Raw genomic sequence first — 117500 nt, forward strand, 5'->3', positions numbered from 1 at the left:
AGCGTGATCTGGATGGGCCCCATAGCTTTTGCCTTGATGGGCCTTTGGCCTGGCAGGCCGGGTCATCGTCACTCAGCCTTGGCCTAGGGTAGACGCGCCGCTTGCAGGCTAGCCCTAGGCCTGAACCGTCGTTCCGCCCATCGAGGCATTAAATGCGGCGTCCCTTCGACGTCTTGTCGCCTCCGATTCCTCCACTACGGAGGTGCCGCGTGGCAGCCTCTTGGACTTCCTTCTCCCTTTAAAAGGCCTTTTCCTTCCATTCTTCTTCTTCAATTCTCCACCAAGCTTCTGCTCTTTCATCGTCTTCTCAGCCTCAACTCCAATCTGTAAGTAATGCCTTCCTCTTCTCATTCTTCTTCTTCCTCCCGTCGGCCGTCTTTTGACAATCCGGCGGGGACCTCTCCATCATCCTCTTCTTCTTCCTCCGTCGCCCGCCTGGAAATGCCGGCGGGCTTCCAGGCGGTGTCTTCTTCTTCTTTCTTAGCCCCTTCTTCTTCTGGGGCGGCCACTCCGATGAGCCCAGCCCCGTTAACTACGGTGGCGGCTTTGCCGGGCGGCGTTGTACGGCGCGAGGCAAGTTTGACTCGGTTGTCCGGCCGTCCGGTCTTCCGTCGTCGGCCACAGCGGCGGACCTGGATATGGCCCGCTTTCTGCTTGGCCCTTCGGCCATGGTCGTTGCGGCGGAGAGCCGGCCTATCCACGACCCACCGGAGGGTTTTGTGGGTATCCATTTGCACTCGGTTGCATTCGGCTTCCGAGTGCCCCCACACCCATTTCTTTCGCTTCTCTTCGGCATTAATAAACTTGGTCCCGGGCCAGTAGTGCTAACTCTCATCGACTCCTGACCATCTTCATCAATCTCTTGCCATTGGTGGCAGTGCGAGCCAGATTTGGACCTATTCGGTACCTCTTTACCGTGAACAAGGTCGGCTCTCACTCACCCAGCTTCATCCAAGTCGCCGCCCGTCCGGGGCCGACAACTTTTCGAGGGGTGTGTCCGACTCGATAAAAGAGTGGAAGCCCCTTTATTTCTTCGTCCGACCGCTCCTCTTCCTTCAACCTTTCCGACCCTCTGGCCGCGACTCTCTTCAAGCCCTGCTCTCGCGCGCCGTCTTTACGGAGGATGCTGTCATGGGCGGCGACTTCTTGAAGGGCTTCGGCCGTACTCCGTCAAGTACTGGTCCGAGTCCGGGCCATGGCCAAGCATGGCCTTCTGCTGGAGGGCGCCGCCACCGTAGGTAGCGTCTTTTTCATCTCTTTCTCGACTTGCTTCTTATTTCCTACGGGAACACTCACAAGTGAGTGAATTTCTTTTACAGGTCCGTACGATTCCGACTCTTCCAGCTCCGGCGAAGCAATCGCACCGACTCCTGAGATGGCAAATAGAGCGAAAAGATGAGGCGTCGCTTGACGCATACGCTCTACCGGTGCTGCCACTGCGTCCTCTTCTCAGCCGTCGCCGGTGGTTCGACCGACTCCTCCACCTTCCCACAACGTGGTCGACCTCACGCCTTCGCCCGTGGTATCGCCAGTCGGCAGCCGCCTCCTCCCTCTACTGAGAGTCCGAGTTCTAAGCGGCCTGCTGAGCATACGGAGGGCCCGTCTCCAAAGAGGATCAGGCTGTGCCACGAGGTGGACAAGGATGCCCAAATCTGGATGGGCAACACCTCCGTTCGCAAGTGGTGCAAGGATGTCCTTTTGCCAAAGGATGTGGAGTCGACCCGTGCTCTTGGCGACGGGTTCATCATCGAGGCCTTGCTTCGGCAGTCGTATCGCGTAAGTGTTACCCATTCGGCCTTCCCCTCTGTTTACTTTTCTTTTTCCTTTTCCGTTCGACTGACGGTTCGGCGTGCAGGACCTCACCCTCCAGATGGAACTGGGCAATCGGTTCCAGGGCTTTAGGAATGATATGCGGGCCATGACCGCCAAACAGCGCCAGACAGAGGAAGCTCTCCTGGAAGAGCAGGCGAAGCAACTCAAGATGGTGGAGGTGCACAACGCCGAGCTGCTGAGGGTCACCCGTCAATGGGAGGAGGAGAGGGGCAAAGTGGCCACGATCGCCGCGACTTCTGTCGCAGATTATAAGAAGTCGGCGGCCTTCGAGGCGGATGTGCAGGCGGCGGTGGCAGCTCGGAGGAGAGAGGTGGCCAAGGAGTGGCTGGCGACCCCAGAGGGCGATGATTTCCTCCTCGACCTGGGCGAGCGAGATTACCGCCTCGGCTTTCGCGAGGCGCAGATGGAGATTCACGCCACCTTGTTGGCCCGCGACTCTTCGTTCACTCCCGAGAGCTGGGGCCTCAAGCCGGTGCTGGACGCTAAGGGGTCGGCCGCGCTTACTGACCCGGCGACTCTTTCTGCGGCGACGCCTCCAGAGCTCGCCGAGTCCTTTCCTTAGGCGGAGGACCCTTCCTCTGTTCCCCTTGCTGGACCATCGGCGGGGGCGCAAGTTGAAGGGGTCGCCGTCGATACCCCTCCCCCTGTAGCCTAGGGTCTTTTTTAGAATAGACCCTCTTTTGTAAGGGCTGGCCTCCTTATCGGCCGTATTTTAATAAAAAAACAGCTTTCCCTTCTCTTTTCACGAAGTTTGTTTTTGGGGTTCTTTTAATATTGGCATTCTTCTAAGGTTTTGAATCTTACTCAGTTGAGGCGACTCCCTTACGCTTTTCTCTCGGAAGCATCTAAGGATCGGGGGTCGAGGCCCTCGTTTCCTAGCTTCCTTTTACCGAGTCCCTCAGTCGAGGCGACCCTTTAAGCTTTCTCCGTTCTCGGAAACGGTTTAGGGTCAGTGCCCCGTCGTTTCCATATATATTTGCCGAGTCCCTCAGTCGAGGCGACCCTTTAGGCTTTTTCTGTTCTCAGAAACGGTTTAGGGTCAGTGCCCCGTTGTTTCTATATATACTTGCCGAGTCCCTCAGTCGAGGCGACTCCTTTTGGCTTTTTCACGGAAACGTCTAAGGGTCTGGGCCCTTGTTTCCTATCTTTCTCTCGCCGAGTCCCTCAGTCGAGGCGACTCCTTTAGGCTTTTTCTGTTCTCAGAAACGGTTTAGGGTCAGTGCCCCGTTGTTTCTATATATACTTGCCTAGTCCCTCAGTCGAGGCGACTCCTTTTGGCTTTTTCACGGAAACGTCTAAGGGTCTGGGCCCTTGTTTCCTATCTTTCTCTCCCCGAGTCCCTCAGTCGAGGCGACTCCTTTAGGCTTTTTCTGTTCTCAGAAACGGTTTAGGGTCAGTGCCCCGTTGTTTCTATATATACTTGCCGAGTCCCTCAGTCGAGGCGACTCCTTTTGGCTTTTTCACGGAAACGTCTAAGGGTCTGGGCCCTTGTTTCCTATCTTTCTCTCGCCGAGTTCCTCAGTCGAGACGACTCCTTTAGGCTTTTCCTGTTCTCAGAAACGGTTTAGGGTCGGTGCCCCGTTGTTTCTATATATACTTGCCGAGTCCCTCAGTCGAGGCGACTCCTTTTGGCTTTTTCACGGAAACGTCTAAGGGTCTGGGCCCTTGTTTCCTATCTTTCTCTCGCCGATTCCCTGGGGCGATTGGCTGCAATCCACGCACTTTATTCAGATTTCTTGGAATCCTTGATCTCATACATGACCTATCATTGGCTACTGGTAAAACCTTTTCAAATGCGTAGCATTCCATATACGATCTATAAGCTTGCCTTCCATGGTCTCTAATTTGTAAGTTCCGGCTTGAACTACAGCCGCGATGCGGTACGGCCCTTCCCACTTGACCGCGAGCTTGCCTCCTTCGGTAGGCTGGCTGGCTTGTCGATCCCGTAGCACTAGGTCGCCAACCTGGAAGGTTCGCGGGCGAGTTCTACGGTCGCGGTATCTTTTCACTGCCTGCTGGTACTCAGCCATTCGCGCACTCGCGGCTTCTCTTCTTTCTTCTAGAAAATTTTTCTCAATCTGCAGGCTCTCCTCATTTGTTGCGTCCGAGTAGGTGCGAACCCGGTGGGTGGGTTCGACCACTTCGACAGGAACCTTGGCCTCAAAGCCGTATGCGAGCGAGAACGGACTCTCTCCCGTCGCTCGCCGCTGGGTAGTGCGATAGGCCCATAGGACTCGATCAAGCTCGTCCGCCCAGTGTCCTCGGACGTCTTCGAGTTTCTTCCGGATCCCATCGACCAAAGTTCGGTTCACATTCTCAACCTGCCCATTTGCTTGGGGGTAGGCCACCGACACCTTGGTATGCTTAATGCCGTATCGGCGGCAGAATTCGGCGAATGCCTGGCAATCAAACTGTCGCCCATTATCGCTGACGATGTGCTTGGGCAAACGGAAGCGACAAATCACCTTTTTCCACAGAAAACGTCGACACTGGTACTCGGTGATGGTAGCCAAGGGTTCCGCCTCGACCCACTTGGTGAAGTAAAAGATGGCCACGACGCAAAACTTCAATCCTCCCGGGGCGACGGGTAATGGTCCTAACAGGTCTATTCCTCATTTGGCGAAGGGAATGGCGGTGGTGACCGGTGTATAGAAGGTGGCTGGCCGAGTGTCTTTCCTAGCGAATGCCTGACAAACGCCACATTTGGACATCCGTTCAACACAATCTCGCATCATGGTCGGCCAGTAATACCCTTGAACGACCAATTTTCGGGCGAGCGTGTGAGCACCCTGGTGCGCAGCGCAAATGCCTCTGTGAGCTTCGTCCATTACCTTCTCGGCCTCAGGCTTAAGTAGGCATTTCAACAGGGGTCCTCCGAACGACTGTTTATACAGGTCTCCGCCAACGATCCGGAAGGAGGGGGCTTTCCGCCGAATCCTCGCTGCGACTGCCGGTCAGTTGGCAACTCGCCCGTTTCCTTGAATCGCCGGATGTCATCTATCCAGAACATCTCCGGATTTTCCTCTCGATCCCATCCTTCGGTGTTTACTTGCTGGACACCTAGCGGCGCCTCTTCAACACTCGGCCGACTTAGCTCCTCCTTCTGGCAAATCTTTATTAAGCGGTCAGGCACCCCTTCCAGGGCGATTTTAGACAAGATGTCGGCCTCTACATTGTCCGCCCGGGATATGTATTCTATTTCATAAGCTTCGAACCCCTTCAACATCTTAATGGCACATTCTTTGTACAATGCCATCCTCGCGTTCTTAGCTTCGCACGTGCCCGAGATCTGCCCGACTACTAGCCGAGAGTCGGTTTTGACTCGTAGCCGTTCGACTCCTAGATCCTTGGCGAGTCGGAGGCCGTTCAACACTGCTTCGTACTCGGCCTCGTTATTCGATGCAGAGAACAGGTACTTTAAGGCGTAATACAGCCGAAACCCCTCCGGAGTGATGAGCACAACACCACCTCCGCAATGCTGTCGACTTGATGCTCCATCCGCATGCATCTCCCACCATTCGCCCGGATGGCTCTCCGAGGCGTGTTCCTTCTCCTCCTCACTTGCGGTACACTCGACCAGAAAGTCGGCCAAAGCTTGGCCTTTGATGGAGGGCCTGGGTTGGTACTCGATCCCGTATTGAGTCAACTCGACGGCCCACTTTACCAGCCGGCCGGAGGACAAGGGGTTCCGTAGCACGCTCCCAAGTGGCTGATCCGTCAGGACCCGGACGGTATGGGCTTGGAAGTAAGGCGCCAGCTTGCGCACGGTGACCACCAAGGCATACACGATCTTTTCCAGGGCGGTGTACCGTGTCTCGGCAGCTTTCAGTGAGCGGCTTACATAGTAAACCGGGTGCTGGACTCGGTCCTCCTCTCGAACCAACACCGAACTTACCGCTTTGGCCGAGGCGGCGAGGTACAACAGTAAGGGCTCGCCCTCCTGGGGGGTAGACAGTACTGGGGGAGTCGACAGATATCGTTTTAATTCCTCGAACGACTGTTGGCATTCGACAGTCCAAGCGAATCCCTCTTTCTTCTTCATGGCTTCGAAGAAAGGCACAGTCTTATCCGCCGATTTGCTCAGAAAACGGCTGAGAGCGGCCAGTCGTCCGGTCAAGCGTTGTAGGTCCTTGATAGTAGTAGGAGGCTGCATGTCGAGGATGGCTTGTACTTTCTCTGGGTTAGGCTCAATGCCTCGCTTGGTGACCATGTAGCCCAAAAACTTACCGCCCTGGACGGCGAACGCACACTTTTTGGGGTTCAATCGGAGGTTGTGCTTTATCATTACGTTAAAGCAGTCGGCTAAATCTTCCGCGTGCTTGTCCTCTTCTCGACTCTTGACGAGCATGTCGTCGACGTATGCGGCCATCGATTTTCCTAGCAGGTGGTGGAACAACCGGGCGACCATTCGGGTGTATGTAGCCCCGGCATTTTTGAGTCCGAATGGCATGACTCGATAGCAATAAACTCCGTCCGGAGTTAGGAAGGCGGTCTTCTCCTCGTCCGCCGGGTGCATGAATATTTGATGGTACCCCCTGAAGGCGTCCATAAAACTGAGCAGCGCCGACCCGGCCGTCTTGTCGACTAATTGGTCGATTCGGGGCAGAGGAAACGGATCTTTTGGGCATGCTTTGTTGAGGTCCGTGTAGTCTACACACATTCGCCACGTCGGGGGCTTGGGCACAAGGACCACGTTAGCCAACCATTCCGGGTACTTGACCTCACGGACGTGCCCGGCTGTTAACAGCGTGCTGACTTCTTTCTTCACAAACTCCCTCCGGTCGTTGGCCAAGTATCGTTTCTTTTGCACGACCGGCCGGTGCTCCGGGTCTACGGCGAGTCGATGCGATATGATCGATCGATCTACGCCGGGCATATCTTCTGGGCCCCAGGCGAAAACCAGCCGGTGCTCCTGGAGTACTCTCGTGATTTCCCCCTTTAACTTCTCCGAAAGGCCGACTCCGATTCTCACTCGCCTGCTCGGCTGTGCTGGGTCGATCTCAATTTCCTCTAGCTCGACGGCCGGCTCTGGGCGAGGTATCACTGTTTTCTTAGGGGGCCTCTCGGTGATCTCGTGGACCTGCATCCCACGCTTGCCCATTCCTCTACATGCTTGCAGATAGCAGTCGCGGGCGACCTTGCGGTCACAACGCACCGTTCCTATTCCGTTTGGCGTGCGAAACTTCAAGCATAAATGTTCAATTGAGATCAGGGCCCCGAGGTCTTCCAAACCCGGGCGGCCGAGTATGGCGTTGTGTGAGCAGGCTAGATCGACCACGATAAACTTCATGCTCAACCGTTGTACGTCCGGATAGCTGCCGATTTCCACAGGAAGAGTGATGGACCCTTCCGCCTCCACCGAGTCCCCGGTGAAACCGGCGAGAGGGGTGTTCACAGGCCTGAGCTGTTCTCGGGTCAGCCCCATCTTGGTAAAGGTTTCCAGGTACAGTACGTTGACGCTGCTCCCGGTGTCGACCAGGATTCGGCGAACAACCACACCGTTGATGTCCATGGCGATGACCAACGCGTCTCGATGCGGGGTTTCCCCGGCTGGCAGGTCCTTATCGGTGAACACGATGGGCTCCCGGCATATCTTTTTGGAGCTCTCTTCTCGACCATAGACTGTTCCGACATATAGCTGCCGAGCCCAGGCTTTTCGGGTGTTCGCGGAATCGCCGCCTTCTGGCCCGCCGACTATCATGTTAATGACCGGCTTCTGGCGCCATTGGGCTTCGTCCTCTTCGGAAGCCGGCTGCTTGCCTCGGCTGTTTTCTGAGTCGGCGACGGGTCCCTCACCTCCTCGACTGGTCGACTTCCGCTTCCATTGGTTAGGGGGCGGTGTCCCTTGCTGGATGATCCCCTCCATAATCTTCTTTAGATAGTAGCATTCTTCCGTGCTGTGAGTATAAGATTTGTGATAGCGACAATATTTAGAAGTCTTACCCGTATCTTCGTCCGCTGCACGGTCGTCCATCGGCGGAGGCGGAGGCGGGGCGACCGCCTGTACTTCGTGGACTGGTCGCTCTGGAACCGGTCGATAGGTGTGAACGACGGGTCGGTCATACGGTCGCCTGACCTCGGGCCGCCGGGCGGCATCCGAATGCCTTTCTCTCGTTTCCACCCGCGTCCTTTTTCCCCTGGCGGACCCACCGACCTCGCGCTGCCGTTTATGCTTCATGGCCTGCTCTGTGTTGGCCCTCTTGTTGGCCATCTGGACAGCCTCCGCGTATGTCGCCGGGCGGTTGTCCCTTAGGTCTCGATACAGCTGTCCGGATCGCAAAGATTCAATGAAGAAGGTGAGCGCTGTTTGGTCCTCCACCTCTTCTATCGACTGGATCTCCTTCTGCCAGCGAGCAAGATAGGCTTTCAAGGACTCGCCTTCATCCTGATGGATGTCGCCTAAGTGCGTCAGATCCTTCTGTGGCTTGATGTTAGCGGCATAGTGGCTCATGAAGCGGTCTGCCAGTTCTTCAAAGCTGTGAATCGACCCTGGGGGCTGACTTACAAGCCATCTTTGGGCGGGCCCCTTCAGCGTAGGTAAGAAGGCACGGCACATGACCGGATCCCGCACTCCCAGGACTTGCATCTTAGCTTGGTAACTCAATAGATGTTCTCGCGGGTCGCCTGATCCGTCGAATGTGGCTTGCTCCGGGAACTTAAAGTCGCTCGGTATCTTAAAGGCCATAACCTCGTCTGAGAGGGTTAAGGCGGTCAGCAACGTACGTCCTGGGGATTTGGTTTTTCCCTCCATCCGCTCTTTCAGACTTCGTACCTCCTGTACTAGGTTGGCCACTTCGATCCTCTCCCGAGTGCGATTTCCCGTGGATTCCGTGCTTTCGCCGACTTCAGATTCAGCCGGTTGGACGGGGTTGCGAGGAGGTTGCTCCACACGACGAGTCTCAGTCCTGGCTCTTTTGGTTCGGCTCTTTTCTCGTGCAGCTTGTCGGTCGCGGGCGACTAACGGGGCACGACTGGGCTCCTTCCGGCCTAATCGCTCTCTTGCCGACCGACGTCCGACGCTGGGACCTAGCCGGGAATGAACGGATTGCACCGGTTGGCTTTCAGCCCGTCGGCTCAATTGCCGATTGTCTGGCCTCTGAGGCGGTTGCAACTCGCGTTGCAGTTGGCGAGTGATGGACTGTTCTCTCACTCCTAGGCTCGCTTCCGCGCAGGCGCGTCCGATTGCACGCAACTGCTCCGGGGTGAGCAACACTTGAGGTAATTGCGGGTTTCTCAGCGGCGTCGGCGGCGGTGTCGTCTCGTTTTCATGGCTTCGGGCATTTCTTCTATTCAGCTGGTTTCTCAAGTCGGCCTCTTGTCCGTTGTCTTGACGGCTCGACTGTTCCCCGCTTCCAGCCATGTCTGGAGTTTGCCTGATTCAACTATTGTTTCTCGGACTCTCCTTACTCAAGAGGACACGCGACTCTTCGTTTCGATCCCCACAGACGGCGCCAGTGATGGTTTTTGGGTTTTCGGGCCCAAGGAGGTCCAACACAACCTTAAGCTGGAGGATACACCTTTCACAAAAAGTCTAGATTTTAGTGAAGTATGATGCTCAATAGTGCTCTCTATTCCCTCTCCGGGTTTTCTCAATCTGCCTCTTACAAGGGTGGAGGAGCCCTTTTTATAGTGGCTCCTCCTCTACTGACTTAAAGGCTCATGATGGCCGACTTAAAGATTACATTCAATGTGCCGAGCCGTTGGGCGACGTTACGGACTCTGCCAACGGCTCTCTTTGGCTAGTAACTGGCGGACCGAGTCCGGCTTTTAATGCCTCAACGGCTCCTTGTCTTAACTGCTTTGAAGGCTCCCTCAACGGCTCTCTGGACCGAGTCCTCTCCTGGGCCGGGCCTGGGCCGACTCCTCGTCTCTGTTTGGCATTGGACCGTCCTTCCGGGCTCTGAACTGGGCCTCCCTCTTTGGACCTGGGCCGAGTCCTGGACTTGGCCCATGCACTCTTTCTGGGCCTCTTTTCTTGGGCCAGGGTTCTTACCCCATCAGTATATTTGAAATTTGAATATATTTATGGATAATATTGATATTATCTAATTTGTTAATTAGATAATATCAAAAGAGTTTGAGCTTATCAAAACTCTCTATCCTATAGCTATAAATATGGCATTTCATTTCTATGTAATCACAGACATCCTAGGAAAAGTGATGTAAACATATAGAAAAATATTATTCAGGATCACAATAAAAATGTGATCTTGAAAGTAAAGTCCTTCCTCCTCCATATGTTGATGTATGTTGATCCAAACCTCTATTGAAGATCAAGCCATTTGAACCCGGAGGCCCTTCAAGAAGAACAGGCTATATATACAAGCCCTTCTTTGAAGATCAAGCCACTTGAAACCCGGAGGCCCTTCAATGGTGGAGTGTTCAAGACATCAAATTGAAGAATCAGAGGACATCCAGAGATCTTGTACCCACAACCCCTTGATATTTGACATGTAATCAGAATTTTGAATTTTAAAATATATTATTCAATTTTCTTTGTTTACAACATGCACCAAACACAAAAATCCTACAAGCGCCTAACTTTCTTACGCTTGTAGACTATCATACTTACTGGAAATCGGGAGTCCGACAAAGGACCACCCGATGGGTCTGGCAAAGAACCGTCTTTGTTTTGATGCGCAACAGTAGCAACCTCATCACAGCATTGGGTCTCAACGCTCGGAGATTGATTGATTCTGGAAGATTCTTGAACCGCGGTCTGCTGCTGAACAGCCAACACCACTTCATCAACGGCCTGTAAATTATCCGGATTGTTCCAAATTTCATCGTCGTTGAGAGTGTGGTCAACCGTCACTGCTGGTGCAGGGGTCTCGGACAAAGAAAGTATCCTCTGAGCAACAGAAACAACCCGCGTGAAACTATCTGTACGAGTGGAGCAACACGGGTGTTGATGAAGAAACTGCAAGATATCATCCAAGGCTACACCTAGCAGACTTGCCTTTTCATTAAATATTTTATCGGGCGTCTGCATGCAACAAAAAAAGCCACTGTATAATAGATAACTAATAACTACATGTAAAAACTTACGGAAAGAGGGTTATTAATGCTAGAGCACAGGCCGCTGTAATAAAACGCACACACATAAAATGAATAGAAAATAAAGGAGGATAGAACATGCACAAGCCCTGACACAGAAATGCATAAAGTGATATATGGAATAAAAATCAAGTTTAAAAGAATAAAATTCCAAAGCAATAAACAACATACACATAATATTAATGACATCTAACGAAAATAAAAATCCAACAATAAAATACCACTGCATACGACACCATAAAAAATGAAAATGGAACTATGAATGCTAGAGCACAGACCGCAGAAATAAAACGCACAAACTTAAAAAAGGCTAAAATAACGAACAATATTACATGCACAAGCTGTGACACAAAATCGCACGAACTGCTATATGTATAAATTCCAAAAAAGAAAGATATAATAATATTCCATAATAATAAACAACATAAGGAGAACATAAATTATGTGCAACGACAATAAAATACAAACAAGAATAGTAACATACGACACCACTAGAAGAAAAAAAAATACGGATTAGAAAAATAAATACCTGAGGCCGGACAGAAGTAGACGGATTAGTACAGTCAACAGACGGCACATATGGCCCGACCACCGCCCCCCGACCAAAGCCTCCATCTGTCATCTCAGCCAACTCCCGGGCCCTAAGAATACTTGTTTCCCAGCCTCTAAAAGAAGGGAAAGCACGAGGAACAGTATTGTCCCCTACAAAAAAAATGGTAAGCTTATTGCACACATCGCCAAAAAGATATGTACACACAAACACAAACAAACTAATAAAAATACAAAACTAAAAATAATTAGAATAAGAGCAAAAAACACTTAGACACAAACATCAATTTATTTTTAAATGCGAGTAAAATATAATGTTTAAAAAACAATCAAAACGACTTAAAAAAAAAAAACAGATTTTTGAAATACCTAAAAATTATTATTAAACACGCACAAGCCCAACCAAAAACATGCACAAGCCCAGATGAATATATTTAATAAAAACATGTTAAATGACTAAAATGTAAACCAAAAATGTCAGATTTTCTAAATAACTAGTAATTATGAAAAAGAAATCATAAAAAACCAAAAATATAAATTCCAAATTACATACAACTAACATATTTAATTTGTACAACCAGAATGAACAAAATTTGAACCTAGTAACACCACAAATAACATAGTAACGACCATAGTATGCAAAACGCACAAGCCCCAACAAAGACATGCACAACTAAATAAATATATTTATCACAAACATTATAAAAGGACAATTTGAAGACCAAAAGAGGCTGAATTTTTTTATAACTAGTCATTATTAATATAATGTTAGAACACTGAATAACATAAAACGCACAAACCATCAAACTGCCCCGCACACCACTAATGTAACACTAGCGAACAAACAACAGAGCAAAACAGCAACAGAACCATGATTTCTATACTATAATAATTTCAATTCCCATAGTTTTGTAAACCTATAATAATAAATTAAAATTAACAATAGTTTATGGACATATCCTTTTTGTATTTGCATTATCCTTTAATTTCCTAGAACTTTAATTTTTAACCTCTAGAACTTGTGCTGCAAATTGCACAACTTGCACAATGGACTTTGAAGTGTCATTTATTTATTTATTTTGAAACAGAAGTGTCACTTATTTAGTCACGTGGAAGCTGCAAATAGCATAACTCGCATAATGGACTTTGCAGTGTCATTTTTTTTATACATGTGGACAAACTCTAGAAATTAATATACAAATACATAGCTAAAAACAACAAGCATTATCAGTTTCAAGATTATACACAGTAACATTTGGAAACAAAAAAACTAACACTTAATCATTAAATTTTGAAATTAAAAAAATATATATATATTAACATACACACATTAATATATAAACACAACAAACAAATAATCATAATCATAAATTATAAAAAAAAATGAAACCACCAACGTTAAACAACCCTGAAAGAGAACCCTAAAATTCGGAAAAAAAAAACTTTAAAAAAAAAAAAGAAAAAAAACCTTCCTACAGCATTCTGCCGGAAAAAAAAAAAAAAAAAAAAAAAAAAAAAAAAAAAAAAAAAAACCTCATCCTGGAATTCTAAACGTCATGCTGAATTCCCCCGAAAAAAAAAAAAAAAAAAAAGAAACAAAAACTCATCATGAATTCTCCACAAAAAAAAAAAAAAAAAAACAAAAAAAAAAACAAAACCCTAATTGAAATCCCACCCCCATGAACATCCCCACCGCAGCCTGCAACCCCACTTCCGACCCAAGCCCTCTACCCCCGTCAACTCAACACCACCGCCCATGCCCCCACCCCTCACAAATGCCCACCACATTCTTCCCACCCCAACAGCCCCATCAACCTAAACATAAAAACGATACATGCAGGGGATTTAAAGCCCCAAAACGAAATATAAAGCCACCCATATAAGTCCACCCAGTTAATCAAAAGAAAAGCGTACCTTGAACAACAACGGACGAAGATCCATGCCGTCTCAATGAACGCCTAGATGAGGAGCCGTCCATGGATTAGTTGAAGAGCGCAGACGAACGATCTAGTACAATACGCTGCTGCCTGAAGATGGTCGCCGGCGCTGACAAGAAGAAGAAAAACGTGCGGATGGCTATAAATATAACGCACACGAGGAACCCGGACAGACAAAAAATAAAAGAAACGGGTAAGGAAAACAACACAATAAAGAATCGTCAAATTAATATAAAAAAGGCAACACAATAAAAACTCATGACTAATTACATTAAGACCCCAAAAGTAAAGAATCATCTTATAATAAGCTTAAAATTGCCCCCAATCACAGCCGCACAAAATCACCAACCAACGCACCAGATCGATCCTCACCAGACCTCATTTTAAATAGGTACCTCACCTAATCCAAAATATATATATATATATATATATATATATATATATATATATATATATATATATATAATCGCACTTTGGTGCGAATGCTTAGCCCAGGCGCGAAATAGGAATGAATTCTGTTTGTCCACGTGTCCAGATCTAATGGATGAGAAACACTGATTTTTTTAAAAAATGCGGTGGCATTTTTGTAAATAATTAAACATCGAAGTGCAAGTAAAATGTATTACAAGTGCATGTAAAATGTATTATAGGTGCAAGTAAAAATTTACACTGAGCATCAATACTTAGTTGCACCTATAGTTCTAAGTAGTTGCACACATAGTTATAAGCAGTTGCACCTAGGTGTATGAATGTTTGCGAGTGGTTTTCAGGGGTATTACTACCCGCTGAACTCAGATCAATGAATGTTAACAAGGCAAAATTACATGCACTTATAGGTGAAAGTAGGTGCACCTATAGTTATAAGTAGTTGCACCTATAGTTATAAATAGTTGCACATATAGTTATAAGACACCCAGGTGCATGAATGTTTGCGGAAAGTGAATGCTAACAAGGCAAAATTACATGCACTTATAGGTGAAAGTAGGTGCACCTATAGTTATAAGTGGTTGCACCAATAGTTATAAATAGTTGCACATATAGTTATAAGCACACCCAGGTGCATGAATGTTTGCGGAAAGTGAATGCTAACAAGGCAAAATTATATGCACTTATAAGTGAAAGTAGGTGCACTTGTAAGTGATTTTACTTGCACTTCGATGTTCAATTATTTACGAAAATGCCACCGCGTTTTTTTTTTAAGTTATTAGATCTGGACACGTGTCGCGCGCTGATTCGTTCGCATTTCCTCCTGAGCACTTATTCGCACCTGAGTGCATCCCTATATATATATATATATATATTGATGTGATATTCGGGTCTACTTTTGAAAGTTAATTGGATTTGCAGGGATGTAATATGAATAGTAAATGAATTGCAAATTGGATATGTGGGAGTAGGACCACTTTTGAAAATGAGAGAGTATTGCAGGGTTAAGGATTGTTGAAGAACCCATCGATGTGACATTTTCGTAAATAACTCGAACTTTGATACAAGTAACATGTGTTAACTTTGATGTAAGTAACATGTGTTAACTTTGATGCAAGTAATATTTCTTATTTTTTCGATATAGTACTCTTAACGTCTACAATCTTAAATCTACTTGGCTTGGGGCATCTGATGTTAAAATTCAATTTTTTTTTTTTTTTTTTTGGAAAGGGTTTAATTAGGGTTTGACAAAGTATACACTCTTCTCCCTAATGTTTGTTCCTCCAAAATTTGACATTTATCTTTAAATTTGAATGACCCCTATCCTAACCAGCCTGATTGATATAATATACCCATGACACATATCAATGGTATAATAATAGATGGGGTAATTTGTCAGTCAGAAATAACTATCTACTTTTGCCTTAACTCTTTTGTTTTATTTAGTTATTAAAATTTTAAAATATAAATAAGAAATAATGTAAAATTGAGCAATGGGACATCCCACATGGCCAAACTTTTGCTCAAATGACCATCAAACAAAAAAAAATCTTTAATTACAATACTACCCCTCCTGACCCTTAGGATAGAAGAAATTGATGTTGATAAACTCACTCAGATTAGAGCAGTAGAACTGGAAACTCCAAAATTGTCATGATAAAACTCATTACAAAGTTCTTGTTTGCTAAAATAGTTAGTCTTGACCACTATTAGTTATTTGATTAATTAGCTTTTATAACAATAAATTGCTCTAAAATGCTTTTCGAGAGAATCATTTTGCATGTAATCAGCTATCAGTTAACAGCTAATTTACTAAACACTTTTTTACGCTCAGTTAATGCGATCAACTAGTCAAATTCCCTAAAATCCCTAATCCAATAAGCTAACAACTATCAGCTAACAACTATTTACCAAACACTTCAGAAAATGGAGACACGCTCTCCCAATCTCCCCTGATGAAATTATTAACATAGTTGTAGTGTAATCATAAAGGCAACCCAAGGAAAGGAAATGAAATGAATGAAGATTCATAAATGAACAAACAAGTGGAAATAACAGAAATGCAAACATCTTGACCATAGTTCAAATATGTGTTCCAAATCCCCAATGAATAACAAACACCACAAATAACAAATTGAATTTCCAAAAACATAAGCTCTCACCACACCAAACAAAGCACACAGAATTTTGCCAAAACAATGATTGGGTAGACAATTCCAAAATGCTACCATCTCATCTGCATACAAAAGATCCTCACTTCATGCCCTTCACAAACCCACGCTTAGACACGGACCAATACGGTTCACCTAAATATATGCAGACATGGAGAAACAGAACATGCTTTAGCCACTTCATTTTGAATGAATATAATTTTGCCGAACAATAAATAAAAGTTCACTTACCAAGTATGTAAAGAGCTGCAAGGAACAAGACTCATTACTGCAGGAAAAAAGAAGAGATTTTTAACTGACCTGCACACTCAAAAGATCATCTAGATGACAGTATGACACCATGGCATTTTTAAATTTGCTGTATCTGTTCAAGCTCATCAGGAGGATAGATATTGAGCTTGAATCTCCGGGGGCTTCCTCCTTTCTCCTTTAGTTCCATCTCTTTCCCTTGTTTTATCTGTAAAATGTTCCAGGCTGACTGTGCAGCCCTTGGGTTGGTACGGTTCAGCTCCATCTCCTGAAGATTGTCTATGTCCGCCAGGCTAGGTGGGACTTCCTCCAGATTAAGGCATTGTCTAAGAATGAGACTCTTTAGTAATGGGAAGTGGAGGCTAGAAGCCTTCCATGACTTCAAATCTGTCCTCTCAATTCTCAAGAATTGGAGACAAGGAAAGCCGCCTTTGGATGGCTCCCACTCCTTTCCTTTGAATGCATTTTCGGTCAATTTCAGAACTTCAAGGTACTCCAGTGATCCCAGTATAGATAATTCAGTCCATTCGAGGTGAGTATTGGACAAGGTCAACTTCTTAATCTTTTGTGGAAATTCATATTTTTGAGGGAGGCGTTGCACATTCCCACCATGATTCAACAGCTTCAGTTTCTCCAACAACTTCAATTCTCCAAGGTTTTTGAACAAACTGGACCCAGTATCCTTGTTGGTTTCAAAAAGCTTAGCCAAATTTCCCTGTATACCCAAGTTATTCAAATTTGGAGCTTTGGCCAGTGCAATTGCCGTGCAGCTTTCAGGTGAAATCCTTGAAAGTGTTTGCAAGTTTCTATTTGCAAACGGATCTTTCTTGGTGTTAGGTGGAGGCAATTGAGCAGATGAATTTGTTTGCACGTGCCTCAATCGTGTCATTTTCCATATGTTTCCTTTGATATTAAGGGTGCTTTGTGTTGTCCTAACTATAAGAGTTTGCATGTTCCACAGGCTATCAATGGCTTGAGGAAGGATCGTGAGGGTAGTTGATATTGCAATGTACCTTAAATGGAACAAATTAGTCATGTCTCTAGGAAAACGTGTGAAGATGATGGATTCATCTGGTGCAGTGTGTAACACCCTTAGCAGTGGAAACGCTTCCCGAATGATTGAAATATTGTCTGCAGGCAGATCATATTTATTTGAGGAGAAGCATAGCAAAGAGCGGACATGGTCAGCAGAAAGACCTGAGGAGAGGAACTCAGAAACATTGCACTGGACACAAAGGCGGCGACAAGTATCTAGCTGCCTGCCCGTGTTGATTTCTTCAAATAGATTCTCCTTTTTGGCCTCATTCTTGCAGAACTCATGTAACATGTCATGGACTCGACAAGTTTTGATTTGTCCATTCGACTTTCTTTGCATAGACATCACCAAATTCCTATTCACAAGATCACTCAACTTTTCATGAGCTATGTCCTCCAAGGTTAACGATTGTGCCTCTTCCTCAATAAACCCCTCAGCAATCCACAGCCTAATGAGTTTTCCAGCTGGAATCTCATTTCCTCGAGGAAAAGCCCCAAAATAAAGGAAGCAACTCTTGAGGTCATAAGGCAATTGGTCATAACTCATTCGTATTAGGTAATCGTAGCTCTCTAGTTTCAGTTTCAGGAAGTCACCGATGCTCTCAGCTACCTTGTCCCATGCCCCACTTGTTTTTGGTTTACCTAAGAGAGTACCAGCGATAATCACTATTGCTAGTGGTAGTCCACCGCATTTTTCAGCGATGGTTCTCCCGGGCCTTTTTAACTCAAAAGGACAGCTTTCTTCCCGGAAGACCTTCTTCTGAAGTAGTTCCCAACTTTCTTTCTCTGTTAAAAATTTTAGGTTATGAGGGTCACCCCTAGAATTGGCATGCATAGCCACAACTTTGTCCCGTGTAGAAACTAATACCCTGCTTCCATTGTTCATGGGAAAAGCAATTTTGAGTGCATTCCAGTCTTCACCTGTCCAGACATCATCCATGACGATAAAATACTTTGCTGACCCCAAAAATTTTTTAATTTCCTTGGCTAAATCTTCATCAGTCACGTCATCAGAATAGGTGTGGGAGAGTTTGCTTAACTCCTTCAATATTCTTAGAAAAACATCCCTTCTTTTGTATACTCCAGATACATAAATCCAAGCACGATTCATGAAGTGATATTCAACTCTTTCGTCCTTGAAAACCTTGTTCGCCAAAGTAGTCTTGCCAAGTCCTGGCATGCCCACAATCGAGATAACTTCAAACCCTTCTCCCTCAGTCAGACGTTTCACTATAGCATCAACCTCACCATCAAAACCCACCACGTACTCTTCCTCCACAGTAGGAACCTATTTCACAAACACAAACAGAGAAGAATAAGCTTACACAAATTAAAGGCATTTAGGAGGATGTAAATCATGGTAACTCTGTGCACAAGGAGTCTCCCTCACTTTGAGAGGTTGCTCCCACATTGCCGCTAGTGAGACTTGATCCCTGGTCATTCTTTTCAACTTTCACCACCTCTATGACCAGTTGAGCTGTTCATGCGGACTAACAAACATTATATTATGTATACACTACTGGCTACTTCAAACACAATTGGTGCTTTTTTGGTAAAACTTGGAGCCGCTACCTGAGGGTTGTGACCTTAGCTAGCAAAGGCTGACTCAAAAACTAAGAAGGTCAATAGGCTGTCATTGTTAAGAGTCGGTAATATTCTAATTACCAAGTCAAGAATCTGACCAATTTAGTTGAGGTTGTTGGCCCTAAGATATTATAGGCAAAAACTTGTGTGAGACTATTGACGGGTCAATATGAAATACAATAGTTATACTGAAAAATGTAATAATATTAATCCAGAATAAAGTAATTTGTTATTAAGGTAAATGTACTCAGTAATACTTTGAAAGAAAAATGTAATATTTTTATGTTTTGATTTAAAAGCATTATATTTTTCAAAAAATATATATTATATTTTTCCTTATAAGTGAGATACACTTTATTCTTGACAAGTATTATATTTTATCATTATAAGTATTATATTTTCATTTTGACCTCGGGACTCATGGATAAGGATTAGAGGAGAGTTGGTCGATGGTATAATATTTGATACTACAACTGAACTACCATTGCAATTTTCCCTGTGAATAATCGGAATATGGACAAACTAACTTTTCCTGCCAAATTAATTCTTTTATGATTTATTAAGAAATACTCGTATATGCAAATATTGTGACAATTCGTTAGAAAATATTTAATTAACTTTTAGAAAACATTAATTAAAAAGAGAGAGAGAGAGAGAGGAGTTGAGTTGCCTTAGCCTGGACAGCTCCTCTGTTGGGTAACGCTTCATCTCGGAGAGCATTAAGGCCATAGTTCGGATCCTTTCGGATCCCATCCATGCTTTCCCGAACATTCCGAATCTCTTCGGCGAGTTCCTTTTTCCGACCGGGGTGTTCGATGTCCAGGTAGCGTTTCCATTTCTTGTCGTAGTGGAATTTGGCGGCCACCACATATCTGTCGATCAGATCCTCCGCCTTGTTCACCACCGTTCGGATCTTGGTGATGAGTCGTTTGAGGATTTCGTTGTCGTAGCGGGCCTTTCCGGCTTCTCTGAGGAAGGCCTTGAAGTCGCCCAGGTCTTCTAGAAGCTTCTCGACGTCGTCCTTGAGGCCGGAGATGAGCTGGATGTTCTCTTTCAGAAGCTGAGTCAAGTTCTCTACCAGCAAATTCACTACCACTTCTGCCATCTCGAGCGATCTCTCTCTCTATCTCTCACCTCGTTTTCTGCTCAAAGATTCTCAATACTAGTAGAAGAAGCCATTGCCATTTCCCAGCTCCAAAGATTCTTTAGTCCGACGACTGAGTTGACTTGCTTTTTTTTTTTTTTTTCTCACTCTACTTCTACTCCCATAATGTTTGAGTACTTCAAATGGGATAACCATATCAATATTCTTAATAGGGATGTCCTTCTAAATCTTACCTCTCAATTTTGTTTATATCAAGGTTTTGTATAAGAGAAAAAAATTAAGAATAAAAAATGTAGTATTTTCCTTCTTAATAATATTTCTTCTTCTTCATCGTCATTTCATTTTATGTGTTAGTTTTAGTTATCGAGTAATTATTTTTAATTTATTTTTTCATAATATTATGTTTATGAATTATTTCCGAACAAATACTAATTTTGATCCCACGACTATTAGCAAAATGACATTTTTGATCCACATGTTTAATTCTTATTAATTTTTATCCATGACTATTGTTTTAGTACCAACTAGTACTTTCACATGTGCGATGCACGGAATGGAATTGTTGTAATATATTAAGAATATTTAAATTGATATATAATTATTTAAGAGTTAATTTCACCAAAGGTCGTTTATCTTTCCTGACAATTCCAAATTTAATCCTACACTATAGTTATTAATTATTACAATTTATTCTATGTTATAACTCTTACGTTAATATTCTTACTATTATTATTAACACTTAATTACTTTTAGATATTATTATTACCACTTATATTATTATTATTATATTATTATTATTATTATTAGTTTCTTTTCAAGTACTGTTAGTATATAATGGTCGTGAGGCACAATAATAATATAACCATAATTAAATATTCTTGTATTGTATTCCGGAGTTAATGCCATTTTTGGTCCTAGACTTATTGAGGCATTGACACTTTTCATCCTCCATAATAAAAATTGCCACTTAGTAGACACTGTTATTGGTCGTTGGACAGTTTTGATCCTCCGTCAATGAAGCCGTTTGTTGACCGTGAATTAGAATGGCTTTTCTGTCTTTTAATGTCTTATTCTTCTAATCTAGTTTAGACCAGCGCTGGTGTGACTCCTGTGAGGCGAGATAGCGAGACTTGGCGGCTAAGTAGTAACCGTCGGTAGTGAGTAGCAGCGAGGTTCTTCTCCGGCGAGTTGTGGGTACGGCGGCGAACATACGAGGCAGTAACTCCTTCCGACGACGGACCAGTAGGGCAGATCTGGCGGTGCAGCAACAGATCCGGCGAGGTTGGGGCCTTCACCGGTGGTTTTTGGTTCCGGCGAAGCAGAGAGGGCAGCAGGTCGGCGAACCATCCTATGGTAAATAGCAGTTGTAGTTGTAGATGGCGTGATGTAGAATTTGCACCTGTAAGTCCTCCCTTCCATATTGACCACAAATATCCTTCACATCTCTCTCTCCCTCTCTCTCTGACCACAACTACTTGGTGCACAACCTCAAAAACTCTGTTATTCTACGTGAATCAGCCGCTCCCCAAAAATCGCATTGTCTGAGGTGTTGGAATGGCCGGTGTTGACTTCCTGGCTGCTGTAGCTTCATTCTCCAACCCGGATGATAAAATTCGGAGCACCAGCTTTGAGGTTCAAGGAGGTGGTAACACTGGCAATGTTTTGATAAAACCCGGATGATAAAATTCGTTTTGGTCTTAATCCAAGGATCATATCTAAGGTTGCTGATGACTCGCATGGCGAAAGAATACTTGATGAGCTTGAAAGGGATGGTGTTGATACATCTTTTATGGTGGTGTCCAAAGGAGGAAACTCACCATTCACATATGTCATTGTTGACAACCAAAAAAAAAAAAAAAACTCGCACGTGCATTTTCACTCCAGGATATCCACCCATGATATCTGAGGGTCTACATACCCAAATCAAAATTGTCTTCAGCGCTTGGAGTAAATATTGTCTACTTAGATGGAAGGCTGCATGAGACTGCTTTGATTGTAGTGCAGGAGGCAAAGAGTAGGGGCATACCTATTATAGTTGATGCAGAAAGGTTAAGGGAGGGGTTGGGTGATATTCCTGACTTTGCTAGTTATGTTGTATGCTCGACCAAATTTCCACAGGCATGGACTAACGCCCTTTCTATTCCAACTGCACTTGTTTCCATTATCTTGAGATTGATGTCAAATGTAAAATTCGTGATTGTTAGTTGGGTGAAGATGGTTTCTTAATGTTACAAAGGACTGAAGCGGATAACCTCAGTTTGAAGAAATGGATGTAGCAGTGACCAATGGATGGAGAAATACAAGGATTAGAACATAAAAAGACAGAAAAACCCTTCTAATTCACGGTCAACAAACGGCGTCATTGACGGAGGATCAAAACTGTCCAACGATCAATAACAGTGGCTACTAAGTGGCAATTTTTATTATGGAGAATGAAAAGTGTCAATGCCCCAATAAGTCTAGGACCAAAATGAAATTAACTCTTGTATTCCGTAAGTCACAATAATAATATAACAATAATTAAATATTGTTCAATTCTATATTCTTCTAGGATTTCTATTACCATCATTAATTATTCCCAAATTTACCATAATTAAATAATTTGACCAATTATAAAGAAAGATTATTAAATAATGCACGGGACAATTGTTTAATTAAAACTTTTAAAAATTCATTAATAAAACATAAAGTTCTCATAGTTTTTTTCTTAGAAACTCTTTAATAAAGTATTTTTTTTAGAAATTGGTGGGCCAAACCGCCTACGGCCGTTTGCGGTGGATAGATCTCGAAAAAATACGTGATTTCAAAAAAACATTTGTCCAAAACGGACAACGGAGTCAAAAGTTATGCCTTGCCGAACTTTTAGAACTTAAAAAAAAAAATAAAAATTAAAGGCCGGTTCAGCCGGCGAGGCGGCCGCTGAGGAGGCCGATTCTGGCCTTCCTCGCCGCGGCCAGCGACACGATTTTTGCAACACTGATATATAAAATAGATATAGATTAGAATAGAAATAGTATTACACAATTTAATAATATTACAATAAAATTTTAACCCAGAATTATTGTAGAAATCAATATATTTTATTAGGAAGAGAGATTTTTTGGAAATTGGGCGGCAAGTTAAAATTTCAAGATTTTATTTTTATATATAGTATAGATTGTATTACACTATTTTATATTATTAGAATAGAATTTTAACGCAGAATTATTGTACGAATGGGAAAGTAGAAATCAATATATTTTATTAGGAAGGGAGATTTTTTAGGAATTGGGCGGAAAGTTAAAATTTCAGGATTTTGTTTTTATATATAGTATAGATTTTCGTCCAGACCTATTATTTTAGTACCAGAATTTATCACGTTGGTCACCCATTTTTTTAAGACATGCTGAAATATGAAATTATTAAGGTATTTTCATCATTTACAAATTAAGATCTCAATTTGAACATAAATAAAGGAATTTAAGCTCTAAGATCGATCCCAATTCGTAGTTCTCCTTCTAAAATTAAGATGGGATGAGGATGAGAAATACGAAATGAGATCGATCTTAGGGCTTAAATTCCTTTATTAATGCTTAAATTAAGATCTTAAGTTGAAAAATGGACAAAAATACCTTAAAATTTTAGATTTCGGCATATCTTAAAAGGAGGAATGATCAGCGTGATGTATTTTGCCACTAAAACAATAGTCGTGGATGAAAATTTGTACTAAAACAATAGTCGTAGATAAAAAATGGTAGAAATTAAATATGTGGATCAAAATTGTCATTTTGCTAATACTCGTGAGACTAAAATTAGTATTTGCTCATTAGTTCCATCCATAACTCCTATAAAATTTATTTAATTTTTTTTTAATAAACTAGCACATTTATTAACCACTAATATGAACGTATACATCATTCTATTATAAATATGTTATTATTATGGCTATTAAACTTGAGACATTTTCTTAGCATTTACTTATTACATGAATTATGATGAGCATGTGAAAGGTTGTAATGGTCCCTATAAATTGAGAGTGAAAGCTTAATGAAAAGATGATCTTATGAAATTGTGTTCTTCATCTCCTTTTTACTTATCTATTCTATATACTCATATACATAGAATCACGAAGCAGTACCGTGCAAACATCGCGCGAGAACTAAGCTAGTTGATAGGTCAAATTACAACACGTTATCAGCACGAGTCTCTATTGTAATCTCCGGTGAACGGTACTATTGGTTCATTTTCTTGTGCATTTTGTTTTTTTGAATCATATGACATTGTTTATATATAAATATTATGTGTATATATGGCTATGAGTTTGGAACCTTCAATTGTTGTTTTTATGAAATGAGTGATTATTCTTCATGTTTGTTAACAACTTTTGAGTGATGAACCCCTCATCAAGACATGGTTAAAAATTTGGGTAAATACATGAATTTGTAAATACATATTATTTTTATTTATTCTCTCAATTCTTGTATATGAGTTAGGCTCTATATGAACCATGATGCTTTGAAATGGTAAATACATGTAGTTATATGTCAAATTGTATGTATATGTATCTATGTATGTTCTATGACTATGGATATCAAATACATAATGTTAAGACTTAGTAGTTTATTGTTAGTAATCGTAGGCCTATTCTTTTGGTTTGGTTGTAACTAGCTTCCACTTCCTCTGAATTGTATTCTATATATTCTGATGTCTTGAGATGAATAAACTTGTCCCATTCAGCTCTTACATGGTATCAAGAGCCAATTCTCTAACTGAGATTTTTTTTTTTCTTCTTTCTACCTTCTTCATCATGTCTGCTGCATCCCAAGTAACTATTATCCAAATTTATGCTCAAATGATTTAAAAAAAAAAAAAAACAAAAAACAAAAAACAAAAAACAAAAAACAAAACTTAATTGCAATATTTTCCCTCTCGGTCCATAATCAGGTGAAAACCAACCTTAACATGCGAACTGCAAACTTATGAAGGATTGCACTACATTTACTTGTTCTTTGCTACAAATCAAAATAAAATAATTGAACTTAACGCTCTACTTGATTTGAATTTTGATTCAAAGGAAAAAGGGCGTGGAACTCAAATAACTCACTCAGAATGCTTTTTAAAAGATGACGTGGTACAATTAAGTCAAATAAACCCTTCTCGAATAAATATTCAGCTTCTTGTGAACCTTCAGGTACTGTTTGATTCAATGTTTGTTCCATGACTCTTTTACCCGCAAATGCAACGTAAGCATTGGGTTCGACAATGATAACATCCCCTAACATACCAAAACTGGTTGTTACTCCACCAGTTGTAGGAGATGTAAGGATTGATACATAAAATAACCTTTTATTTAATTGATATTGCATCGCACCCGGATATGATTGCTCATTTGCATCGCAAGATCCTCCAAGCATATCCAGTTGCCATAGCAGTACAATTATATAGTAATTATGGTGCAATTCTTTACAAGTTCGTAATTCGTAGGTTAAGATTGACTCTCACCTCCCTGACTCTCAGGATAAAGGAAATAAATGTTGATAAACTCACTCGGACTAGAGCAGTAGAACTGAAAAATCCAAAATTGCCATGATAAAACTCTTGACAAAGAACTAAAGAAGTAGAAAATGGAGACACACTCTCCCAGTCTCCCTTGATGAAATTATTAACATAGTTGTAGTGTAATCATAAAGGCAACCCAAGGAAAGGAAAGGAAATGAAGATCCATAAATAAACAAACAAGTGGAAATAACAGAAATGCAAACATCTTGACCATAGTTCCAATGTGTTCCAAATCCACAATGAATAACAACCACCACAAATAACAAATTGAATCCCCAAAAACATAAGCTCTCACCACACAAAACAAAGCACAAAGAATTTTGCCAAACCAATGATTGGGTAGACCACACCAGAATGCTACCATCTCATCTGCATACAAATGTCCTCAGTTCATGCCCTTCACAAACCCACGCTTAGACCAATACAGTTCACCTAAATATATGCAGACATGGAAAAAGAGAACATGCTTTAGCCACTTCATTTTGAATGAATATAATTTGCCAACCAATAAATAAAAGTTCACTTACCAAGTATGTAAGGAAAAAAGAAGAGATTTTTAACTTACCTGCACAACTCAAAAGATCATCTAGATGACACCATGGCATTTTTAAATTTGCTGTATAAGTTTGAGCTCATCAGGAGGATAGATATTAAGCTTGAATCTCCGGGGGTTTCCTCCTTTCTCCTTTACTTCCTTCTCTTTCACTTGTTTTATTTGTAAAATCTTCCAAGCCGACTGTGCAGCATTTGGGTTGGTACGATTCAGCTCCATCTCCTGAAGATTGTCTATGTCCGCCAGATTAAGTGGGACTTCCTCCAGATTATGGCATTGTCTAAAAATGAGACTCTTTAGTAACGGGAAGTGGAGGCTAGAAGCCTTCCAAGTCTTCAAATCTGTCCTCTCAATTCTCAAGAATTGGAGACAAGGAAAGCCACCTTTGGATGGCTCCCACTCCTCTCCTTTGAATGCATTTTCGGTCAATTTCAGAACTTCAAGGTACTCCAGTGATCCCAATATAGATAATTCAGTCCATTCGAGGTGGGTATTGGACAAGGTCAGCTTCTTAATCTTTTGGGGAAATTCATATTTTTGAGGGAGGCGTTGCACATTCCCACCATGATTCAGCAGCTTCAGTTTCTCCAACAACTTCAATTCTCCAAGGTTTTTGAACAAACTGGACTCAGTATCCTTGTTGGTTTCAAAAAGCTTAGCCAAATTTCCTTGTATACCCAAGTTATTCAAATTCGGAGCTTTAGCCAGTGCAGTTGCCGTGCAGCTTTCAGGTGAAATCCTTGAAAGTGTTTGCAAGTTTCTATTTGTAAACGGATCTTTCTTCGAGGAAGGTGGAGGCAATTGAGCAGATGAATTTGTTTGAACGTGCCTCAATCGTGTCATTTTCCATATGTTTCCTTTGATATCAAGGGTGCTTTGCGTTGTCCTAACTATAAGAGTTTGCATGTTCCACAGGCTATCAATGGCTTGAGGAAGGATCTTGAGGGTAGTCGAAATTGCAACGTACCTTAAATGGAACAATTTAGTCATGTCTTTAGGAAATCGTGTCAAAATGATGGATTCATCTGGTGCGGTGTGTAACACCCTTAGGAGTGGAAATGTTTCGCGAATGAACTGAATTTTTTCTGCAGCCAGTTCATATTTGCTCGAGGAGAAGCATAACAAAGAACGGACATGCTCAGCAGAAAGATTTGAAGAGAGGAACTCGGAAACATTGCACTGGACACAAAGGCGGCGACAAGTATCTAGCTGCCTGCTCGTATTGATTTCTTCGAATAGAATCTCCTCTTTGGCCTCGTTCTTGCAGAACTCATGTAACATGTCATGAACGCGACAAGTTTTGATTTGTCCATTCGACTTTCTTTGCATAGCCATCACCAGATTCCTATTCACAAGATCACTCAACTTCTCATGAGCTATGTCCTCCAAGGTTAACAATTGTGCCTCTTCCTCAATAAACCCTTCAGCAATCCACAACCTAATGAGTTTTCCGGCTGGAATCTCATTTCCTCGAGGAAAAGCCCCGAAATAAAGGAAGCAACTCTTAAGGTCATAAGGCAATTGGTCGTAACTCATTCGCATTAGGTAGTCGTAGCTTTGTAGTTTCAGTTTCATGAAGTCACTGATGCTCTCAGCTACCTTGTCCCATGCCCCACTCGTTTTTGGTTTACCTAAGAGAGTACCAGCTATAATCACTATTGCTAGTGGAAGTCCACCGCATTCTTTAGCAATGGTTTCCCCGGGCCTTTTTAACTCGCTAGGGCAGCTTTCCTCCCGGAAGACCTTCTTCTGAAGTAGCTCCCAACTTTCATCCGTAGTTAAAAACTTTAGGTCATGAGGGTCACCTCTAGAATTGGCATGCATAGCCACAACATTGTGGCGTGTCGAAACCAAAACCCTGCTCCCATTGTTCATGGGGAAAGCAATTTTGAGTTCATCCCAGTTTTCGACGGTCCAAACATCATCCATAACAATAAAATACTTTGCTTCCTTCAAAAATTTCTTGATTTCCTTGGCTAAATCTTCATCAGTCATGTCATCAGAATAGGTGTGTGTGGAGCATCTTGCCTTAACTCCTTCAATATTCTTAGAAAAACATCCCGTCTTTTGTATACTCCAGAGACATAAATCCAAGCACGATGCATGAAGTGATATTCAACTCTTTCGTCCTTGAAAACCTTGTTCGCCAATGTAGTCTTGCCAAGTCCCGGCATGCCCACAATCGAGACAACTTCAAACGCTTCTCCCTCAGTGAGACGTTTCACTATAGCATTAACCTCGCCATCAAACCCCACCACGTGCTCTTCCTCCACAGTAGGAACCTATTTCACAAACAGAGAAGAATAAGCTTTACACGAATTGGCCGGGGAAAATGGTCAGTTGTGAATTGTGATATAATTTGGGAACAGAATGGCAGGAAGGCAGGAAGCACAATATACCATCTTTATTTATATCAGATTCATTCTTAAAGTTTAACAGCCAAAGAAGTTTTTGGAAGAGTTGATACAAACAGGTTATATTATGTATACACTACTTCAAACACAATTGATGTTTTTTGGTAACACTTGGAGCCACTATCCGAGGGTTGTGACCTTAACTGGCAAAGACTGACTCAAAAATTAAGAAAGTCAATAGGCTGCCACTGCTAAGAGTAGAACTTGTAATACTGTAATTACCAAGTCAAAAATTTAACTAACTTAGTTGAGGTTGCTAGCCCCAAGATGGTATAGACAAAAACTTGTGTAAAATTGTATCAATATCAAAATACAATATATATACTGAAAAACATAAGACTAATCAGCAATAAAGCATTTTTTACTAAGATTTTTTTGAAAAAAAATATAATAATTTTACATTTTGATTTAAAAGCATTACATTTTTTTTTTCAAAAAAGTATTATATTTTTCTATTATAAGTGAAGAACACTTTATTCTTGATTATATTTTCATTTTGATCCAACCCGTTTTATGACCATGGATAAGGATCCGTGAGACGGACAAGAGAGTCAATCGATAGTATAATATTTGGTACTACAACTTAACTACCATTGACATTTTCCCTATGAATAATCGGAATGTGGACAAACTTTTCTTACCAAATTAATTCTTTTATGATTTATTAAGAAATACTGGTATATGCAAATATTGTAACAGAGTTAATTATCGAAATGGTCCCATGACTATAGCAAAATTATCAATTTGATCCTTAATTATTTTTTTGACCAATTAAGTCTTTCAATTTTAAAATTTTTAACCAATTTGATCCTCAATTCGTTTTGCCGTTAGACATCCATTAATTCGGGACCAAATTGATAATTTCGTTATAATTAGGGATCATTTTCGTAAATAACTTTTCGAAAGAAATGGTGCATATGATGACCGAAATGGTTCTTTGACTATGCAAAATTACCAATTTAGTTATGAGTTAACGGATGTCTAACGGTAAATTAAACGGTTGACCAAATTGGTTAAGATTTTTAAAGTTGAGGAAACTAATTAATAAAAAAAATAATCAATGGCCAAATTTGTAATTTCGCTATAGTGAAAGGACCTTTGAATAATTAACTGATTGTAACATGTAATGAGAAAATATTTAATTAACTTTTAGAAAACATTAATAAATAATAAAAAAAGAAAGAAAGAGAGAAGGATGGAGAGAGAGAGGAGTTGACTTGCCTTAACCTGGCCGGCTTCTCTGTTGGGTAACGCTTCCTCTCGGAGAACATTTAGGTCATAATTCGGATCCTGCCGGATCTTATCCATGATTTCCCGAACATTCCGAATCTCTTCGGCGAGTTCCTTTTTCCGACCGGGGTGTTCGAAATCCAAATAGCGTTTCCATCTCATGTCGTAGTGGAATTTGGCGGCCACCACATATCGGTCGATGAGATCCTCGGCCTTGTTGACCACCGCTCGGATCTTGGTGATGAGTCGTTTGAGGATTTCGTTGTCGTAGCGGACCTTTCCGGCTTCTCTGAGGAAGGCCTTGAAGTCGCCCAGGACATCTAGAAGCTTCTCGACGTCGTCCTTGAGGCCGGAGATGAGCTGGATGTTCTCTTTCAGAAGCTGGGTCAAGTTCTCTACCAGCAAATTCACTACCACTTCCGCCATCTCTCTCTCTCTCTCTAGACCTCGTTTTCTGCTCAAAGATTCTCAGTAGTAGTAGTAGAGGAAGCCATTGCCAGCTCAAAGGTTCTTTAGTCCGATTATTGAGTTGACTTGCTTAATTTCTTATTCTCTACTTCTATCTACTCCCACAATGTTTGATTACTTCAAATGTGTTAACCATATCAATATTCTTAATAATATTCCTACCTTCAATCTCATTTCATTTTATGTGTTGATTGTGATTGGAGACCAGTTATTTTTAATTTAATTTTTTAAAATATTAAACTCATTAGGAAAAATGTTTAAATAGACCCTTAAACTGCAATTAGACTCTTGAATTTTTACCGGTAAATTATTGACATTGACCGTCTCTAATCAATGTTTATCGCTAAAAAAAAAAAAAAGAAAAAAAAAATAAATTCCACTGGAAATACAATTTCTGGTCGTCTTTTTCGGCAGAAGATGACGTCCGGTCTTCTTCTCTGGGAGAAGTCATTTTCTCCATTGGAAAATGCGACCAGATCTAGTCGCCTTCTCCAATAGAGAAGACGACCAGATCTGGTCGCCTTCTCCGCCGGAGAAGACGATCGGCCGCTTTTCTCCGGTTCAGAAGGCCCTGATTATTTTATTTTTAAAAATTTTATCGTCGTCGAAATTTTTTATTCACCGGAATTTTAAATATGACCGATTATTTCATGTGAATTATCGGCTACTGAGTTTAGACGCCCCAAAATGACAAGTTTGAGCGTTTAATTGCACTTTTAAAAAGTTTGAGGACCTTTACATTTTTGAGTAAAGTTCAAGAGTCTATTTGGTCATTTTCCCAACTTATTATTAGTTTTACCCATATCTCTCATAAAATTTATTCAATTTTTCATAATAAACTAATACATTTATCAACTACTAAATATAAACATATACATCATTCAATTAATCTAAATATTCATTTCCAAATTTTAACTAAAATTATTTGATATAATTATACCCCTTCAAAAAAAATTGATATAATTATACTATAATATAATAATTATAATGAGATTTTTTATTTTCATTATTTATTATCATGAAATATTTTATTTTATAATAAATTTATTAATATATTTTTAAAAATATTATTTACAAATTTAATAAAAAATACTAAAGATAAACTTACATATAAACTACAAGTATTTTATTTTACATCACTTACGAGACAAAGAATAATATTAAATAGTTCAGACTATCAGGCTAGTTTCAAAATCAAACTAACATTCAATTGTTTATCTTGAAACCACTTCCAAAACTTTAGTCTGACAAGGTTCACCCTACTAGCTAAGAGCATCTCTAATTGTCTTTTAATTTTTTGTGATTTTTTGAGGTGCCACTTAGGAGAGAGAAGAGGGAGAAAAAATAAAGGGGAAAAAGAAAAAGAAAAAATTTTTGAATAAATAAAAATTAAAAATAAATAAATGGGAGCAGCAACGATTTTTTATTCAGAGTGGCCGCCGTCTGAAGTGCCCAGCGAGCGCGTGGGAAACACGCGCTCGCTCGGGCACGCAATGCGTTCCAAGCACGCCTTTTGGCGTTTTTTTTCTCATGCAAAAACTAAGGTATTTGCAAGAGAAAAGTCTAATGAAAAACCAAGCTTCTTATTTGTCCAAAACCCTCAACATTGTTTTTTACTGCTCCAAAAACATGGCAAAAAACACTTTTGGGGATACTCTAAGCCTCGAGCAGATTTGAACTAACAGGGCGTTTGGTGGAATGAGAGAATTATGAGGGAAAAGGATTGTAATTCGGTGGGAAACAAATAACGTGTGAATAAAGTAAGAATTCAAATTACATTGTTTTGTAGAAGGAATAAAATTATCGGTGATGTGAAAGAAAGAAGTGATATGCATACTAAAATGTTATTGTGTAATAATATAATATAATAATAGTAATAATAGTAATTGATGGATACCCAATATTTGGGTCTAGTTGGACCGCCTAGCCCCGATTAGCCCACCTGAACTCAAATTAAACTAGCCGTTAACCTCTACTAAATGTCCATATTATTACCTCTCAATTCCTAACCCCCCAATTATCTACTCATAAAGTCCTATTAGACACCTATTTACTACCTATAAATTCCTTACTAATTACCAACGACTATAATCTAATCTTACTACTATAAAAGAAGATTCAAAGAGCACAAAGTAGGGGGCATCTCATCCACTCTCTCATGGGGGCCGGGGACTCTTCCACATTCACTCTCTCAAAGCATTCTTCCTACACCACTCTCGCAAGAAGACTCCATTCATCTATACACATGAGAAGACTCATCATACTTCCAAAGGGATAAGACTCCCCCATCCTTCCCCTCAACAAGAAGACCTCATCATCCACATTCTTTCAACAAAGAAGATCAAGAAAAATATTCCCTCTCAAAGTAGCTTCATCTCTACACAACATTACATATACGAAAATAGCCATACAACTTGTACAAATGATCATACAGAATAGTGAATTTAGGTTTGACACCGCCCAAAAAGACCTGTGCTTTTCACCTTTCGGTTTCCATGTCAAAATCATTGTGTCTAATTTCTTTAAGTTCATAAGGTTTATTTTGAAAGGTGAATCCACCAACCACGGTTGTGTTGGACCTCCCTGGGCCCAAAAACTCTAAAATCAACAGTAATAACCAAGATAATTTTGTCATTCACATCTTTTTTTCCTTTCCACCTCGTGTTGAATTGCAATTCATGGAGAGAGAGACTTATGAATTGTAATTCCATAAAAAGAGTGAATTGCAATTCTCTCCAACCAAACAATGTAATTTTGATGGGTGTTGATTTTCGTTATAAAAGAATTTCAATTACATCCCACCAAACACCTTGTTCATCATGTTTGAATTGAATGCTCATCATTTAATGCTCCTCGAATTTGGAGTAGATACTTTATGTATAAACTAGATGTTCAACTCATTTATGCTCATCATTTAGAGTAATTCTACCTGTATTCTCATTTCTTACTTATTATGATTTGACATGCTTTGATTGCTCAATTTAATAGGAGTTCATGTTGTTTCTCAAATCAAATTTGAATACAAATAGAAGTAAAAATTAAGAGTAAGTTTTTGGGATCCATGAAGTATTTTTTCATCATTTAATAGTCACTCCCGCCTTATCTCCGTGAATAGCTAAGAGCATCCACACTAGTGGATAATATGGAGTTATTTCAGTTTGAATTCTTTCCAACTAGAGTTAATAGCTAATGTGGGATGGAGATAATTCAAAAATAATTCTCCTGCAAATGAAGGCATAATGTCTGAAATATTAAAAATAAAAATAAAAATAAAAGAAGAAGTAAGGCTGTGCGCGTTTCGCGCAGCGCCTGGGCAAAAGCCGGGCGCGTGCACGCGCCCGGTGGTGCGTCAGGCTGGCGTGCCTGACAGCATTAATTTTTTTTTTTTTTTAAAAAATAATCAATTTTCTCTTTTTTTTTTCCTCTCCCCTCCCCCATTCTCTTTCCTAATCACTCTTACATTATCCCCACATTCTTCCCAACTAATGTGGATGCTCTAAGTCGTCAAAACTCTCGGGAGTTCTGTGGGTTCTGTCCATCCATCAATCCACATGTCGAATGATGAGAGGGAGATGAGGTACCCGCGTGGTGTTCCTTCGGTCCCAACTCCGACCCCGATTCCACCAGCAAGATCCTTATTTACTGAAATGGTCAATTTCCTTGAAAAATCGACAAGAATGAGAATTGGGAAGCTCTCAAAAGTTGTACAATATATATATATATATATATATATATATATATATATATATATATATATATATATATCCCATACACTTATATTTGGGAGTTGTTATTTGCCCCTAACAAATGGCACCCTGGCTTACCATTGATTTCAAATTTAATGGATGAAATTTTTTGATCTAATTTTTTATTTATTTTTTCATTTTAATTGCCCTCAATTTTTAAAGAAATAACAATTTTACCATTACTTTTTTGTCTTCTTCCTCTTTTGTCTTGATGTGATCTTTTGTCTTCTTTTTTTAACACATTCCAACATTTCATTTTTTTTAGAAAGCCACTACATTATTCTAGCTAACATCTCCATTCTTTCCCTCAAAACCAAATCTATAATGTCCTCCCGCATGTTCCTAATTCAATTATTGTATATCATGTTGGTATCTAAATAACTTATTTATGTATTCTTATTTATTTTGTCATATAACAATTATTAAAAATTATATATATTATTATTATTTAAAAATTAGAATATACTCGTTTTAAAAATAAAAAATAAAAAATAAGAACATACTAATTGATTGTTGGACATGACGTTTCGCGCCCTCAACTAGTATATATATGTCAGAAATGCAAGTGACACTTGAGTTTATTAATTTTCAACAATATTTTATTTCGCGGGTCAAACCACAAACGCAAGTGGCATTTGACGCAAATACCACTTGCGTTTCTCATTGACAGGAGAAATGCATAGTGGTTCATTCATCCGCTCAAAGGCGGTAATGGGTTGCTCAGCTGATTCAGCTCTTCTCATTGCCTCCTCGTGACATTCAAACACATCTCCACTCTTTCTCTCTTCATAAAACCAAACTCCTGCTCAACCTTTGCCAAAACCATTTCATGGCCGCCCAAGCTGTAGCTGCCTTTTCTGCAAACCTTCCCCACAACGAAGACGACCTTCTCTGCGCAGACAACGTCGAACCCACGACCGACAACTCGGAGGAAGAAAACTTCAATACTGCAATTAAACATCACCCAATGTGAAGTTGAAATTGGTGCACATTGTTTGCTGGAAAAGGAGTTACGAACTGATTACGATCGACGTCTGATCTCCACCCCGCCGTCCACAAAACCTAAACACATCACGTTTCCCCCAACTTGCACCATCGAATTCGCGCCGAAAATCCTCCAAAACGTGTGACTGTTTTGCAAGACGAGGTCGATATGAGGACAACTCGGGCAGCCCATATATATATATATATATATATATATATATATATATATATATATATATATATATATATATTACAAATATGCCTCACAATTCCATAAACAAATATAAATATATACTTTATCATTTATAAACTTTAATTAAAACAAATAAAGTTTATATTCCTAAAAAAATGAAGTTTATAGCTACTGATAGTATCCTGTTCATATATTTTCTCAACCTACTTAGGCTCAAACTCACAATCTTCCAAATGGAAGTCCAACCCGGATACCATTAGACCTACTTTTAACATTTCTTTTTAAAAAATTTTAAAAAATTAAAGGAATAATGTCCAAATTAGTCACCACCTAACTTGAAAATGCAATTAGGCCACTAAGAAAAAAAATGCAATTAACCCACTAAACACCTCAAATGTATGCAATTTCACCAGATAACATGTTACAATCAATTTTATCAAGTTATTTGCTTTACGTGGATGGTGAGTTATTTTTTAATAATAAACTTAAAAAAAAAAAGGGCGCACTCCTTTCCGGCCCCCTCCTCGGGAGAACCGGAGAAGGGGGTGGTGTGAGACGAAGAGCAGACAACCTGATGGAAGGATGACTTATATTTGGGGTGTTCAATGACCTAATTACATTTTTTTCAGTGACCAATTTACACTTTATTTCAAAATTAAATAATAATAATAATAATAATAAGCAGGTTTTAATATTATGGGACCTATGGGCTATGACCTATGGGTATAGAGGTAATGGAGAATTGGAGATATATAGATTAAGAAATGAAGTCAACTCCTTTGGTAGACTAAAAAGAATAAAAGGTTTTTGAGCTGAAAACTGAAAAAAGCTTTAGAAATGGCAGAAGTGGTGAATTTGCTAGCAGAGAACTTAACCCAGCTTCTAAAAGAGAACATCCAGCTCATCTCCGGCCTCAAGGACGACGTCGAGAAGCTTCTAGATGACCTAGGCGACTTCAAGGCGTTCCTCAAAGAAGCCGGAAAGGTCTGCTACGACAACGACATCCTCAAGCGCCTCATCGCAAAGATCCGAAACGTAGTTAACAAGGCGGAGGATATCATCGACAAATATGTGGTGGCCACCAGATCCCACTACGACAACAAATGGAAGCGCTATCTGGATATCGAACACCCGGGTCGAAAATTGGAACTCGCCAAAGATATTCAGATGATCCGGAGCAGCATGGAAAGTATCCGAAAGGACCCGGCCTTTGACCTCCATCTTCTCCGAGATGAAGCGTTACCCAACAGAGGACCCAGGCAAATTGAGGTCCGTTCACTCAAACTTCTCTCTCAATTTTTGTTAGCAAATACAATTTCCATCCCACAAGTATCAACAAAATGACCGTTTTAATCCACATGGTCAATTAATACTAATTTTCATCCACAAATCCCGATTATTATTTTCGTGCCAAAATTAATCACACATGTCATTCCTCCGGATAAAACATGTTAATTGTGTAATTTGTAAGGGTATTTCTGTCAAATCATTATAAATTTGCCAATTCCATTAATATATGAATGGACAAAAATATCTGTACAAATTATATATTCTAGCATATTTTAGTTCGAGGGGTAACCGGTATGATCAATTTTGGTACGAAAATAATTGATGACTTCAAGTGAATGTTGAGTTTATTTATAGTAATGTTGATTACACGAAAATATGAGATGAATTTTCTCTATTATTATATAATAATAAATTTAATTCTTAATTGTTTAATTCAAGTATAAAAAATTTTTGGGTTTTAATTATGTTCTAGTTTTGACCTTCTCATAATGAGTGATTAGAAACCCCACCAAAAAAAATAATGAGTGATTAGAAAGCAAAATTAATTGCAATGTGACATGATTAAAATCATAATGCAATAAAAATTTTGAGAACTATGTTCCTGATAAACAATTTTTAACAACTAATTTAGTTTATTAAAAAGAATTGAGAATAATTTGAATTTAAATTTTATGAAAAAATTACTTGAAATATTGGTTATATTATTAATTTGTAGAAAATAAATTATTGAAAATAATCCGTAACACAATTGTTCTTACATACGGAGTAATAAAGATATGTGAGTGTAATATAGAAATTCATATTATATATTTTTTCAAAGTGTGGGAAATAAAATATATAAAGAGACTAATAATTATTTTTTATACTTGGAAAAATTTTACAAAATGATCAATTTGTCCTCTAATAATTTGGCAAATCAAAATAAATTTTTAATGTTAACAAAATTTATAAGTAATGGATTGAAACAACCACTTTCAACATAATTAAAAGGAAAAAGTTGTATAGAGCAATAATTTATGAACTGAGTCTACAATTTAGACGTAACTAATGGACTAAAACTGTCATTTTCTCAATTTTTAATATATAGTTGTATAACTTATTTGACCATTTCCTCAATTTCTTAATATAAAATTTAATTAATAAGAGTTTTTTTTTTTTTTTGGGAGATTGTCTCCAAACACCTCCTAAATGTTCACATTAGAGGGTCGAATGGAAATTTGAACTATGGCTTTTGGGGTTGTGCATTTTACCAAATGCACCACTCTAAAAGCAGGGCAACCAAGTAGTTATTTTTTCACATTTGGAGCAGTGAAACACTCTCACCACTCTAATAGTTGTTCCAAACAGTGTTTAAATTGATTAATTTACACATTGAGGGAAAATAATTTATAACACGATAAAATAATTGAGACGATATTGACTAACAAATTTAACCTTTCAAAATTAGACTTCAATTTTATTTTTCACTTCCCAAAATAGATTCCTATTGTGGAAGAAGAATACGTGGTGGGGTTTGATGGCGAAGCTGATGCTATAATTGAACGTCTGATTGGTGGATCAGAAGGGCATGAAGTTATCTCGATTACGGGTATGCCAGGACTGGGCAAGACCACTTTAGCCAACAAGGTGTTCAAGGATGAAAAAGTTAAATGTTACTTCAAGAATCGTGCTTGGATTTATGCTTGTGGAGTATACAAAAGAAGGGATATTTTTCTAAGGATACTCAAGGAGTTAAGCAAGCTGTCCAAAAGCTACCCGGATGACATGACTGACGAGGATTTAGCAAAGGAAATATGTAAATATTTGGGTTCAGAAAAGTATTTTATTGTAATGGATGATGTGTGGACAGTAGAAGATTGGCATAAGCTCAAAATTGCTTTCCCAAAGAACAATGGAAGCAGGGTATTGGTTTCTACACGGCACAATGTTGTGGCTATGCATGCCAATTCTAAAGGTGGCCCTTATAAACTAAAACTGCTAAAATTCTTAAGTGAAGACGAGAGCTGGGAGCTACTCCTGAAGAAGGTCTTCCAAGAGGAAAGCTGTCCCGATGAGTTAAAAAAGTCTGGGCAAATCATTGCTAAAAAATGCGATGGACTGCCACTGGCAATAGTAATAATTGCGGGTATTCTCATAGGTAAACCAAATACGAGTGCTGCATGGGACAAGGTAGCGGAGAGCATGAGTGACTTCTTCAAAATGGGATTGAGGAGTTACGAGAACCTAATAAGGATGAGTTACAATCAATTGCCTTACGACCTGAGGAGTTGCTTCCTTTATTTCGGGGCTTTTCCTCAAGGAAATGAGATCCCGGCAGGAAAACTCATTAAGTTGTGGATTGCTGAAGGTTTTATCGAGGAAGAGGAACAATTATTAACCTTGGAGGACATAGCTTATGAAAAATTGAGCGATCTTGTCAATAGGAGTTTGGTGATGGCAACGCAAAGGAAGTCAAATGGACACATCAAAACTTGTCGCATTCATGACATGTTGCACGAGTTTTGCAAGAAGGAGGCTCGAGCAGAGAAAATATTTGAAGATAAAATGAAGCAGGTCCAGAGCAGGCAAGCAGATACTTGCCGCCGCCTTAGTGTCCAGTGCGATGTTTTGGAGTTCTTCTCTTCATATCAGGCTGCTGAGCATGTCCGCTCTCTGTTATGCTTCTCCTCGAATAAATTCGAACTCCCTGCAGAAAAAATTCCAATCATTCGCCACGCATTTCCGCTGCTAAGGGTGTTACACACTGCACCAGATGAATCTATCATCTTCACATGTTTTCCTAAAGACATGACCAAATTATTCCATTTAAGGTACATTGCAATATCAACTACCCTCAAGATCCTTCCCAAAGCCATTAATGAACTGCGGAGCATGCAGACTCTTATAGTTAGAACGACACAAAGTACCATTGATATAAAAGGAGACATATGGCAAATGACACGATTGAGGCACTTGCAAACAAATTCATCTGCCCAATTGCCTCCACCTTCTCCCTCCAAGACCAAGAAAGATCCTTTTCCAAATAGAAACTTGCAAACACTTTCAAGGATTTCACCTGAAAGCTGCACGGCAGCTATACTGGCCAAAGCTCCAAATTTGAATAACTTGGGTATACAAGGAAATTTGGCCAAGCTTTTTGAAACCAACAAGGATACTGGGTCTAGTTTGTTCAAAAGCCTCGGAGAATTGAAATCTTTGGAGAAACTGAAGCTGTTGAACCATGGTGGGAAGTTGCAGCGCCTCCCTCAGAAGTATGAATTTCCACAAAATATTAGGAAGCTGACCTTGTCCAATACCCAGCTGGGATGGAGTGAATTGTGTGTATTGGGATCCCTGGAGTATCTCGAAATCCTGAAATTGGTGGATAATGCATTCGAAGGAGAGGAGTGGGAGCCATCCAAAGGCGGGTTTAAACGTCTGCAGTTCTTGCGAATTGAGAGGACAGATTTGAAGTCATGGAAGGCTTCTAACCTCCACTTCCCATTACTAAAGACTCTCATTCTTAGACAATGCCTTATGCTCGTGGAAGTCCCACTTAGCTTTGCAGAAATAGACAGCCTTCAAGAGATGGAACTGAATCATACCAACCCTACTGCTGCACACTCAGCTCTGAAGATCATAACGATAAAGCAAGAGAAAGAGAAGGAAGTAAAGGAAAAAGGGGGACTCCACCCGAGATTCAAGCTCAATATCTATCCCCCTGATGATCGCAACCAGATAAAGCAAACTAAACATAGCAATGGTGGCATCTAGCAGATGATGTTTTGCCAAGATTATATATGTTCAAAGTGAATTTGCTAAAGCAAGGTTCCATCTCTTTCTCGACCCAGATGAGATCTTAACATTCTTGATATTATGTTGTATATATATGTTCAAAATCATCATTTGTTTCGATTAAATATCAATAAGGCATGAATTGAAGTATGCTGATGAGATAAATAATTTAAAATGAACTTGCTTTTTTACAGTTTGTATAATATATGATTATTGCGTCTCTTCGTTATCCTACTTCTCTGCTGTTTCTCTTGGCTACCCTATTACAGTTCGAATTCTGGCTGCTTTGTGATGATTATTTACACAGCATGTATTATAGTGTTTGTATATATATACACACAAGTAAAAACAAATATTCACACAACTACTCAACATTTCTATACCTTAAAGATCTTCAAACATTGAAATGACTGGCTAGCTAGTTCATCCGTGCATCCCAACTCACCCCAGATTCCATTAACAAAGCCATTTGAGGTTGATTGGTGTGCAACTATGAGATGTCTGAAAGTAAGAAAACAAAATGAGTAAAGAGTAGAGACTCTAGAGAGCTTTGTTCCATGATGAGGAGGTTAGTTATTCTACAACTATTTTCTTTGTTGAGTGCTATTTTTTAAAAAGATTATGTTTTTAATTTTATTGAATATAATGTAGGGTATTTTTATACATGCTCATATGTTAAAGGAGCATGTATAGAAATGGTCTAACTTTAAGAAGGGTAGGGTGTATGGTATCATTTTTTTTGGTATATTACAAATTTTTTGAGATACAAAACAAGTACTCATCGTTACAACATCTGTTTATAACTACTCAAGAGTCAATATCGTCTCTACTAAGGCTCAATCCCACAAACTCCCTTATGAGGGAGCAATTTGATGCTATTGGACTACAAGGTCCTTGGCTAGAAAGGAGGCAAGGCTTATTGACTTTGTTATTGAAGATGTTAAGTAAGTGTAATCATATTATATTTATATTCATTAATCTGAAGACATTGTTGGAAAACATGCAAAACAAAATTTTTTGCTAATTTAATGCATATGCTTTTTATTTCCATGTTTCTTATGTTAGACTAAAGTATCACATGCATCATATAATATGTGATAATAGGATCGACTAACCTCCAGCCATAGCTCTTTACACGGTTGAACGATCCGGACTGCTGCAGAGATAACGAGTATTTTGTCTCTCACTTTACTCGGCTCTCTCTAGATGGTGTATGAGGTATGTAATGTGAGCAGTGAGAGGACTAGTGACCTTATATAACCACTGGCCATCATTGTGGTTGATTGTCTTTAGGTCTCCTAAACCCTAACCAGACTCCTAATCATAATGGTAGTCTAGTTATTAGGTTATTAGTGTTGCACCACATATCAAATACTAAATATTATCATAACTTATCCTAATGTTATAATAATAGTAACGGATAAACGTTACATTCTCCCACTTGGTGCAAGCACTACCACTCAATAACAGAAAAACACCAACCATAATGATATGTTCTCATTAGCACGAGTAGTATCCATTATGATCAAATGCAAACTGCCATTGAGCACTTAATTAGGAAACAAAACCCAACGAAATAAACCTTATGTTTATTCCAAGTCCCTGAAGTACATTTTCTCATCAATATGAAGCAAATGAAGGTGTACACACTTAATTGAGAAAATGTCTGAATGCCAAAGAATTTTAAACTGAATGTATATACAAATTCCATAGTGGGAAAAAGTCCCATTTTCTGAACCAGATCCTTGAATTTAACTGAAGGCATGCATTTAGTCAAGGGATCTGCTGACACCAACTCAGTATGAATGTGTTCAAAGAATACAACTTTATTTTTGACACGATTCCTAATTGCTAAGAACTTGATGTCGATGTACTTAATTCGACTCCCACTTTTGTGGTCTTAGCTAGGAAGATTGCAGCTGAGTTGTCACAGTAAACTTTCAATGGCTTAGATATGGAATCCATAATTCTAAGCCCAGAGATAAAATTCTTTAGCCAAACACCCTATGAAGTTGCCTCGAAACTGGAAACGAACTTGGCTTCCATGGTAGAAGTAGCTATTAAGGACTGTTTAACACTTCTCCATGAGATAGCTTCACTGGCCATAATAAAGACGCACCCTGAAGTTGATTTTCGAGAATCAACACAGCCAGCAAAGTCCGCGTCTGAATGACCGACAACATCTAAATTGTCCGTCTGCCTAAACCCAAGCTTGTAACCTTTGGTTCATCTTAGATACCTTAGAACCCTCTTTACAGCTCTCCAAAAGTCTAACCCTTAGCTATGGGAGCAACATTAGATGAACAATTTTGCACATGAAATCTCTTTAAAACTTTGTTTATATAGGTTTCTTGAGATAAACCCAGTATACCCCGGGACCTATCTCTACGAATTTTAATGCCGATAACGTAAGAGGCATCACCCATATCCTTCATATCAAAGTTCTTAGAAAGAAATTGTTTCACGAAGCATCCCCTTATCATTGGTGGCAAGTAAGATGTCATCCACATATAAAACAAGGAAGCAAATTTCACTCCCACTCACCTTCTGGTATATACAGTTATCTGAGGGATTTTCAACAAAACCAAATGAAGAAATTACCCCATCGAATTTGATATACCATTGACGGGAGGCTTGTTTTAAACCGCATATGGATTTCTTAAGCTTACATACTAAATTCTCACCACCCCTAGAAGAGAAACCTTCAGGTTGTTTCATATAAACCTCTTCTTCTAGATCACCATTTAGGAAAGCGGTTTTCACATCCATTTGTTGCAACTCAAGATTGAAATGTGCAACTAATGCCAGAATGATCCGAAGTGAATCTTTCTTTGATACAGGAGAAAATGTCTCCTTGTAATCGATTCCTTCTTTTTGAGTAAATCCCTTGGCAACAAGCCGGGCCTTGTATCTCTCAATGTTGCCTAATGAGTTTCTTTAGTCTTAAAAACCCATTTACAGCCAACGGCCTTGGCCCCATTAGGCAACTCAACAAGATCCCAAACTCCATTGTCCTTCATGGAATTTATTTCATCCTTCATGGCTTCTAACCATAAGTCAGACTGTACACAATTTATGGCTCGAGAGAATGTTTCAGGATCATTTTCGGCCCCTATGTCAGATTCTTGTAGATACGAAACATAATAACTAGGAACTGCTGATCGCCTTATCCGAGTAGACCGTCTTAAAGTTGACCCTCATCACCTTGTATAGGCTGCGGGGCAACTACCTCTTCAGGAACTGGTGGCAATTCTTGAATCGGTTCAGTCTGCATCGGCTCAGAATCTTGCTGTATATCCTGAGTTGGTTCAACCATTGGTTCGAAATCTAGTTCAGGCGGTTGCTGTAAGTCCTGAACTGGTTCTTCCAAAGGTTGATCCTCAACAGTTTGCGGAATCTCAACGGTAGGTGGTATATCTACAGGCAGAACTAAAGGAGCACTGCGGATAAGTACAACCCCACCAGATGACGTAGAAGGTTGAGAGTCAATATGATCGAAGGAAAGAACTAAGTCCTTAAACCGATCACTCCCACTAATCAAGTCATCTTCAAGAAATTTAGCATTCCTTGATTCCACTATCCTAGTAGTATGAGATGGACAATAGAACCTATAACCCTTAGAAGATTGTGCATATCCAATAAAGAAAACACAAATCGTCCTTGGGTCAAGTTTCTTCTCGTGTGGGTTATATATCCTCACCTCAGACGGACATCCCTAAACACGCATATGTTGCAAACTCAGTTTCCAACCTTTGAATAACTCAAACGGTGTCTCAGGGACAGCCTTGGTTGGAACACGGTTTAATATATATGTTGCCGTCTTAAGTGCTTCATCCCACAACGACTTAGGAAGCTTAGAGTTGCTAAGCATACTCCGCACCATATCCAGAAGGGTCCGATTTCTTCTTTCAGCTACACCATTTTGGTCCGGAGAACCAGGCATGGTGTATTGGGCAACAATCCCATGCTCTTGAAGAAACTTAGCAAATAGACCAGGTGCTTGCCCATTCTCATTGTATCTACCATAGTATTCACCACCCCTATCAGACCTAACTATGTGTATTTTCCTGTTACATTGGTTTTCAACTTCAGCTTTAAATGATTTAAAGGCATCCAATGCTTCATGTTTATGATGATGTAAATACACATAGGAAAAACTTGAGAAGTCATCAATAAAGGTGGTGAAATATTTCTGACCAGGTATTGTCATATCAGGACAACATATGTCAGTATGAATAATTTCCAACAACGTTGTACTTCTATTGGCACCTTTCTTTGACTTGTTTGTCTGCTTACCCTTAATGCAGTCAACGCAAGTCTCAAAGTCAGTATAGTCTAGAGTAGAAAGTACTCCATCCTTTACCAACCTTTTAATACGCTCAAGGGAGATATGACCTAATCTCCGATGCCACAACATTGAGGAATTGTCGTTAATACTGCACCGTTTGGTGCCGTTTTGAACATGTAAAGAATTGTAAACTGAATCAGTCTTTAATTTAAGACGGAAAAGACCATTAGACAATGTACCAGTACCAACACAAGTATAATAATGAAATAACTTGATATTATTGGTATTAAATTCAAAAGAATATCCGAAGGGTACAAGTCTAGATACTGAAACTAAGTTCCTAGAAAAACTAGGAACATAAAATGTCTTTTCTAACGTCATTACAAAACCATTGTCCAAAACTAAATTGCAAACTTCGACAGCTTCGACTGGTGACGCAATCTTGTTTCCAGAGAAGATGCTACACTCAGTTCCCGTTGGCTGTCTCAATTTTGTCAAATCCTGCAAAGAGTTTGCAATGTGGATTGTTGAACCAGAGTCAACCCACCAAGAATTAGTATTAACTGCTGACATATTAGATTCGAAACAAACAAAAGAAGATGGAACATACCCAAGCTTAGCCACAAGCCTTTGTTCCTCCATTGCACACATGGTTATCAACTCATTGATAGACCAGTCCGCTTTATGTGTGATGTAGGAAATCTTAAAAGGATTGTACTCCTGAGGAAGGGTATCAAGTGCAAAAAACACCAAATAATCATCTGGTAAAATGATTTCCAACTCCTTTAATTGAGCCGCAATATCCCTGAGTTGCATAATGTGTTCACGCGTTCCCTTGACAGTGGAAAGACGCAAATTTCTCAACTTCATGATTAGAGTCATTGCCAAAACTTTCTTTGATTCAATGAAGTTATCATCGATAGCTTTGAGCAAGGGTTTCGCTTTCTTAATGTCCTCAAAGCAAAAACGAATTTTTCTGGAAATTCTTGACTTAATGAAGAGCACACATATCCATTGGATTTCTCCCATTGTGCGCGAAGCTGCTTGGCTTCGCTAGTGCTTTCTTCAGTAACCTCAGGGGGTTCCTCATTGAGAACAACGTAATCCAACTCTAATAATCTTAATTGCAAGAGAATAGCATCTTTCCACTCTTTGTGATTATCTTCGTTAAGGATTGGAACATTAATTTGTGTTTGGGTGACAGGATGAGTTGCTGTAAAGAATAATAATTAATGCTTGGTTAGAATTTTCGAGGCATAAAAAATTAGAGAGAGATACTGAAGTACATAATATTACCAATGTAAAATTATGCGAAGGATAAATTCGGATGCCATAAAAATTGCCTGTGGGCTAAATTTTTACGCATAATGAATTTACCAAAACTGAATGGTGGAAACGGAATGGGTGCAATTTTAATTTTTCCACCCTTAATGACAAAACTACCAAAACTATATGCCGATACATAATCCCTGTGGGCAAATTATGATCATAGTATGGTATTTCATCCTAATTAACCCTACAAATATAACAAAATTGCCTGTGGGCTAAATTTTGCCATATCACGCTGAGTGAATTACAATATTCTTGCATTAACTTTATGTGAGTAAAACTTAATATGTAATTTTGGAAAAATTAAAGATGCTGTGGCTACTCTTTAATTAACCAAAGAACATAATCACATTAGCAAGAAAACCTAATAAACAAACAGATTAAACCAAAATATGATAGACAATCCTTAGGTATACTCCCAGGAAAGTTGGTCGAGACGAAGCTCGGTTAAAAACCAACTCCTTAGACAGAGTAGCGTCGCAAGGGGACTAGTAGCAACAAGGCTTTTAAGCCAGGGCCATAGAACTAGTATTCCTCCCCAAGAAACTTCCCTAATTCATGTGTTCTCATTTTTGAAGTAAAATCATTTGAGAGATCTAAAGAGTGTAGTTTCACCTATGGATAAGGCTTTAAATAGGGTAAACTACAAATTGTTTATGTACTTTATGTGCTTTAGGAACTTTATAAAACACGAGTGGAGTAATGACTGAAGATTGAGTAATAATATGCATAATCTAACCTGAAAGTCACTAATTCACCTAAAGGCACTAAATCATGCATAATCAGCATATAATTCAGACCTAAAAGGCTCTAAATTTTTCTTAATGAACATGCTTTTCTACAGGCATAATTATAACATTCAAATAATTATTGCAATAAAGAGATAAATAGCATGCTCAGATTATGCATATTACTCACAAATACTCCACAATTAAATTGCAACACTTAATACAATTTAAACTGAAAAACATTATTAAATTAAAATTCAACTGAAAAATTTAAAACTGAATAATTATTCAAAGTTGAATAATAATTTAATAATGGACTTAATAAAAAAAAATTTCAATTGGATAATTTAATTAGAAGAAGTCCAAATATGATGATGATATTAAACTGAATGAATTGATGTAGTCCAAATATCAATTCAGGCTTGACCCAAAACCATAACAGGCCCAGTAAAAAATAATAATAATAATATTATTATTATTAATTTTTTTTTATATGAGCCCAGGTCTAGCCCAAATGGCCAGACCTGACCCAATTAACTTAAGCCAAACATTCATCATCCATCTTCTTCATCTGAATAATCGCAAGCCAGCACCGGAATTCGAAAAACAAGAAGCAATTTCCGGCGAAGCAGCGAAAAGGCCAAAAATAAAAAATAATTATCCAATTTAATTAATTTTTTTTTTTGTTTCTTAATGCGGAATAAACTAAAATTTCCAGCAGTCCAGACAATTTAATTGCGAACCAAAGAATATTCACCATATGTAATTGAATTATACAAATATATATACAACATATGCAAATATTATATGCAATTAAACGAACTAGGCAGAGATTATTTATGGCGACTGATACCAACTGTTAGACTAAAGTATCACATGCATCATATAATATGTGATAATAGGATCGACTAACCTCCAGCCATAGCTCTTTACACGGTTGAACGATCCGGACTGCTGCAGAGATAACGAGTATTTTGTCTCTCACTTTACTCAGCTCTCTCTAGATGGTGTATGAGGTATGTAATGTGAGCAGTGAGAGGACTAGTGACCTTATATAACCACTGGCCATCATTGTGGTTGATTGTCTTTAGGTCTCCTAAACCCTAACCAGACTCCTAATCATAATGGTAGTCTAGTTATTAGGTTATTAGTGTTGCACCACATATCAAATACTGAATATTATCATAACTTATCCTAATGTTATAATAATAGTAACGGATAAACGTTACATCTTAGGCAAAATCATATCCAGTGTAGTGTTTGAGATGAACATGTGGATAAGGTTTTATCTTTTTTCAATTCAAGCACAAATGAGCCATTGATAGTTTTGTTGCAACTGTGTAGGGCTAAAATTTTTGAAAGTAAGTGTTATTTTATTCACCAAATGTTATTCAGGATTTCTTTGGAATGAATGAAGTCGATGCTATTGATTTGGATGAAGATTCTGAAGGCAAAACTCATGGGATTGTTGGAGGTTTTGTGATGAGGTCTATTATTGATGAGTTCATAGAGATTGAAGTACCTAAAAGGCGTAGGACTGAGGTCATTAAGAAGGAAAAATTGTAGTTTATATGAATGTTGTGTTTTGAATAGTGGTGGGACATTTATGAACTATTTAAGGTCTTATGTAATTTTGTTATATTTTAAATAAAATTTATAATACAAAACTTACCAACAGGGTGGAGCTAGAAATCTTTACTTGGGGGCAAAAAAATCGAAACACTAGTGAATTACTCAACTAAGGTCTTGACCCCCTGACCTTTAAAATAAAAATTATGTGATTTACCAACTAAACTATTAATTTAGTAAGTTATATGTATATCACTTAATTAATATATATATATATATATATATATATATATATATATATATATATATAGAATTAGGTTCAAATGCGGTTGGTACGTCCAGGTGCGGTTGTGCGTTTAAATATGAGCCATTAATCTTGCTTAAATCAACGTACATGATTACCAAAATTTAAAAAATAAAATGCGGTGACAATTTGGTAATTTTTGTATCTAGGTCAAATTTAAGGTGCGTGGTTTTCCCTCTTAAGGTGCATGAGTTTTGTGTTTAAGGTGCGTGGGTTTTATGCTTAAGGTGGGTGGGTTGTGTGCTTAATGTGAGTATTTGTTGAAACTTAAGGTGCGTGATTTTTCTTCTTAAGGTGCGTGATTTTGTGTTTAAGGTGCGTGGGTTTTGTGCTTAAGGTGCGTGTGTTTTGTGTTTAATGTGAGTAGTTGTTGAAACTTAATGTGCGTTGTTTTCCTTCTTAAGGTACGTGGTTTGTATGCTTAGGGTGCGTCAGCTGTGTGAAACTTAAGGTGAGCCATTTTAAAACTTTAAGTGCGTGGTTTGTGTTCTTAAGGTGCTTTGTTGTGTGGTTTGTGTACTTAAGGTGCGTGGTTTGTGTTCTTATAGCATAATGTATATAAAAGAATAACGTACATAAATGAATGGTATAACATTCAATCACACTTATTAGTTTTTATTATAGATTAGATATATTGTTTATAAATATGTAAATAAAAGTATAATTATATGTTCAATAAGTTGTTTTAACATAATTGGTTTCATTAGGATTACATTAGTTTATTAATAGGTTAAGGGTTCAATTTTTTCAATAAACACTATTTCTAAATACTAATTAATATAAACTCCATCTAAACTAAAAATATAGATAAACCTAGCTAGGGATGAGGGTGGAGGCCTAATGAATTGGGATTTCCCTATCCATGTTATTTTGGGATAAGCGGATCTTTTGTGATAAAGAGGATGAGCTTCAAGAGAATGATTCAGAGTTTTTACAGAGTGCAGTACAAGACATGGGATAGATCTTCCAAAAAACAAGGATTTTTTCGAGTAAGCCACGCGCACGTACCCCTACAGGCTATCTCACTACTCAACAAGCCGTTTACCCAACCAATCGGTTTGAGTTGTCTGCCCCAACCTTTCGAACTAAGTCGGGGCCTTCCAGCTGTCGACGAAGGGGTAAGGCGACCCGACGAGGGGTAATAGACCTGGGAGTAGAGCAGACGAGCAGTTCACCGCCCTGCATCCCGGCGATTCGCTTCCGCTCGCTCGACCCCCATGGTCGTTAGTTGACGCCCCCACGGCCTAGATAAATCATTCCTCCCCATTGTTTATTTTCTCAGATTATGCTCTACACCGTGGAAAATTATGCTGTGCATGGTGCACACGGTTGCAAAAACGGCGTCGTTTTACTTTTTAAGATTTTTTTTTCGATTGCCGTTAGTTACGTAAACATATGTTCATAATTTTATAATTTCACATTCTGAATGAATAGTTATGAAGTTATGAATGTGCAGTTATGCAATTCTGAATGTATAGTTATGAAATTATGGATGTGTAGTTATGCATGCAATTCTGAATGTATAGTTATGAAGTTATGGATGTGTAGTTATGCATGCAATTATGAATGTATAGTTATGAAGTTATGGATGTGTAGTTATGCAATTTATATGTATAGTTATGAAGTTATGGATGTGTAGTTATGCATGCAATTATGAAGGTATAGTTATGAAGTTATGGATGTGTAGTTATGCAATTATGAATGTATAGTTATGAAGTTATGGATGTGTAGTTATGCATGCAATTATGAATGTATAGTTATGAAGTTATGGATGTGTAGTTATGCAATCTGAATGTATAGTTATGAAGTTGTGTATGTGTAGTTATGCATGCAATTTTGAATGTATAATAAAGTTATGGATGTGTAGTTATGCAATTATGAATGTATAGTTATGAAGTTATGGATGTGTAGTTATGCAATTCTGAATGTATAGTTATGAAGTTATGGATGTATAGTTCAAATTATGCACAACATAACGCCGTTAACGGCAATCGAAACTAAATTTTTTTTTTTTATAAGTCAGACGTCAAAACGACGTCGTTTTGCAACCGTATGCACCATGCATGGTGCACACGGTTGCACAACATAACGACTCCTATACCGTACTGCCAACCGACCCTTAGCCCTCTTTCCATAAAAAAAAAAACGGCCCATCTGCAATTTCCTAATTGGATTCCCCTTGGTCAAGCGAGCCTACATCTCACTTTAATTATTATTAGGTCGTACCCCTGGGCATCAATAATAATAATAATAATAATAATAATAATAAATATTTTATATTATTATTATAACAATTAAATTAGTGTACAGAATGAGGAACTCAAGATTTTTTTTTTATTTTTTTAATTTTCTCTATTCTTTTTGTCACGCTTTTCTTCTTTGTAGTAAGTATTAAAATATACGGAGTAATAATATTTAATTAATTTAATTTGTTTCTTTCAACAATTAAAAAAGTGAAAGATATTATTTTTTGAATCGTCATCCTAAAAGAATATAAATGTCATTATAGAATTATTTTAAGAATATATTATATTCCCTTTGCTTAAATTAAACCTTATTTGTTGTATCACAAATTTTATTTTTACATTCCAAAACTATATTGCTTTAATTAAAATGTACATCTTATTATAAGTTGATGTACTATATTTGAGAAAAAAATTCTATATACTTTAAGAATTTAAATGTAAAAATTTCATTATTTTAATGAATCTTATATCGAAAAAATTTAATGTTTCAAAATATCAAACAAGAGCTTGTAAGGGGAATAATCTTATATAATGATAATTAAGATCTCAATTATATACACATGAAAAACATATAAATTTGTACGCTATAACTTCATTGTATAACTTTTTAATTACTCCTCACTAATATGAGTAAGCCTATTACAATCATATACCTTTTAACAAAAAATAATTTAAGTTTTTACCGACTTATCTTATTAATTATCAAGGGACATGAGCGGTGAGCCCTTAGAATTGAGAATTCAACCTTTTGGGAAAAATAATTAGTCAGAACATAAGGATGAAAGTCTAAAATAAATTTGAGGTAATTGAGTCCACTTGAGTTTTAAGTTACTCAGTATTAAATTTTTATAAAAATCTTAATCAATTAAAAGTGTTGAATCTCTGTAAATAAATAAAAGAAATAAATGTAGTTCAATGGTACACCTGTCAATTATGTACACGATCCGTTAACACGACACAAAACCGGACACGAAAATAACGGATTAGTGTTTAACCTTAATGTGTCCCGGGTCGTTAACCGTAACGTATTGTGTCCGTGTTTAATCTTATCATGTCATTTTCGTGTCGACCTGTTAACGAATCCATATACACGAATTTGCCAGGTCTATTTAATGGTACCTCTTGACACTCAAATTAGAACTTGCACATTTGAATTCTAGTGGGTGCATTTCCTTTTTATATTTCATAAAAAATGTATAATCAGATATTACATTTTGTAATAGCACTTAAAAAAAAAAAAGCACTGTCCATCGAAGACTAGTGACCAGACGTTAGTTCTTGGAATATTCAAACCCAGCCAGATCAACTTGTCAAAAGAAGAAGACGAAATTAGAAAGAGAAAATCTGAGTAGTCTAGAACGGAAGGGGCGGCTCTCTATTGCTTCACGCGGCATTAAGTTTCTCCATCAGGTTAGCTTTCTCAATTCTTAACATGTTTATCATTGCAAATCTTAATTTTCTCCCAAATACATTGCCGGATCTGCAGCCTGCAGCTGTGGGGGTTGTATATATATAATTTTTTAATTTTTTTTCCATATTGTGTGTCTGTGCGTGATAGCGTGAGTTCCAGCTCCTCATCACCTTCAACCTTCCGCAGCTACGCAATCTACGCTCCTACATCTCAAGATTCAAGCTCTTCCGTGCCTTCATCACTCGTCCAGCACTCCGGCAAGTTGGCAATAACTTGCAAATGTTCAGGTTTGAACCAATCTTCAACCTTATTCTCTTTATTTATTAGTTAGCCCTAATTCCATAATTGACCATTGATAAATCCCTAATTCCATAAATCTTCAATCTTCAACCTATTTTTTTTCTATGTATTTTCGTATTCTCTGTATATTTCCCCAATGTTTATCAATTTCTGTATAATCTATCAATCTATGTATATTTCCCAAATTTTTATCAATGATTCCACTATTCTACTGCTCTGCTTCCAGTATGCAATTGACTGCTGTCTGCTGGTAATAATCATAATAAAAAAAAAAAGTTGAAAAAGAGAAACATAGAAATTAGGAAATTTTAATGTATACAGTATGGATGTGTTTAATATAAATTATAAACAGTCGAACACTATATTAAACATTTGCCTCTGTGCCTCTGCTTCCAGTATGCACTGTTTGTCTAGACGCTATAATGTATTAATGTATATACTTGTAGTAGCAATGTAGCAGCTCACTGCTTATAAGTTATAAATGTCATAATGTATATTAATCCACTGTTGTTAGTCCACTGCTTCCAATACACTATATAACTATGAGAGAGCGTAAATGAGTACTATCCCGTAGTTCATCATAAACATTGTATTGTGATTTATAATGTATTTTGTATTCGAACTATATTATCAGCGTTTGATATTTTGTTGTGGACATTTTTGAATCCATTTGAACTTTGCCCCCACTAAGACAAAATTCTGGATCTGCCCCTGCCCAAATATTTGAGTTCTGTGAAGAATTTTGGTTCATTTTTTATTTATGAGCTCATGAGTTGCAAAGATTTTGAATTTCTGTAATTTTTTTTTATACTGAAAATGAGAAAATTTGAATTTTTATCAATAGATTGAATATTTGTTTGAAGATTTTGCCTCAACTTGTATTGATCTCTTTATAGATTAGCTCTTATTGCTGTTGCTTTCGATGTTCATGTTCATGCGTTATTTTCCTACTCACGCTCTCTGTTTTGTTTAATCGATATTCCAACATTTTGCCAGTATTGTGGTGAATCTGGCAGCCCAATTTGAAAATTGATTTAATAAATGAATACAGTAATAGAATAAATCAGTTTGGAGTTTTATTGCTTGAATATTATTCAGCTCAAGTGCTCAACACCGTTAGGGGGTCTCTTAGAGAGTGGGACTGTGAAGACAAGAGTACTAGGAAGCCTATCTAAAATTTTCTAGACTTTGTTAGTCATATTAGGAGAAGCTATGAAGAATACTTGAAAGCATAACTCTAGTACTGTCAGAATGTTAAGGATGAAAAAACCAAGGAAACCACAATTAAGGAGTGTTCAAGTCCAACTAAAAGCAAAGTTGAGTTTGAATTCTATAGCCCACATATTTATGTGTATTTAGTCCCTTATTTTGTGAATATACTTTGGTGTAATGGGTTACTAAGGTATTAGTATATGGCTGTATTTGATGTTGATAATTTGTAATTCTATTGCTATAAATCCTGTGGTCATTGTTTTGAACAAAAAAAAATGTGCTGGAAAATCCCAATTGATTCCAGTGTGAGCAATTTGACCTCCTGCCCCTTTGCTTGCAAAGGTGGTGCATTTTGTTACAATTGCTTCAGCTGGCTGTTTTTCCTAGTCTTTTGCTGAAGGATCATTTGTACTTTCCCTTACATAAAATACACACTGGTCAGAATGAACTTAAGCAACCCAAATGTGGAAGCTATTATCTTCTACAATTGAATTAGATAATCCACCTACTCAAACCAGGAGTGTTAGAGCTTCATCCAATTCATCAATCAGGCGGCAATTTCGTGTCCTAGTGGATGAGGAAAATAAAATGAATAAAAATTTACACTAATATGGGGACAAATTAATTATTAAACAAAGCATGAGGCCTGTTTGTGTAAGTTAATTCTGTGGATGCCTATGCATATGCATCTCTGGATTCTAGGTTTCACATTCTCATTTGTTCTATCTCATAGTACCATTTTAATCTGCAAACAAGAAAGTGTTGTGAATCTAATACAGCTCTGCTGAATATGGCAGATTGGCAGAATCAGATAAAAGATCATAAGGAACATTGTATTTCTCCTGAGGCTCACAAATTGAAATATCCCTGTGTCATAATGGACACAACCATGTCACTTTTTATGGATAGGTTGAAACATGCGTCTGAATGGGTGGCGTCAACATTTGAGGCTCCATTTTCAGGAGCTGTTCTTTTTGGAGTGCCTGTTGGAGGTATTCGTTTCTTTATTGAAAGTCTTAAAAGAGTTTTTGATTCTTCTTGACATGATTTTTTTTTTTATACTTATTTTTCATTTTGCTTGTAGGACATCTTTTTGTGGAGGGACTTCTGCTGGTGGTCATCTTTTTCCTTCTGTCCCAGAAGAGTTATAAACCACCCAAAAGACCACTGACAAAGAAGGTTTGTTCTGTAATATAACATGATCCTTGAAAAAGTATGAGTTTAGGCTCAAGATGGGTATCTTTTTAGTTAGTTTATGTAGGCATAATTTTTACGTAAATCAACAGTCATAGAATTCCACTGAGTGGGGATCCACTTATAACAGTGTACTTACCCCAACATATTTTTGCAATGATTTGGTGGATTACTTTTGCTGTTTTTTGGCATTGCCTTCATGGTTCTATAACTTCGACATCATCAGAGTACCAAAAGTTCTATATTAGAACATGTCACCTATTTAAATATGTTTTTTTTGAATTAAATGCTTAACTGTTATTGAGAACACACATTTATTATTTTATATTTATCCTTAACATCACCAAAATAGCAAAAAAAAAAAGAAAAATTTGGAGTATTTTTTGGCACTATTCTCAATGCAGACACTGGATGTTGTTTTTTTTTTTTTTTTTTTTTTTTTTTTGTGAGCGGGGGGGGGGGGGGGGGGGGGGGGGGGGGGGGGGGGGGCGGAGATGGTGGTGTTGGAATGATCTAATATTTGAAGAAGATATCCACTATATTAATGATATAATATCTTCTAATGGCAGTTTGTTTGATGTAACTGAAAATTGATGAATAGCTGTAAGGAGTCATAAAAGTTAGTTAAATTACATAGTTGTTGTAAGTAGATCCCTTCTCATGTTAATTAGTAATATCATCTTCTGCTAGGATCAACGTTTTACGTTTCCAAGTATGTCTATCTTCATATTAATGTAATTCAACAGGACTTCTTTCTATCATGCAATCTGATTAATGTTCTTGCTGTTGATTTTAGGAAATAGATGAGCTATGTGATGAATGGGTCCCAGAACCTCTTATTCCTACAATCACAGATGAGATGAAACATGAACCTCAAGTATTGGAAAGGTGGAAATTCTCACCAAATTATTTGCTTCCATCATGTTGTTAGATTTTGAAGAGATGTATTCTAGTGTGCCCTTTGCTGCTCTTGTTATTGTGAACATGGATCAGCATAGAGCTGTGGAGGAAAATATATGTTTTTTTTTATGTCTTGGGCGACTGATTTATGTAAACAAAACTATTGGTGCAAAATGGACTTTTTCACGTCTGCACTATTCAAGTTTGAAATTTTATATATTTCTTTTGGATAATTAAGTTGCCATGCTTCTTAAAAGGTACATATTCTTCAGATGCCTTCCTTAAAAGTTGTCTTTGAACAGTGCTGCAGGACCCCATACTGTAATTAATGGTAAAGAAGTTGTGAACTTTGCTTCAGCAAATTACCTTGGTTTAGTTGGACATGAAAAGATACTTGTAAGAAAATTTGTTTTGAAGTTTCCAATCTTTACTTCTTATCTTGCTTTTTAGTTGAGTAGGGATCATTCACACCTGTGTTTTGGTGCAGGAAACATGTACTACAGCACTGGAAAAGTATGGTGTTGGGTCTTGTGGTCCTCGTGGGTTTTATGGAACAATTGGTAAGATTTAAAATGCATAGTGGCGGCAACTACTTGTACATTGCAATTTTCCCCTTCATGGTCTGATTGTAAGACCATCTTAAATTCTTCATTTATGCAGATGTTCACCTGGATTGTGAGTCCAGAATAGCGAAGTTTATTGGAACACCTGATTCTATACTCTACTCTTATGGACTTTCTACAATGTTCAGTGCAATTCCAGCATTCTGCAAAAGGGGAGATGTGATTGTTGCGTGAGTATGCCTATGCTTGTACTTGTTGATTACCTTTGGGGTCAAAATAAACTTGAGCTTTTAATGAACTGTTTCTAGGGGAAGCTTATTAAGAAGGAGTAGGTCTGTAGCATTTTGCTTTGACCTTTGTAGCTTCCATTTCTTATTTAATAGGATGCCCGGAGTGGGTTAAAATTTTGAATTTAGCAGTCTCTGGTCTCACTTTCTATTTTTTGCTTAACAATATTTACCTATTGCAGTCATTTGTATTTATACGTTCCTTTGATGAGTTGTCCTTAAATGGAGTGTCATGGGTTTCTGGCACGAAATCTATATATTGCTCAACCGATAATTTCACAGTGGTCTTTGCTCTTTCAGGGATGAGGGGGTTCACTGGGGAATACAAAATGGCCTTCAGCTATCTAGAAGTACAATCATATATTTCAAGCACAACAATATGGAGTCATTAAGGAACAGTTTGGAGAAAGTAACTCAAGAAAATAAGCGAGCTAAGAAAGTCAGGCGCTATATTGTTGTGGAAGCAGTATATCAGGTATGAAGTGTTTAACTGTTTAAGTGTTTATATTGAGAAACCTTATATTACAACACTTTGGCACCACATGGAACAAGTTTTGTCCCACTAAAGCATCGGAAACTTTCATTTTGCAAGATTTTAAGTTATCCTTTCATGTGTCTTCTACTTATATTCCATTGCACATATTAGTTTCAAGTCTTTTGACATTATTTTCTGCTACCTGCAGAATTCTGGCCAAATTGCTCCATTGGACGAAATAATAAAACTTAAAGAACAATATAAGTTCCGTGTTTTACTTGATGAGAGCAATTCCTTTGGTGTACTTGGCAGTTCTGGAAGAGGTCTTACTGAACACTACAGAGTTCCGGTATGTTAACATTTTTCATTTTAGTTATCGTATCTTTGTGCTCTTATACTGAATGGGAATCGGTTACAGGTTGAAAAGATCGATATCATAACAGCTGCAATGGGACATGCATTGGCCACTGAAGGAGGATTTTGCACAGGCAGTAATAGAGTCATTGATCACCAGGTGTGAATGTCTGATGACTAATGAGTGAGCTAAAATGCAACTGCAAGTTTTCTGCAAAAGAAGACATTTACTCTTTTGCCCCCACCTTTACCTTTGTGCGTGCGTGTAAGTATGTATGCGTGTATATGCACATGTATCTTAATATACTTTGGTTCTTGTGGCAGCGACTCAGTAGTTCTGGTTATGTCTTTTCTGCTTCTTTGCCTCCGTATTTAGCAAGTGCTGCAATCAAGGCCATTGATATCATAGAAGAAAACCCTGCTCTCATTACAAAACTGAGGGAAAATATCAAAATACTGCTCAAAGGTCTATGCTTTACAAATTTTCTTGTGTTGTCCTTAGCCCTGTTCCAAGAACTGTCGAGAATTATGAAGTACAACGATTTTTTTTTTGTGCTCCTGCAGGTCTATCAGGTATAAAGGGTCTAGATTTAGTGAGTGATCCACTTTCCCCCATCGTATTCCTCAAACTGAACAAGTCCACCGGTTCTTTGAAGAGCGACCTACAAGTGCTAGAGGATATTGCTGATCGCGTAAGTATCGTTCTTGATACTCAAATGGCAACATCTGCTTATTCTAGACTCGTCTTCCCAGTTCCAAACGAGCTCTTGTTTATCAAATAAAAACTAAAATTGGCGTTGCAGGTTTTGAAGGAAGATTCGGTTTTTGTTGCGACTTCCAAGAGATCGATGCTGGATAAATGCAACTTGCCCGTTGGAATTAGGTTGTTCATCTCCGCTGGTCACTCAGAATCTGATGTGATGAAAGCGGGTGAATCTTTGAAGAGAGTTGCTGCAAAGTTGTTGACGGATCAATGATCAGAGGTGGTGCAGACTAGATCTAAGTTTAGAGTGGTAAAGCCAGACAAGGAATGGGTAAAATCTGCATACATTTATCAAAATATTCGATTCGCCACGATAACAGGCTCTTGTTTTATTGAATTCTTACATTTGTGGCCGGATAACTTTGCATTTGAATGATCAAACCCGTCTATAGATTGCAAGCCAGAGAATTTAATTCCCTTTGCTATGTTGCATCTGCATTGTTCCTTTGTGTGTAGAGGACAGAAAGGGTGTTGTTATTCATAGTTTAATGTATAGACACAATTTTTATTTTCTCCTGACAGCATTTATTTGTTTTTGTTTTGTTTTTTTTTTTTTTTGGTATGTATTGAAAAGTAATTTACAATATTGTTTTCATGAATTTGTGATTAGCCATTTAGCTCTATCTTCCCAATTCTTAACTTCAATTTTTCTAAGGTGGATCCCATACATATGGGGAAGTGTAATACTTTTGAAAAAAAAATGTGATTTTTATATTTTTATTTAAAAGTATTATATTTTCTTACAAGTAACAAACACTTGTCAATAGAGGTGGTTATGGGTTGGTTCAATGTCAAATTAGCGCTGAATTAGCCCGGAAAAAGCGGGTATGAGCTTCATCAGGCTGGGTCAGACTTAGCTCAAATTTAAATTAACTTATAGAAAGCCAGTTCAGGTCTTGTAAAAAAATAGGTTGGAGCCCAGCTTGAAACCAGTCGGCCCAGGTATGTCCTAGGTTTCTAACCGGCCCAGACACAACTCAGGTTCTGATCTAAGCTCGGGCAAAATTTATCATGGACTTTATAAACTATAATGCACTTTATAACATTTATAAGTTATCAAATAATATTACAAGTCTTATAAAAAATTTTAATAATACAAGTTCAAATGTTATTAATTTCTTATAAATTTGTAATTTTGTAAAAAATCACATTAATTTTTTTAATTTTGAGGTTAATGGTTAAAACATTATTTTAAACCAAAACATTAACTTTGAAAAAGTGCGTGTAAGTGTGTGTGTGTAAGGCAAAGCAAGGGAGAGTGATATACGAATTATAGAAAGGCATAGGTTTCATTGATAGTTTATGTGTTATTGTGATATTGTGTTTGAGTATTTCTTACCAGAATTTCAAAAACCAGATAGGTCTTAATCAAACATCACATAGCCTCAAGGGCAACGACATTTTTAAAAGAGAAAGTTACTAAGCCACTTAGAAGTATTTGAGTATGAGTGTAATTGCCTGGTTTGTCGACTCAAAGACTGTTTAGCCTCCAAGAAGGCAAGAACCAAAACAAACATAAGATAAATGAAAAATGAGTAACAGAATGCATGGGAATATTAATGAAAATATGAAATATATTATATGAATTGTTGTCAATGTTGGGAGAGTAGAAGCAGCTCTAGTGAGTAACTCTGCAAAATACAAGAGATAAAAATACATCATTAAAGAATACAGAGTATCTAACTTGATTGAGTAAGTGAGTAACAATATAATAAGAAAAAAAAAAGAGGGGAAGAAAATGTACCATTTTTTAATCTTTCAACTCCATCTAAGTTTTTCTCAATAGAGATTGGTTGATTGGGTAATCTCAACCAATCTTGTGCACAAAGTAGAGCTTCCACAATTTTAGGAGTTAAGAAACTCATAAATCCATCTAATACCCTTCCACTTGTATTCAATGCACTTTCAGAGGCAACTGTGTATATAGGAACTGCAAGAACATCTCTAGCCATTTTGGAGAGAATAGGAAATCTATAGTAGATTGAGTAGAGGATTCAGATTGCAATGAGCTAACATAGTAGGTGGATGCATAGTCATTATACAACTCAACCATTGCAGCTTGCACATTGGCAAAACAAGATTTGCATTTCTCTTCTCCATAGAGAAGGACAAACTAGTAAGGCATATACTCATCATTATCTCTGAGGTCCAAAATATTGGCATAAAAAATGAGTAAGTTCATTTTTTCAGGATCCTCTAATATTTCTCAAACTTGTTTTTCATTTGGGACATCATTGCTTGTTAAAAACAAATAAACAATGCAAAAGTTAAAAATAAAAATCAAAAAATCAGGAAACATATAAACATATTACCTATTCACAATCAGTTTAGATTGAACCATATCGTCCAACATGCAACTCATTAGAACTCTCAGAGAGTATTAGAGGTGACATAAAGAGAATTATATATTTTCACAATTATCTCATAAAAGCTTTTCAGAAGAATGATTAAGCTTTGCACAGAACACCAATCCAGATAAGAAGGAAGAAATTCAGCTAAGTCACTAGAAAATGAGGCATCATTTTCCTCATATGCTTCAAACACTTTTTGGTATTGAATTGCAGTGTTAAGCATAATGTAGGTGTTGTTCCATCTTGTTGGAATATCAAGATGTAAAGCAGATTTAGCTTCCACTCCAATGAGATCAACAAAATCCCTAAACTTTTTCAGTTTTGCAGGTGAGTTCCTAACCCATCTCACTGCATCCCTAACCATTTTGACAGAACTATCAACAAATCTAAATCCATCTTGTACAACTGTGTTCATAATATAGGCTATGCACCTCATGTGTTTGTACTGAACCTTAACATAAGATGTACCCCAAGATAACAACTTACTTTTAAAAAACTCCAAAGTTGTATCATTAGAAAAACATTATTTGATAAATATCTCGTGAAATTGTTTGCCTAGAAGGGGTTTGAACCTAGGACAAGCAACAAGAACAAATCTCTTGAACCCTTAGCCTTCAACAAACCTAAACGGGAGCTCATCTATTATGATCATCTCACTCAAAGCCCTCCTAATGTCCTCTTGATTAAAAACCGATGTCCACAAAAACCCCTTAGAACCCTCTGTTGCATTAATCATCATCATAATCATAACGATTGAAATTTAAACTTTCAATATGTCATTATTTTAAAATTTGACATATTTAAATTTTGTTTTAAAATACATGTGACATGATTTATTTATTTTTTTTGAAATACTCATGATTCTTTTCAAAGTAGTATATGTTCAATACTTTCTTAAACATTTTCAGCCCAAAGAATCTAAGTCCCCACCACTGGAGTTCAAACTTATGATCACCAATTTGGAATGGTAACTAGATGCGATCACACTACATGTTAGTTGGCATGTAACGTAATTTATTTCAATAACAAATAACTATCAAAATTTTAAACAAATATGTTTTAAAATAAAAATTGAATATGTTGAGAGAGTGAGAGAACAGAAAAAGGGGACTACAGGAGAGTTGAGACTGTGAGAGCCGCTTCAGGTACCACTTGAGGAGCTTTCTGATGATAAGTGGGCTTGGCGAAAGTATGGCCAAAAACCTATCAAAGGTTCACCATATCCAAGGTAATCATTCCTTTACTTTGACGTAATTAAGAATGGTCTTAACCAGGGACGAAGCTAAAGGGGCAGGGGCAACTCACCCCATATATAATCTTTGTATATATATATATATATATATATATATATAATACATGTTAAGTATTAGTATAAAAAATTATTAAATGTCAACAAGAAGTGAGTTAGATTAGTTGGCAAAACACATTGGTAATAGTAAAAGTCAAAGGTTTGAATTTTTTGGCATCAACATATTTTTATAATTTTTTTTGTCTCCTTCCTCTATGACTTTAACATAGTCACGTTTTTAGTAACTTTTTAAATATTTAACACACACACACACACACACACACTATATTTCTTAGGTAATTTTTTTTTAAAAATTATCTCTTTTGTTTTAATGCTTCGCCTTTACTGGAAAAACTTTCTGAATCCGTCCATACTTCTTTGCCCCCCCTCAATCAAATTTCTGGCTCTGCCCCTGGTGAGAGGCTTTGAGATATGGAGAAGACGAAGTAGAGAGTCCGCAGAGTGCATACTGGAGAGAAGGAGAGAGTCGGAGAGGGACTCACGACTGTGCGAAACCAAGGAAAATGAAGAATGCTTGAAACCCTAGCTATCATACTATATATATATATACACACACACACACACACACACACACACACACACACACACACACACACACATATATATATATATATATATATATATATATATATATATATATATACAAGTTCGGATATTCGGCCGGGTCAGATATCAAATATCCAACTCCTACTCAAATTTAAATTAAGGGAAAATTGTAAAAAATGTTCTTCTATAATATGTCAATTATCAATGTCGCACATGAATTATGAGTGGTGTAAATGTTGCCCCTCAGTTATCAAAATGGTGCACATATAGCTCCTCCCGTAACGGACCTATGGTTCCCCACCGCTGTCCATCGCTGGTACTTCGAATCGAAGAAGGAAAAAAACAACTAAATTACATATTTACTCCGACTTAACGGTGTCGTACACTAACGGGGAACCACATGTCCGTTACGGGAGGGACTATATGTGCACCGTTTTGATAATTGAGGGGCAACATTTACACCACTCATAATTCAGGGGTGACATTGATAATTGACATACTATAGAGGGACATTTTTTACAATTTTCTCTTAAATTAACTACATCACATTAATCCGATTTTTTGTCAGATTCGCATACAATAGTTATGCTGTGCAACCGAATGCACCATGCGCATGGTGCATACGATGCAAAATGACGTCGTTTTGACTAAAAACGCGCGTCCCTCTTAAAAAAAAATTCAGGTTCGATTCTCGGCAATAGCATTATTATGGATATATAATTATGAATTTCTAGATATATAGTTATGAATTTGTGGATATATAGTTATGAATTTATGGATATTTAGTTCATTCATTGTGGATATTTAGTTCATTCATTGTAGATATTTACTTCATTCATTCACTGTTGATATATATTTATGAATTTCTGGATATATAGTTACGAATTTCTGGATATATAGTTATGAATTTATAGATATTTAATTCATTCATTGTGGATATTTAGTTCATTCATTGTGGATTTTTACTTCACTCATTCACTGTGGATATATAGTTATGAATTTGTGGATATATAGTTATGAATTTATGGATATATAGTTATGAATAAATGGATATATAAAAATGCTATTGCCGGGAATTGAACTTGATTTCTTCTTTAAGTGGGATGCGCGTTTTTAAACCAAAACGACGTCGTTTTGCATCGAATGCATCATGCGCATGGTGCATTCGGTTGCACAGCATAAATTGCGATTCGCATATCCGTGGGCCATGTCGGGTTGTGGGTCGGGCGGGTTAGTCTGGCAGGACGGGTCGCCCTAATGAAAAGAATGGAGTTGTGTTGGAAGTGAACATAGATCTACTTGGAGCTTTGTTGAAGCAGTATCACCAAATTCCTAGAAGATAAGAATACATATTGTGAATTTACGGATTAGATAGCTATCTTGGTGAACTCGAACCTTGTATCTTGTACTCCCTTGATCGATTGAGTGGTATTTGAGTTCACGCCGGTAGCCCCATAAACATAGAAAAGGTTTCTTCTCATGGGAGAAGAATAGAAAAGGTTTCTTTGAACTACATTATCAAAATTGCGCGTCTTTAATTTCTGTTTAATTGTTTTTCATACTTTGATTGGTAATTTGATTAATCGGCGTGTAGATAGTTTCTGAAATTGTTTAATAACTTGAAGCGAATTTAGGTTGGATTCTTTTAGTAAGAATATATAATAGGCCCTGTTTGGTGAAAAATTGGTCTATAGGTCAATTTTGGCTTATTTGACCACTATTAATTGTTTGATTTAGTTAAAATATCAATATAAATGTTTGGTTAATTAGCTTTTTACAACTCTAAAAAGCTAAAATTCAAAATGCTATTCCAAGCAACTTTTTCAATTAGTTTTTTTAGAAAAGAAATTATACCAAACAGCTATCAACTAATAACTAATTTACCAAACACTTTTCTACCATCAACTAATGTTATCAACTATTTATACCCTCTAATTAACACAATCAACTAACAACTAACAGCCATTTTACCAAAGAGGGCCATGATAAATGTTTGATCCAAGAGCTAAATATGTCATTTATGAAGATGTCAATCAAAACATAAATATTAAAATGTTTTAGCGCGTTCGGTGCATGGTCGTCAGTGGACGAAGACTTCCTTCTGCCCAAGTCTTTTATTATACCCATTTCATTTAATATCAACAATGGAGGCTGATGATATGGAAGCTAAGTAAGTAAACTTTGGAGTCTCCGTTTCGTTGTGTGAATAGTTGACGGGCAACTAAATGTGCTAAACAAAATGCTTAGGCCTATTCAGATCCTAAACCATCTATAGATCATATATATACCAATACACATGATGAGTGGCCCCGTATCAAGAATTACTATTATGTTGTATGATAGTTTAGTGGTTGGAATTATTGTTGTCTTCTTCATCTGTGGTCATGTTAGTGCTAAAGATGCACTTGCTCCTGGGGAATATCTGCGTTCATATAACGGAGATTTCTTGGAGTCATCAAATAAACAATACAGATTAAAATTCGTGGGGCGACCCGGATCTACCTTCACCTGGTATTTGTGTATACAGTTCACCGGGTATCAATTCCATTCCAGTTCAGAACAAATTACAGTTTGGGTTGCTTGGCAGGGCACAGATGGAGATGTCTTCTCTCCATATTTATATATGGGAGAAGAAGGCAAGTTGTTAATATATACTGGGAACGATTTCATTGTAAACAATCAACAACCTTCTTATGTTACAAACACAACGGCAACTCTTCTTGATAATGGTAACTTAGTTTTGCGAAGTCCAGGCCGGGGGCGTAGGTTGTGGCAAAGTTTCGATTACCCCACTAATACTTGGCTTCCAGGCATGAAATTGGGTTGGTTTGCAGGGCTGAAAACTCACCACCAACGTTTTCTGACTTCTTGGACCAGCGAGGAAAACCCTTCTCCCGGTGCTTTTACCTTTGGTGTTGATCCCAATAATACTAAGCAGATAGTTCTCATGCGAAGAGGGATTGTTTATTGGCACAGTGGGGTCTGGAATGGCATCAATTTTCCATTTCTTCACCTTCATCAAATCCAACTCAATAATCTCATTAGGTATTTCTCCAACCAAAACGGAAGCTATTTTGTTTGGAATGAGCAATTTTATTTGAATGCAACCTTTATCCGTATTCATGCAACTGGGGAAGTATTTATTGGGTTTGATGGAGATCTTCAAAGCTTCAAATTCATTGGTTTTGACTGTTATAATAATAAGACTAGTCTTTATGCACATGCCAGTGGGGGGTGCGTAAGACCCAAAATATCCAATTGTAGTGATGGAGACTGGTTCAATCTAACAACTGGTGTCACGGAATGGGAACAATATTTGTTTAACTCCACGTTTGGTATTGGTGATTGCACCGAAATGTGTGCAAAAAACTGTTCTTGCAACGCCTATGCTGCTGTCAATGCTGATGATGGTCGTACCGGATGCAAGTTTTCTTCTTCCCCTGCCTATCGTTACGTGAATAATGGGGAAGCTCTTTACATTCGCAATGCAAAACCAGGTATGCCTGCCCAGTACGTACCCACTCTCTCTTTTACATTATTTTGCTCTTCAATAATATAATTAGCAGCCCGGGGGTTAGTTCAAGTGGTAGTTCAACCTAAAGTTACCGTGTGTTGGGCGGATACCAATAAAAGGTCAAGTTCAACAATTAACGGTCAGATGTATTGTGCAATTAGTGGTTAGAGGTATTATTGGGCAGAGACTGGTGAATGGGGAGTTCAGCACCTTGTCTTTTGAAAATGTGGTAGCGGTATAAAAAAAAATAAAGTTATGACTTCCTATGAGCTATAACTTTTTGGTATAGTGATAAGGGCTTAATCCTAATATAAGTAGTATCACTATATAGTTAAGATTGACAGGTGTTGTGAGGAGGATTGTTGGACGGAGGCGGGTAAAGGACCAAGTCCAGTACTCTACCTCTAAAAAATGTGTAGTGAGTTATAGCTTTTGACATAGTAATAAATGCTCGATCCTAACACCTGTGTGAGGCTGCGAGCATATATATATAATTAGCAATACTAAGCTAGCTAGCATACTGACACAATTGCCCTGCATTGGACTATCTTAATTAGCAAATCGAACCAAATTGTCTCCACTTCACCATCCCGGCGCTGATCTGACAAAGAGAAATCCACACCACAAGAAAACACTACTCATAGTTGCTCTTACAGTAGCATTATTGTTGGTGATCCTTGCCATGCTTTTTCTAGTATGGTATATGAATCCAAGAAAATGTTGCGGTTGCTTCATAGGTATATATTCTCTTAATATCAAACTATCAACTCTTCTTAGTTTCTTAACTCTGGCACTAGGCTAACCAGCTTTGAGTGTTGACATAGCCTCAATTCAACATTCGAATCAACAACTTGCTGCTGATGAGGATGATGAGGAATTGCCTTTCTTCAACTTTAAAAGCATAGAGATGGCTACCAATTATTTTTCTGACGAAAATAAACTTGGTCAAGGTGGATTTGGTCCTGTATATAAGGTACGATGATATGAACTGTATTGACATCTTTCTTCTTTTTTGCACTTTATTAAGTTACAAGAGTCAAATTAAATAGTAGATTTTAATATGAAATGAAAACTCTGTATATTTACTCTAATGAACAATATTAATAGCTTTCTCTATTAATATTTTAATGTAAAGTGCATATGTTAAATTGTGTTTGATTTGAATTTTTATCTATTTCATAGTCCTTGGAATATAAGCTGTTAATCTATTCAGGGAATATTGACCAACGGTCAAGAAATTGTAGCAAAGAGGCTCTCAAAAATGTCTGGACAAGGAATTCAACAATTTAAGAATGAGGTTCTATTGATTTCAAAATTACAACACAGGAATCTTGTTAGACTCCTAGGTTGTTGCACTCAAGGAGATGAAAGGATATTAATATACGAGTACCTACCAAATAAAAGTTTAGATTCAATTCTTTTCGGTTAGTATGATTAATTTGTTTCCACTCACCCTATATTCATCTCTTGCTTGGTTCCATTAATTCTGTTTATGATCATTGACTTTACATAGATGCAAGAAAGAAAGTTTGTCTTGATTGGAGACAACGTTTCTGCATAATGGATGTGATTGCTCAAGGGCTTTTGTACCTTCACAAGTATTCAAGGTTGAGGATTATTCATAGGGATCTTAAAACAAGTAACATATTACTAGATGTCCATATGCATCCTAAGATTTCAGATTTTGGAACAGCCAGGATATTTAAAGATAATGACTCTCGAGCAAAAACAAAAGTCATTGTTGGGACTTAGTAAGTCAACAAATATATTTTTGGATCTCTCTATTTATATTTGGTTGTTGTTTGACATTTACAATAATTTGCTGGTGAAACAGTGGTTACATGTCTCCTGAATATGCCATGGATGGTCTTTTCTCTGAGAAGTCTGATGTTTTTAGCTTTGGAGTCATGATCTTAGAGATTGTAAGTGGAAAGAGGAACAATGGCTTCTATAATCCCAATCGAGTTTCAAATTTACTTGGTTATGTGAGTATTTAATATTTGAGTTGAATAAGTATTTGTGCATCTATTTATTGGTTTGTTTATTTGAATTACTCCTAACATTTTTATTTTTATAATTTATTGCTTTGAGCAATAACTAACTATATATAACTGTACCTATGAATGATTGTTAGGCTTGGGATTTGTGGATAGAAGGAAGAATTTCAGACTTGATAGATCCAACAATGGACAAAATGGTCTCAACAAATGAAGCACCAAGATGTATCCAAGTAGGTTTGCTATGTGTTCAAGAAAGTGCAACCGATAGGCCAAACATGTCAGATGTGGTATCTATGCTTGGCACGGAATCAGTAGTCTTACCTACCCCTAAACAACCTGGTTTCTCTACTATTATTGGCTTAAAATGTGAGAATGTAGGTAATAATCCAAAAGCCTGCTCTGTCAATGAGGTCACAATTTCAGAGATAGAAGGTCGATAGCAACATGTTCTCATTATATATAGCTCCCATTAAGCGTATGCTCTTGTTTGTTTTTGGTAACATTAGTTTTTTGACAAATTAAACTTCAGCAAATTAAAGAATGTAAGTGCCTAGCTTCAAGTATCCTTTCAATTAGACCTATCATTTATGCTATTACTGGAAAACAAAATATGAAATCAAGTACAACAGAGAAGATTTCTTCCTTACAGTTTAAACAAAACGTTTGTCATACAGTGGCCGTGTGTAGTTCGTGCAACCTACTTGCAATTATATAACTGCCTTTGTGCATGTGTGAATAATAGTAAGCTAATGGCGGTTTTGGTAGAAAGCACAAGATAGGTGTTAGCCAATAAGTTATGTTTTAGAAGTACACTTTAGTGTTGAGTTTTGAAGTTAAGTGATACGATTTTATATTGACTTCATAGGAGATTATTGAGTGGTATTAAGTTGGGACAAACCTCTATTCAAGAATTAACATTTGTGGTAGAGTTAGGATCTTGGCTTGACGCTCTTGTTGAGAGGCCAGATGCAGTAATTATATCGAATGGACACTGATTCAAAGTGTCTTTTAAAAGCACGACACTCTTTAATAACACAACTTGCATTAGAGAAGTCCCGAGAAGAGTCGGGGTGTTTTACAAATCATTTGGTAGTCAAATTCAACAACAATATTCTGCCAACCTCTTTCCACAATTCATGAAAGTGCATTTTTAATTGCAAGGGCTTCCGCTAGGTGAGGATCATTCATGCAACGTAATGACAGTTCTTCGCTGCTAAATACTCTCCATTACTTGCATGCATCAAATTTAAGTAACCTTTAAACAATGCTAATTGTATCTAAATAAAAACTAATAAGTGTGAATGAAGGTTATACCCTTCATTTATATCCATTTTTTCTGTTATTTTTTTAAAGAGTTGCACTATACAATATTTTGGTCAAAAATATTCCACCGTTATAACTTCGTTTAACTTTTTTACTATTGTTACTATGTACATGTATCCACCATATACTTTCTTATCTTCTTCAATGCTAATAATATATATACATTATATATTAGAGTACTATATAAGTTATTTCCTAAAATATAAATATCAAATCTATAAAAATAGTTTACATTATTACTCCGTATTATACAAGGCCTTGTTTGGTAACATAGTTAGCTTATCAGTTAATTTTGGCTTATTTGACTACTATTAGATGTTTGACTTAGATGTTTTATAATAAGTGTTTGATAATTAGCTTTTTTTGTAACAACTTATTGCTCCAAAATGCTAAATTTTAAAAAGCTACTCAAAACAACTTTTTGATAAAATCATTTTGTTAATCAACTATCAGCTAACATCTAATTTACCAAACATATTTATACAATCAGCTAATGCTATTAAATAGTCAATTTCATTAACTCAATCAGCTAACTACTACTTCATATTACCAAACACCTCAAATAATATAAATATCTAAAATCTAAATAAATCTAAAATTTTAATATCAAATACTAATATTAGACATTTATTTTTGCGCATAGCTCATAAAAAATATAAGCAATACAATAGTGTAAAAGTTGATTGCTGTATTTGGCCATTTTATTTCTAATATTTTATTTGTTTTTATGCGTAGAGCAATGGAACTTTGACTTATTAAATTTCATATCCACATCTCCCCTCGAGCCTCGAAATAAAAATCTCCTGATTTACCGAATGCTCCATATTTCACATCGAATGATCGAATCTTACCACAATCAACCATGTTCGCCCTCCAAATCCACTCCGTCGACTTCCCACAGCCGCTTCCCACCGCCACCACCTCCGCCGTCCGCTTCTCCGACGCCCCTGATGCTATCGCCAACCTGAACCCTGCAGAGCAGCGGGGCGTCGCGCACCTCTTCCGCCACCTTCCTCCCTCCACATCCACCACCTACGCCTCCGCCCTCACCGGTATAGCCAATCCGATCGCCCGCACCACCACTCTCTTTGTTGTTGCTGTCCCCAATTATCTTTCGGCCGATGACTTCCTCCTCTTCTGCGCCTCCCACGTCGAACACTTCACAGGAATCCTTTTTCTCAGGTAGTGCGTTTCCCCGTGGTATAGTCAACTCTGTCTTGCTGAATTTGCGATTATGCTCACTTATACACACAATTATTGAATACACTATTTCAAGCTTGAGAAAATGAAAATGATCACTTGTATAATTTGAGAAAATGGAAATGATCACTTATATGAAGAAAACAGTGCACATTCTAATGCTTATTTATGTGTTGTACATTTGTTAGTTCTTGAGGGCATTTGTCAACTCTTTCTTGCTGAATTTGCGGTTATGCTCACTTAATTACACGTTTCTTGAATACACTGTTTCACGGTTTGAGAAAATGAAAATGATCACTTGTATAATTTGATGAAAGCATGCTTATTTGAAGCAAAGAGTGCACATTCTAATGTTTATTAGTGTGTTGTACATTTGTTAGTTCTTGAGCGCATTAAGCTTAATATCTATTTATATGACCTTCATAGCTTTGGAGTATGATTCAGGAATGTTTGCTTGTGAAATACACATAGGTGCACTGATGGTTACTTAGTATATATGCAGGAATGATGTCATGGAAGATAGATATAGTGTGTTGATAACATTGGTGAGTCAATTGGCTGCGGATGGATTCTATTGTAGTTATAATGGTAAAAGGTTTAAGCCCACTGAGGTATTTACTTCTCTTAAAGATTGTTTGTGATTCTATCAATTTATTCTTGGCTAGTATTGATTGTTGATTTGATTATCCAGGGTGAGGTTTGCCACATTTATTTTACTCAATCAGTGGAATGCGCAGAATCAGCAGAAATAGCCAGCATACCTCCACCGGGTTATACTGAATTGCCCACTTGTCCAGTTTGTCTTGGTCAGTACTCAGTAGACTCGGATTTTGTTATAAATATGTGAATTGGGAAATTCTAGTAATATTTACTTATCCCTTTCCATATATAGTTTTCTGATTACAACAACAATTTATCATTATTGTCTTAAATATTACAGAAAGATTGGACCAAGACACAAGTGGAATACAGAGTACACTTTGTGACCATTCATTTCATTGTTCATGTGTTTCAAAATGGACCTACTCTTCATGCCAGGTTAGTTTGCAAATAGATGTTAAGGGGTACTTTATCTTTAGCACTATAATTGCTGGTTCTACATGAGTTATTATTAGGAAGGCCAGAGGTTTATTATTTTTTCCTGCTATTTTAAATCTTTTCTTGAACTAAGAAGACCAGCTGGCATGAAAGTTGAGCAGTTTCTGTTTTCTCCCCCCTCATATTCCTAGGGTGGCTTGAACTTGAACCTTGTCTATTGTAATGGAAATATGTAAGAGAGAGGGGGGCTGGGGGAGTGGGTAGGGGTTTGCTCCTAATTTTGTCTGTTTTAGTTGATCATTCCTGCCATATTTATCTGATGTGTATTCCGTGCCGAATATCATATCTTTACTTTTCCCCTTCATCATGCAGTTTTATTTGACAGGTCTGTCGACTTTGTCAGCAGCAGGATGAAAGACCAACCTGTTCTGTATGTGGAACACCAAAGAACCTTTGGGTCTGTTTGATTTGTGGCTTTGTTGGATGTGGAAGGTAATAGTTCTGTCTTATTCTTATGCTTTATGCATGTTTGTTAGAGTTCTTATTCTTTAGGAACTATTAATTTGGAGCAGTGCTCTGATTCTCAACAAATATTGTTGGACATTTTTTTTTTTTCATTATAATCCATTAATACCCATTCACCTCCAGGATATTGACATAGATTTGAATGATCTTGTTAACATAGGTATGAAGAAAAACATGCCATTAGACATTGGAGTGATACACAGCATCATTATTCTCTTGAATTAGAAACACAGCAAATCTGGGATTATGTAGGGGACAAATATGTTCACCGACTGAATCAATCAAAAACTGATGGCAAGCCAGCTACAATGAATTCTTCCTGTGCTGCATCTGACGGTGAATGTGGTATATTTGGGTATGATGAGGATCCAGGTCTCAGTGGGGCGCTTTATAACAGCAAAGTCGAAGCGGTAACGTCTTTGATTTTATGCATTGTTCTACTTGTTGACGTTGCATAGAAGGTTTAGAAGTGTTTGGTATAGACTCTTCGATTTACAGATCTTACAAACCTGGTAGTACTTAGTTTATCTAGTATGTTACATTCTACATTTTTCTTTATTATTATTATTTCTTCCCTTTTGCTTGAGAGGTTAGTTTGTGATCTTGTTTCCCCTTATATAAACCGTAGGTTGTGGATGAGTATAACCTTCTACTTGCCAGCCAGCTGGAGACTCAAAGACAGGTGAAGCCCAGACCTCTCTTGATTTATGTGTATTTTGTTATTTACTCGTCCCTTTGACATATAATAACCATTCGAAGGAAGTTAGCGATAGTGGGTGATTGTCATGCATCATTGCACCAATATTAAACCACTAATAAACAAAGCTTGGTTTCGCCTATGTTATCTTTCAGCATTATGAATCTCTACTAACCGAGGAGAGAAGTGGAAAGGAGAGCACAATATCCAAAGCAGTGGAGAAGGCCATATTTTCAAAAACACATGAATTGCAGTCCAGAATTGAAAAATGTGAGGAGGAGAAGAAGGCCGTTACAGAAGTAAGTCCTTTGAACATTAACCTCAAAAGATTCAAAATGGTTATTTCTTGCTCTCGGAATTTGGCACACACAAACCTCTGGATTGATTTTGCCTTTCCAACCTATTCAGTGGATGACTAAATGGAATAAACTCGTTTTTTGTTGCCAGAGAAATAAAGTACTTATGGAAAAACAAGAAAAATTGCAGAAGAATTATAAAGAAATCGAGAAAAGGTATAGCAGTTTATTCTATTCTACTTGTTCTCCTTTTATGCATCTATACATGTATACTATATAGGATCAGAGGATGGACGGTTTAGTCTGTTGGTGTCTTTTTATGCATGAACCGTGATGCCTGTTTTGATCTCAATATGAAAACAAACACCCATTTTTGTATAAGTGAAGCAAAGACATTAGGCTATGCCCTACTACTTTTCTATAATCCTTGCTTATTCTGCTTTTTGTTCTTGTTTCTTGAATTAGTTTTCTCCTTTTTCTCGTATTTATATCATAAACAATGTAAAATGACTAGACAGCATGACATGAAATGTGTATTCTATGACAAACTGTTCACTCTAGAACCAAATGTTTCTATAGTTCCAAGATTTTTATTTTAATACAATGTACTTGTTCTTTAGGGAAACGCTTTTACTGAAATCAAAGGACGAGCATATCCAGGACCTCGAAGAACAGGTAATTACAAAACATTTTCACATGCATTTTGCACTTTTAACTTTTCCCATGAATTTACTAGTCAAACTGATATGTATTGCAGATCAGAGATATAAAAGTTTACATTGAAGCCCAGAAAAAGCTTGCTAAAATGGGTGTTTCAGATGGGAAGGATGGGACGATTTTATCTGTAGAATCTAATCAGTCATCTTCAGGCGGATCTAGAAGGAGAACAAAGCAAGGTCGAAGACGATGATGATCATGATCTTACGAGACCCGAGCCGTGTATGAATTTAGTGGCCTTGCCTGCCTGTTCTATAGGATCAACATGTTTGGAGCATTTTAGAGAATGCTCTCTGATTGAATATATGTGTATATTTTCAGTTCACTAACCAGTGCAGATGCTATGACTTGGTTTACAACGACTGACTGACATTTAGTTTTAGCTACAATTGTAGTTCTCTACATTGTTCTTTTCAAAATTTATTTTTGTGGATGCAATTTCAGATTTTCAGGTAATTTTCCTTTCTGTTCAAAACTGCACAAAAATTATGACATCATATTTTACCAGAAATTTAGAAGTAACTTGTAAAAATGTTATTTGTACAATTTTTATTTGTTTAATGATTCAATTGCACACTTTTTTGTTCAATAATTTAATTGCACAAAGTGAAAATTCAGTGGCTTATTTGACACTTTTGTTATTAACTAAGTTTATAATTAGCCACAACAAAAAAAAAAAAAAAGATCAGTTTATAATTTTAAACAATGTGCTGGCAAGAAGACCTCAAGCTGTCATTCTGTCTAGCATCAGCCCACTTTTTGTAATTGCGTTACAACCAATTTTCTTTTTCTTCTTTAATTGTCTTATTTTATTTTCCACCAAAATATTGGGAGTATATACCATTTCCTAGGCAAATTATGCCCTGGAAACGTGTTCACCGTGAATGGTGAACACAAGGCCAAACGATATCGTTTTTAGGCAAAAAAAAAAAAAAAAAATTCGCTGATGTGGAGTTAACGGCGCGCGTTGATCAAATTATGAATTTTCATAAAATTCATAATCTCATAACAGAAAATTCATAATCTCATAACAGAAAATTCATAATCTCATGGTTCCAAAGTGAATGTGTAGGCATGGTTCCAAAGTGAATGTGCAGGCATGGATTTTCATAATTTATGAATGTCCGTGATTTCGGACGGGAATGTGTAGGCATGGTTCCAAAGTGAATGTGCAGGCATGAATTCATAATTTATGAATGTCCGAAATCATTGTTCACCTCAAATTAAAGTAAAACCGCAAAAAATTCATAATCGCATAACAGAAAATTCATAATCGCATAACAGAAAATTCATAATTTCATAACAGAAAATTCATAATCTTATAACAGAAAATTCATAATCTCATGGTTCCAAAGTGAATGTGTAGGCATGATTCCAAAGTGAATGTGCAGGCATGAATTCATAATTTATGAATGTCCGTGATTTCGGACGGGAATGTGTAGGCATGGTTCCAAAGTGAATGTGCAGCATGAATTCATAATTTATGAATGTCCGAAATCATTGTTCAACTCAAATTAAAGTGAAACCGCAAAATGTGAAAATGAAGAAGAAAAGTCACGCAATTAATTAAGAAAAAAATAAAAAAATAACGGTGTACTAACACCGTTGGAACCGTGTTCACCATTCATGGTGAACACGATTCCATGGCATAACGCTCCCCATTTCCTACCCATGGGCCATGGCCTACCGTTTACCCTTACCCCTTGAAAAACCCTTTTTTTTTTTAATAGTAATACTAGAAGTATTTTTACTTTTTTATTCCATATTTTACTTACTACTTATATAATATACTTTGATTCATTCAAAAAAAGTGGACTTTAGTTTTTATTCATTTCTTTTCTCTTTCTCCAATAAAATCATAACACGTAGAGAGTTTTACTTGTTTGGAGTCTATTTATCATATATATATTTTTTAATTTAAATTATTTTGTTATGTTCATTTACTATATTATTTATAAGACTAATACAAATTCAGCCCAAGTTGCACCAAGAGTTTGTTTATCAACTGCCCTAAATTGTTTGGTTTTAAAATTTTTTATTTTAATTAATTATATATACCAAAGGATTCAAATAACATTGGCTAAGTCAAAAGGTCAAAGCTTGATTCTGGTTCTTCTCAAAGCTAAGCTAGCTAGTCTCAAACAACATGAATCCTCATACAGGTTTTCGATCTTTTGTTCACACATCACACTTGGCTTCGTTTTAACTTCAAGTTTAATTTTATTAATTAGTTTTCTTGCTCTCATTCAGGCCTATAAATAGCTTTAGCTTGGAGGAAATTTGCTCATCATATCAAACCACCCAACAACATAACAACAAACAAAAACCTCGTTCTAACCAAATCCAAAAAATGAGTGTGGAAATCCTTGATGGTGCTACTATTCTTAACTTCGTTCAAGAAAAAAAGGTGTTTGATGAATTCGTGCATGAACGTTTCGACAACCTCGATAACAATCACGATGGAGTTCTCTGTTATGCGGAGCTGTTGAAAGAGCTGCGAAGCCTAAACGATGTTAATATATATGTAATTGATACCTTGTTTTGTATTCACAATTTTTTTTTCAAATACTGTAATCATACAATATTAACATATTAAGATTTGATGATCCTGTATTGTATTCTACAACTGTTATGAGTTTGTACTTAAAAACACAATTTATATTCTAGAAGTTTACAATTCCAATACTAAAAAATACACAATTTATACATCATTTAATTAGGATCAGGATCCACCTTGCAAGGTGGACCCGCAAAGTGGATCGTGGTCCATGGTATAACAACTCGTAGTTTTGGATGGTGTGATGTGCAACGTAACAGTGGGCAAGGTTCACCCTTTTTCTTTCTTCATATGAATAAATAAATTAAAATAAAAGAGTAAAACCATTCCGGCCAACCGATTCAAATAAATTGGCTAAGTCAAGAGGTCAAAGCTGATTCTTCTCAATGTCTCAAACAACATGAATTCCTACACTATTTTCTTTTTGTTCACACATACCTTTCCTTCAAGTCTTCAAGTCCTAATTTTACTAATTAATTAGTTTTCTTGCTTTCATCCGTAACTATAAATAGCTTCACCTTGGTGTAACACTCTGAGAAATTAGCTGAGTTGTAATTAGATATTTTCCTTCTTAGTATAAATAGGGAGTAGAGAGTTCAACGCTTTTTTATGCTTTGGAATTGAACTTTCACAGATTTCTCTACCTCTCTCCTATCTAAACTCTCGGCAATTCTCATTATCTTCTCCCCTTCTCCCTTTTCTGCTCTATTCTTCACCTTCTTCTATTGTTTGTTCTTCTTCATTACTGCAAATACCTAGGTTCATTACAATTGGTATCAGAGTCCTCCCTCAAAACCCTACCCCATTTACCATGGAAGCTCGGTTAGACAAGCTTGAAGCTCAGGTGGTGGAGTTGAGTCACAAATTGGATGCACAGTCTCAGGCTACTGTGGATTTCGTGGAGAGGTTTAAGTTTCGGATGAAAGCTGAGTTCTTCAGCTTAAAAAACGAGGTGATGGAGGCTTTCAGACTCAACGGATCTCCTCCTCTGGTTCCAGATTATGAATCGATCACTGCCGGCGACTCAGGAGCGGCGATCTTCGCCTGCGATTTACGTCGGAGATTGAAAAGCGGCGATTAGAGTAGGTGGCTTGAAAATATATGAATAGGCAAGTTTATGAAATATATTCACCATTAGAGAAGGTGGCTGGAAAAATGTAAAATTAATTGATTTTGTTATTGAAGGCGTTAACTATTAGGGACAGTCCAATTCCTAATAGTAGAGTGATATCAAAGCTTAGGTTGTGAAAATATTGGCATAGAAAATAGAATTGATTAGGCTCTGATACAAGATGGTATCAGAGCTTAATTTGTAAAATCTTAAGCATAGAAAATAAAATTAATTATGCTCTGGTACAAAGCGGTATCAGAGCGGTACGGACCTATGGGTGTTACAGAGTGTTCTTATAAATGTAGTACCTCAATTCTTAAGAGGAACGAGCAAACAAAAAAGCAATGAGTTCTCACCATTGCAATGATCACTAACAGAGAGATCAACGTGTTATCGGATGTCGTCCTGAGCATGTTGAAGGAAATTACGTACAAAACCTTTAGGTATCATTGATGAGGAGTTGATAATACGTTATTTAAATTATTATGTTTATTTATTAATTCTTCAAATTTTACATTGTTTTTATAATATTATAATTAAACATGTTCATTCTCATATATGAATGGACAAGTTATTCATATTTCTTATATGCAGAAGAGGAAGATGAAGAGGCTGCAGAGAAGGCTGCTGCTAAGCTGGTCAAGAAAGTTGGGAAGGACAAAAAGAAGAACAAGAAGTGCTAATCGAAAGTAGATTGCAGATTATATCAAGTTTATGTACAAATTTTTGGAAGAATGAATGGACAAGTTATTAAAATATATTCACCATTAAAAAAGGTGGCTGGAAAAAATGCAAGATTAATTGATTTCGTTATTGAATGTGTTAACTGTAACACTCTCTTTTTCTTAATTCTAAATTTTGATAAACAAATTTAAATAAGATAAATAAGCATATAACTTGGATAACTAAATAATCATCTAAACGATCAACTAAAGCATATTATGACCAAATTGTTGAAATTTTTGAATGATGTTCGGGGTATCTTTCTCAAATTGGTTTACTAATTACTGCTATTACAACTATGGCAACAGGAGTTTTCACATGCTTGTGTCATGTATCTCTGTGCTACTGTCGATTTGTCGAAGGCCAAAGAGTAAAAATGCCTGAAAAAATCGAGGTTTGTACAAATTACTTCCAACAGAAATGAAATTTTACATTTTTTATGTTTATCTTTTTTGGATGGGTGGTGCTTTTGCATTACAGTTTGGGTAAATACCAAAATCTTTAGTCAGTGGTGTTGAAAACTAAAAATCTTTAATTTCATTGAAAATAGATTTCTTATAATCCTCACTCATCCATGCTTTTAAATTCTTATTGTTGAATTATTATATGCTTGTTATGTTATCTAATAGAGTGTGCAATAGAAATAGAGTTAGGCCAAACATATAAATTTCAGATCCATATTTTTCCAAATATTGTTAGAGATGACAATGTTCTCCGTCCCCGTCGACGGGAACGGGATGGGAAAAAATTCCGGAGATCGGGAATGGGGACGGAGAATTTTTTAAATTCCCCGCCGGGGATGGGGATCGGGACGGGGATACCCTCCCGCCCTGTCCCGTCCCCGAAAATTAAAAATTATATATATATATATATTAGTAATTGGGAATTAGATTATTAGTTATTTAGTTAATTTGTGTTATTATATCTTAAAATTGTAATGGAAAACACTGTCAGTACTTATAATTTCAATTTTTTTTGTTTTTTTTTTTTATTTTTAAAAATTGTATTACTTTCACACATTGACTATGAGTTGATCGGGGATGGGGATTCCCCGTCCCCGTCAAATTTCCCGCGGAGACGGGGACGGAGAATTTTTTCAAGAAGTCTTAGTTTAATGACCTTTTTTTTGTTTTTTTTTTAAATTTATTATTTATTTATTATTAGGGGGGTTTGGGAGATATTAACCCAAAATGTATATGTGTTGTTTTTGTTTTTAACAGTTTGGAGCAAAATTGATGATTTAGTTATTAAATAATATTTTTGGTGTTTTGATTAACGACAAAATGTTAAAATGACGAATTTGTCAACATTCAAACAAGGCCATTATTTAATAATTATTATGCAAGTTAACAAATTAATTGTATAGATATAAAAGTTCGTTTGGGAAGTTGGAAAACAATTTCTGAAAAATGAATTATTTTTTAGAAAATATTTTTTCTTTTTAATGTTTGGCTGCACAACAAAAAATTGTCGAAAATAAAATTTATATTATTATAGTTATTATTATGTAATATAATATAAAATTATAATAATAATAATGTTAATATTAATAATATAATAATAATCAAAATAAAACTATATACAAAATAAAATAAAATTTAAAAAGAAAAAAAAAAGAAAAAAGAAAAAGAAAAAAGACAAAGGGTAACCACGGGCTCTCCTTTGTAAATGATGTGGGATCATTTTTATCCCACATCGAAAATGTTTGGAAAGAGGAGCTCTGAGCAATGCTCCTCTTCCAAACATAATTGCTTGCCCATCAACGTAAGCAAGTATTGAGAAGCCCAAAGGCTCTTATTTAAGAAGTCTTAGCTTTATGACTTCTTATTTTAGTTTTTCTTTTAAGAAAACATTTTACAAACAATGATAAATACTAAACAATGATAAATAAAATCTTCAAAGTTATAGCACTGCATGTGTACATCTAGACATTAGCTATTAATTGGAGCAATTATTTGCACAAATTCAAGCATTGATAACATCAAAATACATAAACGATCCAAATCATATCTTTAATTGCACTATATAATACTCCGTATTTGATGTTCTAATTTAAATAATTATATATTGATTCAAATATTCCTAATATATTTTAACAAATCCATTCCGTGCATCGCACGGGTGAAAATACTAGTTGTAAAAAAAAATAGTGGTGGTTGTGCATATTTTCTTGGAATACTTAAAGTTGGATGTGTTGAGATAAATAGATAATGTCTATAAATAGATCAGATTTTACTTATAACTAAGAACATGTGAATAAGTCTTTTATGTACATGAGTTTTGGTTAATAACTATTTGTGTGACCATATAGTTCTGTAAGTGGGCTTAGTTTCATGTCATTTTATTTCAGTTGTTTGATAACTCTGTTTTTTTTTAACTAACTTAAACTAATATGCTTTTGAAAGAAGTAATTTTCTTTGTACAAATATTATACTGATTTCTTGAAAAATCATATTAAAGTTTTATATCCATGTTTGATACACTGCAATTGCTATAAAACCATGGTAAATTAATTTATAGGAAAATACTTGGTGTACTCCCATTTTAAACTCCCAACTTGTACTCCCTCTAACATACTCTTGACTCTTGATGTAGACATTTTTTTGTGGATCCACATGATGAAAATAACCAATCCTGATTTGCCACCTCAGGGAGTATAAATGAGGGAGTAGAATTTTGGGAGTCTATGTAGTAGAACTCTAGTTTATATTTGTTTGCTATTCAATCAGGTTTTAAGGTGCTAATAATACCTACAATATTAGATGGAACGTGATGCAGGAGACTACAATATTAAACTTTGAAGGTAATGTATTAAACACCCGGTTTTTCTTTTATATTTGTTTAATATTCAATCAGGGTTTAAGTGCTAATAATAATTACTAAACTGATCGAGTGTACTTTGCCGATTTAATAACTTTACCACATGTATAGGGACAATCCAGTTCCTGATAGTAGAGTGGTATCAGAGCTTAGGTTATTAAATCTTGGATACAGAAAATAGAATTGATTAGGCTCTGATACAAGATGGTATCAGAGCTTGTTGTAAAATCTTGGGCATAGGAAATAGAATTGATTAGGCTCCGATAAAAGATTGTATCAGAGATTAGGTTGTGAAAATCTTTAGCATAGAAAATAGAATTAATTAGGCTCTGATACAAAGTGGTACAGGCCTTTGGGTATTACGGAGGGTTTCTCATAAATATACTTGTCATTACCTCAAATATTGAAAGTCGAAAGACTATGGAGGAAGGCTTCAAACCGATGTTCTCAATTCAAAGCATGTGTCTAGGAATATCATTGGCCTTCTATACAACCCGGTTCCAAGAATAGTTGAGGTTGGTTCCTCCTGATCAATTACCCAACAATATTGGAGATAGGTATGGAGGATTCATTCAAAACAAGTTGGGTGTAGTCACACACAAAATGAGAGCATGCATAGTATTTTAACGAGCAAGACAACACATTGGACATGATGGATCCACCTCTATTCTCTTTATAATCAAATTCGTAGTAGTGGGGAAGATATCATTAAGGGCTCTACATAAACAAGTCCTCTAGTTGGGGGACTTTAATTTTCCAAATGGGATCCATTTGTCAAAAACTCTGGGGCTATCTTCAAAATCATCAATCATATGCCTGTATCCATTCTTCACTGAATAGCAACCCTTGTGGTCTCCCTGTCAATACCACGAATCGTCATAGTCGGGGCTAATGAGATCCCAGTGATACAACTCACATCATCAGGGGTCAAAATATCAAACAAAATAAAGAGATCCCACATATTAGTATCTTGATCAATCAAACTTGAAACCATATAACCACTCAACTCATGGGGCATTATGGTTCGTACCATTGGATTAGGATCATCAGGTAGCCACGGATGTCCCCAAATTAGAGTAGTCCTATAATTACCAATTCTGCGCCTTACACCACTACATACCAAGTCTTGGGCAGCCATAATACTATGTCAGCAAAAACTTGGGCAATTTCCCGCAGAAGCATCGATAAAAGAGGTTTTAAGGAAATATCTTGCCTTATAAACTCTAGCTGCCAAAGACTGAGACTTGATTAGGAAACCCCATGTCTGTTCACCTAACATGGCTAAATTGAAAGCTCGCAAGCCCTTAAAATCTAAACCTCCATATTTCTTAGGGGCACCGATCACAGGCTTTCCAATGGATTCCCCTCTCATTACCAGTACCCCATCAATAACGGTTCATGATCTTCTCAATAGATAGGCAGGCCGTCTTAGGAAGCAAGAAAACACTCATGGAAAAGGTAGGCATAGATTGAGCCACACTTTTCAAGAGAATCTCCTTACCTGTCTGTGAAAGAAGTTTCTTATTCCACAAACCAATTCTCTGCTTGATCTTATCCTTTATGTATGAAAAAACTGCCCTCTTATTTCTCCCTACAAAAGATGGCAAACCAAAATATTTCTCAAAATTGGGAGCCTGAGCCACGCCTAACACCAATGCCACCTCCTCCCTAACTGCCTCAGATGTATTTCTGCTAAAACACACACTAAACTTATGAAAATTCACATCCTGACCTGACAAATTCTCATAAACACTAAGGCGGTGCTTAATAACACCTGCTTCCTAGGCATTTGCTCTAAAGAATAAGGCTATCATCTACAAACAATAAGTGGGAAATAGGTGGAGCCCCTCTGACCACCCTACAACCATGAATAGAACCCTCCAACTAAGTTTAAGTACATAGACAAATCAACGACTTTTAACCAATAAAAACATAGACAAAATTTTCTCCGTGTTTGCTTTGAAACGTGTGAACAAGTGATTGGAGTATGATTCTTATATCTAAATGTCACAAATTGAATTCTTGTTAACACCCTATTGGTCAAGACCATCTATAAATAAATAGATTTCTCTTTTTGGTAGTAAAAAATATCTCTAATTCAATGTTTTCTTTAAGTTGTTTTGGATGGGGACAACAATTTTTGTCCGGTAATTTTTAATAAGTTGATAATTGAAATTAAAATTTTAGAAAATGGAAAACTAACTATACAAAACTTGTCACATAAGAGAGTGGCAAAAAATTAATTTTTGTAAGGATAAGAAACATTTTCCTTTGGATGGTGTAATGTGAACATGGCAAGGTGTAACAATGATTTTTTTTCTTTGTTGTAAATTAAAAAGTTTCCTCGGACCCCTAGAATGCAATAGATATAATAGTATATAAAATAAGAGAGAAAAAAAGAGATAGAGAGAGGGAAATTCAATCTTATTATTCATCATTCAACCAATATGTGCAAGATATATAGAGTTCTGGGACAAGATATATAGAGTTCTAGTCAATCTATAAGTCTATAAAGAATAAAGAGATATTATCATAGGGAAAATTATAAAAAATGTTCCTCTATAATATGTCAATTATCAAAGTCACCCCTGAATTATGAGTGGTGTAAATGTTGTCCTTCAATTATCAAAATGGTGCACATATAGCCCCTCCCGTAACGGGCCTGTGGTTCCCCACCGCTGTCCATATTTACTCCGACTTAACGGTGTCATACACTAACGGGGAACCACATGTCCGTTACGGGAGGGGCTATATGTGCACCGTTTTGATATTGAGGGGCAACATTTACACCACTCATAATTTAGGGGTGACATTGATAATTGGCATATTATACAGGGGCATTTTTTTACAATTTTTCCTATTATCATATTCAAAGTCATCTAGCAATGTCCACATTTAATTTATTTATTTACAACATTTCCCCTGGGACATTAGTACATTACAAGAAAAGAAAAATACAACTATTGATCTTCAAACCCCAATATTTAGGATTGTTTCAAGGAAATGCCACTCCCTTTCAAAATGATAATCTTCTAAGTTTACACATTCTAATAGAGTAAACATGTCTTTCAAAAGTGTAGACAGAGATTTGGTGAACAAATCTGCTAGATTGTCACTAGAATGACCATTGACTCTTACGAAGATTGTGTGATTTTGTCAAATTTTAAGAGTTAATACCAAAAATAAACATGTTGTTCAAAAGTAAGTGTAAAAAGAGATTTGGTGAAAAAATCTGCTAAATTGTCACAAGAATGAATATTTTGGTTTGAGTTAATGCCATTTTTGGTCCTAGACTTATTAAGGCATTGACACTTTTCATCCTCCATCACTCAATCCGTCTCTTGGCCGTCTAATTGAAGGGCAAATATATCTTTTTATCTGGAATTGCTGTCTCCGTACCTCTCGAAGCTTCTCAGTGTTGTTATCCGCCGCCTCCGCGACCACGACTCAGCCGTCCACTCCGCCTGCATCACCGCCTCTGCCTCAATCTCCTCGCACTTAACCAATTCGCCGTTCTCCTTCATCATGAAGCCGTTCCTCGAGGCGCTATTCACCGAACATGAAATGAACTCTCAAATCGGCGTCGCGCTGTGCTTGGCGGTGGAGATCAAGGCCGTGCCCAATCCGGATGTGGTGAGCTTGCGGAAACAGATTCCGAGGTTCGAGAAGCTGTTGAAATCCGAGGGCTTCAAGGCTAAGGCGGTGCTGCTTATGCTGATTGGCAGCGCAATCGCTATTGGAGTCGCATCGAATCAGCAAGTTGTGAGAAATTTAGTGCCGCGTTTGGTTGAATTTGTGAGCAGTGAGGATTGGGCGGCGAGGAAGGCTAGTGCTGAGGCTTTGTTAAGGCTTGGAGTTGCAGAAAGGGAAACACTATCGGAGTTTAAGGTCTCTTACTTAAAAGACCTTTGAGGTCAAACGATTTGATAAGGTTTTGCATTCATTAATTCAGTTTTTTATATTTTCATGAATGATTTTCTTGCGCTTGTTGAAATGTCAATTGATTCTGCAGGTGTAGACTGTGAGGGAAACAATGAGCCAAATGCTGGAAACGTGGAAGGAGATTCCTGATTTATCAGATAATGCATGTCTTAGAGAATAAAAAGACATGTTTACCCTTCAATTAGACAGCCAAGAGACATATTGAGTGACGAAGGATGAATAGTGTCCAACAACCAATAATGGTGGCTATTAAATGGCAATTTTTATTATGGAGGATGAAAAGTGTCAATACCCTAATAAATCTAGGACCAAAAATGGCATTAACTCATTTTGGTTTTGTCAAATTTAACTCAAGAATGATCAACCAAGTTTGATGGTCACGCCATGCCAAGTTTGGTTCTAACTTTTTACTTCGACCACCTGTCGCCCTCTTAACTCTTTCCCATTTAGGGCTGTGAATTTTAGGGGATAATAATTATTAATTACCTTCTATTACTAGTCTGAGAGGCAAGGCAGATATGAAGAATACGATGATGATGAACATAATTTGTTGAAGAAAGGTGTTGAGAAGAAAATAATAATGTACATAATTTGTTGAAGAAAGGTGTTGAGAAGAAAATAATAATGTACTAATAGACAAAAAGAAACTTAAAATATCCTGCAAAATATAATGTGAATGAACAAATGAATTGAGGTGGAGCAGGATTTTACAAAACCTTGAAAAACAAGTACTGGTCAAGTTACAAAGACCCACCCACCCACCACCCATGCAAAGGTCTTCTCCACTTTGCCAAATCCCCCCTGACGAAATTTACACCATTTTCAGATAACCCTTCCATTCTAAAAACAAAACAAAATGACCCTGACCCTGACCCTACATCAAATTTCACCAGCCCCTAAACCAACTCTGTGAAGCTAAAGATTATCATCTACAACTACACATCGCCTAATATAGAAGCAGCTTCCCCTTCTTCTTGATTACACTTTTCTTTCCACTATTTTCTCTTCATGTCAGGGAGATTTCCCGGATAAGACTCCACTGCTACCTCTGGGGTTGATCTGAACCGGCAGCACTTGGTCCAGCTCCATTTTCATTTGGGGGTAAAGTTCCCCACTTTCCTTCAGACTCTGGTGGCTCCAGTACGATTACACTACCATCGCTCAGTCCCAGCGCAAACTGATTAGGGTCAGACGGGTGTGCAGCAATCACTAGAGGATGGACTCTCAGACTGCACAATCATAATCTCAATGTCAATAAGCTAAGTGAAGAAAAAGAGACTGCAGGGTTGGATCGTTATATACAAGAAAAGATTTGTAAACAGTGATAACAACCTTGGGTTAGAAGTGAGGTATGAAGTAGGGTATATTCGACATCTCCATCGGAGGTTTGTAGCTGTTAGAATACCTACACCTCCATCTTCAAAACTCACAAATATAGACTGGCTATCGCATGAATATGTAGCATGTGTGATTGCACTTGCTTCTCGGGGCACCCACTATTCAAAGATTAATTTAACAAACTTGTTAGAATTGGGTCCGTAATATATAGGACGGTTTAGTGGGTAGAGGAAAGTTACTGCATACCTGTCTACGGCAGTCCAGTTTGGGTGCTTCATATATGGCTATCTGTGTCTCGTGCACTACTAGCAACTGAATCTGATCCTGGTGAAACTGCACACGGGTGTCTGCAAGAGAGGCAGCTGAGCGCCCTACTGGAATTTGCAAGCATTTACTTGTCTGCTTCTCCCAAGCATCAGTGCTCCAAACACACAACTGTGAAACCAGAAATAGATCAGTGACTGAAAATTTTACATATAAGTGTCTCCAAAATAACTTCTTTTTTTTTTTGGTTAAAAGAACAAGAGAACACAAAATGACAATCATCTGAATTTTCCATAATAAATCCAAATTTCTTATTGTACACGCCTTTTGGAAACTTTTTTACCTGAGAGTCAGCTCCTGACGATACAAGTACATTCAGAGCATTAGAGAATGCAAGGCCGGTAATTCTTTTATGATGTCCTTTAAGCTTGGTTTTCACCTGTATTAAATCCATGAAAAGCGTTTAGAAAATCTGAAATTTGAAAATTTTAAAGCTGAATGCAGACTTGCTACAAACCTCATCGACTCGGACATTATATATTTGGATCGAGGAATCCTCCATGCCTATAGCTATAATGTTGTTGTCTTGGGGATGGAACGCCAAAAATGTAGCTGCAGGCGGAGGGGACATGAAGGTTGTCATAGTCTGCAGGAAGAGTACCATTTAGTTATCACAGATATATGATTTGAAATATGAGAAACCAAGTTCAGAGAAATTACTGGAAAAATAGCCACTTACCTTAAAAGTCATCATATTAAATAATGATATTTTCCCTCCAGAAGCAGACATGACATAAGAATCATTCTTAGACAATGCAAAGCAAGGAACTGCATCTTCTGGATTTGTCTCACTGATATCATTCGTCATCAATATTCCACTTGCAGGCTGCCATAGTTGAGGAGCGATACTAGCATTTGCCTAGAAAGGGCAAGTTTAAAAATGAGCAGCAAGTAAAAAATATTTACTAAATATTTTGAATTTGTGAAATAGCCCTCTACCTTTCCATTAAGGTTTCTTTCAGTCTTAGGCCATTTCCAGAGTTTGTGCACCGCATTTGCAGCTAATGCCAATATGGCAAATGCCGAATTTGTGTATATCAATCTTGAAATCTGAAAATCCACCAATATGAGTGGGATAAATAATTCTGTTACAAAATTGACAATTTATCTGAAGCAAAGCAAGCAGGCAAAATACATAAACAGCCATTATCAAACTTGAACAGATTAAACCTTTGATGCTGGCAAATTATCAGGAAGTTTCAAGGAGCGGCACTGTGATGGTTCACTGATCTCAGTCAACTTCCAGATTCTAGATTTCTCTGCAGGCTCATCCACAATTCTCGGTTTCACATCTGCCAAATTTCGACTTTCGCCATTCTACAAGAGTTCATGTTTAAAAAATCCACATTAAGAATCTCCATTCCCACTTGATATTCTAAAAGAAAATAAAGGAAACCTCACCATTGCAACAATGGATGTCATTGGAGACATTCGATCTACAATGGTTGGTACAACAGGTCCATTTGGAGCACCGAAGTTCCCCATTGCAGGTGGCTGCAAATGAAAAGTTTTCGATGACATCTTTTCTGGAGCCAAAAACAAGAATACAAAAAGAATTGAAATAGATCAGTCTACCTTCACAGCAGCAGAGGTAACTCTAGAAACATCAAATGGACGATTTTCCATTGTTCGCAAGAGCCTAGCACCATCTGCATTTGCCAAAATTTTGATGCTATTCTCACTTGTTGAAACAGCCAATAACATTCCTTCTTTGTTAAATCTAAGACAAGGAGATGCCTGCAATATATAAATTCAGCAGTAAGTTTTAACAATATATGTTGGAAAATTATAACTTCCAATAGTAATATTCACCGGTAATCCGCCATCCGCATCAGTAGTGGTCAACAAGTTCACATTGTCCATATCCCAAAATTTGACTGTGAACTCATCACCAGCTGCAAGAAACCTGTTCTTAGTAGTATCAAATTGAACAATCCCCGAAGAACGCTTCCCAATACCAAGATAAGTTCGCTTAACAGCTCCATCACTTTCATTCCACTCAACAAGGAATGACTCCCCTTCTTTGTTGGTGCCGCATGAAAACAACCTATAAGTCATTGCATCAGGAAAAAGACACTTAATCCAAAAAATAAATGAGGAAGTACAGAGAATCAAACCAATTACAATGGCACGATATCTAACAAACCTCATGCCATCAGCACTGTAAGCCATAGTGGTTGATGAACGACCTGGAGCGTCATAATCAACTCTGGAACCCGCATTATCATACAACCATGCTTTTATTTTTCCATCAGTTGCCAATGAGAAGATAAACTGATGTTGGGGGACCAAAAAAGAGAGAGAGAGAGAGAGATGTAAGTCAAACATCAGTGACATAGTTTGCAAAATTTAAACATAAAAAGAAAAGGATATATGCTAGAACCTTGGGATGATAACTTGGAAAAAAAAAAAAAAAAAACTGGACTTTACAAAAACTAAAATCAAGCATGTGTCAAATAAGCCTCATTTTCCAACTGATTAAACCTAACTTTTCATTAGATCTCCAAGTCCAATAAATTATAGTTTTCTGCAAAGATATGGGTTTTTCTGTTCAATGCTGCACTTAGATAACAAAGAGTAATTGCAGGGTAAGCATAGAGTGATAGAGAGGAACAATAAAGCAGGTGAAAGCCCATGCAGGGTAGGTTAGTTTTTTTTTTTTTTTTAAATAATAGGCAGGGTAAGTATGATTACGGGATACAACCAATTAATTCAAGTATAAAATTTTTACCTGAATATTTTCTTTGTGATGTGGACATACGGAATAAACAGGCGCTTCATGTCCCTCAAAGGTGTACTGTTTAGTGCCTGTTACTGTATCCCACACCTGTAAAATGTAAAAAACATTTGATGTATAAGAAAGTGAAATGTTCATATCTAAGGCCAAATAATTGGGAAGACTAATGAAGGTAGTGATTTCAACCCCAGGAATACTACAGAAAGTAATCAGTCAAAGAACCAACCTTAATTAGCTTGTCCTCCCCACAAGTAATGATACAAAGTTGTTTGTTGGGATATGAGAAAGCAATATCATTGACACTTCCTATGTGAGCTTCAATCTGATTTTATTTTATTTATAAAAAAAAATCAGTAAGAATAAGAAATGTCACCTTTAATAGCTAAATTAGAAAATTGCCAGTAAATAGTATGCACTCAAGATAGCAATAGCTAACCTCAAAATGGTTTCTTAAATCATCAGCACCATGATATGAGTAGATGTGCACAATATGTTTGGAGTATGCAACACCTTTTGGGAAAATAAGAGAAATAAAAAACAGTCGAGTCAATGAAATTGATAGAAATACAATATTAATATGGCTAAGCCAATGCCTATTTCAACATCTAATTCATAGAAGTTTCTCAGTACATACCAAATAGAGATCCATCAGGGCTCCACATTACACGATTAATTGAAGCAGAGTACTCTTTAGCCATAGAAGCCTAATACAAGATAGAAACTTGAAGTTGTTAAATCTAAAAATTATCGGATGATTAATATATATAAGAATTAATCTTCAGTACAGATTAAGATTTTGTAAAAGGCATACCTGCAAGGTCGCAGAACATGCCTCAATATCCCAAACTTTGAAACTTTTGTGAGCAAGCCTCTCCCTAGTACCTAATTCCCAAATCATTATCTCTCCTGAGCTTGTCCCAACTGAAATATATTTCAAAAAATCATTGAGGGAAAACCAATGTTACCACAAAACAAAAATTGATCAGAATAGAATTTTATTAATGCTAATAAATACAATTTTGAGAACTAACCAAGAAGTAGAATCTGGTGCACAGGATGAAAATCCATACTCTTGACTGCTGAACCCTGGTTCAATGTCATAACAACAGCTTTTGGCAAATCATCTGTTGAGCATGAACTTTGACCATGATTCTGGTTGCCATATCCAACAGGTAAAATACTGACAGACATATTGTGAACCTGCAAATAACTTTCTTTTATAAGATTTATACTTCACTTACAAATAGGAGGGTAAAAGACAAAGGTATTAGTAGAGCATCAGGTCCTCCATAATAAACCGTAGAAATAACTTGCACAAACCTCAGAATGCAAGCAAGCACACTTGGCATGCATATTTAGTTCACATTAGCTCAAGAAAATGTTTAATTTCTATCATGTAAACAAAACTATAAAATAAATTAAACTTGAGCAAATATCATACTTCATCAGAAATTCCAAATGGTCTTGGCCTCTTCAACACATGTTCAGAATCAGCTGTTTGATAGTCCAAAGGTGGATTATTTGTCGGTGGAGTCCTAGGACGCTTTATTAAGCCTGTTACAAAATAATTAGCACCAAAATCAAGGACTATCAACTAAAAAATAGCCCCCAGGGGAGGGGGTACTAAATTTTCATAAATTAATTAATAAAGATATCCCCTTATAATATTCATCTTAAAACAAATCAAATGCTGTTGAGCCTTATGAGAAATTTTAATACTATACAAACCTGCATTGCTTGGTGGAGTGAAACCAATGGGCCCAGCCGAAGGTTGGGGATGAGGAATCTGAGATGGATTAGCCATCCAACCCGCAAGAGATGTTGGCAGAGGAGCAGGTGATGGCTGAAAAGGCTAAACGAAGCCCAAAAATAAAATAAAAATTAAAAAGAGTCAAGGTGTAAGAAACCATGAAGAAATTATTTGCTAGTTTATCTTTTTGACTTCAACTTACACCATGAGAACCTAGAGATGGAAATCCCCCAGACTTAGGAACAGCTCCCATTAGAGGATTAGTAACAGGGGAAGGGGCACGAGCACCATTTGGCTGTGACTGCCCACAAGAGTGATCAACAAATAATGTCTTTATGTCAGGATTAGGCTTTGGATTCTTACAGAGCTGGTGCTGCCAATTCAAACTGCAATCAGACAGAGAGCTACCAATTAGTAAAGACTGCATTGCATTGAAGTTTTTTCTACCAATTAGCAAAAGCTTCAATAATCTCAATGGAAACTTTAAAGGCTATAATCCACTGGAATCAAACCTCTGATTAATCAATGTCCGGAGCCTTGAGTTCTTCAAGGTTGGAAAGTTAAGTTTATCACGAAACAGGGGGTTTGCTTCAATCAATTTTTTCAGCTCACCAAGCATAATGTTCCTAGCAGAGTTGGTGTCTCCATATTTAGATAATTGCTCATTGTCTCTGCAAGTGTTTTATTCATATCAATTCCATTAAGTTCAATGGGGTATGATGAGAGATAACAGAGAGGCAATTTCTGGATAAATCCTTAATTACCTGAAATTCTCAAGAGTCAGAAGCTGTGTTATTTCTTTGAAAAGATCTTCATTAAAAGCAGAAAAAACCTTCAAGTCCTTTACTAGTATTTCAACACCTTTAGAGCGATCCTTCCTACATGTATGCAGATTGAATCAAAGTTAATAATGCACTCAAATGGATCATCAAACAGAAACTTTAATAGTTCCATGGCTTGCAGTAGACTCTGACCCACCTGTCAAGAGCTTCGAGATATTTTTGCTTTCTGATCTCAAAGAAGATTTTCATTGAATATCTGTTATCATCAACCTTTGTGAAGCCTGAAAGATACTTTTCTACCTCATCCCATTCTCCATTTGTTACCAATTCACCGAAGTGTTGCATATTAAAGAAAAACCCTGACTCTTGTTCCAACCTTCAGCATATAAATTAAGCCCCAAAAAATGTCAATTAACAGCATTAAAAATAATTGAAATAAAACACCAAACATCCCAAATCAAATACCAAAAGTGTATTTACTTAACAACTCCAGGAAACAAACATTTCAAACAGAAGGTTATCTCAATTTAATATATAAAGACTAAATATGGGGCCCAAAATAATAATCATCATCAAATTAAGCTGACCATAGGCACAAGTCTAACTTGGTAAATTTCACTGTAGTTAGATCCAAAAATGAACAGCTTAAAAAAATATCAATTCTCATTTTCCATTTCCTAATTCTTTTCAGCAACCGACGTGCCGGAAAAGAATCACCAAAAGTATTCCCGGACACCGGTCCCCGCCAAAAAATAAAAATAAAAATAAACGAGATTAAACCCAAGAAAAAAAAAAAAAAAAAAAAAAAAAAACTGAAATTTAAAACCCTACCTGTGAACAGTATCTTTGAATTTCTCTTCATCCAGAAATTGAAGTATCAAAAACACAAGCTCTCTGCTCAGGGACGACATGTTTTTCCCCTCACTCAACGCACCTGCAAATTATTTATTAAAGAAAAATCCAAAATTAAATTTTTAAAAAAAATAAAAATAAAAATAAAAATCACACGAAAATCAATTCCATCACAGATCAATTCAAACGCCGCCATCACACAATTCCCGTCACCGATTCCCCTCAAAATCAAATTTCTCAAAAATAAAAGATGCGCAGACACACACAGAGACACATACGCGAATATAAACAAGTATGCGAACAGAGACCTCTATATACACTCTTGCATGTGTATCTATAGGTGTGCGTGTGTATTTATATATATACATATACACACATATATATAGAGAGATAGAAAGTAGGGTGCCTTGAATGAATGAGAGAGAAAGAGAACAGATCGGAGGGTTTTTGTGTAGAGAGAAGGTGTACCTTTTGGTTACTGCAATTTCTCTCTCTACAAAAAAACAATAATTTTTTATACCTTCTCTCTCTAGGTATTTGAAGGAGAAGTTCATGTGAAGCGAAGAACCAAAATGTGTATCAGACAAATAAATAGAGCGAGATGATACGAGGGATTTGATAAGTAGACTTGCTTATCAGTGATACGCTATTTCTCTTATTGAATTTGCAGATAAGACAATGCGCTTATAGACGTTTTAACAAGTCTAATAAAGGATTTGTATTGAGCTGGACGGGGTTTCCGAGGAATTAGTGTACGAGTAGAGAGAAGATAACGTGTGGACGCCTTTACGGAAGAGAAATGGACCCTCATTTTTTACGTAGACACGTCACTTTCTTAATCCGGAGTATTTTAGTTTTCCGTTTTCGCCAATTTTTTCTATTTCGATTATTTTTTATATTTTGGTAATACAATCTTTATATTTATTACTTATTCATAAATGGATGGATCTTCTCTTTTATGTATTTGAAAAAGTCAATTCAGTAATTATTATATTTAAAAAAATAACAAATAATCATATATGAACGTAAATTTAAGTAGCATTAATGATATTTCTTTATTTGACTAACTCATAGCGAGATATTGAGTCGGTCGGCTAATTTACATATAATTAATAGAGTTAATTCCAAAAATATTTCCTTGAGTATTGGTATTTACCAATTTTTATATTTGATTTTTAATTTAACCATAAATGATCTATTGACGATTAACATTTACTAATTTTCATTCTCAACTTTTAATTTGACCATAAATGGTCGCTTATCTGTTGATTTTGATCCAAATTTGATTCTCTGATAAAATATCCATTCAGTAAACATTAAATTTAAGAGTAATGCTGTAATATTTTGTTTGTCACATTCCCGCTAAAGATGAACTCAATGTATTAAGTTTATGTGAACCCAATTTGTCCATCTCAACAAGCAGTCAATTTTTATATTATTATCGTTAAATTTAATATATTAAATAAATATTTAATCGGATGATCAAATTTAGTAAAAAATAAATAGTCAGTGGATTATTTATGATCAAATTGAAAGTCGAGAATGAAAATTGATAAATGACAATAATCAAGGTACCATTTATAATCAAATTGAAAGTCGATAAAAATTGATAAACGTCAATAATTAAAAGACCATTTATGGAATTAACTCTAATTAATAAATATGAAAAAATTATTTTTAAATACTATAATAATGTTACCACATGAAGTAAAAAATTTAATAATTAATCAATTATAACATTGTCACGATAAAATAAGATTTTTATTGTCATAAGTAATTTCATTATTTTTTCCTTATTTTGTTTTTCATAATTTGCAGCGACTTTTTTTTTGGACGGATATGATTATGACTACTTTGGAAAGTTTCAAAAGAGGAAACAGATCGCAAGAATTTAGTATGAAATTGATTAAAAAGTAAATATGAAAATATCGACCAAAGTTCATTCTTTGTTTAGTTGCATTTAGCTAGTTGTCTTGTCCAAATGCATTACATTGTGTTCATAAATTAGGATTGTTTCCACCTACCTTAAACATAAAGTAGGTTTGGTTTGTTCTTAATTTAATAATTAAAAGACTATTTATATCAATTTTTAAATATATTATATATTATTTATTAATGTACCAACACTACCATGTTGTAAGGGTAAACGGTAAATGTATTTTCTGTTATGCATCAATTAAAGTATGTCACGTTAATAAAGAGTACAAAATGAAGTAAAAGTGAAAATACATACATACATATACATATATATATATATATATATATATATATATATATATATATTTGTGCATGAAAGAAACCCGCACCTACTACTGATCAAGGGCGTACACTAAGGACAACAGACTCAATAGAAAAGATGTTATTAAAAATCAAATTTGTGATATACATATTTTAAAAAATCATACTTTATCTGGTCACCCCTTTCAGGGTAAAATATATATAGTATTATCCATATGACAGGTGTCATAATTACTTATTGGAATTGATTGCTATGAGTAAATTATGTAAAACTAATCACATGGTAAAATTAAAGACTTGGTAACAAAATTCTGGCAATAATTTGTTGATAGAGTTAATTATGTAAAAACGTATTAAATAATAAAAGATTTGGTAAAATAATTTTGAACATTGTAGAATTGTTAAAATATTTGTATTGGAAATATGATTTGTATAAAATATTGGTACTAAATTTTGCCCATAAAAGACAAAATTTTCTCGTCTCCACAATCTGACTCGACAAGTTAATATATGAATAATCACAGTGACCAAATCCTAATACCCACAATTCGACAAGGAGTCTACCAAATTGGATTTGAACTCTCACATTGCAGCTGTCAGAGCTCATTCTTGTGCCACTGCCTACAATCTATTACCCATGAACTAAATCTCATACTATGTAATGTGGTTTCATTTAATTGAGTATAAAATTTAATAATTTACAATTAACTAAATATATAAATGATAATAACATAGCTTAATACAATATTTCATAGAGTTAATGATAGACGTTTTCTATTCATAGCAAAACTCAAATTAAATTATCAAACTGTAAAAGTGTATAATTAAATAATTTTAATTTGAGTTTTCCTGTCAAAAGAATAATTTTAATTTACTGGTCAAGTATGTGTACAACAAGTTAAAGATAGCTAAGGAGCTATGAAGATCTTGGACCGAAAGTATAATTAAGAGTGAAGATGTTAGGGTAAAGAAATCTGTCAATTGGCCGATTTCTTAATTACAAAATGGTGAACTTCAAAACCGTCCTGAGTCATATTGAAGATATTCATATGATCTTCAACGTAATGCGAGATGAAAGAAATGTTGTGAGTGAAGCCTTCCAAATGTCACTAATTATCCACTTGTTACCTCTAGCATTGAAGGGCTTCAACAACAACCTTAATCACAAGTAGAATGAGATGAATATGGAGATGTTGATCATCTAATTCATGATTGAGGAGGACAATATGAAAATTGATGGAAAATGTCCTAGAGGTGTTAAAGCTAAAATTGTGGAGCATGGTAAAAGCTCCAAGAATAACAAGCAAAAACTTGGTCCAAAATGAAGTGTTTCAAATAAGTAATTCCACGAAAAATATTTCAATTTGGACAAGATAAGTCACAGATCTTCCGATTACAAGGCATCTAATAATAATAATAATAATAATAATAATAATAATAATAATAATAATAATAATAATAATAATAATAATAATAATAATAATAATAATAATAATAATTAACAATAATAACAATAATAACAATAATAATAATAATAATAATAATAATAATAATAATAATTCTCATGTAAATATGGTGGAAAGCAATGAAAAGAGTTTGAAATAATCCTCTCGATTGTGATTTCTGAGGTGAACATGATCTGGTCTAACAAAAGGAATGGTTCATTGACACCTGTGCAACTCGACACATATGTTCTAACTCTAAGTTGTTCACTACCTTCGAGACAATCAATAGTGAGAATGTATAGATGGGAATTCTGATGAATCTACTCTAGAAAGTGTGGGCAATGTGGTTCTCAATATGACCTCCGAGAAGGAACTCACTTTGAACAAGGGTTTTGCGCGTGCCAGAAGTGCGCAAGAACTTGGTTTTTGGTTCGTTGATGAACAAGCATTACTTCCAGGTGGTTTTGAGTACAATAAGATTGTTTTGTCTAAGATTGAAATGTATGTAGGCAAATGTTATGTACTTGATAGGCTTTTAAGTTCAATATATCAACTATTATTAATAAAAATAGGGAAAATGATCAAATATGCCCCTAAACATTACTCAAGAAGTGAATTAGGCCTTTCAACTTTCATATGTTACAATTAAGCCCTTAAACATATCATTTTAGAGCATCGAGACCCAAAAACCTGTTGGTGACCTATAATTACAAGTCACTAGAGTTGGCAAACCTCTGGCGAATTTCCGACCATATTCCGACAAATAATACCGGCGAAACAGTCGTTGGTGTAGTTTGGTTGCCTTCTCCTTCGCCAGAGAAGGCAACCAAATGGGTCGTGTTCTCCAGTCCCGCGAAGGAGAAGGCAACCATATCCGGGGAAGGAGAAGGGTCTCCTTCTCCCGCAAATGAGAAGGGGCCTTCGCGAGAGTGGGTCGCCTTCTCCGACGACTGGAGAACGCAACCATGGTTGCCTTCTCCAGTCGCCGGAGAAGGCAACACCGGCGACCGTTTCACCGGTGTTATTTGCCGAGATATGGTCGAAAATTCGCCGGAACTCTAGTGACCTGTAATTATAGGTCACCAATTGATTTTTGAGCATCAATGCTATAAATTGATATATTTAAGGGCTTAATTGCAATATTTGAAAGTTGAAGGGCGTAATTGACTTTTTGAGTAATGTTTAGTAGGGGTGTTCAATCGGTTAACCGAATCGATTTAACCAAAGTTTTTAAACATTTAACCGTTAACCGAACCGAAGTTTGTGTTACCGAATTAACAGAATCGAAATTTTTTTCGGTTAACCGACTAATCGAACTTTTTTAAGTTAAAATTTGAAATCCTAAAAATAACACTTAAAATAATAAATTCAATTAAAATAATACATATTATAATAAATTCATAACAAAATATACAAAAACAATACCGTAACAACACTATAAACATATTACATTACATATTATATTTAAATATTTAATACATTATACATATATATATATATATATATATATATATATTAAAAAGTTCGGTTAAACGTTCAGTTAACCGACACTTTCGAACTGAATTAACCATTAACCGAACTTTGGAAAAACCTTTAACCATTAACCAAATCGAAAAAGTTCGGTTAAAAAACGGTTAACCGAACTTTGCCGGCTCGGTCGGTTAACCGAAAATTATTCGAAGTTTGCACACCCCTAATGTTCAGGGGCCTATTTGACCTATTCCCATTAAAATATTAATACAGTTTCTTGTTCTTTAAAAAAAAAAGTTTTTTGTTCTTACTTGCTTGAATCTTTCAATTTGTGGCGTGGGCAATATTCATACATTCCAAATTAACTTTAATAAAAAATGTGAGATTTGTGTTGATGCAAAACTAACCAAAATTCCTTTTAAATCAATTGAAAGGAAAATTGAGCTAGTTGAATTAATATAATACATAACGATGTATATGATGTTAAATAATCAATGGGATGTGGTAATAAATATTTTTATTACCTTTATTGGCGATAGCACGCGATATTGTATTTGCTTAAGAAGAAAGACGAAGTTGTTGATAAATTCATTCGTTATAATAATGAAGTGGAAAACCAACTTAATAATAAAATTAAAACAGTTAGAAGTGATCAATGTGGTAAGTATGAAATACCAATTGGTGATTACTACGTGTAAAATGGTATTATGCATGAGCATACATCACCGTATTCACATCAATCAATTGGTGTTAATGAATGCAAAAATTACACATTAAAGAGATGATGAATGTGATGTTTTATAAGGTCATATTTAACCAAAATATGTGGGGTGAGACTATTTTGATTAGTAACTACCTTTTAAATAAGGTAGCCTGCAAGAAAATTGATAAGACTCCTTTACGAGTTGTGGAAAGATAGGATACCTTCCTATCAATACTTAAAAGTGTAGGGGTGTTTTGCAAAAGTAGTGGTGCTAACACCGAAGAAAATAAAAATAGGTCCTAATATAGTGGACTATATTTTTATTGGCTATGCACATAATAGTAGTGACTATCGGTTCTTATTGTATGAGTCTCATAATCCAAATGTACATAAGAACATGATAAATATTTATTTTCATTTAGGTCTACTAAAAGACCTAGTAATAGTATGTCAAAATAGACATTCAGCGTGACTATGGATAACAAGAGTGTGTGTCTTAAAATGAACTCAACCTTGAGGCTTAACGTCGCGAATGAGCTAGATTAAAAAGACCTTTGGTCCATATTTCTAACATATTTATTAGAATATGACTCGAATTCTCTAACTTATTTATTAGAAAATGAGAGCATTTTTTAATTTGTATGTTATGAGTCACAAACTTATGTAAAAACCGTGACTTATATTGAATGACCAATGTAGAAGGAGGTTATAAAAAGTGAAGTTGATTCTATTTTACAGAATCATACTTGGAAACTAGTTGATATTGTAAACCTTTGGGATTCAAATGGGTCTTTAGATGGAAGATGAAATTGAATGATTCAATTGAGAAATATAAGACTAGACTTGTAATTAAAAGTTACAGGTAATGCGAGGCCCACAATTATTTCAATACTTATTCTCCCATGACAAGAATAAATTTCATTAGGATAATACTTGTTATTGTCGCATTGCAAAACTTGGGGGTTTATCAAATGAATGTGAAAACAACTTTCTTAGCTTAAACGGCAAGTTAAATGTACATATCTTTATGAACAACCTAAGTGTTTTATAGTTTTGGGCCAAGAAAATAAAGTTATAAATTGGTAAAATCATTGTAAGGTTTAAAACAAGCGCCTAAGTAGTGGCACGAGAAGTTTGACCATGCAATGATGATCAATGAGTTTAAGATAAACGAGAGTAACAAGAGTGTCTACGTAAATGATACAATAGACGATTATGTCATTCTACATTATATGTGGATGATATACCCATTATGAATAGTAACGATCAAATGATCAAATATACCAAAATAGTGTTAAATTCAAAATTTGACATAAAGGTAATGGCCAATGGGTTTGGCGGATTTAATCCTTGGGATCAAAATAATTGGAAGGCCAGATGATATGGATGCTTGAGGTTCACTAAGCAAGTGGGATATAGATTTGCTGAGCTAGTGATATCAAGATCTGTCGAGCTGGTGAAATCGAGATCTGTAGAGTTAGATCCGAACTGGTGAAGGTTTGTCGAGCTACCTACCGAGTTGGTGTGTAGAAGTCTACCGACTTTACCTATATGACCATGGCTTTCTGGTTAGACTTGTCTTCCTAAGTTGTGATCTTCTGAATAGTCTCTACCAAAGTGTTTCTTCTCTGTTGAAATTAATTGAGGGTGATTAAATTTTCATCATCAATTTTAGGAGTTATCATTTTCAACGATAAATTTTAAATTCAGAATTTAATTTGTAATGTTTGTAACCTCAGGTATTATTTCATAATAAATTGGATGCTATGAAATTCAATGCCATGAATGCTAATGAATTTCACTTCTCATATAAATCCTTGTATTGGCAGAATGTTTGGTATGTTATGTATGACATTTTTGAATCATCGAAACACTTTGGGCATGTTTACTAACTGAAACATTTCTCTGTTTTTTGTTTTTTAATTTTTCAATTTTCATTCTATATTTTCTGTTTAGAAAACTTGTTTACTAACATTTACTTTTCAAATTTATTTTTTAGATTAACGTTATAAAATTAACACAAATTTAATTTCAAGTGATTTTTAGACCTTATATTTAAAATATATTTGATTTAAATAGAATAAATATAATTTTTACTTTTAAGTCTAATATATGTAAGATTTTTACATTTGATATCCGAACTAAATTTATATATGTATGTAACATAATTCAAAATATATCCAAACCAATAACCTATTAAGTTCACCTAAAATTTTAGTTTAGATAATATTAATATTTTTTTGAGCTAATATTTTAAAAATGTTTAGATATATTTATTTGCATGACATGTATATAAATATATAATTTTTACTTTGAATTCTAATATATGTGAAATTTCAATATCCGATATCTGGACCAAACTTATATTATGATATAACATAACTAAAAATATTCGAACCAATAATCAATTGAGTTGAATCAAAATATAAAGCTTGGTATAGATTTCAATTTTTAATTTTGATAATGTGAATCATGTCTAATTTTAAGTGTAAGAAAATAAGTTATGTTTAAATAAGTAATGCAAGTATAAAAGATGGAAGATGGTGATAAGTAAACGAAGATGATAAAGAATGTAATCATACTAATGAATAAATATGTAAGTAGCTAATGGTGAGAATGTGGTTATAATGACATATAGCCAAATAGATGATAGTAGAAAACAGCTTTTAAATGTTTTCTAGTTTTCTAGAAAACGGGAAAATTGTTTCCTGTTTTCAAAATATAAAATTGTACTAGTAAACATGTTTTCTATTTTCTCTTTTCTGTTATCGTAAAATGTGAACATGTTTTCTTATGTTCTAGTAAATTCTGAAAATGTTTAGGGAGAGAAAAATAATAACTTCCATTCACACTTATTAGTTTTTAGATATATAAGATCAAAATTTTCCATAAAATACAAAATAATATAATTTGTCCATATGGGATGATCAATGGGCAATAATGGCAGAAAATAAGACGAAAAACACATGCAATAGTAATTTCGTAAATATTATAAACTTTGGGTATACATTAGGTGAAGTTTAAGAATACATCGAATGATAACTAACATTTCACTCGTGATATAATTAACAGTTCACTCAAGTTTGTAGGCACTATAATATATTAGTGCAACAAATTTGAGTGCATTCTTTTTTGATATTGAGTGCACTATTACTTATCATTGGATATTTTCTCAAACTTGTCTAGAAAACATCCAACTTTGTAACAATTATGAAAATGTCACTTCATTTTTTTTCTCATTTTTCAACAATTGTTCAACCTAGATGAATGTGCATGTCTATGTGTGTGTAGGGGTAGATTCAAATGAGAACAACACCATCGGTAAAAAAATGTAAATAATCTCGTTCGTCCATCTAAGATAATCAGATATACAATGGCTGGGGGGGGGGGGGGTAATGACAATATCTCATATATATTACAAACTTTAGATGTACACTAGTAAAACTTGAGAGTGCATATGATGATAACATAACTAACAATGCATTCATGATAATTAATAGTGCACTAAAGTTTGTTGTGTTGTAACATATCAGTGCAACAAACTTGAACACGTTGTTCGATGGTTCCTTCACTATTGACATATACAAATTTTCATCATCGACTTTCAATTTGACCATAAATGGTCCATTGACTATTGACTTTTATCCAAATTTCTTCATTTAGTTAAATATCAATTTAGTTAACATTAAATTCAAGGGTAATGACAATATTTCATATATATTACAAGCTTTAGATGTGCACTGGTAAAACTTGAGAGTGCATATGATGATAACGTAACTAACAATGCATTCATGATAATTAATAGTGCACTAAAATTTGTTGTGTTGTAATAATGTAAAAAAAAAAAAAAAAAAAAAATTGATTCTTCACATTCCCACTCATGGTGAACCCAATGTATTAAGTTTATGAATCCAATTTGTCCATCTAAATAACAACCAAATTTTTACATTAGAGTTAATTCCATGAATGATCCATTGACTATTGACATTTACCAATTGAGAAAATTACACTTTTGGTCCTATAATTATAGCTGGGGGGGGGGGGGGGGGGGGGGGGGGGGTAATGACAATATCTCATATATATTACAAACTTTAGATGTACACTAGTAAAACTTGAGAGTGCATATGATGATAACATAACTAACAATGCATTCATGATAATTAATAGTGCACTAAAGTTTGTTGTGTTGTAACATATCAGTGCAACAAACTTGAACACGTTGTTCGATGGTTCCTTCACTATTGACATATACAAATTTTCATCATCGACTTTCAATTTGACCATAAATGGTCCATTGACTATTGACTTTTATCCAAATTTCTTCATTTAGTTAAATATCAATTTAGTTAACATTAAATTCAAGGGTAATGACAATATTTCATATATATTACAAGCTTTAGATGTGCACTGGTAAAACTTGAGAGTGCATATGATGATAACGTAACTAACAATGCATTCATGATAATTAATAGTGCACTAAAATTTGTTGTGTTGTAATAATGTAAAAAAAAAAAAAAAAAAAAAATTGATTCTTCACATTCCCACTCATGGTGAACCCAATGTATTAAGTTTATGAATCCAATTTGTCCATCTAAATAACAACCAAATTTTTACATTAGAGTTAATTCCATGAATGATCCATTGACTATTGACATTTACCAATTGAGAAAATTACACTTTTGGTCCTATAATTATAGAGGTCTTGTTAATTTCAGTACTTGACTTTAAAAACTAACAATTTAGTCCCGTAACTATACAATTTTTAACACATTTGGTCCTCCAGGCCAAATCACCGGCCAGATATTGCCGGAAAATTGTAAACTATTTATAATTACTTAATCATGAGGGCAAATAGGTCATTTAAAACCATTTCTTCTTCTTCCTTCTTCTTTCTTCTTTGTTTGTTTAATTCGTTCCGTCTGCCGTCGTTCTTCTTCTTCGAAAGTAGTGGGAAATTTTATTCAATTTCTGAGGAAGCGAAGAGATGCTGCCATTTCTTCCATTTCTTTCGCTTTCGCAACTTCTTCGGCTTGCATTTTCAATTCCACTTCCTGAATTGGGAATTTGAACAACAGAATTAATTAGGGATGAGTCATAGTGCAAAGACTTTAAAAGTATTTCCTGCTACAATGAGAGTTTTTGCTATTCAGGTACAAGAGGTTTTAAAAAACTATGCATCTTGCATTTTAAAGACATGTCTATATAGTTTGACTAGGAACTAGGTTCATGCACTAGTATAGAGCTGTCAAAACGGGCCCAACCCGTCGGGTTGGACCCGTTTAACCTGTATATTACACGGGCTGGGTTGGAGGATTTCTAACCCGGCCCGTGTAACCCGTATCCCCACCCATCCCCACCACCAAATGTGTTGTATAATTAGGTATTTTATTAATATTTAAAAATATTGTTGCTAACAAGACTTGAACCCTTAACCTTTTACTTAAGCTATCAAATTATTACTATTAAAACCAATTATGCTAAAAACACATGTTAAACATTTTAATGTAATTATATATCTATTTACTTCATTTACAAGCATTATTAAATATATAATTGATTTATATTACATTTATTACAAGTATTAATTAATACAATTAATTGAATCTTTATATAAATATTAATTTAAAGTTTATTTATTATATAAATTACATAAAGTAATAAATTATATATTTTATAGACTTTATAACTTAATAGTACATATTATAATTACAAAATAAAAAATATTACATGTAAAATATATTAGTATTAAATATAAATTAAATAAATTATAATTACATATTAAAAATTAAAATCTAATTTTATATGTGTATATACATATTTGTATATATATAAATATACATATTTGTCCACCGTGGTTAATGTGGTTGATTGGAAATAATCATGGCTACTAACTTAGAGGTTATGGGTTTAATTTTTAAGCAATACAACAATAAATATTTTAATCATGTAAATAAAAAATATATAAAAAAAAATAAAAAAAATAGAGCCCGTTAGCCCATCCTATACGGGTTGGGTTAGGAAAATCCCAACCCGTGGGAAAACGGTTCGGCCCGTCCCGTCCCGTTTCCAGTCGAACCCGAGATGGGCCAGCTCATATGGGCCGGGCTGGGCCGTTTTGACAGCTTTAATTGTCCTTGTCCTCCTGCCGGTATCTTATGCCGCCGTCAAACTCAGCCCTCTTGATGGCCACTCTCCGCCCATCTTCCAATGTCGTATGGTACACTGACCCAAAACTACCTTTACCAATTCTATGCTCCTCAGAAAAATTATTTGTCACTTGTTGCAACACTTGTAAAGAAAACTCTTCTAAAATCCCAACATTTACCATACTTACCAATTGGCTAGGCCTTTCTTCCAAGACCGCCTCTGCTTCTTCCTCGTCTAACCAGCAGGGAAAATGGATTCTTGAGCCTCCTGTAATGGTGCAGTACCTAGGAAATAGGTAACATATAAGGGCTAATACAACTATCAAAGAAACATTGCATCCCAATGACTGCGTTTTACACTGGCCGGAGACGGTGGCGGTTTGAAGGTGTATTCTGAGTAGGAGTTCCAAGAATACATGGCGCACATATTTTTTCATTTTGGCCGCAACCGTAGAAAGGTATATTACTGCAAAGACAAGAACTTGTGCACAGCCCATGAATTACTTTGTCGAAAACCATAGGATTAAAATCCAAAAGGGCATTTCACCAACAATACAATGTTGCATTCTCCTCTAGCACTCCGCAAAACATTGTTTCTCTTTCCGCCAATGCCAAGAAATGCCTGCCCTCCAACCCTCGAGGGATGCTAAAATCATTTTCTCCCCAACAAACTACGGTTCTGTTAGACCGTCTTATGGCGCATCCCCTGTGCTCTCCCAAGGCAAGACCCACAAATTTGCCCTCCAGCTTTTCTTCGGCCATATCTCCCGAGCAATCCAACCGCCCCTTTTGCGAAATAGCGCACGCGTAGCGCGAACCTGCGACCAAATCATCATAAGTCCCGTTGGGGGCATGATGCGTGACATTTGAATCACTCCCCAGGCACTGAACTTTGCCTGAATCGCGCAACCTGTAAACAAAACCTTGACCCAATGCGAGATTCGTGGTGGGAGAAATCTGGTTGGACTGGCGAAACTCCAGCCATTGCAAGCACTGAAGGTTCCCGGAATTCTCCACAATTCCACAAATGTGGGATTCCCAGAACCAAGATCAGCCAATTTTGGGCCGTTGTAGATTCTCCTGTATGCCATCTCAGTCCCGTTTACTGAAAATCTCCAACATTCCATAACGGAAAAGGGTGAAGAAAATGAAAAGGTATGAGCACAGAGGAAACCATTTCCACCCACATTGCAGTATTTGAGCAAAGGTGTCTTCATTAGCTGTTGCAGTAGGGGTTGGAAATAAGTTGGATCCAGAGGAGGTACCGCTAGTTCCTGCCTCAGCAAAGCGGAATTTAGATTGTTGCAGTGTTTGAGCAAAGGCTTGGTATTTGCTTATACTAGCATCACTCACACTCCAACGACGACCATACTTCATTGATTCATTAATCTCTGCAACTTCATCATCGGGCTTCTTCCTTTCAATATCCTGCAACAAGATAGAATGGAGTTTCCTCACATAACAACTAACCACTGCTAATCTCTTTCAACCTATCAACACTCTCTTCAACTTGTTCTTATTGAAAACTTGTTAAATCAATGGGAGAAAAAATAATACCTGAGTTGCAAGCTCATCAACTGTTAAGGCTCTTTCTAACTTATTTAAGATTTCAGTCATTGACGGCCTATCTCTGCAATGTTGCTTCACATAATCTACTGCTAGGTAACCTATGTAGGTGATTGCATCAATCTCGAATGGTGTCGAAGGAGGAACTCGACGGTCTAAAATCGTAGCAATATTATCTTGCTGTATGTACGAAACAGCATAATTCACCACATTCCTTGCCTCCCCGTCTTCACTGTTATGAATGGCTTTCTTTCCCAATAGCAGCTCGAGGAGTACTACTCCAAAACTGTACACATCGCTCTTGGTAGTTAATACTTGCACCATATAATACCCTGGATCCAAGTACCCCATAGTACTCGCTTCGTGTAATGAAAGGTGAGACCTATCATCTTGAGGTCCCATTAAGGACAACCCAAAGTCGGACACCTTTGCAGTCCAAGTGTTGTCCAGCAATATGTTGTATGACTTGATGTCGCGGTGGATGACTTGCGGCACAACATACTCGTGGAGGTACTCAATCCCTCAGGCTGCATCTAAGGCGACGCGAATCCGTGCGGTCCACGACATGAGCTGTGAGCTTTCAAACCTATGGAATTGAACATGAAGTGTGCCATTTTCCATGTACTAAAAAACAAGCAATCTCTCATTGTTATCCTCACAATAGCCCAATAGCCTCACTAGGTTCTTGTGATGGAGCCTTGAAAAAAACTCAAGCTCATTGAGGAAGACATTGTCCTTAGAGTTGTCAAAACGGGCCCAACCCGTCAGGTTGGACCCGTTTAACCCGTATATTACACGGGCTGGGTTGGAGGATTTCCAGCCCGTCCCGTTTCCAACCCGGCCCGTGTAACCCGTGGGGGATACGGGTTATACGGGTTGGCCCGTGGGTTACACGGGCCGGCCCATATAACCCCTATCCCCACCCATCCCCACCACCAAATGTGTTGTATAATTGGATATTTTATTAATATTTAAAAATATTGTTGCTAACAAGACTTGAACCCTTAACCTTTTACTTAAGCTATCAAATTATTACTATTAAAACCAATTATGCTAAAAACACATGTTAAACATTTTAATGTAATTATATATCTATTTACTTCATTCACAAGCATTATTAAATATATAATTGATTTATATTACATTTATTACAAGTATTAATTAATACAATTAATTGAATCTTTATATAAATATTAATTTAAAGTTTATTTATTATATAAATTACATAAAGTAATAAATTATATATTTTATAGACTTTATAACTTAATAGTACATATTATAATTACAAAATAAAAAATATTACATGTAAAATATATTAGTATTAAATATAAATTAAATAAATTATAATTACATATTAAAAATTAAAATCTAATTTTATATGTGTATATACATATTTGTATATATATAAATATACATATTTGTCCACCGTGGTTAATGTGGTTGATTGGAAATAATCATGGTTACTAACTTAGAGGTTATGGGTTTAATTTTTAAGCAATACAACAATAAATATTTTAATCAAGTAAATAAAAAATATGAAAAAAATAGAGCCCGTTAGCCCGTCCTATACGGGTTGGGTTAGGAAAATCCCAACCCGTGGGAAAACGGTTCGGCCCGTCCCGTCCCGTTTCCAGTCGAACCCGAGACGGGCCAGCTCATATGGGCCGGGCTGGGCCGTTTTGACAGCTTTAATTGTCCTTGTCCTCCTGTCGGTATCTTATGCCGCCGTTAAACTCAGCCCTCTTGATGGCCACTCTCCGCCCATCTTCCAATGTCGCATGGTACACTGACCCAAAACTACCTTTACCAATTCTATGCTCCTCAGAAAAATTATTTGTCACTTGTTGCAACACTTGTAAAGAAAACTCTTCTAAAATCCCAACATTTACCATACTTACCAATTGGCTGGGCCTTTCTTCCAAGACCACCTCTACTTCTTCCTCGTCTAACCAGCAGGGAAAATGGATTCTTGAGCCTCCTGTAATGGTGCAGTACCTAGGAAATAGGTAACATATAAGGGCTAATACAACTATCAAAGAAACATTGCATCCCAATGACTGCGTTTTCCACTGGCCGGAGACGGTGGCGGTTTTGAAAGTGTATTCTGAGTAGGAGTTCCAAGAATACACGGCGCACATATTTTTCATTTTGACCGCAACCGTAGAAAGGTCTATTACTGCAAAGACAAGAACTTGTGCACAACCCAGGAACTACTTTGTCGAAAACCTTAAGATTAAAATCCAAAAGGGCATTTCCCCAACAATACAACATTGCATTCTCCTCTAGCACTCCGCAAAACATTGCTTCTCTTTCCGCCAATGCCAAGAAATGCCTGCCCTCCAACCCTCGTGGGATGCTAAAATCATTTTCTCCCCAACAAACTACGATTCTGTTAGACCGTCTTATAGCGCATCCCCTGTGCTCTCCCAAGGCAAGACCCACAAATTCGCCCTCCGGCTTTTCTTTGGCCATATCTCCCCAGCAATCCAACTGCCCCATCTGCGAAATAGCGCACGCGTAGCGCGAACTTGCGGCCAAATCATTTTAAGTCTTGTTGGGGGCATGATCGATGACATTTGAATCACTCCCCAGGCACTGAACTTTGCCTGAATCGCGCAACCCGCAAACAAAATCTTGACCCAATGCGAGATTCGTGGTTAGAGAAATCTGGTTGGACTGGCGAAACTCCAGCCATTGCAAGCACTGAAGGCCCCCGGAATTCTCCACAATTCCACAAATGTGGGATTCCCGGAAGCAAGATCAGCCAATTTCTAGCCGTTGTAGATTCTCTTGAACGCCATCTCAGTCCCGTTTACTGAAAATCTCCAACATTCCATAACGGAAATGGGTGAAGAAAATGAAAAGGTATGAGCACGGAGGAAACCATTTCCACCCACATTGCAGTATTTGAGCAAAGGTGTCTTCATTAGCTGTTGCAGTAGGGGTTGGAAATAGGTCGGATCCAGAGGAGGTACCGCTAGTTCCTGCCTCAGCAAAGCGGAATTTAGATTGTTGCAGTGTTTGAGCGAAGGCTTGGTATTTGCTTATACTAGCATCACTCACACTCCAACGACGACCATACTTCATTGATTCCTTAATCTCTGCAACTTCATCACCGGGCTTCTCCCTTTCAATATCCTGCAACAAGATAGAATGGAGTTTCCTCACATAACAACTAACCACTGCTAATCTCTTTCAACCTATCAACACTCTCTTCAACTTGTTCTTATTGAAAACTTGTTAAATCAATGGGAGAAAAAATAATACCTGAGTTGCAAGCTTATCAACTGTTAAGGCTCTTTCCAACTTATTTAAGATTTCAGTCATTGACGGCCTATCTCTGCAATGTTGCTTCACATAATCTACTGCTAGGTAACCTATGTAGGTGATTGCATCAATCTCGAATAGTGTCGAAGGAGGAACTCGACGATCTAAAATCCTAGCAATATTATCTTGCTGTATGTACGGAACAGCATAATTCACCACATTCCTTGCCTCCCCGTCTTCACTGTTATGAATGGCTTTCTTTCCCAATAGCAGCTCGAGGAGTACTACTCCAAAACTGTACACATCGCTCTTGGTAGTTAATACTTGCACCATATAATACTCTGGATCCAAGTACCCCATAGTACTCGCTTCTTGTAATGAAAGGTGAGACCTATCATCTTGAGGTCCCATTAAGGACAACCCAAAGTCGGACACCTTTGCAGTCCAAGTGTTGTCCAGCAATATGTTGTATGACTTGATGTCGCGGTGGATGACTTGCGCCACAGCATACTCGTGGAGGTACTCAATCCCTCAGGCTGCATCTAAGGCGACGCGAATCCGTGCGGTCCACGACATGAGCTGTGAGCTTTCAAACCTATGGAATTGAACATGAAGTGTGCCATTTTCCATGTACTAAAAAACAAGCAATCTCTCATTGTTATCCTCACAATAGCCCAATAGCCTCACTAGGTTCTTGTGATGGAGCCTTGACAAAAACTCAAGCTCATTGAGAAAGGCATTGTCCTTAGAGCTGTCAAAACGGGCCTAACCCGTCGGGTTGGACCCGTTTAACCCGTATATTACACGGGCTGGGTTGGAGGATTTCCAGGCCGTCCCGTTTCCAACCCGACCCGTGTAACCCGTGGGGTATACGGGTTATACGGGTTGGCCTGTGGGTTACACGGGCCGGCCCGTATAACCCGTATCCCCACCCATCCCCACCACCAAATGTGTTGTATAATTGGATATTTTATTAATATTTAAAAATATTGTTGCTAACATGACTTGAACCCTTAACCTTTTACTTAAGGTATCAAATTATACTATTAAAACCAATTATGCTAAAAACACATATCAAACATTTTAATATAATTATATATCTATTTACTTCATTCACAAGCATTATTAAATATATAATTGATTTATATTACATTTATTACAAGTATTAATTAATACAATTAATTGTATCTTTATATAAATATTAATTTAAAGTTTATTTATTATATAAATTACATAAAGTAATAAATTATAAATTTTATACTTTATAACTTAATAGTACATATTATAATTACAAAATAAAAAATATTACATGTAAAATATATTAGTATTAAATATAAATTAAATAAATTATAATTACATATTAAAAAACTAAAATCTAATTTTATATGTGTATATACATATTTGTATATATATAAATATACATATTTTTCCACCGTGGTTAATGTGGTTGATTGGAAATAATTATGGCTACTAACTTAGAGGTTATGGGTTCAATTTTTAAGCAATACAACAACAAATATTTTAATCATGTGAATAAAAAAAATAAAAAAAAAATTAGAATAAACGGGCTGGCCCGTTGCCCGTTAGCCCGTCCTATACGGGTTGGGTTGGGAAAATCCCAATCCATGGGAAAACGGGTCGGCCCGTCCCGTCCCGTTTCTAGTCGAACCCGAGGCGGGCCAGCCCATATGGGCCGGGCTGGGCCGTTTTAACAGCTTTATGTACTGGAAATTCTGAAATTTCCGACCACCTGAAAGTTATCTTAAATCAAGTCGAAAGCCTTGTTCTGACCACTTTTGGTATCCGGAAAAACCCTTGTTGCTATTTCCGACCACATTTTACTTTCAACTTGATTTAAGATCATTTTAAGGTTGTCGGAAATTCATTAATTTCCAGTAGTGATGGATATAATGGAAGTCATCCGTTAAGATAAAGGCCATGAAAATACTAAAATTCCAACACTTTTACTCGCACTGTATTTACACCTTGTCAAACAAAATATTAACAAATTCAAGTTTTTAATTCTGAGAGTGGTTAGAAGTATGAAGGTTTTCATCTCAATAAAGGAAGGAGACAAGTAGGCTCAGAATGTTACATCCTAGATGTTCACTGGACACTAATACTGATAGTGCATATATAGATGAACCCGTCATATTTCAAAGAGGAGGAGGGGGTTAGGAAGAACGACTGCAAAAGGAACGAATTAAACAAACAAAGAAGAAGGAAGAAGAAGAAATGGCTTGAAATGACCTATTTGCCCTCATGATTAAATAATTATAAATGGTTTACAATTTTCCGGCAACATCTGGCCGGTGTTTTGGCCGTGAGGACCAAATGTGTGAAAAATTGCATAATTATATGACTAAATTGTTAGTTTTTAAAATCAAGTACTAAAATTAACAAGACCTCTATAGTTATAGGACTAAAAGTGTAATTTTCCCTTTACCAATTTTTATCATCGACTTTCAATTGGACCATAAATGCTCTCTTGACTATTGACTTTCACGTTACCACTAATGGTGAACCCAACATATTAAATGTTCATTTAGTAAACATTAAATTTAGAGTTAATACTCAAAATGATCATTGACTATGGTGGTTTTTCTTGATTTCGTCCTAAACGACTTTTGTGACCTAATTTAGTCCTAGACTTGTGAATTTTTGCTCAATGTAATCCTCCGTTTATTATTTCATCCAATTAATGTTAAATAGAGATGCAATTAATTCCAATATTTGCCTCTAATTTACCATCTTTCACCCTCTTCAATTTGTCACTCTTAATTTATCATTCTTTTCAAATTTCAAATCTTTCTCATTCTCAATGTCATAATTCTCTATAGCTTCTTTAAATTATTCTCTATTAACAAATGTTAATCCTTTGCAAAAGATAGGGTTTTCCATGTTAGTCTAAGAGGGTAAATGAGAGGCAAGTATTGCAATTACCAAATTGTCCATCTATTTAACACCAATTGGACGGAATAACAAACAAATGACTACATTGAGCAAAAACACACAAGTCTTGGACTACATTGGGTCACAAAAGTCATTTAGGGCGAAATCGAAAAAAAATTATCGTAGTCGATAACTATTTTGGGTATTAACTCATTAAATTTAAGAATAATAATATAAAAATTGATTTGTTGATATGGAAAAATTGGATTCATAAACTTAATATATTGGATTCACCATTAGTGAGAACGTGAAGAACCAAATTTTTACATTATTACTCTTGAATTTAATGTTTACTAAATTGATATTTAATTAAATTTAAAACAAAATCAATAGTCAAGTAACAGTCTGGAAATCTATATATATCAGTCTAATGAAAATTGTGCCCACAATAATTATTGGTGTCTAATTTGTTTGGTTGTTCTCTCAAGGAGATAAATGGAAAAATCAATACTATATATACTTGGTCCAAATTCTTTTTCCTCCCTTTTTATTATTTTTGGCGTGGCTTTACCTTTAGTCACAGAAAGAGTTAAAAATTCATCAACACGACATTGGATAAAGTCCAATAATAGCTGTAACCAAACAACGCCAAAGAAGATGAGTCTAGAGAATCAAATTATCCTATGAGGACCAAATGTTTAAACTATATAATTGGGAGTGGTCTATCAATTCCAAATTATATAAATAACTTTTTTTAAAAGGAGATTACAATATATCTATGATGCATGGAAACGGGTGAGTGTTTCTCTATTTAGGAGACATTTCACCCCAAAAAACGTATGAAAACTCAATAAAAATGTTCATGATCATTTACTTATTTAAAAGGAAATTAAAAATGCATTTCTCAAAAAGAAACTAACCAATAATTAATATTTATATATATTTGAAAATTGCCAACTACCATGTAGTGTGTTGACAACACAGTTACCCTTCTAAATAGATAGTCATAGGTTCAAACTCCGGTGGTGAAAGCTTAGATTCTTTGGGCTAAAATTGTTTGAGAAAATATAAAACAAATTGGATATTTCTTTTGTAAATGATCACGAGTATTTCAGTAGTTATATATTTCTATTTTTGGTCCCCTGATTATTGTATAGTACATCTTTCACATTTGGTCATTCGCTATTTTCTTCTTCTTCTTCTTCTTCTTCTTTATTTTTATTTTTATTTTTGTTTTTTTTTACATTTGGTACTTGGCTATCAAATTCTTGACACATTTTGTCATTCCAATTAATTTTTAAGCCTACCATAACAATAATCCCTCGCATGAAAATCATGTTATTTACTTGATTGTTATTTGAATTTGAGTAGCATGTAATTCACACAATTGAACATAGTGATATCGTGATTGGTGTTGATGAAATTTATATAGAGTTGGCAAAAAAATTAATCAAAAGAATTAAATGTGACAAAAATTTGATAGCCATGCACCAAATACAATACAAAATAAGGAGTTATTGTGTTTGGTTTTTTTATTTCTATGCTGCCTTGTAATGATTTTTTTTTTTAAATACTAATGATTCTTTACAAGGTAGTATCCCCACCATCGGAGTTTGATCCTCACCACCTATTCGAAATGATGGTAACAAATGTGTCGTCACATTACATCTTTGAAAGGAGGGGGACGGATGGCATTCTAACATGGCAAATGCAAGATATTTTATTTTATTCTTTATTATTACTAGTATTTGTTCCGTACGATGCACGGAAAATATGTTATAAAAATATACCTATATGAGGTTTATTCACATATAAAATTTTTGTTATTTAATAATTATTATGTGTAAATTTCTATGATAAAATTATGAACATAAAGATACTTACAATTAAAATAATATTTAAGGTGGGTGATTACTACAAATCTTAAAGTATATTAAAAATTTAGTACATAGTATTTAATATTACAAATTTTTAAGAACTTAGTAAACTACAATAGTAATTGAATTACAATTTTAGAGTCACCACGGATCAAAATTTTTAGACTTTTGAGATTTCTAACTCTAGATGTAGCAACATACAATTGACCTTTAAAGACCAAAATCACAATCTTAGTTCGAACATTGATTTTTTCTTCCAAATACTATCGAATTAAGTGTGTAATCAATAAAAGTTGAGAACTAATAATTCGATAATATATCTTAATGTTACTAAGCCTACTTCACGTCAATTAAGTTGGAGAGTGTTGTTGGATAGTATCCGATTAATCCACGAATAACGCATCTTTGTCTCCGTAGTCCTCAATATATACATCAACAATCTTAAATATTAGGCTGCCTAGCTATGCCATATATGAATTTCAAACTTATGAACTTTGGGGTTACATGCAATAAAAAGTATATTTTAAATATACTAAGGGTACATTATATATGTATGTAAGGTACTTTCAATATAAAAATAATTTATTTTTAATATATTAAAAATGTATTTGATACTCATGATCCATACAATTATGTGGATCATCGTTCACACAATAATTTGCCAGTAGAAATTAAAATATAAATAAATATAATAAATAAATATATAAATATATATATATATATATACATATATATATATATATACATATATATATATATATATATATATATATATATATTAGAAACTTTCAGTGAAAATTATTCATTATTATTATTATTATTATTATTTGTTTTGCCTCCTAATGAGAGCACTTGCAACTTTAGCAAGGCTTTCAAAACTGATTTGGCAAACTTTTGTTGACTTTGTTTTCTTTTGTAATAATTTTAAATAATAATAATATTATTATAATATTATATTTTGAAAGTGAATTGAAACGACAAGAATGTAAAGAAAATAATGTTGAATACAATTGTAAATATGATAATATAGTAATAAAATATTTTTATTCTTAGAGTCATATAGATAAATTACAAGTTGCACAATCAATTCATCGGTCAAAATAAGTCTTCATACACATAAAAAATATCAAATTCACACCTTCATCATCTTTGGCATTTTTCTTATTTATGTTTCTAGTGAAATTTGAAAGCATTCAATCTTGACATCAAGTGAATTAAGCTTAGGATTTTAGAATTATTATTCAGTGTAAAAGTCAATCCTAAGTTCCTAACCCTCTACCAAACAGACTTTGAATCTTGTCATCATGATAACCATTTTTTTTTTTAAATCGGCGGATTGTATTTTATTTAAAGTGTTAACAAAAACAATTGTCGGAATTATTTTAATGAAAAATTGCTCTTTTCATCTTTAAGTTATATGGTAATTATAGAATTCGTTTTTAAGTGTTAGTCATGCTCATTTTTCGTTTCTAAGTTACTATTGGAGCGGCGGTACACTTTTCGTGCTCACTTTTGTTTCTGAGTTATACTTAGATTGTAAATTTTATCCCTAATGTTTTATTAGTAAAATGATGAAAAGTGCAACGCCAATAATAAATTAGGAACGAAAAATGAGTATGACCAACACTTAATGACGAATTCTAAATTACCATATAACTTAGAGACGAAAAGTGTAATTTTTTATTATTTTAATTATTATTTATGAACGGTGTACATACAATGATGGATATGACCATATGTGCCCCACGCTCACAATTTCGGATAGGAGTTTGTATTAAGATTTATGGTGTTCTTTTTTTATTTTTTAAATTTCTTTTTCACATAATAATTTATGAGAAATTCTACAATGTTGATTTCTCAATCATAATAATAGTGGATACTAAAAATCTAAAAATAATAAGAGATGAGGTAATTTTGTAATTTGAAAAAAGTTAATGAATAAATTCAATTTTGTCAAATTATAAAATGTATCACATCAATTATAGAAAAGGGTAACAAGTGGGTAAAGTATTATGATTCTCGTATTTGAACATGAGTTCGATTCTTGCCAACACTCTCTCGATCGAACCTATCACATAGAGTCTTCTTAGCACGATTTATTATTCATGTGTGGTTTGCGAACTATTATACATGAACGAAATTTATCTAGTACACACCTTCGTATAGTGACCGTAAGTTCAACACGCATCAAACCATGATCTTTTGTATAAATACGTCTTTCTATAATGTCAAATAAAAAAAAAATTATCTCAACTAAAAATCTAACTAACATTTATAAATTAGGAATAAGGGTCAAATAGGCCACTGAACTGCACATCAAACTACAATTAAGCCATCGAACTCAAAAAAGATGCAATTAGATCTCTTAACTACATAAATTTATGCAATTAGGTATAAAATGACCTGTTTACCTGCTATGTAGGTTGCGAATTTTAAAAATAATTTTAAACAAAAAATTAATTAAAAAAAAAAACACAGAAAGCCGTCTTTCGTCTCCATGGCAGGAGACGAAGAACTTCGTCTCCAGCCATGGAGACGAAGGACGGCCGGAGACGATTTCTTTTTCTTTTTTTTTAAATTAATTTTAAAATCCACAACCTCCACGTCAGCAAAGTATTAGGTAAACAGGTCATTTTAGACCTAACTGTATGAATTTGTGTAGTTCAGGGACTCAATTGTACTTTTTTTGAGTTCGATGGCCTAATTGCAACTTGGTGTGCAGTTCAGTGGCATATTTGACCCTTATTCCTATAATTTATATATGAGTTAATTTTTAAAATGATCCTCCGGCTATGGCCTTTACTCAAATTGGTCCCTTGACTTTTAATTTACCAAAAGTGGTCATCCGACTTTTGAATTTTAAGTCAAAATGGTCATCCGTTAGCTTTGGTGTTAAGTTGGTATTAAAATGAAGGGTAAAATTGAAAATTTAGATTTTCACTTCAATTTAAAGCAATTTGTGATTCCTTTTAGCAATATGCGCACATATTTCTTCAAATTAAGTTTTGCTCTCCTAAATATGCAATCAAAATGTGCAAAAAAAAAAAATTAAAATAGAATGTTATCTATAAATTTATGATAAATGTAACATTGCCCTTAGAATTGGGATTCAATATTTTGGAAGAGTGATAAATGTAACATTTCTTATTCCATGTTTTAGTTTAATGAAATCTCTCTAGTTTTAGTTTAAAAAAAAAAAAAAAAAAACAAAAACAAAAACAAAAAAAACAAAAAACAAAAAAAAAACTTATTCCATGTTTCATGAAATTAATTCATCAGCTAGTGACGTGGCATTTTGGTTGTTGAAGAGATTGTATTTGGTAGTCATCTCACCGCGAACGGCGCCACCGATAAGATTGGTATGAGAGGGCGAACCAAATCTCTC

At 36.4% G+C, this 117500-nt stretch overlaps 8 protein-coding genes, 1 long non-coding RNA gene and 1 pseudogene across 13 annotated transcripts; 5 read left to right on the top strand and 5 right to left on the bottom strand.

Moving 5' to 3' along the window:
* The first annotated feature begins 15738 nt into the window (after positions 1–15738).
* On the top strand, positions 15739–16009 carry LOC109178771. The gene is made up of 2 exons (XR_002053762.1): positions 15739–15777; positions 15810–16009. It is a non-coding gene; the product is annotated as an uncharacterized LOC109178771 (long non-coding RNA).
* Positions 15833–20117, bottom strand: LOC109178769 (putative late blight resistance protein homolog R1B-23). Its single transcript, XM_019328325.1, has 3 exons — positions 19512–20117; positions 16274–18545; positions 15833–16108 (listed from the first exon to the last, which is right to left on the bottom strand). The coding sequence occupies exons 1-2, from the start codon at positions 19944–19946 to the stop codon at positions 16323–16325; spliced, it is 2658 nt and encodes an 885-aa protein (XP_019183870.1). The 5' UTR covers positions 19947–20117; the 3' UTR covers positions 15833–16108; positions 16274–16322.
* Positions 20118–25523: 5406 nt separating this feature from the next.
* Positions 25524–28089, bottom strand: LOC109178770 (putative late blight resistance protein homolog R1B-16). The gene is made up of 2 exons (XM_019328326.1): positions 26050–28089; positions 25524–25916 (listed from the first exon to the last, which is right to left on the bottom strand). Exon 1 carries the CDS (start codon positions 28030–28032, stop codon positions 26092–26094), a length of 1941 nt encoding a protein of 646 aa, XP_019183871.1. The 5' UTR covers positions 28033–28089; the 3' UTR covers positions 25524–25916; positions 26050–26091.
* Positions 28090–35824: 7735 nt separating this feature from the next.
* LOC109178725 (putative late blight resistance protein homolog R1B-23) lies at positions 35825–40325 on the top strand. Its single transcript, XM_019328263.1, has 2 exons — positions 35825–36341; positions 37842–40325. The coding sequence occupies exons 1-2, from the start codon at positions 35910–35912 to the stop codon at positions 40113–40115; spliced, it is 2706 nt and encodes a 901-aa protein (XP_019183808.1). The 5' UTR covers positions 35825–35909; the 3' UTR covers positions 40116–40325.
* Positions 40326–51845: 11520 nt separating this feature from the next.
* LOC109178793 (long chain base biosynthesis protein 1) lies at positions 51846–58639 on the top strand. Of its 3 annotated transcripts, none has more exons than XM_019328355.1 (14): positions 51878–52010; positions 52159–52298; positions 54321–54515; positions 54608–54702; positions 55514–55605; positions 55920–56013; positions 56105–56177; positions 56278–56410; positions 56768–56942; positions 57151–57291; positions 57361–57456; positions 57621–57762; positions 57861–57988; positions 58100–58639. In XM_019328355.1, exons 3-14 carry the CDS (start codon positions 54401–54403, stop codon positions 58271–58273), a joined length of 1458 nt encoding a protein of 485 aa, XP_019183900.1. In that variant the 5' UTR covers positions 51878–52010; positions 52159–52298; positions 54321–54400; the 3' UTR covers positions 58274–58639. The 3 variants fall into 3 exon arrangements, with proteins under 3 accessions (XP_019183902.1, XP_019183900.1, XP_019183901.1); XM_019328356.1 differs by having other exon boundaries at positions 52198–52298; XM_019328357.1 differs by lacking the exon at positions 52159–52298 and having other exon boundaries at positions 51846–52010.
* A 1012-nt stretch (positions 58640–59651) lies between these two features.
* On the bottom strand, positions 59652–60774 carry LOC109178733 (zinc finger BED domain-containing protein RICESLEEPER 2-like). The gene is made up of 3 exons (XM_019328273.1): positions 60475–60774; positions 59963–60172; positions 59652–59690 (listed from the first exon to the last, which is right to left on the bottom strand). Exons 1-3 carry the CDS (start codon positions 60772–60774, stop codon positions 59652–59654), a joined length of 549 nt encoding a protein of 182 aa, XP_019183818.1.
* A 3803-nt stretch (positions 60775–64577) lies between these two features.
* LOC109178750 (G-type lectin S-receptor-like serine/threonine-protein kinase At1g67520) lies at positions 64578–68351 on the top strand. The gene is made up of 7 exons (XM_019328293.1): positions 64578–65762; positions 66337–66516; positions 66604–66752; positions 66993–67203; positions 67293–67530; positions 67614–67764; positions 67914–68351. Exons 1-7 carry the CDS (start codon positions 64595–64597, stop codon positions 68217–68219), a joined length of 2403 nt encoding a protein of 800 aa, XP_019183838.1. The 5' UTR covers positions 64578–64594; the 3' UTR covers positions 68220–68351.
* A 1530-nt stretch (positions 68352–69881) lies between these two features.
* Positions 69882–74019, top strand: LOC109178804 (BRCA1-associated protein). The gene is made up of 11 exons (XM_019328372.1): positions 69882–70284; positions 70805–70913; positions 70994–71108; positions 71243–71340; positions 71726–71832; positions 72026–72275; positions 72494–72547; positions 72718–72861; positions 73010–73074; positions 73479–73533; positions 73616–74019. The coding sequence occupies exons 1-11, from the start codon at positions 69965–69967 to the stop codon at positions 73766–73768; spliced, it is 1470 nt and encodes a 489-aa protein (XP_019183917.1). The 5' UTR covers positions 69882–69964; the 3' UTR covers positions 73769–74019.
* Positions 74020–85396: 11377 nt separating this feature from the next.
* On the bottom strand, positions 85397–93080 carry LOC109178787 (topless-related protein 4-like). Of its 3 annotated transcripts, none has more exons than XM_019328346.1 (26): positions 93032–93080; positions 92491–92593; positions 91856–92035; positions 91642–91755; positions 91390–91548; positions 91080–91263; positions 90856–90979; positions 90569–90681; positions 90159–90327; positions 89939–90048; positions 89762–89831; positions 89564–89637; positions 89354–89449; positions 89122–89217; positions 88537–88664; positions 88203–88437; positions 87966–88127; positions 87792–87884; positions 87561–87707; positions 87330–87440; positions 87070–87249; positions 86848–86976; positions 86674–86769; positions 86313–86501; positions 86061–86224; positions 85397–85957 (listed from the first exon to the last, which is right to left on the bottom strand). In XM_019328346.1, exons 1-26 carry the CDS (start codon positions 93063–93065, stop codon positions 85771–85773), a joined length of 3447 nt encoding a protein of 1148 aa, XP_019183891.1. In that variant the 5' UTR covers positions 93066–93080; the 3' UTR covers positions 85397–85770. The 3 variants fall into 3 exon arrangements, with proteins under 3 accessions (XP_019183891.1, XP_019183892.1, XP_019183893.1); XM_019328347.1 differs by having other exon boundaries at positions 92980–93066; XM_019328348.1 differs by lacking the exon at positions 93032–93080 and adding an exon at positions 92820–92927.
* A 12525-nt stretch (positions 93081–105605) lies between these two features.
* LOC109178734 lies at positions 105606–109757 on the bottom strand (annotated as a pseudogene).
* Between the last annotated feature and the right edge of the window lie 7743 nt (positions 109758–117500).

The sequence above is a fragment of the Ipomoea nil genome, unplaced genomic scaffold, assembly GCF_001879475.1.
Source record: "Ipomoea nil cultivar Tokyo-kokei standard unplaced genomic scaffold, Asagao_1.1 scaffold0869, whole genome shotgun sequence".
NCBI classification, from domain to species: domain Eukaryota; kingdom Viridiplantae; phylum Streptophyta; class Magnoliopsida; order Solanales; family Convolvulaceae; genus Ipomoea; species Ipomoea nil.

Excerpts from the sequence above, each read along its gene's own strand:
- LOC109178769 (XM_019328325.1), bottom strand. The coding sequence starts at position 19,946 with ATGGCAGAAGTGGTAGTGAATTTGCTGGTAGAGAACTTGACTCAGCTT. Across the intron at positions 18,546-19,511 it reads GAGGAGCTGTCCAGGCTAAG|GTTCCTACTGTGGAGGAAGA; the intron begins GCAACTCAACTC and ends TTTGTGAAATAG.
- LOC109178770 (XM_019328326.1), bottom strand. The coding sequence starts at position 28,032 with ATGACTGATGAAGATTTAGCCAAGGAAATCAAGAAATTTTTGAAGGAA.
- LOC109178725 (XM_019328263.1), top strand. The coding sequence starts at position 35,910 with ATGGCAGAAGTGGTGAATTTGCTAGCAGAGAACTTAACCCAGCTTCTA. Across the intron at positions 36,342-37,841 it reads GAGGACCCAGGCAAATTGAG|ATTCCTATTGTGGAAGAAGA; the intron begins GTCCGTTCACTC and ends TTCCCAAAATAG.
- LOC109178793 (XM_019328357.1), top strand. The coding sequence starts at position 54,401 with ATGGACACAACCATGTCACTTTTTATGGATAGGTTGAAACATGCGTCT. Across the intron at positions 56,178-56,277 it reads TGGGTTTTATGGAACAATTG|ATGTTCACCTGGATTGTGAG; the intron begins GTAAGATTTAAA and ends TCATTTATGCAG. Across the intron at positions 56,943-57,150 it reads TTGTGGAAGCAGTATATCAG|AATTCTGGCCAAATTGCTCC; the intron begins GTATGAAGTGTT and ends TGCTACCTGCAG.
- LOC109178733 (XM_019328273.1), bottom strand. The coding sequence starts at position 60,774 with ATGGTTAGGGATGCAGTGAGATGGGTTAGGAACTCACCTGCAAAACTG. Across the intron at positions 60,173-60,474 it reads AAAGCTTTTATGAGATAATT|TTTGTCCTTCTCTATGGAGA; the intron begins GTGAAAATATAT and ends ATGCCTTACTAG. Across the intron at positions 59,691-59,962 it reads ATACACAGTTGCCTCTGAAA|AGTTACTCACTAGAGCTGCT; the intron begins GTGCATTGAATA and ends TGTATTTTGCAG.
- LOC109178750 (XM_019328293.1), top strand. The coding sequence starts at position 64,595 with ATGTTGTATGATAGTTTAGTGGTTGGAATTATTGTTGTCTTCTTCATC. Across the intron at positions 67,204-67,292 it reads TTTAGATTCAATTCTTTTCG|ATGCAAGAAAGAAAGTTTGT; the intron begins GTTAGTATGATT and ends GACTTTACATAG. Across the intron at positions 67,531-67,613 it reads AAAGTCATTGTTGGGACTTA|TGGTTACATGTCTCCTGAAT; the intron begins GTAAGTCAACAA and ends CTGGTGAAACAG.
- LOC109178804 (XM_019328372.1), top strand. The coding sequence starts at position 69,965 with ATGTTCGCCCTCCAAATCCACTCCGTCGACTTCCCACAGCCGCTTCCC. Across the intron at positions 70,285-70,804 it reads ACAGGAATCCTTTTTCTCAG|GAATGATGTCATGGAAGATA; the intron begins GTAGTGCGTTTC and ends GTATATATGCAG. Across the intron at positions 72,548-72,717 it reads AGCTGGAGACTCAAAGACAG|CATTATGAATCTCTACTAAC; the intron begins GTGAAGCCCAGA and ends GTTATCTTTCAG.
- LOC109178787 (XM_019328346.1), bottom strand. The coding sequence starts at position 93,065 with ATGAACTTCTCCTTCAAATACCTAGAGAGAGAAG. Across the intron at positions 89,450-89,563 it reads ATTTAAGAAACCATTTTGAG|ATTGAAGCTCACATAGGAAG; the intron begins GTTAGCTATTGC and ends AAATAAAATCAG. Across the intron at positions 85,958-86,060 it reads TACCTCACTTCTAACCCAAG|TCTGAGAGTCCATCCTCTAG; the intron begins GTTGTTATCACT and ends ATGATTGTGCAG.